Here is a 144,179-nt window from a genome sequence, read left to right on the forward strand (position 1 = left end):
GGCATCGCTACATGGGATCTCCTCTTCCACGACTTCAAGCGGAGCAGGCGAGGGGCACAAATCTGGAAATGGACCAGTGAACAGCTCTTCAGAGTGTCCAAGTGTGGGATCATTTGCTGTCTGACGACACTCGGCATGGTGGGAGGAAGGAGCATCAGGGTGAGGAGGAGTATGCGGTCAAGACTCACGGGTACTAAGAGTTGACCGGAGGTGGTGGTGCCCAGGTAACTGGAAGTATTATCTGCTATCCAATTAATAACCTGTTCACACTGATCAGTTCGCAATACTGGTGTTGTTCTGTGCTTCCCTAGTAATTCGGTCAAGAAGTGGGAGCGAGAAGATGTGGCTGTTGGTTGTGGCACATTTTCACCTTGGCCACGGCCCAGTCCTCTGCACGCACCATCACCAGAACGTCCACTTCCACGTCCCTTGCCATGCGCCTTGCCCATTGTGAAGGAAGTAAAATAGCTTACACTTCCACCATCAATGGAAAAAGGGTAATAGAAAGTAGATTAGAACCGTGGAAGAGGAAAACCACAGTTCTATTTCTCTGGCCTACACCCGACTCTTTTAAACAATCTGAACAATCAGGGAGAAACTATTACTGTTTTTCTTTACGGAAAAAATACCAAAAGCTGAATAATAGAGATTTTTTACCGTGGAATGGCAAAACCACAGTTATTGTTTACTGGGGTATTCCAGACAATTTTAAATAGATATATTTGCGGCTGAACAGTGAGCGACACACTCAAACTGTTTTTTTTTAGGTAAACATGGCCCAAAAGTGGATAATACAGTGGTTTGAACCATGGAACTGCAAAACCACACTTGTATTTCTCGGGCCTACACCAGACTATTTTCAACAGATATATTTGTATCTGAACAATCAGGAGACACTACTGTTTTTCTTTACGGCAAAAAATGCAAAAAAGCAGGATAATACAGAGATTTGACCCGTGGAACTGCAAAACCACATTTGTATTTCTTGGGCCTACACAAGACTATTTTCAACAGATATATTTGTGTCTGAACAATCAGGAGACATTACTGTTTTTCTTTACGGCAAAAAATGCCAAAAGAAGGAAAATACAGAGATTTGACCCGTGGAACTGCAAAACCACAGTTCTAGTAATCTGGCCTACACCAGATTATTTTCAACAGATATATTTGTGTCTGAACAATCAGGAGACACTACTGTTTTTCTTTACAGCAAAAAATGCAAAAAAGCAGGATAATACAGAGATTTGACCCGTGGAACTGCAAAACCACACTTGTATTTCTTGGACCTACACAAGACTATTTTCAACAGATATATTTGTGTCTGAACAATCAGAAAACACTACTGTTTTTCTTTACAGCAAAAAATGCCAAAAGAAGGATAATACAGGGATTTGACCGGTGGAACTGCAAAACCACAGTTCTAGTAATCTGGCCTACACCAGACTATTTTCAACAGATATATTTGTGTCTGAACAATCAGGAGACACTACTGTTTTTCTTTACAGCAAAAAATGCAAAAAAGCAGGATAATACAGAGATTTGACCCATGGAACTGCAAAACCACACTTGTATTTCTCGGGCCTACATCAGACTATTTTCAACAGATATATTTGTGTCTGAACAATCAGGGACTCTACTGTTTTTCTTTACGGCAAAAAATGCAAAAAAGCAGGATAATACAGAGATTTGACCCGTGGAACTGCAAAACCCCACTTGTATTTCTCGGGCCTACACCAGACTATTTTCAACAGATATATTTGTATCTGAACAATCAGGAGACACTACTGTTTTTCTTTACGGCAAAAAATGCAAAAAAGCAGGATAATACAGAGATTTGACCCGTGGAACTGCAAAACCACATTTGTATTTCTTGGGCCTACACAAGACTATTTTCAACAGATATATTTGTGTCTGAACAATCAGGAGACATTACTGTTTTTCTTTACGGCAAAAAATGCCAAAAGAAGGAAAATACAGAGATTTGACCCGTGGAACTGCAAAACCACAGTTCTAGTAATCTGGCCTACACCAGATTATTTTCAACAGATATATTTGTGTCTGAACAATCAGGAGACACTACTGTTTTTCTTTACAGCAAAAAATGCAAAAAAGCAGGATAATACAGAGATTTGACCCGTGGAACTGCAAAACCACACTTGTATTTCTTGGACCTACACAAGACTATTTTCAACAGATATATTTGTGTCTGAACAATCAGAAAACACTACTGTTTTTCTTTACAGCAAAAAATGCCAAAAGAAGGATAATACAGGGATTTGACCGGTGGAACTGCAAAACCACAGTTCTAGTAATCTGGCCTACACCAGACTATTTTCAACAGATATATTTGTGTCTGAACAATCAGGAGACACTACTGTTTTTCTTTACAGCAAAAAATGCAAAAAAGCAGGATAATACAGAGATTTGACCCATGGAACTGCAAAACCACACTTGTATTTCTCGGGCCTACATCAGACTATTTTCAACAGATATATTTGTGTCTGAACAATCAGGGACTCTACTGTTTTTCTTTACGGCAAAAAATGCAAAAAAGCAGGATAATACAGAGATTTGACCCGTGGAACTGCAAAACCCCACTTGTATTTCTCGGGCCTACACCAGACTATTTTCAACAGATATATTTGTGTCAGAACAATCAGGAGACACTACTGTTTTTCTTTACAGCAAAACATGCAAAAAAAGCAGGATAATACAGAGATTTGACCCGTGGAACTGCAAAACCACACTTGTATTTCTCGGGCCTACACCAGACTATTTTCAACAGATATATTTGTGTCTGAACAATCAGGAGACAATATTTTTTTTTTTTACGCCAAAAAATGCCAAAAGCAGGATAATAGAGATTTTTTACCGTGGAACAGCAAAACCACAGTTATAATTTACTGGTGTATACCAGATTTTTTTAAATATATATATTTGCAGCTGAACTGTGAGCGACACACTCAAACTGTTTTTTTTTTAGATACAAACGGCCCAAAAGCGGATAATACAGAGGTTTGAACCGTGGAACTGCAAAACCACACTTCTGTTTCTCTGGCCTACACCAGACTATTTTCAACAGATATATTTTTGTCTGAAAAATCAGGGAAACACTATTAGTTTTTTTTTTACAGCAAAAAAATGGCAAAAGCAGGATAATAGAGATTTTTTTACCGTGGAACAGCAAAACCACAGTTATAATTTACTGGGGTATACCAGACTTTTTAAAATATATATATTTGCGGCTGAACAGTGAGCGACACACTCAAACTGTTTTTTTTAGATACAAATGGCCCAAAAGTGGATAATACAGAGGTATGAACCGTGGAACTGCAAAACCACACTTCTGTTTCTCTAGCCTACATCAGACTATTTTCAACAGAAATATTTGTCTGAAAAATCAGAGACACACTTTTTTTTTTGGGGGGGGGGTGACACCAAAACGTTAATAAGACGGGTATTTGTACAGTGTGAAGGAGGAAAAAAAAAAGAGGATTTAGATGAAAAAAAAAAGGATTTTTCCTGGCCCCCGAGACCTGGAGCTAAGTTCAGCAATTTCAGCAACAGGAGCACACGGGACTGTAATGCAGCTTTTTCTGGTATAACCACTGCGTCTCCTATACAGCCTGCCTGCCTGCCTGATATCTGGGATGGATATTAGTCCTAAGAAGGACTGTTTGTTTGATCTGGCAGCCTTTACAGACCCTACACTAACTATTTCGCAGGATATATCTCTCCCTAAATCAGCAGCGCTGTCCCTACACTGTCTGATCCGGAGCGACTGTGTCCAAGATGGCGGCGCCCGGTTTTAAATACTCGAGGTGACGCTGTGCGGCCAGCCAATCACTGTAATGCCCACAAGCAACATGGGTGCGGCATTACAGTGACTGGCTGGCAATCCCTGCATGTTCATTGGCTCTGTAAAGAGCGCCAAACATGCAGGGCGGAGACCCGAGCTCCCGCCCGAGTAACCCGGAAATGCTCGGTGCTCGCCGAACATCCCGAGTAGTGTGATGCTCGGGCGAGTACCGAGCAGTGTCGAGCATGTTCGCTCAACACTAATGTCGATGTTACTTTAATGCTACAAACAATAACAGACACGACGTGTCGGGGACTTCTCCGTAGACATTTGCTTTTTCTTCTCTACGACAGATATTCTGTGGTATACACCCACTTAGTTGGAGGAAAAAGGTGTATCTTCATTACCAGTAAGCATAACTTTGGAATGGAGGGGCACAGAAAAAAAAGAAAAACTTTTCCAGAATCATTGGAGCAGCACCAATTCGAGGAGAAAATAGGTTTAAATAAAAAAGACAGAGAAAAGTTCTCTTTAACTACAGCAGGTTTTACTCAATTTACAGCACCACTCCAATGTTTTTCTATTTCAGTAATAGAGTGGTGTCACAAATGTAAGTTCACTGCCCTTAGTATTATTACTACCAACCACAATCTTCATCTTTTACCAGTGCCACTCCGGCCATCTTCTGCAGTTTGTGACCAGCCATATCCCTCCAGTGTTTGCTGGGCAGACCAAAAGTTACTTCTTAACCCCTTTTTGACGTGTGACCTAATAGTACGTCATGGTGACCTGGGCCGATTGGACCAATGACGTACTATTAGGTCATATGGCGATCGCGCCTACACACAAGCGGTGCGGGGCGATCGCTGCCGGGTGTCAGCTGATAGTCACAGCTGACACCCAGTGCTATGTGCTGGGAGCGGTCCCGCACCGCTCCCGGCACATTAACCCCCTCATTGCGGGGGCAAGGGGAGGTGATCGCAATACTCACCTCTTCTTCCGGCCTCCAGCGCTGTCTGCCGCGGCTTCCCGGATGTTGCCATGACGACACTATGTCATCATGACAACATCCAGGTCAGCAGACAGCAGGAAGATGTTTTGGTCATGCTCAGTACATGACCAAAATATCATCTGAATCTGCAGCATTGACAGCCTGCATAGCACAGGGATGGTGCTGCATTCCTGTGCTATACAGGCGATAAAAATAAAAAAAGTGAAAGTCCCATAGTGGGGAATAGAAAAAAAGTCCAAAAAGTGTTAAAAAAGAAAAAATAAAATTGTAAAAATATTTAAAAAAAATAAAAAAGTAATCCATAAAAAATAAAAATATAATGTACCCATCAATAAATATTATTATGAAAAAAAAACAAAAAACAATAAAAGTACACATATTTGGTATCGCCGCATCCGGAGCGACCTGACCTATAAAACTGTGACACTAGTTAACCCCTTTAGTGAACACGGTAAAAAAATAAAAATAACAAACGAAGAAAAAAACAATGCTTTATCATCATACCGCCAAACAAAAAATGGAATAACACGTGATCAAAAAGACAAATCTAAATAAAAATGGTACCGCTGAAAACGGCATCTTGTCCCGCAAAAAACAAGCCACCATACAGCTCCATCAGCCGAAAAATAAAAAAAGTTATAGCTCTCAGAATAAAGCGATGCAAAATAATATTTTCTTCTATAAAACAGCTTTTATTGTGTAAAAGCGCCAAAACATAGAAAAACTATATAAATGTGGTACCGCTGTAAACGTACTGACCCGAAGAATAACGCTGCCTTATCAATTTTACCACACGCAGAACAGCATAAAAATAAAACCATAAAACAATTCTGGAATTGCTGGTATTTGTTTATTCTGCCTCCAAAAAATCGGAATAGAAAGCGATCAAAAAATGTCAAGTGCCTGAAAATGGTACCAATAAAAATGTCAACTCATCCCGCAAAAAACAAGCCGCCACATGACTCTGTCGGCCAAAATATGGAAAAATTATAGCTCTCAAAATATGGAGATGCAAAAACTGGATTTTACAAAAAAATGCATCTTTTAGTGTGTGACAGCTGTCAATCATAAAAACCCGATATGATTCTGGTATCACTGTAATTGCACCAACCCGAAGAATAAAGTTGTCTAATCACTTATACCGCACAAGGAACAGCGTAAATAATAAACTCTAGGGTTAGGGTTAGGGTTGTGCTAGGGTTAGGGCTGTGTTAGGGTTATGGTTGGGCTAGAGTTAGGGTTGGGCTAGAGTTGGGCTAAGGTTAGGGTTGGGCTAGTGTTGGGGTTGGGGTTAGGGTTGGGCTAGGGTTAGGGTTGGGCTAGGGTTGGGCCAGGGTTAGTGTTGGGGTTGGGGTTAGGGTTGAGCTAGGGTTAGGGTTGGGCCAGGGTTAGGGTTGGGCTAGGGCTAGGGTTGAGGTTAGGGTTGGGGTTAGGGTTGGGCTAGGGTTATGGTTGTTCTAGGGTTAGAGTTAGGGTTGAGCTAAGGTTGGGGTTGGGGTTAGTGTTGGGGATAGGGTTGGGCTAGGGTTAGGGTTGGGCTAGGGTTAGGGTTGGGCTACGGTTAGGGTTTCAAAAGTAAAAAAAAAAGATGAAGATATGGCGACTAGTGTTGAGCACAAGTGCTCACTATTTGAGTTTGCATCGGGTGCTCGGGTATGCATTGAATATCGCAGGTGCTCAAGTGACATGCTCGAGTCTCCGCCCCAAATGCTTCATGGCCAAAAAAACCTCGCGGGGATTGCCTGCCATGCACGAGCGATCCCCGTATGTTTTTTTTTTGGGTGTCTAATAACCAGGAAACATGCAAGCGGGGACTCAAGCATGTCACTTGAGCATGCGCAATACATGGTGCAAACCCGTGTACCTGATGCAAACTCAAGTAGCGAGCACTTGCGCTCAAGACTAATGACAACTTATTCAATATGATGACCTAATGTTATCAAATTCTGTGTTGTACCTCTGGGTTCAAAATATTCACTATACCGCTTGATATAATCCTTGAGGGGTGTAGTTTCCAAAATGGGGTCACTTGTGGGGAGTTTCCACTATTTAGGCACATCAGGGGCTCTCCAAACGTGACATGACGTCCTCTCTCAATTCCAGCCAATTTTGCGTTCAAAAAGTCACACAATGCTCCTTCTGTTCTGAACTCCAAACACTGTATTTTCCCCCCATATGGGGTATTGGCATACTCAGGAGAAATTGGACAACAGTTGATGGGGTCCATTTGCTCCTCTTACCCTTGTGAAAATAAAAAAAATTGGGGCTAAAACATCATTTTTATGGAAAAAGTTTTTTATTTTCATGGCTCCATGTTATAAACTTCTGTAAAGCACTTGGGGGTTCAGGGTGCTCACCACACATCTAGATAAGTTTCCTGAGGGGTCTAGTTTCCGAAATGGTGTCACTTGTGGGGCTTTTCCACTGTTTAGGCACATCAGGGGCACATCCGCTAAGTATTCAAGCAAATTTTGCATTCAAAAAGTCAAATGGTGCTCCTACCCTTCCGAACCCTGCCGTGCGCCCAAACAGTGGTTTTCCCCCACATATGGCATGATGCAATTTCTTCTGTTACCCTTATGAAAATGCAAAATTGGGGTCTGAAAAACATTTTTGTGGGAAAAATGTGAAAATTTTATTTTTACTGCTCAATGTTATAAACTTCTGTGAAGCACCTGGGGGTTCAAGGTGCTCACCACACATCTAGATAAGTTCCCTGTGGGGTCTAGTTTCCAAAATGGTGTCACTTGTGGGGGGTTTCCACTGTTTAGGCACATCAGGGGCTCTCCAAACGCAACATGGCGTCCGCTAATTATTTAAGAAAAGTTTACAATCAAAAAGTCAAATGGCGCTCCTTCCCTTCTGAACCCTGCTGTGCGCCCAAACAGTGTTTTTTCCCCACATATGGGGTATCTGCGTGCTCAGGGGAAATTGCACAAGAAATTTTGGGGTCCATTTTTTCCTGTTACCTGTGCAAAAATAAATAAAATTGGGTCTAAAGTAACAATTTTGTGAAAAAAGTTAAATGTTAATTTTTTTCTTCCACATTCCAAAAATTCCTGTGAAGCACTTGAAGGGTTAATAAACTTCTTGAATGTGGTTTTGAGCACCTTGAGGGGTGTAGTTCTTACAATCGTGTCACTTTTGCTTATATTCTGTCATAAAGACCCCTCAAAGTGACTTCAAATGTGATGTGGTCCCTAAAAAAATGGTTTTGCAAATTTTGTTGGAAAAATGAGAAATCGCTTGTCATCTTTTAACCCTTATAGCTCCCTAATAAAAAAAAATTTTGGTTCCAAAATTGTGCAGATGTAAAGTAGACATGTGGAAAATGTTATTTATTAACTATTTTGTGTGACATACCTCTCTGATTTAAGGGCATGAAAATTCAAATTTTGAAAATTGCAAAATTTTTGCCAAATTTCCGTTTTTTTCACAAATAAATGCAAGTGATAAAGAAGAAATTTTACCACCATCATGAAGTAGACAGTCGACCTGCAGTTGGTTGCAGGGGATCTTTACGTTTGGCATTACAGACATCTTCTCAGATGAGAGCTGTCTCTAGTACCTAGCGGTTACCTCCCTCTGGTAATTAGCTCCCTGGCCTGGGTGTATATATACCTGGTGTGTCTGAGAGGGATGTGCCGGCTATATTTATTTCTACTTGTGAGGCTTAGCAAGAGCAGTACTTCATCCTCTCTGGAGCTTGAGGCCGAGTTCGCATTTGTCTGGAGTCGTCTAAAGCTAAGCATTCTCCCCCTGTTTGTCTACTCTTGTTGTCTATAGAGATTAGTGGAGATCGACTAGTGCTCTCCTCCCATCCCTAGCCTTAGCCATACACCAGAGAAAGACAGGGTGAGGCACATGTGTGGCGATTGCTGAAGAGGCAATATAGGGACAGTAGTTGAGACAGGGTGACACTAGACCAGACTAGGAGGTTTCCACTTCCCCCTTTCCCTAGTCTCTAGGCTCCCTTTCCCTCTTCCCTCTGTGTTGCACTAAGTCTTTCCCACACCTGGCATGACAGGGGCCCATTAGAAAGTATAAGAGCCGTGATCCCATCATACTGTATTTAGTTGAGCTGTGGGGACATCATGCTCTGTATAAAGGAGCTGTGGGCCCACCATACTGTGTATAGATGAGCAGTACATTGTGGGACTCAGTGGACATTATTAAATGTTAAGTGGGCACTTAAGGAACATTGTTGTTATAGAGACACTCAGAGTATTGAGGCTGTCAAAGGGGTAAAATGTGGACAATGTCTTCTAGGGAATTTACACAGAGTATTAATATTTTTAGGGTGCAATTTTAACATATAGAAGGCACAAAGGAGGCATTATTATGTGGGGCACTAAGAGGAGCGCTGTAATTGTGCCAAACAGCAGGTGCAGTAATAGGGACACATATGGCAGAAGTGTCTCCATATTGGGGTATTAGCAGGATGAGGCATTTGTGCAGGTTGTAATAGATGGGGACGGTCCTGGAAATGTGAGAAGACAAATGCGTCTATGTTGTAATCTCTGCAGACGAGTCCTGTCTGGAAGACGTTGTCATGCCTTTCTGGCCCAAATGGAAAAGACTAGAGAATAGTGATGAGCAAGCACTAAAATGCTTGCATACTCGTTGCTCTGGTCGAGCAAATTGGAATACTCGAGTGTTCGACCCGAGCAACGAGCCCAATGTAAGTCTATGGGAAACTCGAGCATTTTTCAGGTGACTGCCCCCGGCAGTCTGCAGAGGGCCTAAAAATTGCCCAAATCGATGGGAACAGTGCTCAAATGACATGGGAACAGCATGGGGAAGACCCCTGGAAGCATCTCTGACTCCCAGATCACTGCTGTCAACAATGTGGTCAGAGTATTACGCCACTTTTACGGACTCACAATAAAACATACAAAAACGAAACCAAAATGGATTTCCTGGGAAATATGTTAAGGAACATACTTCCCAGGGTAATGACTTGTATATCAGGCAAAATAAATAACCAAAAACAAAAATACTCCTCCAAACTTGGGGTATGTTCACACGTAGCGTTTTTGATGCATTTTTGCACTTTTGCATTGCTTTCAACCAAGACAAATGCATTCACCAGGAAAAGTTATTTTAACATTTTACAACCTTATCTGGCCATGTGGTGTGTGACACATCATCAGACACATGCATACAGTGCTGAAAAAACATGGAAACATCATGGGGAAGACCTCTGGAAGCATCTCTGACTCCCAGGTCACTGCCTAAAAGTGTGCCCATCATAAGTGATCCTTGGCGCATGCGAAGATGCCTCCCGCCATGCACCTGTCGTTGCAGACTTGAAACAATCACCGTCCACGTCCTTGTCCCACTGCAGCGTTCAGTTGTCCCTACCCCATTCCTTGGAATGCAAACGCAAGTATGCAGCCAGCCACCCAAGAAAGATCCTATTGTTTTGTTTTTTTTAAGACAAATGCATTCACCGGGAAATGTCATTTTAACATTTTACAACCTTATCTGGCAATGTGGTGTGTGACACATCATCAGACACATCCTGTTTATTTATGATGAAGGGACTCTGAAAGTCATAAAGCCTATTTTTATAGGGCCATCAGACGGCCCTTACTATTCTTAAAAGCCATCAGCTGGCTATGCTTTGTTGTTCTTATTATTAACAAATGGGTCTCCTATACTGTTATTGCGTATCCAGTGACTGCAAGGGCTGGCAAAAATTTGCACGCAACCCAATACCCTTTTGAAGAGACATAGAGGAGGGTCTCAGTAAAAAAAAATGTTCCCATTATAAAGGAGCGGGTCTCCTATAGTGGTAATGCCCATGCTGTGACTGCAAGGGCTGCCAAAATTTGGGAAAAACCCCACTAAGAATTTAAAGACACATAGAGCAGGGCCACAGTAATGACAAATTCCATTTAGAAAGGAGAGAGTGTGCTATACAGTTATAGGGTATGCAGTGAGTCCAACGGCTGACCAATTTTAGGAAAAACCCCACTAAGAATTTAAAGACACATAGAGCAGGGCCACAGTAACAAGGTACGACATGTTCCCATTAGAATGAAGAGGGTCTGCTATACAGTTTAAGGGTAAGCAGTGAGTCCAACGGCTGACCAATTTTAGGAAAAACCCCACTAAGAAATTAAAGACACATAAAACAGGGCCACAGTAACGACAAATTCCCATTAGAAAGGAGAGAGTCTGCTATACAGTTATAGGGTATGCAGTCAGTCCAACGGCTGACGAATTTTAGGAAAAACCCCACTAAGAATTTAAAAACACATAGAGCAGGGCCACAGTAACAAGGTACGACATGTTCCCATTAGAAAGGAGAGGGTCTGCTATACAGTTATAGGGTATGCAGTGAGTCCAACGGCTGACCAAATTTAGGAAAAACCCCACTAAGAATTTAAAGGCGCATAGAGCAGGGCCACAGTAACAAGGTACGACATGTTCCCATTAGAAAGGAGAGGGTCTGCTATACAGTTATAGGGTATGCAGTGAGTCCAATGGCTGACAAATTTTAGGAAAAACCCCATTAAGAATTTAAAGACACATAGAGCAGGGCCACAGTAACGACAAATTCCCATTAGAAAGGAGAGAGTCTCCCATAGTGTTGGCCTATGCAGTGAATGCAAGGGCTGCCAAAAATTTGGAGGCACTTCAATGACCGTTGGAAGAGACGTGGAGGAGGGCCTCATAAAAAAATGTTCCCATTAGAAAGGAGCGGGCCTCCTATACTTGTAATGCCCATGCACTAAGTGTATGGGCTGACAAACATTTACCCCCGGGGGGGTATACTTGAACATACTGTATAAAAAATTTTTTTAGGGGCATCATAAACACCCTTTAAAAAAATTATGTGGGTGTTGCATCACGGATCACGGTCACCCTGGTGATATGGTGATGGAGGATGAGAAGGAGGACAAGAGCAAATAGCCAAAATCAGGAAGAGTATACCCATGTGTGGGTGTGAAAAGGTGCATGAGAATACACCTCCCAAGAAAAGACACTGGATTTGAGTTTATGTTGCGCTGCTATCATTCGGTGGTGTTGAGAAGTCTGGCCCAATCCAGCCCTTGTTCATTTTTATAAGAATCAGCCTGTAAGCATTTTCAGTTGACAGGCGGATGCGCTTATCAGTTATAATTCCACCAGCGCAACAAAAACCCACTGTGATAAAACGCTGGCGGCTGGGCAGGCCAAGACCTCCAAGGCATAGAGAGCCAGTTCATTCCACGTATCCAGCTTGGATACCCAATAATAATAAGGCACAGAGGAATCACGGAGGACGTTGGTACGGTAGGCAAGGTACTCCCTCAGCATCTTCCCAAACTTTGCACTCCTTGTGAGAGTACCCCGCGCCTCAGGGCCTGTGCGATGGGAGGGTCTGAGAAAACTCTCCCAGAACTTTGACAGTGTTCCCCTGCCTCTACTGGATTGAAGTTGTGTCTCTCTCACCTGTACTCCTTGGTTGTCCAATTAAGTGTGCCTTCTGCCGCCAGAATTTTCTGATGGGAATTTTTTTAATACAATTCTGGTACAGCCCCATTTTTGTAGACCTGTCCAGCTCAGGAATAAGAGATATAAAGTTCTCCTTGTAGCGTGGGTCTAGAAGTGTCACCATCCAGTAATGACTGTCACCCAAAATTTTGAGAACGCGAGGGTCATGGGAAAGGCAGCGTAACATAAACTCAGCCATGCGTGCCAGACTACTAACAGGCAAGACTTCCGTGTCCTCACCAAGAGGATGACGGACCATGCTCTCCACCTCCTCCTCCTCTCTGTCCTCTGGCCATCCACGCTGAACAGACGGTATGACCGCTGTGCAGGGAGTACCGTCTATATTGCATGAAACTAGCTCCTGTCCTTCCTCCTCCTCCTCCTCTTCCTCATTGTCGCCCAATTCACGTTGGGATGAGATGAGGCTTGGCTGTGTGTAATCACCCTGTATAGCTCCTTGCTCCATCTCATCGTGCTCCGCCTGCAATGCATCCTCTTTGATTGTGAGCAGAGAGCGTTTCAGAAGACAGAGAAGTGGAATGGTGATGCTAATTTTGGCGTCATCGCCGTCATCATCTTGGTGAAGTCCTCAAAGTTTTGGAGGATGGTACATATGTCTGACATTCATGTCCATTCCTGAGGTCTTATGTGTGGAGTCTGACCTGAATACCGACGGCCTTGTTGATGCTGGTACTCAACAACTGCCCTCTTCTGCTCACAAATCCTTCCCAACATCTGCAGTGTAGAGTTCCAATGCGTCGGGACATCACACACCAGTCTGTGAGCCGAAAGCTGCAAACGCTGCTGAAACACTGCAAGGGCGGCGGATGCTGAAAGCCGACTTTCTAAAATGGGCACACAGGTGGCGTACTTTAACAAGCAGATCCGGCAGCTCCGGGTAGGATTTGAGAAACCACTGAACCACGAGGTTAAGCACATGGGCCAGGCATGGTATGTATGTGAGCCTGCCTCGCCTCATAGCCGCCACCAGGTTCCCGTCATTGTCACACACGACCATGCCTGGCTGTAGGTTCAGCGTTGTGAGCCACAGATCTGCCTGCTCTTTCAGAGCTGTCCACAACACTTCAGCATTGGGTGGTTTTTCACCTAAGCATACTAGCTTCAGCACTGCCTGTTGCCGCCTGGCTGAGGCAGTGCTGCAGTGCTTCCAGCTTGTGACTGATGTGGTCATTTCGGAGATGAAGGCTGAAGAGGAGGAGGAGGCTGAGGAGGATGAGGTGCAGGAGCTGTAGACCGTGGGGGCAACCCTGATTGACCTAGGGCCCGCAATCTTTGGCATTGGGAGGACGTGTTCCGTCCCAAGGTCCGACTTGGTTCCGACTGCCACTTCGTTAACCCAGTGTGCCGTCAGCGAGATGTACCGTCCCCGCCCACAAGCACTTGTCCACGTGTCCATAGTTAGGTGGACTTTACCGGTATCTGCGTTGTTGAGAGCACGACTAATGTTTTGGGACACGTGCTTGTGTAATGCGGGGACGGCACACCGGGAGAAATAGTGGCGGCTGGGGACCGAGTACCGAGGGATGACCGCCGCCATCAGGTTGCGGAATGCTTCCATCTTCATGAGCCTAAAAGGCAACATTTCGAGCGCAAGCAGTTGTGAAATGTGAGAATTTAGTAGTGTGGCCTGTGGGGCGTTGGCTGCATATTTGCGCTTTCGTTTCAAGGACTGGGGTATGGACAACTGAACGCTGCGCTTGGACAAGGACATGGACGTGCTTACTGATGCTGCTACTTGAGAGTGTGCAACGACAGGTGCAGGGCAGGAAGCGTCTTCGCATGCACCATGAACAGGGCATTGGCTTGCATGCACAACAGCGGAAGAAGCAATGGTGCCACCCGCAGTCACTGTTCCTGGACCCTGGGATTCGGCCCACAAAGTCGAGTGCTTTGGTGCCATGTGCCTGATCATGCTGGTGGTGGTCAGGCTGGTCGTTTTGCCACCCCTGCTGATGCTGGCCTGGCAGGTGTTGCAAATGGCCTTTTTTGGTGTTATCGGCAGAGTCTTTAAAAAACAACCAGATTCGGGAAGACCTAACAGTTGTACTGGCAACTTCCTTCGTGTTGGTCTTACGGGGAACGGTTGCCTGCCTTCTGTCTGCGGCCACCACACTGCTTCTTCCTGCCTGTTAGAGTGCTCTGCCTCCCTCCCCCTGTGTGCTGCTGTCCTCGCTCTGCATGTCCTCCTGCCAGGTTGGGTCAGTTACTATTCATCCACCACCTCGTCTTCCACTTCCGCACCCTGGTCCTCCTCCTGACTTTCTGGCAATTGTGTCTCATCATCGTCCACCTCTTGTGACACTTTCCCACCGTCGCCTTCGTGTGACCGTGGCTGCTCAAATATTTGGGCATCGCTACATGCGATCTGCTCTTGCCCCACTTCAAGTGGACCCGGCGAGAGGCCCGAATCTATAAATGGAAAAGTGAACAGCTCTTCAGAGTGTCCAAGTGTGGGATCAGTTGTCTCCGGGTACTCGGCATGGTGGGAGGAAGGAGGATCAGGGAGAGGAATATGTGATCCAGACTCACGGCTACTGAGACTTGACCGTGTGGAAGACAGGGTGGTGGTGGTGGTGGTGGCTAAGTGACTGGAAGCATTATGCGCTATCCAACTAACAACCTTTGGACACTGCTCTGGGTTCAATAGTGGTGCGGTCCGCTAGAAATTGGGACAGGAAGGTCAGGCGAGAAGATGCTTGCCCACGGCCTTGTCCTTGGCCTCTGCATGCACCATTATCATCACGTCCAGTTCCCCGTCCCTTGCCATGTGCCTTGCCCATTTCAAATGGAGGACAGTATCTTCCACGCTCACTACAAATGACTGAGTTTGGAGTGAACTTATATGTGATCCGTGTGACGGAGAAAGCAGAGTTTTAAATACCTGGCCTGTAGGTAAGTAGTTTGACCAGCAAACTGCTGTGAATTGCTTCACTGACACACTGAAAGAAATTTTTAATGGAGGCCAGAAATGGCAGTATTTTCTGACAACGTATATGTGATCCGTGTGACGGAGAAAACAGAGTTTTAAATACCTGGCTTGTAGGTAAGTAGTTTGAACAGCAAACTGCGGTGAATTGCTTCAATGACACGCTAAAGGAAATTTTTAATGGAGGCCGGAAATGGCATTATTTTCTGACAACGTACATGTGATCCGTGTGACGGAGAAAACAGAGTTTTAAATACCTGGCCTGTAGGTAAGTAGTTTGAACAGCAAACTGTGGTGAATTGCTTCACTGACACACTGAAAGAAATTTTTCATGGAGGCCAGAAATGGCAGTATTTTCTGACAACGTATATGTGATCCGTGTGACGGAGAAAACAGAGTTTTAAATAGCTGGATTTCTAGTGCTCTAATATGGAAAGGACCTGGCTGTATTCTGCAGTGCCAACAAGCAGATGGCGCAGAAAAAAATGGTGTTCTCTGGATTGCTTTTTAAGCAAATAATGAGGATTAGGATCCAAAGAAAAGTATTCCTGGCCCCTGAGACCTGGGCCTTTGTATAGAAATATCTAGCAGCAGCAGAAGGCAGAATTGGACTGGAGCCTCTTGTGCTATATGCACTGCAGTCTGCTATATACACTGCCTGCCTATACACCCTGCCTGCCTGATATCTCTGCAGATGGATTAGTCCTCAGAAGGACTGTTTGTTAAGATGGATATGTGTAATGTACGTTTTTTTCTCCCTACACTACCTAATACACAAGCAAATCTTTCCCTGACGCAGCAGCAGCTCTCCCTACACAAGCAAATGGCGCAGAAAAAATGGTGTTCTCTGGATTGCTTTTTAAGCAAATAATGAGGATTAAGATCCAAAGAAAAGTATTCCTGGCCCCTGAGACCTGAGCCTTTGTATAGAAATATCTAACAGTAGGAGAAGGCAGATTGGAATGGAGCCTCATGTGCTATATGCACTACAGTCTGCTATATACACTGCCTGCCTATACACCCTGCCTGCCTGATATCTCTGCAGATGGATTAGTCCTCAGAAGGATTGTTTGTTAAGATGGATATGTGTAATGTACAGTTTTTCTCCCTACACTACCTAATACACAATCAAATCTCTCCCTAACACAGCAGCAGCTCTCCCTACACTGTCTGATCTGGAGTGACTGTGACGAGCATGGCGGCGCCAGGTTTGATATAGACCTGATGACGCTGTGCGGCCAGCCAATCACTGTAATGCCCACAACCAACATGGCTACGGCATTACAGTGCATGGCAGGCAATCCCTGCATGTTCATTGGCTCTCTAAAGAGCGCCAAACATGCAGGGAGGGGACCCGAGTTCCCGCCCGAGCAACCAGGAAATACTCGGCGAGCGCTGAGCATCTCCAGCAGTGAGATGCTCGGGCGAGCACCGAGCAGTAGCGAGCATGCTCGCTCATCACTACTAGAGAAGTGAACGACTCCATCAGAAAAAATGTCAGCAGTAAGTCACTATCTATAACTGTACTGTAATCACTTGTATGTTCTGCATGACTGGTATCTACCACTATATGTCACCATATGGTGGTACTATCAGTGCGCTACCATAGTTGTTATCAGGGTTACTGGTTAGGCACCCACTCAGATGTTTCTTTCCCTCGGAGCTGAATCCTTAGCTACACCCCGGCTTAAAACACATCTCTTCAGAAAAGTCACAACCTGCAATAACTAGGCTGCCATCTCGTTATCCCTGAGCTGCTCCAACCCCATAACCTGCTTCCTCCTTCCTCATTACAATGTAGATTGTAAGCCCATTAGGGTAGAGTCCACCTTCCCTCTGTACCAGTCTGTCACTTTTAGTTTATATTTATTGTATTACCTTGTATATTTATATTTGTATTATACGTATGTAAATCCTCTTCACATGTACAATGTGACGTCCTCTCCGGTGGAAGCCCTTTTAGTTAACCCTGGGTGATGGGGGACTCGGAGTCGGGTCCTGTGATGGAGAGATGGAATGCAGCCGTGGTCCAACCCGTGCTCAGGGCCGTCACATTAAAAGAAGATGGTGTGGGCTTATCCGGGTTGAGTGGCTAATTAACGACTACGCCACCTGTGGTGCCTGGTGAGGGGCCACCAGTGCCGCTGTAGTCCGCTGAGGCATGGAGTTATGGCGGTCAAAGTTATTACTAATCCCCACAGGCGGAGCACGGCCTCAGGGCAGAGGGACAGGATGGAGAGAGAGGGCAGTAGTAGAGGGGCTCGGATGCCGCGTCGCGCGGTGTGGTGCAGGAATAACAGTCCAGAGGCCATAGGGGTGAACTTCCAAGGCTTTACTCACATAGCTGGCAAAGGAAGGCGACTCCCTGCTCCCCGCGGAGTCCTGCGCTCACCAGGGTCGGGGGTCCGACAACCTCCGAGTAAGTCCAGCATTCAGTCGGGACCCTACACCAGAGTGTTCCTGAACTACAGACCGATTCCTTTCCTGTCCGTGTGTGTGCGAATAGGCCGGGACTCCCTCTGAGCTCCTCTCACAACAAGGGCACGGGTGGCAGCTCCGCTCCGTCCGATACCCGGTGGGATCCTCTGGGCCTACCGGGCTTCCCCGACCAGGACATAGAGTAGCAAGGTCGGGTGTCGGGGGCCGGTACCTCTCTTGCAGCCGGAGTCCCTCTGAATACATCAGCATGGCGAGGACAGGTGGCGTACACCGCTCCGTCTGCATCCTGCCTGGGATCCATTTGCTGTGGAGCCACACTCTTGAGCTCCGGGCCTTCTTAATTATGGTCCTTGACCAGGTTGAGACATTCTTTATCTGCAACCTGCCCCTCGACCCCAAGGCTAAGGTACGAGGGTCGTGTCTCCCTCCGCTGCAGGTCCACACAGGATCCACATTCAGCGTGGGGTGTCATGATCTGATAACAGTCCAAGAACCCAGAACCAAGATGGCCATCTATTAAATATGAATTTTGAAGTGTAACTAACTTGTAGGTCCTCCACCCTCACCCACTAACTGGTTCCCCTAACTCTTGGTTCCCCAGTCTCCCTGTAACCATGGGAGCAGCAGCTAGTGCATACTAGCTCCCTCTGGTGGAGAAATGTGGTGTTGGATGCAAAGGTTGGGTCACGACTATCACACTGTCCTTACCTCAGAGGAGGAACACTACACTCCATTAAATAAGTGCAGCATCCCTGTGGCGGTCGAACCCTCAGGGGCGCCACATTCCCCCCTGGTAAAACACAGCATGTCCGCGGGCTGCAAAAGAAGTAACACCCAGGAAATTTTCTTTTTATAATAACAAGAACTATCTTCCCTTTATGGGAGGCACATTTTCTTAAATGTTGCATAACAGGTTACATATAAAAATTACAAAAGTATAAAATTATTAAAGTGCTAGCATTTTTCTAGAGACATTTTGGTGCAGACAGGCGGGTTAAAGTGCAAAGACACAGAGTCAGTTCAGAAGTGCAAGGGACCTGTCCCAATCCCTCAACGTGGGCCCTGGGATGACTGCAGGGCATGAAGATCCCGAGTTGGACCCCCCAGAGAGCCACCCCGACAGGTTTTCCTCCTGATGTGCTGAGGTAGAAGAAGAGGCACGGTTTTTCATAAAACCAATATGGAGCACCTAAAAAGATGCAAACTATATACAATAGAAAGAGTCTGTCTGCTGCCAGTCCGCAGGGACATATGTCTCTAGAAACCAAGAATTCGAAGAAAATCAGAAAACTAGAAAAGTCAACACATTAAAATTTGTAAACAAAAACAGCAACAGCAGCCGGGGGCTGCTCAGTCCATGTGCTCCCGCCGGGGAAAGGGCTCATTCCTCCCGACAGAGGCTAGCCGGTCCTCCACAGATGAGTGCGCGGGGGCATCGCTCCTGGACACTTCATGGATATCCAGGGCGTACCAGCCTCGCACTCCATTGTGGCGGGTGTACGTGACCATTTCGCCCAGGGCGAGGTTCCGGCCAGGGTGTCCCGTTTTGTGCTGGGGCTCGACGTCACGACGATTGAAGAAAACATCCTGCTCCAGCCCGGGACTCCTGATGAAGCCCCATCCCGCCTCACGGTGGAAGTGGACCACCAGCCCTTCTTCATGGGGGCTTGGGTGGGACACCTCCCTCTGGCGGGCTTTGGACTTAGCAGCTTTGGCCCGCACTTGAAGCTGCTTGCAACGAACCTCCCTCTGTCGCTGCTCCCAGTCCAGCTGGAGAATTTGTTGGAGGCAGTATTCGCTCCTCCTCTGAGCTTCAGCTCGCGTCTTCCGGGGGAAGCCCATTAGGTTGCCCCCCTGGTTGTCCCAGGCCCACTCTTCTGCCACCGGGCAGGTAACCGTAGGGGCCGGAAGCGGCGTTAGCGGGCGCTGCAGCAGGCCCGAGTGCACGGACCATTCTGGGTTTGGGCCCGTGGATTCCCATGCAGATCCGGGTTCCTCTGGAACGGGAGGTGAGAGACCACGAAGGTCTCCGGACATGGCGGCGGGTTGGAGCTCTGCAGAGAAGGCTTCCTCCCAGGATACCGCGCCTGGGAGCTGGCACTCGGACCACAGATCCAGGAGGGGCTCGGTTTGCTCCGCGGCCGGGGTAGGAGCTTTAGACTCACCCGGTCCTAGGTCGCAGGCTCCCTCCAAGGACTCTTCTTCTTGGGCCGCCACTCCTTGGGTAAGGGCCTCACTCCTCCGCCGCTGCTCCTCCTGCTGCCGCGCAGGCGCCTCCATGAACTCCCGGGCCAGGTTGCCCGGTCCGTAGCTGGGGACCGCAGGGGCTCCCAGGTGTGGGTGGAATCTGGCTCTGTCTCCACCGGCATCCATAGTCGCTGCTAGTGGTGACGATGCTGAAACTCTAAAAATGGCTGCACCTTCTCGTCTCCACCTCTTTTTGGGGCAGCTCCCGGGTTGCAGGCCGACTGGCACTCCCTCGGACGTCCCCTCCGGGGTGATGGACACTACCCCGCGGACAGTCTATTGAAAAAGGCGCGCAGTACCCGGTAGAAATGGGCAATCTTCTTCCGTTGCTGCGGGCACGCAATCCTGCCGACTACGCCAAGTTGTGACGTCCTCTCCGGTGGAAGCCCTTTTAGTTAACCCTGGGTGATGGGGGACTCGGAGTCGGGTCCTGTGATGGAGAGATGGAATGCAGCCATGGCCCGGACCCGACCCGTGTTCAGGGCCGTCACATTAAAAGAAGATGGTGTGGGCTTATCCGGGTTGAGTGGCTAATTAACGACTACGCCACCTGTGGTGCCTGGTGAGGGGCCACCAGCGCCGCTGCAGTCCGCTGAGGCATGGTGTTATGGCGGTCAAAGTTATTACTACTCCCCACAGGCGGAGCACGGCCTCAGGGCAGAGGGACAGGATGGAGGGGGTAGTAGTAGAGGGGCCCGTATGCCGCGTCGCACGGTGTGGCACTGGAATAACAGTCCGGAGGCCATAGGGGTGAACTTCCAAGGCTTTACTCACATAGCTGGCAAAGGAAGGCGACTCCCTGCTCCCCGCGGAGTCCTGCGCTCAACAGGGTCGGGGGTCCGACAACCTCCGAGTAAGTCCAGCATTCAGTCGGGACCCTACACCAGAGTGTTCCTGAACTACAGACCGATTCCTTTCCTGTCCGTGTGTGTGCGAATAGGCCGGGACTCCCTCTGAGCTCCTCTCACAACAAGGGCACGGGTGGCAGCTCCGCTCCGTCCGATACCCGGTGGGATCCTCTGGGCCTACCGGGCTTCCCCGACCAGGACATAGAGTAGCAAGGTTGGGTGCCGGGGGCCGGTACCCCTCTTGCAGCTGGAGTTCCTCTGAATATATCAGCATGGCGAGGACAGGTGGCATACACCGCTCCGTCTGCATCCTGCCTGGTATCCATTTGCTGTGGAGCCACACTCTTGAGCTCCGGGCCTTCTTGATTATGGTCCTTGACTGGGTTGAGACATTCTTTATCTGCAACCTGCCCCTCGACCCCAAGGCTAAGGTATGAGGGCCGTGTCTCCCTCTGCTGCAGGTCCACTCAGGATCCACGTTCAGCGTGGGGTGTCATGATCTGATAACCGTCCAAGAACCAAGATGGCAATCTATTAAATATGAATTTTGAAGTGTAACTAACTTGTAGATCCTCCACCCTCACCCACTAACTGGTTCCCCTAACTCTTGGTTCCCCAGTCTCCCTGTAACCAGGGGAGCAGCAGCTAGTGCATACTAGCTCCCTCTGGTGGAGAAATGTGGTGTTGGATGCAAAGGTTGGGTCATGACTATCACTCTGTCCTTACCTCAGAGGAGGAACACTACACTCCATTAAAGAAGTGCAGCATCCCTGTGGCGGTCGAACCCTCAGGGACGCCACATACAACACCCTATAAATATTGATACATCCAAATATATAACAATAAGAAGAAGAAGATGAAATAATAAGAATAACAAGTGATGGGACCAGAAAAACAACTGTTTACACCTCAGTATGAAGCACTGAAGGAGCAGATAAATTCTTACATGGACCTCTTACGCAGGCCAACCTTGATATTTAATATAAAAATGTACACAATTGAGGATGTTTTTCCTTATCATCAAATATAACGATAAACCTTTTCTCATGGAAAAACCTTAAAGGGGTTGTCCCACAGAACAAAGTACATGTTAATTAATAGATCTTAGAAAAAAAATAAACACATAATCATAAATGGGGCATACTGGAATAATATAATATGTGAGCTTATGTAAGAGCAGTAAAAAGCATATGGCCCAATGGCCTAATTTAAATAATTAATAACAAAGGATAAAAAACCTTGAATTAGGAAATAATACAGATAATAAAGTATGATTCCAACAAAAGTGCCCCCTAAACACAGTATTATACCCCCATACAGTATTGTGGGCCCCACATAGTCCTCCATAAAATATAATGGGCTCACTTAGTCTTCCATATAGTATAATGGGGCCCACATAGTCCTCCATAAAATATAATGGGCTCACTTAGTCCTCCATACAGTATAATGACCCTACATAGTCCTCCATACAGAATCATGGGCCCCACATAGTCCTCCATACAGTATAATGGCCCCACATAGTCCTCCATATAATATAATGGCACCACATAGACCTCCATACAGTATAATGGGCCCCACATAGTCCTCTACACAGGATAATGGGCCCCACATAGTCCTCCATACAGAATAATGGGCCCCACTAGTCCTCCATATAATAATATATAATATAATGGACCACATAGTCTTCCATACAGAATAATGGGCCACACATAGTCCTCCATACAGAATAATGGACCCCACATAGTCCTCCATACAGAATAATGGGTCCCACATAGTCCTATGCACAGAATAATGGGTCCCACATAGTCCTCCATACAGAATAATGGGCCCCACAAGGTCCTCCATACAGAATAATGGGCCCTACATAGTCCTCCATACAGAATAATGGGCCCCACATAATCCTCCATATAATATAATGACACCACATAGTCCTCCATACAGAATAATGGGCCCCACATAGTCCTCCATATAATAATATATAACATAATGGACCACATAGTCTTCCATAGAGAATAATGGGCCCCACATAGTCCTATACACAGAATAATGGTCCCCACATAGTCCTCCATACAGAATAATGGGTCCCACATAGTCCTATGCACAGAATAATGGGTCCCACATAGTCCTCCATACAGAATAATACGTCCCACATAGTCCTATGCACAGAATAATGGGTCCCACATAGTCCTCCATACAGAATAATGGTCCCCACATAGTCCTCCATACAGTATAATGGGCCCCACACAGTCCTCCATACAGTATAATGGGCCCCACACAGTCCTCCATACAGAATAATGGGCCCCACATAGTCCTCTATGCATAACAATGGGCCCCACATAGTCCTCCATACAGAATAATGGCCCCACATAGTCCTCCATACAGAATAATGGCCCCACATAGTCCTCCATACAGAATAATGGGCCCCACATAGTCTTCCATACAGAATAATGGGCCCCACATAGTCTTCCATACAGAATAATGGGCCCCACATAGTCCTCCATACAGAATAATGGGCCCCACATAGTCCTCCATACAGAATAATTGTCCCACATAGTCCTCCATACAGAATAATGGCCCCACATAGTCCTCCACACAGTATAATGGCCCCACATAGTCTTCCATACAGAAAAATGGGCTCCACATAGTCCTACTGTAGAAACAGAATAATGGGCCCCACATAGTCCTAGATACAGAATAATGGCCCCATATAGTCCCCCATACAGAATAATGGCTCCACATAGTCCTCCACACAGTATAATTGCCCCACATAGTCCTCTATACGGTATAATGGCCCCACATAGTCCTCCATATAATATAATGACACCACATAGTCCTTCATACAGAATAATGGGCCCCACATAGTCCTCTATACAAAATAAGAGGCCCCACACAGTCCTCCATACAGAATAACGGGCCCCACATAGTCCTCCATTCAGAATAATGGGCCCCACATAGTCCTCCATTCAGAATAATGGGCCCACATAGTCCTCCATACAGAATAATGGGCCCCACATAGTCCTCCATATAGAATAATGGGCCCCAAATAGTCCTCCATACAGAATAATTGGCACACATAGTCCTCTATACAGATTAAGAGACCCCACACAGTCCTCCATACAGAATAATCGGCCCCACATAGTCCTCCACACAGTATAATGGCCCCACATAGTCCTCTATACAGAATAATGGGCCCCAAATAGTCCTAGATACAGAATAATGGGCCCCACATAGTCTTAGATACAGAATAATGGCCCCACAATGTCCTTCATATAGTATAATGGCCCCACATAGTGTCACGATTCCACCTTTCTGTGTGTCTGGATGCAGTGAATTAACTGTCTGCCGTTCAATTTAAAGCAGGAGCATGCTGCGCTGTCAGTATTTTATGGACAGTTCAGCTGCCCAATCGGATGCTGCGCTGTCAGTATTTGATGGACAGTTCAGCTGCCCAATCGGATGCTGGTGCGTGCTGAGCTGTCGGTGTCCTGATTGACAGTTTAGCCATTCAATCGGAGAAGGATATTGCTTGAGCTTCATCCATGTGTCTCCTGTTCAGATAATTACCTAGCTATATAGCCAGCTCTCTGCTTCAGACTAGCGCCAATTATAGCTTTTGTTAACTGCCGTTTGTTTGCCTTGTTGCTCTGTACTCTGATCTACCAGTGCCTGACCTAGGTCCTCATTCCGACCATCCGTTTTCTTTAACCCTTTGTTTGATCCACTATCTTCCTGGTATTTTGACCCCTGGACCGTGACCTGAGTATTCTTTTGTCTCATCCTCTGTCTATGACGTACCCTCCTTTCTTTTGACCCCTGGATTGTGACCTGACTATTCTTTTGTATCACCCCCCTGTCTTTGACGTACTTCCAGGCTTTTGACCTCGGATCTTTTGATTACCTAGCCTCTCGGCTTGTCTGTGAGTAGTGATCAGCGTCACACATAGTCCTTGATACAGTATAATTGTATAATTGGCCCCACATTAAAAAAAATAAATATATACTCACCACCCCAGCAATGCTGCTCCGGTGACATCATTGCGGCCGCTGGGTTGAGATGTCAGACGCAGAGGGAGAATGATGGAGGAGGGAGCTTCAGCTGACACTCCCTTCTCCATCATTGTTTTCAACTGTATTGACATCCAGGATGCTGATACAGTTTAAAGTGCAATGGTGGGCGGGTGGGTTGGGGGTGCCAGCATCGCGGGCCAAACTTAATCACCCTGCAGGCCAGATATGGAACTTAATCGTCCTGCGGGCCAGAGTTTGACATATGTGATCTAAAGTCAGTGTGGAAAACACTTGATTCCTCAGCCTCACACAGAACATGGCTGACCATTGTCTACAAGAGGAACCACATCACTTGTTGACTGCTCTCTCATTTATAATGCGTTTCTAAGCCCTCGAAAATATGTAGCTACAGTATTCGATAGATAGATAGATAGATAGATAGATAGATAGATAGATAGATAGATATGATGACTACATCATGAGTAGTCATGTGTTATTTACCACTCCAAGACACATATATGCGTAATGATGATCTCTTAAGTATTACCTACTGTACTTATGAGATTGTAGAAGAAACCTGGCTTTAATACTCCAGTCGCAATTGCTGTTACTGGGGGTTATCGCCGATTCCAGCAGTTCAACCCTTTGAATGCCACACTCAGTAGTGACCTTGGCCCTTAAAGTGTTTGAAGGAGGAGGAGGAGGAGGATGGCGATCATAGAGTGCTAATGGGTTACCATGGCCGTAGAGAGCCTAATAATGGCTTCCAGATCTGCCATCCTATCTGATTATTAGGCCATTCCAGAATCTAATTTTGACAGGTTATAGCTCTGAGGCATACTGTGCACTTCTAAGCATTATGCAAGTGATTAGACAATTGCTGTTTCAAGTCAGATAAAGGGACAAAAAATAGAAGTAAATTAAAAATCAATATAGTGTGAAAAATATTTTCCATTCAAAATTATTATATATTTTTTAAATGCTTAAACATAAAAAATAAACTTATTTTAAACCGCTGCAATTGTCATAACCCATAGATTAAAGTTTACGGTAATTATCGATTTTACCAAACAGCTCATTGCATTCTAAAAACTAAATGAAGGCAGATTAGCTATTTTATCACTACACTTACCCTCTAAAAGAATTTTAAAAGTTAGTCATTGATTTACACTACCGTTCAAAAGTTTGGGGTCACCCAGACAATTTTGTGTTTTCCATGAACTCATACTTTTATTTATAAAATGAGTTGCAAAATGAATAGAAAATATAGTCCAGACAGTGACAAGGTTAGAAATAATGATTTTTATTAGAAAGAATAATTTTCTCCTTCAAACTTTGCTTTCGTCACAGAATTCTCCCTTTGCAGCAATTACAGCATTGCAGACCTTTGGCATTCTAGCTGTTAATTTGCTGAGGTAATCTTGAGATGTTTCCCCCCATGCTTCCTGAAGCCCCTCCCACAAGTAGGATTGGCTTGATGGGCACTTTTCAGTACCATACGGTGAAGCTGCTCCCACCACAGCTCAATGGGGTTGAGATCTGGTGACTGCGCTGGCCACTCCATTACAGATAGAATACCAGCTGCCTGCTTCTTCCTTAAATAGTTCATGCATAATTTGGAGGTGTGCTTTGGTTTGTCCTGTTGTAGGAAGAAATTGGCTCCAATCAAGCTCTGTCCACAGGGTATGGCATGGTGTTGCAAAATGGAGTGATAGCCTTCCTTATTCAAAATCCCATTCACCTTGTACAAATCTCCCACTTTACCAGCACCAAAGCAACCCCAGACCATCACATTACCTCCTCCATGCTTGACAGATGGCGTCAGGCACTCTTCCAGCATCATTTCAGTTGTTCTGCGTCTCACAAATGTTCTTCTGTGTGATCCAAACACCTCAAACTTTGATTTGTCTGTCCATAAAACTTTTTTCCAATCTTCCTCTGTCCAATGTCTGTGTTCTTTTGCCCATATTAATCTTTTCCTTTTATTAGCCAGGCTTAGATATGGCTTTTTCTTTGCCACTTTGCCCTGAAGGCCAGCATCCCGAAGTCGCCTCTTCATTGTAGACGTTGACACTGGCGTTTTGCGTGTACTATTTAATGAAGCTGCCAGTTGAGGAGCTGTGAGGCGTCGATTTCTCAAACTAGAGACTCTAATGTACTTGTCTTGTTGCTCAGTTGTGCAGCGGGGCCTCCCACTTCTCTTTCTACTCTGGTTAGAGCCTGTTTGTGCTCTCCTCTGAAGGGAGTAGTACACACATTTGTTGGAAATCTTCAGTTTCTTGGCAATTTCTCGCATGGAATAGCCTTCATTTCTAAGAACAAGAATAGACTGTCGAGTTTCACATGAAAGTTCTCTTTTTCTGGCCATTTTGAAAGTTTCATAGAACAAACAAATGTAATGCTCCAGATTCTCAACTAGCTCAAAGGAAGGTCAATTTTATGGCTTCTCAAATCAGCCAAACCATTTTCAGCTGGGCTAACATACTTGTGCAAGGGTTTTCTAAACATCCATTAGCCTTCTTACACAGTTAGCAAACACAACGTACCATTAAAACACTGGAGTGGTGGTTGTTGGAAATGGGCCTCCATACACCTATGTAGATATTGCAATAAAAAACAAGACATTTGGAGCTAGAATAGTCATTTACCACATTAACAATGTATAGAGTGTATTTCTGATTCATTTAATGTTAGCTTCATTGAAAAAAAAAAGTGCTTTTCTTTAAAAAATAATGACATTTCTAAATGACCCCAAACTTTTGAATGGTAGTGTATATGTACCCTAGAATGATAGCAATGAAAACTAGAACTCACACTGTAAAAAAAAAAGCCCTTGTGAAGCTACTTTGGATAAGTATGAAATGCATTCATGCTGACTAGTAGAATGATGTAGATTGATGCCAGTAATATTTTATTTCTTTCATGGTAAAAGGTGTAAGAAAAAAAATGTAAAGAACAATAATGGATTTTTGCATACCCCCTAAAAAAAGTGAATACATTAAGTAGACTTGTCCCAAAATTTTAAATAATAAATAAGTTATTGCCCTTTGAATGTGAGGATGAAAAATTAAAAAATATATAAAACTACCTGGTTATTTACTTGTCTTTTAGTCAAATTGGTCTGGTCAATCATAAATGGCAGCAAACAGAAAAGTTATCCTTTATTTTAGTCTTTGCAGCTGATATGTCCCCTTCATCTACCAATTCTGCCTGCCCATGTCATTAAATGCCTTTCTTTTTTCCTAAAAATGCCTGTAGCTTTATTGTGTCATTACTACTTAATGAGTGGTAGGCAGGGCTTCTTCTTCATCTGCTTTTTTGCTTACTGGATCCAGTAACGGATCTGTTTTTTGCTTAGTGGATAAGCATAAAACAAATCTGTTACAAGTGAAAGAAAAACAGATGGCTAATTAATGGATCTGTTTTCCATAGACTTCAATGTTAAAAAAACGGATCCAGCGGAGATCAATTATTTATGTCTGCACAAAATTTTGTCAATGTATTACTGCTGGATCAGCTCTAACTGATCACTACTGGACATGTGAACATAGCCTTATAATGGTGAGCTACATCCTTTGTTTTTGTTTTTGTATCACCCCTTCCTACTGTCCGAGATGAAATCCTTACATCTTTTGTGTAGGAAACTAGCTCCTTTCTGAAGTACACTTAAAATTTTCTTTCATTTCTCATACAGCAAGGTCCAATTCCCTCTGATAGCATCTTGGTTACTATGGATGCTTATAGCTCATATACACATATAGATCACACATAGTGTCTCCAGGCAGTGGAGCACATCGTAAACACTTCTACCTCTTTTTCCACACTGCAAAAATAATTCTGTCTTGATATATTTAAATATATGATGTATTAAATAGAAATTACTTCCTATTTTAGGATTAGCTGTATATCCCAAGAAAAGGTACCGCTATGGGGTCAAAAGCAGCTCCACCCTATATTAATACATTTACAGCTGCTTTTTGAGGATTCATATGTATGCACACTGATGAGCTCTATGTGCAATATATTATCTGTTGGAAGAAATTTTATAGCTATATTCTTCATTTGGCAAAACAATACTGAGACATATATTCAATTCCTTCAACAACTGAATTCACATGTCATAAACTACACTTTTAAAAAACATCACAACATGCAGAATGTCAGCTTCTTGGACACCACTGTCATTACTAACCAGGGCATATCCATAGGTTTCTGAATTATTAGCCCCTCCATTAATCTATAGCAAAAGACCCAATAATCTTAGTGACTACCTGGTAAAAATGGGCATAGGACCTAGCTCCTCAAAGAAGGTGCAACGTGCACTTACACAAAATGAAGAACATCTCTATGACTCCACTGTAATCAGTACTCCAACATACACCAAAGGGAACATTTCACACACCTCAGATCTGCTAAAAAGAAACATGTTCAATACCAGCAAATGTAAGTAATTTAGATTCAGCATTGTGATACTGAGTTATATGCAATATAAATCTCTGTGAGCCTTCCTTAGCAGTGATAGAGTGAAAGTGTTGTCTGATACGTATGAAGAGAGGGCGGATTGTCTTACCGATATAGTAATATCCACATGGACAAAAAATTACATAAACAATAAATTTCTTGTAGATCTGACACTAAATGACTTAAATTTGCTGGTATTGAACATATTTCTTTTCCTATTAAAGGAGGTAATTATAATAGGTTGCTTTTACAGAGAGAAGCTGTATGGATTTCTCGTACCAATGCTATTGGCCCTTTGAGGCACAATGATCGATCTGACTTTTCTATGTTTTTAGAATGTTATCGTTGTTGTTTTAATTTTCTGACGTGAACCTAATTACCCGCCTGTTAAAGGAAGTGAGGTTTCACTTTTGACTATTTGGACCCGCAGAAGCGCTATCCCAAGCGCGAAACGGCTGTTGTCAGTCCTCCCTCCCCGCACTCCCTGCTTTCCACTGAATTTTTATTCACTTTATGAAATAAAGAATTATCGATTTTAAAGAACGGTGAGTGCAGCTTTCATTATCTTACATTATTTAGATTTATTAAAATACAAAACAATCATTTGATTCTTGTAAATATTTCTTGGCCATGCAATGTTATGTTATGATATGCTTCATTTTAATGATATAAACCGCAGTTTACTTAGATTTATACTGCTAACAGGGATGGACAGGTTGTAAATTGGATTTTGTCACCAGTGGCAGATGATGGGGAGGTTACTTTATTACATCGTTTACAAAGGTGGCTGTAATCGGGGCACTGTACAAGGCAGGACGCCCATTTATTTGAAGACATTTAGTTGCATCCTAATGACTATAAACCTGATTAAGTTTCATGCCTTAACCCACCTAATATCATCCTCCAGAAGATGTGTCCAGTAAGAGGCAACTCCATTAAGACTTTGCAGTGACATAAGCCTCTTACCATGAAAGTTGGATCCCGAGAATTCAGTTGTGTATACGAAACAACTAGTATGCAACTTATATGTCAATGTCTAAACAAAATTATTTTACCCGAAAAAAAGTTTAATGGTCAGATAACAAAATGTTCAAGATAACAAAATTTTCATTCTTAATATCAGCAAATGATGAACTGAATCAATTTGCTGCACAGTCTTTATTTCTATTTACAAGATATAATAAAGAAAACTAGACACTATCAATCGTCTACTGTGGAGCAACTGCTTATGTTACACATCTAAGATACAGTAGATATAGGCAATTTGGAAAATTTAATTAGTGATAGTAGCAACTAATCAATCGCTCCAGTTTTCATCTGCAGAATGTTTATATATGAAGCCTAGTCTTGTGATGGTGAGTGGTAGGAGATACTACTTGACTACTCAGGCACTGGGAAAGTATTTTGGCCGCTATTGGGCTGCTGCGTTCTTTCTACTTTCTCTTTTCTGAAATTCATCCGAAGGTGTGAACCCTGGACAAGCACAAGCAACGAGAGCATAGCAGCCATTAGCAGCCGTTGATTGACTCCAAGGCTCATGGGGCAAAACAATGTTACTTGAGCCCTGGTGGACCCTGCGCTGACATAGCTGGAATGGTACGGGAGGTAAGTATATGGTCTTATTATTTTCCAAAGGTGACTATGTGGCACCCCAGGGGTCTGGTTTCCACAGTAACAGCAATGTTATGTCTGAGAGCAGGTGGGAGGTCTCTTGGTCAGGAATCCTGTGCATGCCACACCTCCTGCCCAGTCCTAGGAGGGGAAGAACTTCCCCTATATAAACCTAGGGCTGAGGCAGGGTTAGTGAGTAGAGAAGAAGTAGAGACAGAGAAGAGAAGCAGATCTAGGAAAAGAACATCAGGAGCTCTGTGGGAGCAGTGCTATAAGGAGTCAGGGGCTGGCAGCTGCAGAGCTCGCCCTGACTGAGAAGCTATCACCGGACCCGGAGTCCGAGGCTGTGGGGACTAATCTTTACCCAGCAGCAGAAACCGCCCGGCAGGGGATTTCAGGTCCTCTGGCCAAGAAACCCGAAGGCACGGTCACACGCGTGGGACCAGCACCGCCGTCGTGGAGCGGACGCCACTAGAAGGCCCCGAGTCACCGGCCATACGGGTGAGCACCACACGGTACACTCAGGGACGTGGGCTACTTATACCCGCCTCTAGCAAGGTAGCCAGAAGAGTACAGTCAGTTTGGGAGGCCTACAACTCCGCCTGGCCAGGGGAGATCCCATCTGCTCAAGGACTGACCAGGCCCCGATCGCTAGCCAGTACTCCGGGAGGGTCTATCTTTATCACCAATAAAGACCCTGAATTACACCGCATCGTCTCTGAGTGATTCCTGCTACCCCCATCATCCACGTCGACTGCCCTGAGGCCATACCCCTCCCGTTGGGGGTGATACTATCACGCTGCACAATCCTACCACCGGCCTCAGCGGTCTGCCCTGCAGCGGCAGCTCCATAGCTGCATTCAACGGGTGGCGTAGTCGTCCTACATCTACTGCTAAAATACCGCCACTTAGTCTGACTCCCTGGGCACGGACCGGGTCACCGCCACGAGACTACTACCCCTATCAGATCCGGCTCCGGGTAGTCCCTGCGTGTGCAACGCTACATCACATAGGCCCAGGGCGCGTCAACTTTTGGCGTAGTCGGCACTATTTCGTGCCCGCAACCACCGGGTACTGCGTGCCTGAAAAAAGACTGTTCAAACTTACCAGTGGTGAAGATTCCCGCCATCCGGCGCCATCTTCAGCCTTCTTCCCGCCATCCGTGAAGATTCCCGCCATCCGGCGCCATCTTCTACCTTCTTCCCGCCATCCGCGAAGTTTTCCCGCCGTTGGACGCCATCTTGAAGACGCCGCGCGGGAAGAAGAGGGGCGTGGACTCCGAAAGCGCGCGAGAACTGAAGCCCCGCCTCACGTCCGGACATTGCGTAAGGTCCTGGAAGGAGCCCAGCAGACGCCGACGTCACAGGAGCGCAACGGAAGGTCCTCAACCCTGACGATCCACTGCGGAGCCACGGCCTATGGAAGAGGATCATCGCAAGGTAGGCCACGGTCCACTAGGGGGGAGGAAGATGTCGGATACGGAGGAGAGCTTCACTGCCTCAACCCCCGCCAGCGCCACCGCTGCTGCAGTCATGCCTTTCACCATGCCCTATATCCCGGGAGCGGCCTGGCTACCCCAGTACTCAGGGGAGTCACATACCCTGCATGACTTTAGAGAAAAGCTGGATAGCCTCTTCCAGGTGTATCCCCTCACAGAGGAGCAAAAAGTGAGCATCCTGGTGGCCCAATTAACCGGGGCAGCCCAAAGGGAGGTAAAGTCCTGGCCACCTGGGAGGAGGACTGTCGCAGAGATACTAACCCGGCTGAGGGACACCTTTGATACCCGCACCTCAGCCGAGATCAAGCTTAGATTCTACGGGTGCAAACAGCGGGCACATGAGAGTATAAGGGACTATGCCCTGAACCTACAAGAGGCCCTGAGAGCCATTAAGCAGACCGACCCTGATGGCGTGGGAGACGAGGACAGGCTGTTGACTGAACAATTTATAGAGGGTTTATATTGCAATGCCCACCGAACCCAGTTGCGGGCAATGGCCTTACAGGACCCTCATCTGGGATTTGCACAGTTCAAGGACAGAGCCATCCGGGTGCTCCGAGAACCAGCACCAGGTGGCGTTGTGACCCACAGACGCCCAACTACCACTTACCACCAGGAGGCGGCGCCCTTGTCGGCAGGGCCTGTGGGAGCTGATGCGCAGGCTTTGAACAATGACCCGGCTCCCGACCTGCACCATCAGGTCCAAGAGCTAGCTAAAAGCGTTGCTGCGCTAACCCGAACTGTGCAGTCTTTACAGGTTTCTACTCCAGGGAAGATCCAGCTGGCATCCGGACCGGAGGACATCCCGTGGCGCCGACCAAGGAGGACCCCACCGGCCAGAGGAAGACCCAGCGACCGATACAACGAGGACGGACAACCTATCTGCCGCCGCTGCAATCAACCCGGACATATGGCAAGGTACTGTCCTTTAAACTGGCACAACCTGGGGTAGAGGGCCAACCCCCAGGAAAAAGATCATCAGGCCCATCGAACTGGCGCGACAGATATGTGGGAGGACGTCCAGTCTTGCCTGTGGTACTGGATGGCATCCCTATGAGTGCCCTATTGGACACCGGGTCACAGGTCACCACTATCCCGTACGTGCTCTTCAAGCAGTACTGGAATGACTCGGATATCACCCGCTACCCTGACGACGACTTGAGTATCATCGCCAGCAATGGTCAGCCCGTGCCACAGATTGGATTTAAAGAGGTGACCATTAAAATCGGTAGAGTCGAACTGGCAGCACAGGGACTGATCATTGTAGACATTGACAAACACGAGAGTCACCCAAAAATAACCCTAGGAACTAATGTAATTGAAAATTGTCTTGCAGAGGTGATTTTCCTTTTACAACAGGTTGCCAAGAACGCCAGCTCCGGCCAGCAGCGAGTGCTCCAGAAAGAGATCCGGGCACTGATGCGACGGCAACAGATAGAACTCTCCGGTGGTGAGATTGGTAGCGTAAGAATGTGTGACCCTTGCCCTATTGCCATGCCCCCAAAAAGTGAAATGATGATTTGGTGCCGGGCAGCTATTGGTCTGAGAGGTAGAGATTACCAGGCAATGGTAGAACCAGTTTACTCAGACAGTAGGCCCACCATTTTGACAGCACGGGGGGTGGTCAATGTACGCCATGGGAGGGTGCCCGTTCGCATAATAAATATCGGGAAGAGGGAAGTGTACCTGCCCCGGTATGCCACGCTAGCCAAATTGTATACCATCAATCAGAATTCTATACAGTCCGTAAAACCCTTGCCTCCATCTTCTTCGGAGGAAGGTAACGGCTCTAAACAACAAATGGAGGATTGGTGTCAGCAACTACATTTGGGTACTGACTCCACTCCCTCCCACCAGAAACAGGGAGTCTACCGGGTGGTTCAAGAGTACGAGAGAGTGTTTAGTAAACACCCGTTAGACTTCGGGAGAGTCAAGGGGGTAGAACATCACATCCCCACGGGAGACCATCCTCCCATAAAAGAGAGGTATCGACCCGTACCCCCTGCACACTACCAACACGCCAAGGGGATGCTTAGAGACATGAAGGAGGCTGGGGTAATCAGGGAAAGCTGTAGCCCCTGGGCAGCTCCACTAGTCTTGGTCAAAAAGAAAGACAACACCATGAGAATGTGTGTAGATTACCGGAAAATAAACCGTATCACACACAAAGATGCGTACCCCTTACCAAGAATAGAGGAGTCTTTGGCTGCTTTAAAATCTGCTAACTTCTTCTCCACCTTGGATCTCACTAGCGGGTACTGGCAGGTTCCTGTAGCAGAGGCGGATCGGGAAAAGACCGCATTCACCACCCCGATGGGACTTAGTGAGTTTACCTGCATGCCGTTTGGACTCTGCAACGCACCAGGAACCTTCCAGCGATTGATGGAGTGCTGTCTGGGACAACGGAACTTTGAGACGGTCCTGTTATACCTGGACGATGTCATCGTCTACTCCAAAACCTACGAGGACCACCTGAAGCACCTGGCGGAAGTGTTTGAAGCTCTGGCAAGTTACGGCCTAAAGGTGAAACCCTCCAAGTGTCACCTCCTGAAGCCAAAGGTGCAGTACCTGGGACACGTGGTGAGCGCTGACGGAGTGGCTCCCGACCCTGATAAGATCACCGCAATTAAGGAGTGGCCAAGCCCCTCCAGTGTAAAGGAAGTGAGGCAGTTCCTCGGGTTGGTAGGCTACTACCGAAGGTTCATACCCGGTTTCACCAAAAAGGCAGCTCCTATGCAGGACCTCCTGATAGGCCAGTCCAGGAAGGCCAAGAACCAGAAGCCGCCCTTCAGATGGGAGAAGTTGGAAGAAGAGTCCTTCCGCCAGCTGAAGATGGCCCTCACGGGGGATGAAATCCTGGCGTACCCTGATTATAGCCAGCCCTTTATCCTCTACACCGACGCCAGTAACATCGGGCTAGGAGCCGTACTGTCCCAGATCCAGCAGGGGAAAGAACGGGTAATTGCTTACGCCAGCCGAAAACTGCGACCCACCGAAAGAAACCCTGAGAATTACAGCTCATTTAAGCTAGAGTTCCTGGCAGTGGAGTGGGCAGTCACCGAACGCTTTAAGCACTACCTCGCTTCTTCCCGGTTCACCGTGTACACGGATAACAACCCGTTGACACACCTGGACACTGCAAGACTCGGTGCCCTAGAGCAGAGATGGATGGCCCGCTTGTCCAACTATGAGTTTACAATCAAATACCGGGCAGGACGCTCCAATACCAACGCGGACGCCCTGTCCAGGATGCCAAACTTACCGGACGAGGGTGAGGATTCAGAAGACTTGGAAGAGGTCGAACTCCCTGCGTTCCACCGTCATGGGACTATCCAGTATTCCCACCGTGTAAGGGGTAAGCAAGCCGCTACGTTCAACCCCTTACGTCACTACAACTGGGCGGAAACGCAAGACAGTGACCCTGCCGTCCGGCTGGTGAAGGAGATGCTGACTCAGCCAGAAGCTCGCCTTGACCCAGACGCTCCGGAGGAGGCCAAGCAACTGTGGGCAGAGAAGAGTCGACTGTTCCTTTACAAGGAGAAGTTGTGCCGCAGAATGGTTAACTCCCGGACGCATGAACTGATCTGGCAAGTAGTGGTGCCAAGAAGGGACGCAGCTATGGTGATGGAGGCATACCACGACGGGGCTGGGCACTTCGGATGGAAGAAGCTGGAGTTCCTGCTGCGCGGGCGGTTCCATTGGGTAGGCATGAGAGGAACCATCGAGAGGTGGTGCAGAGACTGTGGCCCATGCAACCTAAGAAGGAAGGACCGTGCCAGCCAGAAAACCCCCCTTCAGTCCATCGTCACCCGGCAGCCGTTGGAACTGGTCGCCTTGGATCATGTAAAACTGACCCCAAGCAGAAGTGGCTACGTCTACGCATTAACCATCATGGATCACTACTCCCGGTTCTTGGTTGTCGTCCCCGTCAAGGACTTAACGGCTCAAACAGCAGCTAGAGCCTTCCAGCAGCACTTCTGCCGTCCACACGGCTACCCAGAGCAGGTGCTGACGGACCAGGGACCTGCCTTTGAAGCGGAGGTCTTCCAAGAGTTCTGTACTCTGTATGGCTGCCGGAAGATCAGGACGACACCCTATCATCCGCAAACTAATGGACTTTGTGAGAAAATGAACCAGGTGGTGATAGATCTTCTAAAAACATTGCCCCTGGAAGAACGCAGTCTGTGGCCTGAGAAGCTGCCCGACCTGGTGGACCTATACAACTACATCCCTGTAGGTTCCACCAACTGTACCCCGGCTTACCTAATGAGGGCAAGACCCGGTAAGCTACCTGTTGACCTGGAGATGGGAGTCCTGACACCCGAGGACACTTCACCGGAAGCAGACTGGGACACAGAGAGGCAGCAGCAGTACCGGAAAGTACAGGAGAGCGTGGAGCGAAGTCTCTGTCAGGCTAGGGAAAGACAAGAGAAAACTTACAACCAGTATGCTCCCGCTGTTCCCCTGGTACCCGGAGAGCAGGTCTTGAAGAGGAAAAGACGGCTCCACAAGTTGGACGACCAGTGGGAGAAGGACCCGTACACCATACTGCCCTCAAGCCACGAGAACCCGAAAGTCTGTACCATCAGTAAAGACGGAGGGGAGACCATAGCCATTGTATCCCGGGATCACCTGAAGAAGTGTCCTGAACAGCTACGGAACCCTGAAGAGGAACAAGAAGACCATCGACCCGTAGAGGAAAGGGAAGATATGGTTAGTACTGTGCTCGGAGACTTCCCTCGGTCATGGACTCAAGTCAATGGTGCAGTTGTGGTACCCGTCCTCACGTTCCTCCAACCAGCATCCCAAGTGCCTACGGAGCAACAGGTAGAGCTGGAAGAGCAGCCGGTCCAGGAGGCAGAAGACTCCACACAAGCAGAACAGGAGGATCAACCCTCTGCTTATAGTGAGCCTGCCGTACCCCTAGTGAGCCAAAGAGCCGGTAGATAGCTGCCCAGTTTACCCTTGACAGCTCCTACACCCTGTAGTTCAGGGCTAGACAGTCAGCTCCGTAGGTCCACTAGGGCCACTAGAGGCCAGTTACCCGCACGTTGGAGGATCTAAGTGTTTAAGTTATTTTATTAATGTTTATCTGTTATTGTTGCTTGTGTATAATTTTGTGTTTCTAGTTATTTACAGGAGTCTTTGGTGGATTTACCGGGAATCCTTTGTGTATAGTTGGAGCGTAACCCAGGACGGACTAAAGACTGTTAAGGACTCGGGGCAGGACAGACCCCTACCTGGTTACGTCTCCCTGTTTTGGTGAAATGGACACCTTGCTTTGCTTCAAAAACTGCACCCGGTTGCGGACACGCCGTGACCATCTTTATATGTTTTTCTTATTGTACTATTATTGTTTATACCTTGTTATGTTTAAAAATATGTTTAGTCCCGGAGTACTAAATTTCACTAGGGGGGAATGTGGCACCCCAGGGGTCTGGTTTCCACAGTAACAGCAATGTTATGTCTGAGAACAGGTGGGAGGTCTCTTGGTCAGGAATCCTGTGCATGCCACACCTCCTGCCCAGTCCTGGGAGGGGAAGAACTTCCCCTATATAAACCTAGGGCTGAGGCAGGGTTAGTGAGTAGAGAAGAAGTAGAGACAGAGAAGAGAAGCAGATCTAGGAAAAGAACATCAGGAGCTCTGTGGGAGCAGTGCTATAAGGAGTCAGGGGCTGGCAGCTGCAGAGCTCGCCCTGACTGAGAAGCTATCACCGGACCCGGAGTCCGAGGCTGTGGGGACTAATCTTTACCCAGCAGCAGAAACCGCCTGGCAGGGGATTTCAGGTCCTCTGGCCAAGAAACCCGAAGGCACGGTCACACGTGTGGGACCAGCACCGCCGTCGTGGAGCGGACGCCACTAGAAGGCCCCGAGTCACCGGCCATACGGGTGAGCACCACACGGTACACTCAGGGACGTGGGCTACTTATACCCGCCTCTAGCAAGGTAGCCAGAAGAGTACAGTCAGTTTGGGAGGCCTACAACTCCGCCTGGCCAGGGGAGATCCCATCTGCTCAAGGACTGACCAGGCCCCGATCGCTAGCCAGTACTCCGGGAGGGTCTATCTTTATCACCAGTAAAGACCCTGAATTACACCGCATCGTCTCTGAGTGATTCCTGCTACCCCCATCATCCACGTCGGCTGCCCTGAGGCCATACCCCTCCCGTTGGGGGTGATACTATCACGCTGCACAATCCTACCACTGGCCTCAGCGGTCTGCCCTGCAGCGGCAGCTCCATAGCTGCATTCAACGGGTGGCGTAGTCGTCCTACATCTACTGCTAATATACCGCCACTTAGTCTGACTCCCTGGGCACGGACCGGGTCACCGCCACGAGACTACTACCCCTATCAGATCTGGCTCCGGGTAGTCCCTGCGTGCGCAACGCTACATCACATAGGCCCAGGGCGCGTCAACTACTTCATTTAAAAATATTTAGATTTGAGAGTCCTCAGTGGTTTATACCTTTTAATGGCTAACTGAAAAGATCGTAACAAGTTGCAAGCTTTCGAGACTATTCAGGTTTCTTCATCAGGCATAGTATAACACATAGTAATACCTCTGCTTTACGTCATCTGTCTCATCTATTACATTATTTCTGTGTCCTATTGTGTATAAATATGTGACTCTTCAGATTCTGTGCGTTATATTATGCCTGATGAAGAGACCTGAGTAGTCTTGAATGCTTGCAACTTGTTACCATCTTTTCAGTTAGCTATTAAAAGGTATCAACCACTGATAACTCTCAAATCTAAATATTTCTCTGTCTACTGACTAACATGGTACAAAAATATATATTTTCCCTGTATACTTCATTTTAAAAAGTTGTACAGGTAGTGGACAACCTCTTTAAGAGAGTCTGGCTAGACAAGACCTTTAGGCAGCCAATCAAAACCATGACAAATAGATAGCTAGGGACTAGTGATGAGCGAGTATGTTCTCTTAACCCTTTTGTTGAGCATGCTCGGGTGCTCGCCTAGTATCTTCAGAGTGCTCGGGTGTTATGTTTCAGTCACTCTGTGCTCATGATTTGCGACTGTTTGACAGCTGTAATACATGTGAGGAATGCCGGTTTCTTAAGCATTCCTCACATGTATTAAAGCTGTCAAACAGTCACAAATCATGAGCACAGAGTGATTGAAACATAACACCCGAGCACGCTGAAGATACTCGGCGAGCACTCGAGCATGCTCGTAAATCTCGAGTAACGAGCATGCTGGCTCATCACTACTAGTGACAAATCTTATATTACTGTGTTCTAGCTCATATAGTAGAATCCTCAGCAGGGATCCTGAATGATGTCCATATACTTTATTAAAGGATATATACAGTCTTCCCCTGAATATAGTGTATACTATGCATAATATACAAAATGCAGAAAGTACTAATTTTGCATATTAGCGATAGAAGTTATATGAGTAAAGCTATTTATACTAGATTTTTTGGGCTTCTGATGTCATCTAAGTCTTGCTCTAAGAACTGGCAACAAATGACTTTATACAGCTGAACAATCAAATAACAATGAAGTACTATACAAGACATAGAGGTTATATAAAGTTACTACTATAGAAGATAAATGTACTGAAGATAAAAGATAATGAGAATGTCGACTCCAAATTACTGATGGTCTAAAGAAACCAAACTTGGGTCATCAAAAAGAGGACAAAGCCAAGGAGGGCAGAAGATGCGTGAGCGCCTGCGAAGAAAGAACATTTTGCAATAAGAATTTCAATAATTAATTCAGATTTAAAGGTGTTTTCAGAAATATTACAATATTTGTCTATCCGGAACATTACAAAATAATATTGTACATTATAACATAATTTAATATCTAGTTATTATAATATTTATTAATGCCTCACTGCAGATGGTCTAAAGTCGAGGTAGGCAACTATTCTGACAATTACAAGGTTTTTACCACCTAATCTGAGAGCAGGAAAATGTAGAGACAGTGACCCTGATTCCAACGATGTGTCCCTTACTGGGCTGCTTTCTGTGGTTTTTATAAAATCACTGATTAATCAGCAGTAGATTATCACTGGAGGGCCAGTAAACTTGCTACCGTGTATTCCTCCATATTCATGAGCTCAGTATAACCCCACCTCCACCACCGATTGGCAGTCTTCTGTGTACACTAGGCAGAAAGCAGCCAATCAGTAGTGTGGGCAGGGTTATACCGAGTTCAGCATTCAGAGAACTGGTAGATCTGCAGCCGATAAAACAGTGATTTTATCAAAATGACAGCAAACAGCTCGGTAAGTGACACATCACTGGAGTCAGGGTCCATGCCCCTACATTATGCTGCTCTCAGATGGGGTAGCAAAAAAATTTAAGAATAGACCACAATTCCTCAAAGAGATTGTATCAAGCTAATGTAGGTGACCATTTGCGACTGTTTGACAGCTTTAATACATGTGAGGAATGCGAAAGAAACAAGCATTCCTCACATCTATTTAAGCCGTCAAACAGTCGCAAATCATGCACACGGGAGTGATTCAAACATTTCACCGGTACTCGCCCGAGCATACTCGCCGAAAGGGTTAACCGAACATACTCGCTCATTACTAGTGCTGATACAAAAGCGTTAATTAGCCTATTCTTCATCAAAGCTGTATGAAGAATTACTTGAATTTTATTGCAAACGTATTGTATTAATGTAATAAAGTAAAACTAAGTGCAAAATATACATTACAATTAATTGAATATCTATCATTAAATGACCTACTTACCAATGCAGCCGGAAGTAGTTGAAGTGTCTGTAAAAGAATACATATGTAGAATAACTATAGGGTATGGAAGTAATGACTATACAGAAAATAGAAATATATTACTAATTACTAAATTACCACTACTACTGAACTGAATTATTGTATGTAGAAAAAAAATGTGAAAAACTACACAGATTTACTTTATTCTTCACATTTTTACCATAAGCAAAAAAAAAAACATCAAATATAAAAATGCCCTGAAAACTTGACCTCACGTATGATGAAAAATGAGGCAAAAATTATTGAATGACCAAGCAAAAATATAAAGCAAGCCTTCCCCTGCTTGACTGACAGCCGCTCTGTGACTTCAGGCAAAGGAGCCGTCAGTCAAGAAGGAGGTAGGAGGTAGCTGTGCTGGGCAGGGAATAGAGCTGGAGTGACAGAGGATTCTGATCTACAGTCTCATTTGCATTTCAATTTCTCAATAACGGAGGAACGGACTGGCCATGTAAAGGTATTACTGGACTTGTCTTCGAAAGAGTTATATGCACATATGAATAGTTGGGGTGGGGGGTGAAATCCTGCTGATAGATGCACTTTAAAACCATGTGAATAAAAAACTATTTAAATGACCCTTGCCAGGAAAGGGGGAAAATGGCTGGATTCAACTGGATGAATAATTTCAACCTAGGGATGGGAACAGACTTGATCTAAGAGAATGTGTGGATATACCTTTGTATAGACCCTTCTATAGATGCAGAGAAAAGTAAAGAAAAGAACATAATGCATGAATCAATCAACTCAAAAGGGACAGATATGTCCTCCCAGTTCCAAATAGGGATCAGACTGGATAGACAGTACAAGAATTTTTTTTCTACTATGAAATTCATGTGAATTTCACAACCAAAGATAGTTCGAATGCAGGCTGACTGAAAATACAGAATTGTTCAGCAGATCCCTTTGACCTTATACATTCTCCACACACCCCCGCATACTTATGAGGAAAGTCTTCTTCAGCCAGCCATCACAAGGCCATATCCGCCCATAGAGTGTCAGCAGATCTTTTGTACATAGTGGTGATGTATCTAGTGTAGTGAGAGCCAAAAGAGCATCTAAAAGGTGGGAATGGGTCATAGTCTGAGACTTGGTGCATAAAGAGGCACGAAGGCCACATTGTCATAAAGAAAGTCACCAGTAATGTAAATGTCACATGGTAGGTGGATCCTGCTTCAAGTTATGCATCTGGAAAAAGTCTTCTGCATATGTACAACAGGGGTATGTAGGGTATGTACAGTGCAACCTTGGATTACGAAGGACCAAAAGAATTAGAGGAGCGGTTCTGTATTTTTAGTGTGTATGCTTTATCAACCCATGGTTAGTTATAGCTTTCATGTGGATATGAATATAAGGAAACCTCTACACATGTCTTACATTTCTTTCTCTTTTTTAATCATATTTCACTCCCGCCGCCTCTTTCCATACCTACCTAAAATATGACACCTTAAAGAGGCATTTGCAGAGTAACATTAGAAGACTTACGAACACAGGGAATACCTATTGTATAGCCTTTTTATTTCATATTAAAAACGGTTGGGGTCTAAGGTGGAGGCCGATGTGGTTCCATTATTATTTTTGGGTATGCCTGATTATAATGGATCTTTATTCTTTATCTCCTCACTATTGATTTTATTTTTGTGCACTACCTTGCACCTAATCTCTATATATCTAACTCATAGAATTGCATTGTTATTAACTTTGTGGATATACATATGTGCCTATACATACCTTTTATCATCACTCCTTGGTAGCATTCTGCTATCTGGTGGCTACCCATTGTAATGTTTTCTGATTTTCGCTACTTTGTGTCTCTTATCGACCTCCCCTTGCTTTCATTGTTTTTGTTTTTACTATTACATATTTTCATTTTTATTGTGTAGTTTATCTCAATAAAATATTCATGGTATATATATCTGTCTGATTTATTATTAAATTGGAGTAACAATTATATGATATATTAAAAAAGGTTACTCTGGACTAACATGTTGATGCCCTATTAGTAAAATCATTGGCATCCGAAAGCCAGGACCCCACCAATCGGCTAAATTAAATCATGTGTGGGATTGAACTTAGCAGCTACGTACATTTCTTAATGGCCATGGCAGAATACTGCACTTTATGACCCACTCACTGAAATGGGAGATAAAGCTCAGTACTCAGCTTCAGTCACTACACTGTGATCAGGACTGCTAAGTTCCACCTGATACATAGATTGTAACCAGCCAATTCCAGAGCAAATTTCAGCTAATTAGTGCAGGTGCTGGGTGTTGGACCCCCACCAATCTCACACTGATGAGCTATTCTACGGACAGGACATCAATACTGTACATCAGTCCAGGACAACCCTTTAGCAGTAGTGATGAGTGAGAGTGTTCTGTTAACCCTTTCGGCAAGCATGCTCGGGTACTCACCAAGTATTTGTGGCGTGCTCGTATGTTAGGTTTGAGGCACTCCATGTGCATGATTGGCAATTGTTTAACAGCTTTAATACATGTGAGGAATGCCTAACAAACAGGCATTCATCACATGTATTAAAGCTGTCAAACAGTCGCAAATCATGCACATGGAGTGACTCAAACATAACATTCAAGCAAGCCGAAGATACTTGGAAAACACCCGAGCATGCTCGTAAATCTCAAGTAACGAGCATGCTCGCTCACCACTGTTTAGCAGCCAATATATGATTATTATTCTTGCTTGGTATTATTGGATTATTTCTATTTCTGGGGAGCAGAATTAGACTGGATAACACTATAAAATTGTATTTGGTCTAAATGCATTAGGTCTGCTGAAAAAAGATATATAAACCGAATTCTTACCCTTAATACCTATTGGACCAACGTTTAGCATATAGCTTGGTTCAGCTGCTGCACTTCGGGACGCAATTCCAGAACATGACTGCAATAATGCAATGATATCATTGTAAGAAAATTGTACTTTATAAAATTTTACAAAATGGAAACTGAGATAAAGCAACATAATGTAAAAACACCAAAACACACAATCATACTTACAGGGGCGCAAGATCCAGCAGTGATGTCACACAGACTTACAGCGCAGTGAATGTAGACGTAGTTATAATTGCCAACAAATTTAAACACTTGAACAGACAGACGACCTTTTCTTGAGACGCCATTTTCTAGTACACTGATTGTGGAGTCTTGTTTGTTAGGACAGCTACAGAGGAAAGTAATACAAACACCAGTTACGGTAATGCAATCAGCATCTACAGCAGACGATTGCAGCTTCAAGTCTCCTAAGGAGACTATACAATAAGGTAAAAAGTGAAAAAAAAGTTTTTCAAAATATGAAAAAATTTTAAAAAACACACCCTTTTTCCCCAATGTAAAAAAAAAATACACCTACAGTAATTGGTATCTCTGCATTTAGAAATGTCCAATTTATCAAAATATAAAGTAAATTAATCCGATCTGTAAACGGCATAACAATAAAAAAAAAATCGAATTGCCAGAATTACGGGTTTTTTTCAGCCACAACATCGCAATAAAATGCAATAAGAGGCGATCAAAACATATCTACCCCAAAATGGTATCAATACAAAGTCAGGTCAGGGCACAAAAAAGCCCCAGATCCCGAAAAATGAAAACGCTACAGTTCTCGGAAAATGGCAAAAAAAAGTGTAAAAACTTTTTTTTTTCATACAAATTTCTTAATTTCTTTTCACCACTTAAATAAAAAAAATAAACTATACATGTTTGGTATCTGTGTGTTCATACTGACCTGGGGAATCGTATTGCCAGGTCAGTTTTACCATATAGCGAACATAGTAAATAGAAAAAAACAGAAAAAAATTGTGGAATTGCACTTTTTTTTTTAAATTTCACCACACCACAATTTTTTTTACGTTTTCTAGTACACTATGTTGTAAAATCAATGGTGTCACTCAAAAGTACAACTTGTCCAGTAAAAAAAAGTCCTCATACGGCTATACTGATGGAAAAATAAAAAAGTTATGGCTCTTGGAAGAAGGGAAGGAAAAAACGAAAAATGGCGATGGTGTGATGGGGTTAAAGGGTGGATATTGACTTTCAGGATTGCTACATCCAATAGGTAGCTTTACAGTTCCTGTTCTCTTCCTCTCTGAAGAGGCTATTTGCATTAACAATTCTAGCAACTATTACTAGAATAACTGTGACTATATAAAAAAGAAGGAGTCTGATAGTCTATATTAAAATGTGCCTTTTATTATGAGGTCAAGCACATATGGACATGGCGTTTGCCATCATTAACATTAAATTGTCAATAATGCCATTTCTCTGAATACAGTCCTATGTAGGTTCTTGCAATCCAATATTAAAGTAAATGGAACAACCATGCACCAAGGGTCTCATAGCAGCCATATAGTCGGCCTATATGACCTCCAGAAGAAGACAGTATGCCAAAACGCGCGTAGGGGCCAGGCACTACATCCCACAGGAGGTAATGCTTTTCAGTACAACTGTCTTTCTGTCTTGCTTTATCTGGTACTCAGCTATGCTCTTGATTTTTTCAGGTTATTTGGGCTATGAATGCTTTCTGATACAGTATAATGTAACTTACTTCTTTAATATATTACCATCATAGAGCATTGTTTCGTTAAAAATTGATATGTATATGAATTTTGATTTACCTCCTGCTACATATTGTTTGTGGGGTTGTGGTGCAATCTTGTGGCTTCCTACTTTTTATCAGTTTTTAATGTATTATATTCTATATTAATGTAATTAATAAACTTTCTATTTTTTGTTATAGGTGGTTCTCAAATACATTTTTTTTGTATAACCTTATATCTTTTTTGTACTGAACCTGTTATTTGCTCCATGTAGAGATCCCGGCAATAATTTATTCTTTCTTTATACAAGTACCGTGACTGTTGACTTTTTTTAAGGCCTCTATTGTATGTACTTGAAGATGTTTGTTTTCGTCCACTTAGGCCTCATTCAGACATCTGTTTTTCAAGAATGTGTTTTATCCGTGTTTTTCATGATTAGAACATGTACCCATTACAATCTATAATGCTGTTCACATGTCAATGTTTTTTGTGGAGACATGTCTGTTTTTCGTCCGAAACATGGACCACACAAGACTACAAGACCGTGAAAATCACCGACGGCACACAGATACCAAGTCCAAGTCCAGATACAGTCCAAGTGCAGTCTGTTTTTTATTTTGTTTGTTTTTTTTGCATATGAGAAAGTTGCTGATGTTAAAACTTACATACTGTTCAAACACTAATGAAAATCTTATCCAAAACACTGATAAAAATTGGTCATTTTTTTACATAAGTGGTAAACAAATGTCTGAATTTGACCCTAATGTAGCAGAACCTCTCTGTTAAAATGCAACTTTAATTCACCCCAGCATTTTGCATTGACTTAACACAAACTACAACTATTTTGTCTCATATATGAGCCTCCTAGATCAGATCATTGGGTAGAAGAACATTGTCAAAATGTCTGTAACTGAATTCATACATGTTCCTAGTGTTAAATTGCTTTTTCATGCAGCATGTATCTGTGGCACCCCAGGGGTCTGGTTTCCACAGTAATGTAATGTTATGTCTGAGAGCAGGTGGGAGGTCCTTTGGTCAGGGATCCTGTGCATGCCACACCTCCTGCCCAGTCTTGGGAGGGGAAGAACTTCCCCTATATAAACCCGGGGCTGAAGCAGGGTTAGTCAGTCAAGGAGAGTAGAGACAGAGAAGCAGCATAGGAGGAAACAGCAGAAGCTCAGTGGGAGCAATACTACTACGAGTCAGGGGCTGGCAGCTGCAGAGCTCGCCCTGACTGAGAAGATTTCTTACCGGACCCGGAGTCCGAGGCTGTGGGGACTAACTCCTACCCAGCAGCAGAATCCGTCAGGCAGGGGATTTCAGGTCCTCTGGCCAAGAAGCCCGAAGGCACGGTCACACGCGTGGGACCAGCACCGCCATCGTGGAGCGGAAGCCACTAGAAGGCCCCGAGTCACCGGCCATACGGGTGAGCACCACACGGTACACTCAGGGACGTGGGCTACTTATACCCGCTTCTAGCAAGGTAGCCAGAAGAGTACAGTCAGTTTGGGAGGCCTACAACTCCGCCTGGCCAGGGGAGATCCCATCTGCTCAAGGACTGACCAGGCCCCAATCGCTAGCCAGTACTCCGGGAGGGTCTATCTTTGTCACCAGTAAAGACCCTGAACTACACCGCATCGTCTCTGAGTGGTTCCTGCTACCCCCATCATCCACATCTGCTGCCCTGAGGCCATACCCCTCCCGTTGGGGGTTATACCATCTACGCTGCACCATCCATCCACCGGCCTCAGCGGACTGTCCTGCAGCGGCAGCCCCATAGCTGCATTCAACGGGTGGCGTAGTCGTACAACATCTACCGCTGATACGTCGCCGCTCAGTTTGACTCCCTGGGCACGGACCGGGTCACCGCCACGAGACTACAACCCTCAAGAGATCCGGCTCCGGGTAAGCTCCCGCGTGCGCAACGCAGCGCGACACAGGCCCAGGGGCGCGTCAACTTTGGCGTAGTCGGCAGGATTTCGTGCCCGCAACCACCGGGTACTGCGTGCCTGAAAAAGAGACTTTCCAAACTTACCTGTGGTGAAGATTCCCGCCATCCGGCGCCATCTTCAGCCTTCTTCCCGCCATCGGTGAAGTTTCCCGCCATCCGGCGCCATCTTCTGCCTTCTTCCCGCCATCCGTGGAGCTTTCCCGCCATTGGACGCCATCTTGAGGACGCCGCGCGGGAAGAAGAGGGGCGTGGACTCCAAAAGCGCGCGAGAACTGAAGCCCCGCCTCACGTCCGGACGTTGCGTAAGGTCCTGGAAGGAGCCCAGCAGACGCCGACGTCACAGGAGCGCGACGGAAGGTCCTCAACCCTGACGATCCACTGCGGAGCCGCGGCCTACGGAAGAGGATCATCGCAAGATGGCCACGGTCCACTAGGGGGGAGGAAGATGTCGGATACGGAGGAGAGCTTCACTGCCTCAACCCCCGCCAGCGCTACCGCTGCTGCAGTTATGCCCTTCACCATGCCCTATATCCCGGGAGCAGCTTGGCTACCCCAGTACTCAGGGGAGTCACATACCCTGCATGACTTTAGAGAAAAGCTGGATAGCCTCTTCCAGGTGTACCCCCTCACAGAAGAGCAAAAAGTGAGCATCCTGGTGGCCCAACTAACCGGGGCAGCCAAAAGGGAAGTAAAATCCTGGCCACCTGGGAGGAAGACTGTCGCAGGGATACTAACCCGGCTGAAGGACACCTTTGATACCCGCACCTCAGCCGAGATTAAGCTTAGATTCTACGGGTGCAAGCAGCGAGCGCATGAGAGTATAAGGGACTATGCACTAAACCTACAAGAGGCCCTGAGGGCCATTAAGCAGACCGACCCTGATGGAGTGGGAAACGAGGACAGGCTGTTGACCGAACAGTTTATAGAGGGACTGTATTGTAATACTCACCGAACCCAGTTGCGGGCAATGGCCTTACAGGATCCCCATCTGGGCTTTGCACAGTTCAAGGACAGAGCCATCCGGGTGCTCCGAGAACCGGCACCGGGTGGCGTTGTGACCCACAAGCGCCCTGCTATCACTTACCACCAGGAGGCGGCGCCCTTGTCGGCAGGGCCTGTGGGAGCTGATGCGCAGGCTTTGGACAATGACCCGGCTCCAGACCTACACCATCAGGTCCAAGAGCTAGCTAAGAGCGTTGCTGCGCTAACCCGAACTGTGCAGTCTTTACAGGCTTCCACCCCAGGGAAGATCCAGCTGGCATCCGGACCGGAGGACATCCCGTGGCGTCGACCAAGGAGGACCCCACCGGCCAGAGGAAGACCCAGTGACCGATACAGCGAGGACGGACGACCCATCTGCCGCCGCTGCAATCAACCCGGACATATGGCAAGGTACTGTTCTTTAAACGGGCACAACCTGGGGTAGAGGGCCAACCCCCAGGAAAAAGATCACCAGGCCCATCGAACTGGCGCGACAGATATGTGGGAGGACGTCCAGTCTTGCCTGTGGTACTGGATGGCATTCCCATGAGTGCCCTACTGTACACCGGGTCACAGGTCACCACCATCCCGTACGTGCTCTTTAAGCAGTACTGGAATGACTCGGATATTACCCGCTACCCTGACGACGATTTGAGTATCATCGCCAGCAATGGCCAGCCCGTGCCACAGATCGGATTTAAAGAGGTGACCATCAAAATCGGTAGAGTCGAACTGGCAGCACAGGGACTGATCATTGTAGATATTGACAAACATGAGAGTCACCCAAAAATAACTCTAGGAACTAATGTAATTGAAAATTGTCTTGCAGAGGTGATTTTCCTTTTACAGCAGGTTGCCAAGAACGCCAGCTCCGGCGAGCAGCGGGTGCTCCAGAAAGAGATCCGGGCACTGATGCGACGGCAACAGGTGGAACTCTCCGGTGGTGAGATTGGTAGCGTAAGAATGTGTGACCCTTTTCCTATTGCCATGCCCCCAAAAAGTGAAATGATGATTTGGTGCCGGGCAGCTATTGGTCTGAGAGGTAGAGATTACCAGGCAATGGTAGAACCAGTTTACTCAGACAGCAGGCCCACCATTTTGACAGCCCGGGGGGTAGTTGATGTACGCCATGGGAGGGTGCCCGTTCGCATAATAAATATCGGGGAGAGGGAAGTGTACCTGCCCCGGTATGCCACGCTAGCCAAATTATATACCATTAACCAAAATTCTATACAATCTGTGGAACCCTTGCCTCCATCTCACCCGGAGGAAGGTAACGGCTCTAAGAAAAACATGGAGGACTGGTGTCAGCAACTACATCTGGGTACTGACTCCACTCCCGCACACCAGAAACAAGGAGTCTATCGGGTGGTTCAAGAGTACGAGAGAGTGTTCAGTAAACACCCGTTAGACTTCGGGCGAGTCAAGGGGGTAGAACACCACATCCCCACGGGAGACCATCCTCCTATAAAAGAGAGGTATCGACCCGTACCCCCTGCCCACTACCAACACGCCAAGGGGATGCTTAGAGACATGAAGGAGGCTGGGGTGATCAGGGATAGCTGTAGCCCCTGGGCAGCTCCACTAGTCTTAGTCAGAAAAAAAGACAACACCATGAGGATGTGTGTAGATTACCGGAAAATCAACCGTATCACACACAAGGATGCGTACCCCTTGCCAAGGATAGAGGAGTCATTGGCTGCTTTAAGATCTGCTAACTTCTTCTCTACCTTGGATCTCACTAGCGGGTACTGGCAGGTTCCTGTAGCAGAGGCGGACCGGGAGAAGACCGCATTCACCACCCCGATGGGACTTAGCGAGTTCACCTGCATGCCGTTCGGACTCTGCAACGCACCAGGAACCTTCCAACGACTAATGGAGTGTTGTCTGGGCCACAGAAACTTCGAGACGGTCCTGTTGTACCTGGACGATGTCATCGTATATTCCAAGACGTATGAGGACCACCTGAAACACCTGGCGGAAGTGTTCGAGGCTCTGGCGAGTTACGGCCTAAAGGTGAAACCCTCCAAGTGTCACCTCCTGAAACCAAAGGTGCAGTACCTGGGACACGTGGTGAGCGCTGACGGAGTGGCTCCCGACCCTGATAAGATCACCGCAATTAAGGAATGGCCAAGCCCCTCCAGCGTAAAAGAAGTGCGGCAGTTCCTCGGGTTGGTAGGCTACTACCGAAGGTTTATTCCCGGTTTCACCAAAAAGGCAGCACCTATGCAGGACCTCCTGATAGGCCAGTCCCGGAAGGCCAAGAACCAGAAGCCGCCCTTCAAATGGGAGGAGCTGGAAGAAGAGTCCTTCCGCCAGCTGAAGATGGCCCTCACGGGGGACGAAATCCTGGCGTACCCGGATTATAGCCAGCCCTTTATCCTCTACACCGACGCCAGTAACATCGGGCTAGGAGCCGTACTGTCCCAGATCCAGCAGGGGAAGGAACGAGTAATCGCCTACGCCAGCCGAAAACTGCGACCCACCGAAAGGAACCCCGAGAATTACAGCTCATTTAAGCTAGAGTTCCTGGCCGTAGTATGGGCAGTCACCGAGCGCTTTAAGCATTACCTCGCTTCTTCCCGGTTCACCGTGTACACGGATAACAACCCGTTGACACACCTGGACACGGCAAGACTCGGTGCCCTGGAGCAGAGGTGGATGGCCCGTCTGTCCAACTACGAGTTCACAATCAAATACCGGGCCGGACGCTCCAATACCAACGCGGACGCCCTGTCCAGGATGCCCAACCTGCCGGACGAAGGAGAAGATCCGGAGGGACTGGAAGAAGTTGAACTCCCTGCGTTCCACCGTCATGGGACTATCCAGTATTCCCACCGGGTAAGGAGTAAGCAGGCTGCTACGTTGAACCCCTTACCTCACTACAACTGGGCGGAAACGCAAGACAGCGACCCTGCCGTCCGACTGGTGAAGGAGATGCTGACTCGCCCGGAGGCTTGCCTTGAACCAGACGCTCCGGAGGAAGCCAAACAACTATGGGCAGAGAAGAGTCGACTGTTCCTTTACAAGGGGAAGTTGTGCCGCAGAATGGTTAACTCCCGGACGCATGAACTACTCTGGCAAGTAGTGGTGCCACGAAGAGACGCAGCCATGGTGATGGAGGCATACCACGACGGAGCTGGACACTTCGGGTGGAAGAAGCTGGAGTTCCTGCTGCGCGAGCGATTCCACTGGGTAGGCATGAGGGGAACCATTGAGAAGTGGTGCAGAGACTGTGGCCCGTGCAACCTGAGAAGGAAGGACCGTGCCAGCCAGAAGACTCCCCTGCAGTCCATCGTCACCCGGCAACCGTTGGAACTGGTAGCCTTGGATCATGTAAAACTGACCCCAAGCAGAAGTGGCTACGTCTACGCGTTAACCATCGTGGATCATTACTCCCGGTTCTTGGTTGTCGTCCCCGTCAAGGACTTAACGGCTCAAACAGCAGCTAGAGCCTTCCAGCAGCACTTCTGCCGTCCACACGGGTACCCGGACCAAGTGCTGACGGACCAGGGACCTGCCTTTGAAGCGGAGGTCTTCCAGGAATTCTGCAATCTGTATGGCTGCCGGAAGATAAGGACGACACCCTACCATCCGCAAACTAATGGACTTTGTGAGAAAATGAACCAGGTGGTAATGGATCTTCTAAAAACGTTGCCCCTGGAAGAACGCAGTCTGTGGCCTGAGAAGTTGCCCGATCTGGTGGACCTATACAACCACATCCCGGTAGGTTCCACCAACTGTACCCCGGCTTACCTAATGAGGGCAAGACCTGGTAAGTTACCTGTTGACCTGGAAATGGGAGTCCTGACACCCGAGGACACTTCACCAGAAGCAGACTGGGACACAGAGAGGCAGCAGCAGTACCGGAGAGTACAGGAGAGCGTGGAGCGAAGTCTCTGTCAGGCTAGGGAAAGACAAGAGAAAACTTACAACCAGTATGCTCCCGCTGTTCCCCTGGTACCCGGAGAGCAGGTCTTGAAGAGGAAGAGACGGCTCCACAAGTTGGACGACCAGTGGGAGAAGGACCCGTACACCGTACTGCCCTCAAGCCACGAGAACCCGAAGGTTTGTACCATCAGTAAAGACGGAGGGGAAACCACAGCCATTGTATCCCGGGACCACCTGAAGAAGTGTCCCGAACAACTGAGGAACCCTGAAGAGGAACAAGAAGACCATCGACCCGTAGAGGAAAGGGAAGATATGGTTAGTACTGTGCTCGGGGACTTCCCTCGGTCTTGGACTCAAGTCAATGGTGCAGTTGTGGTACCCGTACTCACCTTCCTCCAACCAGCATCCCAAGCACCTACGGAGCAACAGGTAGAGCTGGAAGAACAGCCGGTCCAGGAGGCAGAAGACTCCACACAAGCAGAACAGGAGAATCAACCCTCTGCTTATAGTGAGCCTGCCGTACCCCTAGTGAGACAAAGAGCTGGTAGACAGCTGCCCAGTTTACCCTTGACAGCTCCTACACCCTGTAGTTCAGGGCCAGACAGTCAGCTCCGTAGGTCCACTAGGGCCACTAGAGGCCAGTTACCCGCACGCTGGAGGATTTGAAGTGTATAAATTGTTTTATTTATGTTTACCTGTGTATTGTTGCTTGTGTATAATTTTGTGTTTCCAGTTATTTTTAGGAATCCTTGGTGGATTACCGGGAATCCTTGTACATAGTTGGAGCGTAACCCAGGATGGACTAGAGACTGTTAAGGACTCGGGGTAGGACAGACCCCTACCTGGTTACGTCTCCCTGTTTTGGTGAAATGGACACCTTGCTTTCTTCAAAGACTGCACCCGGTTACGGACATGCCGTGACCACCTTTATGTGTTTCTTATTGTGTTATTATTGTTTATATCTTGTTATGTTTTTCTAAAATATGTTTAGTCCCGGAGTACTAAATTTTACTAGGGGGGAATGTGGCACCCCAGGGGTCTGGTTTCCACAGTAATGTAATGTTATGTCTGAGAGCAGGTGGGAGGTCCTTTGGTCAGGGATCCTGTGCATGCCACACCTCCTGCCCAGTCTTGGGAGGGGAAGAACTTCCCCTATATAAACCCGGGGCTGAAGCAGGGTTAGTCAGTCAAGGAGAGTAGAGACAGAGAAGCAGCATAGGAGGAAACAGCAGAAGCTCAGTGGGAGCAATACTACTACGAGTCAGGGGCTGGCAGCTGCAGAGCTCGCCCTGACTGAGAAGATTTCTTACCGGACCCGGAGTCCGAGGCTGTGGGGACTAACTCCTACCCAGCAGCAGAATCCGTCAGGCAGGGGATTTCAGGTCCTCTGGCCAAGAAGCCCGAAGGCACGGTCACACGCGTGGGACCAGCACCGCCATCGTGGAGCGGAAGCCACTAGAAGGCCCCGAGTCACCGGCCATACGGGTGAGCACCACACGGTACACTCAGGGACGTGGGCTACTTATACCCGCTTCTAGCAAGGTAGCCAGAAGAGTACAGTCAGTTTGGGAGGCCTACAACTCCGCCTGGCCAGGGGAGATCCCATCTGCTCAAGGACTGACCAGGCCCCAATCGCTAGCCAGTACTCCGGGAGGGTCTATCTTTGTCACCAGTAAAGACCCTGAACTACACCGCATCGTCTCTGAGTGGTTCCTGCTACCCCCATCATCCACATCTGCTGCCCTGAGGCCGTACCCCTCCCGTTGGGGGTTATACCATCTACGGTATGCACCATCCATCCACCGGCCTCAGCGGACTGTCCTGCAGCGGCAGCCCCATAGCTGCATTCAACGGGTGGCGTAGTCGTACAACATCTACCGCTGATACGTCGCCGCTCAGTTTGACTCCCTGGGCACGGACCGGGTCACCGCCACGAGACTACAACCCTCAAGAGATCCGGCTCCGGGTAAGCTCCCGCGTGCGCAACGCAGCGCGACACAGGCCCAGGGGCGCGTCATATCATATTACATATAATGTCTAGTGTACTTTTTCGAGGATTATTAGGGTCAATAGAGGGGGTACTGGTTTGGTAGAAGCTCTTAAGTGGCTAAATGACGTGTGATTAGTTGCAGAGATACATGACCCCTGCAGTCAACCAGTTATTAGATCATTTGATCATGTGACTCGATACATATGAGTGACTGCAGAGACTTTATTTGCCATTTAGGCACCCAACCAGTTACTGGATCATCATGTGGCTAGATATCAAATAATCATCTGCAGATATTTGCAAGGATAGCCAAGGAATGGGATATTTATACAACCTGAATTCACAAAAAGTTGGGACCCTATGTAAAATGTAAAAAAAAATTAGAATGCAATAATCTGCAAATATCTTATCACAATGTTTTATTCACAACAAAACGCAGATCAGGAGTTGAATTTGAAGTTCATTTGAAAAAAATAATGCCCTTATATAATGCTCAGCATTGATAGTGCCGCTCATGTGTAAACTGCCCATGTCACAGGCACTAATGCAGCCCCATAACATCAGAGAAGCAGGCTTTTGAATTGTGCGCGGATAACAAGCTGGATGGTCCCCCTCCAATTGAGTCTATAGTACACGGCATCTGTGGATTCCATAAAGAATTTCCAATTTAGATTAATTTGACCACAGAACAGTTTTCTATTTTGCCTCAGACCATTTTAAATGAGCTTTGGCCCAGGGAAGACAGCAGCGTTTCTTTATTGTGTTGATATTAGGCTTCTCCTTTGCATGATAGTGCTTTAAGTAGCATTTTTTATTACATAGCGAACTGTGTTCATAGACAATGATTTCTGGAAGTATTCTTGAGCCCATACAGTAATTTGCATAACCAAATCATGCCTATCTTTAATGCAGTGCCATCTGAGAGCCCGTTGAACACGAGCATCCAATACTGACAATCGGACTTGAACCTTGCGAACATGGATTTCTCCAGAATTTATGAATCTTTCAATGCTATTATGTGCTGTAAATGGTAAGCTATTCAAAGTCTTACCAATTTTACATTGAAGAACATTTTTCTGAAATGGTTCCGCAGTTTTTAGGTAAAGTTGTTCACAAATTGGGGAACCTCTGACCATCTTTGCTTCTGAGACTCTGCCTCTCTAACATGCTCTTTTTATGCACAGTCATGTGACTTAGTTGAAAATTGACCCTCTAGATGTTTTTCATTAGTATCATTTATTTTTCCAATTTTTCCAGAAGTTTTTGAGATGTGTTGCTGCCATTATTTCTAAACGGATTATTTTTTTTACATTAAATGAAAAGATGTCTAGCTTTCAACTTTATATTTGTGTTCTAAGTTCTGTTATGAATAAAATATGGCTATAAGAGATTTCCAAAACATTGCATTCTTGTTTTTTCTACATTATATACACCGCATCAAGCTGGTGTTGATGAATAAACGATCCTTACTTTTTAACTTTTTTGGAAGTGCTGCCTCCTCCTATATGTGTGTATTTTTGGGGGACTGGTCTAGTACTTTGTCAACTTTTACATGGCTTAATATATTGTTACCTCTGTTTTTATTAATACCCAATATAACATTATGATTAGTGTTGAGCCACCCCCGTAGTGTTCGGGTTCGGTTTGGTTCGTCGAACACCGGGATATTCGAGGAACTGTTCGTCGAACACCTTAGAACACCGTCGAACACCGTTAAAACCAATGGCAGGCAAACAAAAACACATAGAAACACATAGAAAACACCTGCAAAGGTGTCCAAAAGCTGACAAACTGCTCAGAAGACACTCTCTTTAAAAAAGCCTGCCGGCAAATTCAGCAGCGGCATACACCGGTACCCGACAATTTAGACAAGAAGGAATAGAGCATCACACATAGATTAGATAGATAGAAACATGTCAGTCACACAAATAAGACGCACAGTGACAGTGTTGGTTACTGCACTTGTCATTTAGTGTAAAGGATTTATTTAAAAAAATATTAGTGTTTTCATGCACCGTCTCTTTAAAAAAGCCTGCCGGCAAATTCAGCAGCGGCATACACCGGTACCCGACAATTTAGAAGAGAAAGAATAGAGCTTCACACATAGATTAGATAGATAGAAACATGTCAGTCACATATATAATAAGTACAGTGACAGTGTTGCTTACTGTACTTGTCATTTAGTGTAAAGGATTTATTTAAAAAAATAATAGTGTTTTCATGCACCGTCTCTTTAAAAAAGCCGGCCGGCAATTCAGCATCTGTACCCGACAATTTAGAATAGAAGGAATAGAGAATCATACATAGATTAGATAGATAGAAACATGTCAGTCACATATATAATAAGTACAGCGACAGTGTTGGTTACTGTACTTGTCATTTAGAGTTAAAATAAAGGATTTATTAAAATAAAAATTGGCGTGGGGTTCCCCGTAATTTTAGTCTCTAGCGGAGGTTAAGCAGACGGCTGGGGCAGATGTTTGAAGCCTGGGAAGGGGGTAATACCCATGGAGCTTCCCAGGCTACTAATATCAGCCCCCAGCTGAATACTTAGCCTTTACTAGCTATTAAAATGGGGGACCACCCCAAAAAAATGACGTGGGGTCCCCCCTATTTTAATAGCTAGCAAAGGCTAGGCAGACAGCTGGGAGCTGATATTAATAGCTCAGGAAGGGTGCCATGAATATTGGCCCCCTCCCAGGCTAGAAACACCAGCCGTCAGCCGCCCCAGAAATGGCACATCCATAGGATGCGCCAATTCTGGCACTTAGCCTCGCTCTTCCCACTGCCCTGTAGCGGTGGCAGTGGGGTAATAGGGTTGGGGTTGATGTCAGCTTATAATGCCAGCTGACATCAAGCCCAGGTTAGTAATGGAGAGGCGTCTATAAGACACCCCCATTACTAACCCCATAGTCAAAGTTAAAAACACACCAACACCCAGAATAAAGTCCTTTAATTGAAATAAACACACAATTCTTTATTGTTCTAAATTAAACCATACTTACCATCACGCCCATTCCAGTTGAAGCCAACGATCTACTGTAATAAAAATAAAATAATAAACCAACATCATCCTTACCTTTCCATGGTTCCCAGGACAGCTCCAGCTCTGCTACATCGAGATGACAGGCTGGACCGCAGCAGAAAGCTGCCATCCAGCCTGTCATCCCGCAGACACTGAGAAGCGCAGGCATGCTTGCGCTACTCAGTGTCTGGCTGTGACGGCATCCAGATGAGCCGAGGTCATGTCCAATGAACTCGGCGCACCTCATGCACGTCACTGACAGCGTGGGAAAATTCTCCTGCACTCAGCGCTTCAGCGTGGGAGAATTCTCACGCTGAAGCGCTGAGTGCAGGAGAATTTTCCCACGCTGTCAGCGACGTGCATGAGGTGAGCTGAGATCATTGGACATGAACTCACCTCATGCACGTCACTGACAGCGTGGGAAAATTCTCACGCTGAAGCGCTGTCAGTGACGTGCATGAGGTGAGTTCATGTCCAATGATCTCAGCTCACCTCATGCACGTCACTGACAGCGTGGGAAAATTCTCACGCTGAAGCGCTGAGTGCAGGAGAATTTTCCCACGCTGTCAGTGAGGTGCATGAGGTGAGCTGAGTTCATTGGACATGACCTCGGCTCATCTGGATGCCGTCACAGAGAGACACTGAGGAGCGCAAGCAAGCCTGCTCTTCTCAGTGTCTGCGGGATGACAGGCTGGATGGCAGCATTCTGCTGCGCTCCAGCCTGTCATCTCGATGTAGCAGAGCTGAAGCTGTCATGGGAACCATGGAAAGGTAAGGATGAGGTTGCTTTATTATTTTTCTTTTATTGCAGGAGATCGTTGGCTTCAGGTGGAATGGGCGTGACGGTAAGTATGGTTTAATTTAGAACAATAAAGAATTGTGTGTTTATTTCAATTAAAGGACTTTATTCTGGGTGTTGTGTTTTTTTTAAATACTTTACTAGAAATTCATGGTGGTCATGTCTAATATTGGCGTGACCCCATGAATTTCGGGCTTAGGGCCAGCTGATAATGCCAAGCTGGCCCTAACCCCTTTATTACCCAGTGAGCTACCGCATCAGGGCCCTGGATGAGTTGGGTACAGCGCCAGAAGATGGCGCTTCTATGAACGCGCCATTTTCCGGGGTGGCTGCGGACTGCAATTTGCAGCGGGGGGGGGGCCCAGAAAGCTTGGGCCTCCCTGCGCTGCAGATTCCAGCCCCCAGCTGCCTAGTTGTACCTGGCTTGACACAAAAATAGGGCGAAGCCCTAGGCATTCAGCTGGGGGCTGATATTAGTAGCCTGGGAAGCTCCGTGGGTATTACCCCTTCCCAGGCTTCAAACATCTGCCCCAGCTGTCTGCTTAACCTCCGCTAGAGCCTAAAACACTGTCACTGTACTTCATATATATGTGACTGACATGTTTCTATCTATCTAATCTATGTGTGATGCTCTATTCCTTCCATTCTAAATTGTCGGGTACAGATGCTGAAATGCCGGCCGGCTTTTTTAAAGAGACGGTGCATGAAAACACTATTATTTTTTTTAATAAATCCTTTACACTAAATGGCAAGTACAGTAATCAACACTGTCACTGTACTTCATATATATGTGACTGACATGTTTCTATCTATCTAATCTATGTGTGATTCTCTATTCCTTCTATTCTAAATTGTCGGGTACCGCTGCTGAATTGCCGGCCGGCTTTTTTAAAGACACGGTGCATGAAAACACTAATATTTTTTTTAATAAATCCTTTACACTAAATGACAAGTACAGTAAGCAACACTGTCACTGTACTTCATATATATGTGACTGACATGTTTCTATCTATCTAATCTATGTGTGATGCTCTATTCTTTCGGTTCTAAATTGTCGGGTACCGGTGTATGCCGCTGCTGAAATGCCGGCTTTTCATGTTTCACTGTGAGCACTGTTCCCATCGATTTGGGCAATCACTGTAATGTCACAACCACCATGGCTGTGGCATTACAGTGAGTGGCAGACAATCCCTGCATGATTGGTGCTCTAAATAGCGCCAGACATGCAGGACACGCTTTTGGTGCACGAACAGTTATCGAACATAACCTCGAACAGCCGAATTTTTTGCAAATCGTTCGGGTTCGTCGAACAACTCGAACACCGCCCAAAACAGCTCGAATTTGAGATTGGCGAACAGTTCTAGTCGAACACCGCTCATCTCTAATTATGATATTAAGTAATATGAAAGTAATACTATATTGTTAATCATTTTCAGAACTTACTAACTGAGAAACTATTGGTCTGTACCTGTCTTTAATGATGTAATACTTCAAGGGATCATCTGGGTTTGCTGAAGGTGTTGCATAACAGTTCTTCATTACAAGAGCATACTGAGAAGAGTCTCCTCCCTGAACGAAGACACCAACATACATCATTGACTTAATGGGAAGCACGATTTCTGACCCTCCGTATGGAGTAATATAACTGCTGTCCTGATACAGAGCCATGTATGCTGTGAATTGTCCAGTCCCTCCAACAGTGATATTCGTTGAGCTGTAGATATGAAAAGGTTAATATGTAAGTAGTGTTCTACCATATCTAGAAGCTAAAAATCAATATTCGAAAAATTGGGTGAAGTATCTGTCACCCAAACAAGCATTTAGCCAATAGATGTTGAATGTGTATGACCGGTTTAACATGGCTTATAGGGGAACTCCAGTTTGGTGACACTTTTTACACGCTACAAAAAGACCACACCTTGGGTACGTAGGAAAGATGTAAATAAATGATTTACCTAAATATTGGATTCACTGCTAAATTCAGACTGATCATCATGTCCAGTGGATACGCACAATATATTGTCACAGTCAGTTCTTCATCTCTTACAATTATACCAGAAGTTTCCATCGTAAGATACAATGTGTTCTCATAAATTGCATGAGTTCCATTTTTCTAAATAAGTATAAGATAAAAAGACTTTGTACATTGCATGAAGTGTACCAGAGACTTATACAGCAGTAAAGTGCTACATAAACATACATGTCAACTAGATATACACAGATCTGACAAAATTCAAATTCGCCAAATCTTGCAGATTTTCTTGAATTAGTTTGCAGCTAAGTTCTTCTTCGCAAATCGAATGTCCTTAATTATGTTCTTTTGTCTCTCCAGATAATAAAGGTGAGATGTTATTAACAAGCAGAAACATAATACCCACATCACCAGACCCAGGTGATGGGTTCGACCTGAGAAAAAAAACCCCACTAATGCACACTTAGCTTTGGGGGGAGGGTGAGAGCAGTTCTGTCCATTCAGGGGGCTGATCCCAGTGAATGAGAAAAGAAGCCACATGTTTAGAGAGGAGTTGGTGGAATGACGCCGAAGGGATAGGATCTAGCATGAAGCCCTGGACCATGAATAGATCGATGGCATATGGAGTAGAGATCGGCTGCCGAATGGGCTGGATAAATATGCAACACTTGTGGAATATGTTGTTTGGATTTAAACTTGCTTAAAGGACTGCTGCTACTGGATACCTTTGATCCCATCATTTTATCTGTCGTCTGGAGGATCATGGACTTTGGCTAAAGACTACTCACTCGAGATACAAAATCTGTGGACCAACAAAAAGTTGGGAAACAGTGAGTATCACCTGATACAAAGTCAGTGGAACTACTGATCCCAGGTTGGGAACTTGGGGACTGAGAGAACTGTATTGTGGCCATTTACCTGGAGATGTTGTAAAACCTTGACATAAGGAATAAAATATTGTTGCATCGTTAATCTGCCATGGTGATTATTAAAATCCACAATCTCAGATCTTCACAGTCTCCAAAGTGACCTCTTTGTATTGACCCTGCATGACCACTTTTCTTGCTGTCAGCCTGCTCCACAAGTCAGCAGCTGATTCCATGGTGCCAGTCCAGGGGTCCCATTCCCTATGTAAATTCATATTGCTATACAAAAGTTAAATGGTGAAGGCCAGGGAAACCCCTGGGATCTGGTAAATGGAGTGGCTTGCATTAAGCCTGTCCATGGAAGCTCTATTAACAGCTGTCAGGCTTCCACAAACAATGCAACCATGACAGGAATTTATATTGTGAACCCCAGTGGGCAGAACAATGGTGAAGTTTGTAAAGCGCTGTGGAATTAATGGCTCTGTTTAAGCATGTAAAATAAATAAGTAATTACTACAGTATGAGCCATTTGCTCAATATGTGGAAAGAATACAGTAATCAAGGATTGTCACATACAGTTATCTGAAGTCCGCATGCTCCTGCTTGAAGTTGAGATGATACGGTAAATGTGTTTGTGCTCGAATCATCGCGAATTCCAAAACAGCCGGCATTTCTCAGGTTAATATTACTGGCATTGAGGTTCTGGCTCGTCAGCTGACATTTATGAAAAGAAGCTCTCATGTCATAGACATCACAGGTCAGCTCAGGACGTATGTCTGCAACAGCTGCAATATGAAGTACAAAAAATGTTAATTACGCTCCATTCAGCTGTGAAAAGTCTGTTTCAAAGCCACAGTGACGTTCTTTAATCAAACATAACAGAACGATTAAATTTTATATTTAATCCAAAAGGGAGGCAGTGTTTATGAAAAAACATACAAAAGATTTTATAAAGGGGACAATACAATACAGAATATACAGTTACACAAAATAAAAAGGGATTAACGGAAGTAACTTACTAGACAGATCGCAGAGACGATTCAGTTTAGCTGGAGGGGAGGCGCTCCAATGGACCTTTATCGAACAGGACCCGTGCTTCCAAAATATATATCTCCCGGCATGAGTATAGACCCAGGTTAAGCTGGGCCTTTTATGCCAAAGGGGGGCCATGCCCACACACTCCCCTGTGATGACCTCACATGAGCAGGCCTCTGCCATTCTTGTTTTTTATTAAACCTCTAACTTCTGCGATAACTTCTCGCTGGTTGATCGCAGAAGTTAGCAAGTGATGCCATATTTTTTATTGTGAATTTACCTTTCTTTAGAGACCAGAAATGACCTGGCTGCTATCTGTTCTTTTGGTACTTTTGCATTATGGCTCACCGGCAGGGCGTACAGATGCAGAAACATATGCGTATTGTTCCTTAGCCAACCCTGCCACTAGAAATATGTGTCCCATCGCAATCAAAATGATAGAACTTCTAATATTCCATATTTTGTGTTGGTGCCTGCAAGACTGCAGATTGAACACATATGCAAATGGGAATGTCCTGGCTATTGCAGAGAGTTAGATGGATCTCCTTTGATTCTTAACGAGCCATTTCCTATTTAGCCAGATGTCTACTCATCACAGGTCTCTTCTGCTAGGGGCTACATTTGTATGGTAATTAGCCTGGATAATTGCGTTTGCCACCTCTTGTGTGTACTGCTATTTGCACAATAGGAACTTGTCTAGATTGCTAGCTCTTCTCCTGTGGCAAATAGTATAGGAGAGGGGGGAAGAGGGGTTTGGAGGGAGAGAGAGATCTTCAACATTTTCTATGACATATGACCAATCATAGATAAGTCCTCAATATAAAGTATCAGAAAAACCCTTTAATGATGTATTTTTCTGAAGACTTTATTTTTTCACTGATGTAGCTGAATAAGAGTTTGTTTTTTTACCGGATGAGTGGGAATTTTTAATTCTGCAATTTCGAGGTACAATTTACAGATTATATTCTGAGAGTTATAACTTTTTATATTACCATCGACAGAGCTATATAAGTGTTGATTGTTCCATTTGTCCCATTTTGAGGTATATACATATTTTTAATACATTTATATTACTCTTTGGTAAAAATAAAAACAAACAATTTTGGTATTATTTTTGTTTTTTCATCTGGCTATTTAACTTGCACAATAAAAAAATTGGATTTTTTTTTTCATAGAACAGGTCAGATGCACGAAAGCAGCTTTAATCATTTTGTATAGTTTTTCATTTTTTAATTTGACCTCCTATCTTTAAAACTGCATTTTTTATGATTTTGTTTATACCTCAAAATTTTTTTTTTTGTTTATTATTTTACAACAGGTCTTTAAAATGTGATCTTTAGATAATACACTGCACTACTTACATTGTGAAGTGTATCATGCCTGTCTATCAATATTTCACTGACAGTCAACCTATTCAGCCAGAAACCCATCAACATCCTGAAATCAAGTTGACTCTTATGGTCTGACAAAGCTTCCCTCAGTCATGCTTCTTAAATGACATGTTATCATAGCATCTAAGGCAGGGGTCTCAAACACGCGGCCCGCGGGCCGCATGCGGCCCCTGAGGCTGCTTTATGCGGCCCGCAGGCACAGACCCCTTGATGATCCTGACCAGGTCCAGGAGGAGCCGCCGACAGCAGCGCTGAATTGCCACACAGAGACCGTCTCCCAGCACAGCATTTCCAATGCCAGCCGCTGGCCAATCAGAGGCCAGCAGCTGATATCTGCGTGTCGGCGCAGCGAGTATGACGTCATTGCCATATGCAGATATCAGCTACTGGCCTCTGATTGGCCGGCGGCTGACATTGGAAATGCTGTGCTGGGAGACAGTCTCTGTGCGGCAATGCAGCGCTGCTGTCGGCGGCTCCTCCTGGACCAGGTCGGGATCGTCAAGGGGTCGGACTCTGTGGTGCCTGCGGCCACATCTGCAGGAAGGCCGCCGAGGGAACGGAGGACAGGTGAGAATCATCTTTTTTTTTCTATTTTATGTGTGTGAAGAACAGCACAGGGGGCACATAGCCACAAGAGGGGACCTGGATGGGGCACATAGCCACAGGATGGGGACCTGGATGGGGCACATAGCCACAAGAGGGGACCTGGATGGGGCACATAGCCACAGGATGGGGACCTGGATGGGGCACATAGCCACAAGATGGGGACCTGGATGGGGCACATAGCCACAAGATGGAGACCTGGATGGGGCACATAGCCACAGGATGGGGACCTGGATGGGGCTCATAGCCACAAGAGGGGACCTGGATGGGGCACATAGCCACAGGATGGGGACCTGGATGGGGCACATAGCCACAAGATGGGGACCTGGATGGGGCACATAGCCACAAGATGGGGACCTGGATGGGGCACATAGCCACAAGATGAGGATCTGGATGGGGCACATAGCCACAAGAGGGGACCTGGATGGGGCACATAGCCACAGGATGGGGACCTTGATGGGGCACATAGCCACAGGATGGGGACCTGGATGGAGCACATAGCCACAGGATGGGGACCTGGATGGGGCACATAGCCACAAGAGGGGACCTGGATGGGGCACATAGCCACAGGATGGGGACCTGGATGGGGCACATAGCCACAAGAAGGGGAACTGGATGGGACACATAGCCACAGGATGGGGACCTGGATGGGGCACATAGCCACAAGATGAGGATCTGGATGGGGCACATAGCCACAAGAGGGGACCTGGATGGGGCACATAGCCACAGGATGGGGACCTGGATGGGGCACATAGCCACAAGATGGGGACCTTGATGGGGCACATAGCCACAGGATGGGGACCTGGATGGAGCACATAGCCACAGGATGGGGACCTGGATGGGGCACATAGCCACAAGAGGGGACCTGGATGGGGCACATAGCCACAGGATGGGGACCTGGATGGGGCACATAGCCACAAGATGGGGATCTGGATGGGGCACATAGCCTCAAGATGTGGACCTGGATGGGGCACATAGCCACAAGAGGGGACCTGGATGGGGCACATAGCCACAGGATGGGGACCTGGATGGGGCACATAGCCACAAGATGGGGACCTTGATGGGGCACATAGCCACAGGATGGGGACCTGGATGGAGCACATAGCCACAGGATGGGGACCTGGATGGGGCACATAGCCACAAGAGGGGACCTGGATGGGGCACATAGCCACAGGATGGGGACCTGGATGGGGCACATAGCCACAAGATGGGGATCTGGATGGGGCACATAGCCTCAAGATGTGGACCTGGATGGGGCACATAGCCACAAGATGGGGACCTGGATGGGGCACATAGCCACAAGATGGGGACCTGGATGGGGCACAGAGCCACAAGATGGGGACCAGAGCCACAACATGGGGACCTGGATGGGGCACATAGCCACAACATGGGGACCTGGATGGGGCACATAGCCACAAGATGGGGACCTGGATGGGACACATAGCCACAAGAGGGGACCTGGATGGGGCACATAGCCACAGGATGGGGACCTGGATGGGGCACATAGCCTCAAGATGGGGACCTGGATGGGGCACATAGCCACAAGATGGGGACCTGGATGGGGCACATAGCCACAAGATGGGGACCTGGATGGGGCACATAGCCACAAGAGGGGACCTGGATGGGGCACATAGCCACAGGATGGGGACCTGGATGGGGCACATAGCCTCAAGATGTGGACCTGGATGGGGCACATAGCCACAAGATGGGGACCTGGATGGGGCACATAGCCAAAAGATGGGGACCTGGATGGGGCACAGAGCCACAAGATGGGGACCAGAGCCACAACATGGGGACCTGGATGGGGCACATAGCCACAAGATGGGGACCTGGATGGGACACATAGCCACAGGATGGGGACCTGCATGGGGTGCATAACCACAAGATGGAGACCTGGATGGGGCACATAGCCACAAGATGGGGACCTGGATGGGGCACATAGCCACAGGATGGGGACCTGGATGGGGCACATAGCCACAGGATGGGGACCTGGATGGGGCACATTAGTACAAGATGGGAACTTGGATGGGGAACATTACTACAAGATGTTTTCCATTATTACTATATGATGCTAATTGTAAGACAATATTACTGTATGTGGCCAATTGGGGGAAATAAAATTGTAAAAAAAATAAAAAATAAAATAAAGCATGAAAAAATATTGGGCACTAAAAATGCTGTTTTATATGTAAACTAAAGTAAACACAAAAAAGTGCACGTTTATTATCGCCACATCCATAACGACCCAAGCCATAAAAAAATAAACACGGCAAAAATGTTCAAAAGGTGTATACAAAAAAAATGGTATCACTAAAAATGTCACATTGAACAAAGAATGCGGCCCCCCAAATTCAAATTTTTTCCATGTGCGGCCCATATACCCAGCCGAGTTTGAGACCCCTGATCTAAGGTATTAAATAACTGAGGTCTGCTGCATGTCCTTAGGCCATAAATGTATGGCAAATCATCTCAAAGGGCAAGAAGACTTTAGAAGGATTGTCTTTTTCAAGTTAAATTCATTAATTAAAGGATGGCCCTTTGATTTTAGTGTGAATTGTGTAGTGCTTCATGTTCCTTGCAGTGACACCCTGTGATCCCTAAGAAAAAAAAAACTTTAACTTGCCAAATATACAGCGGGAGAAATAAGTATTAAACACATCACCAATTTTCTAAGTAAATATATTTTTAAAGGTGCTATTGACATGAAATTCTTGACAGATGTCGTTAACAACCCAACCAATCTACACAGGCAAAGAAATCAAACCATAAATGACTATAAATTAAGTTATGTGTAATAATGAGAAATGACACAGGGAAAAAGTATTGAAGAAAGAGAGGTGCAAAAAGCCATGGAAAGTCATGGCACCAACTAAAATCTGTCAGTAATTAGAAAGCAATCCTGCCACTTAGTGAAAAATAATGTCAGCTGGATCAACTAATGACCTATAGAAAGGTATCTCATTACCAAGGTGCCACACAAGAAACATTTCATGATGGGTAAAATCAGTGAGCTGTCTCAAGACCATCACAACCTTATTGCTGCAAAATATAGCATTGGTTAATACTTAGGCGATGTTCCCACGATGCAGAAATGCTGTATATTTTTTCCGCTTCTCCCTGGAAGGAAAAACGCATGCGAATTTTATATGCGTTTTTCCCACCAGGTAGAAGCGTTTGTCAAGCGTTTTTGCATGCATTTCTGCATGCGGGTTATCAAGCGCTTTCCCAAGCGATTTTAGCATCACTTGAAAAAAGTGCTTGACAACTTGGTCACACTATATAAATCCATGCAACTGGCATGGATTTATATAGTGTGACCAAGTAATAGTTAAAAAAAAGAATAAGAATGGTAAAAAATAAAAAATACCGATTATACTTACCTTCCGATGGCCCCCGGTATTTTCTCCGCTCCGTCCGGTCTTTCCAGTGTCTCGCGGTGGTGTGAAAGGACCTGCGATGATGTCATTGAGTCATGTGACAGGTCACGCAACCGCCAACGTCAGCGGTCGCGTGACCTGTCACATGACTAAATGACGTCATGGTAGGTCCTCACACCACCGTAAGCCGAACCAGAGACCGGACGCATCGCTGAGGAGGCCTGGGGACATCAGAAGGCAAGTATAATCTTTATTTTTTATTTTAAATTCTTTTTTTTACAGGTTCTATGGTACCTGGGTCTGGATGAGAGTCTCCTCTTCTCCAGCCCCTGGTACCATTCGCAAATTGAAATGCTTAATATCCATGTGTGCAAATGTGCTGACATGGATATTAAGCATTTCAAAGTAAGTCAATGGGGGCAATTACGCTGCGTGTCCGCAAAATTAATGGACATGCTGCGTATTTTTCCGCAACGATAATCTGCAGCGGAAATTTCCGCAGCATGTGCACAGCACATGCGGATTATCATTGGGGACCATGGGGCACGTATTACCAAGCGTTTAAGCGTTTTCGCTGCGGAAATTCCGCGACAAAAAACGCTTGAAAAACGCATAGTGGGCAGGCAGCCTTATACTTATTTTATCCACTTCATATATAAACATATGATATATATGTACAGTACAGACCAAAAGTTTGGACACACCTTCTCATTTAAAGATTTTTCTGTATTTTCATGACTTTGAAAATTATACATTCACACTGAAGGCATCAAAACTATGAATTAACACATGTGGAATTATATACTTAACAAAAAAGTGTGAGACAACTGAAAATATGACTACCACTTGAAGCTCATCAAGAGAATGCCAAGAATGTGCAAAGCAGTCATCAAAGCCAAAGGTGGCTACTTTGAAGAACCTAGAATATAAGACATATTTTCAGTTGTTTCACACTTTTTTGTTAAGTATATAATTCCACATGTGTTAATTCATGGTTTTAAAGCCTTCAGTGTGAATGTACAATTTTCATAATTATGAAAATACAGAAAAATCTTTAAATGAGAAGGTGTGTCCAAACTTTTGGTCTGTACTGTACATATGTATATTGTACATATGTATATATATATATATATATATATATATATATATATATAAACAGTACAGACCAAAAGTTTGGACACACCTTCTCATTTAAAGATTTTTCTGTATTTTCATGACTGCTGAGGCCGGTGGTAGGATTGTGCAGTGTGATAGTATCACCCTATCACCCCCAACGGGAGGGGTATGGCCTCAGGGCAGCCGACGTGGATGATGGGGGTAGCAGGAACCACTCGGAGACGGTACGGTGTAGTTCAGGGTCTTTACTGGTGACAAAGATAGACCCTCCCGGAGTACTGCTAGCGATTGGGGCCTGGTCAGTCCTTGAGCAGATGGGATCTCCCCTGGCCAGGCGGAGTTGTAGGCCTCCCAAACTAACTGTACTCTTCTGGCTACCTTGCTAGAGGCGGGTATAAGTAGCCCACGTCCCTGAGTGTACCGTGTGGTGCTCACCCGTATGGCCGGTGACTCGGGGCCTTCTAGTAGCTTCCGCTCCACGACGGCGGTGCTGGTCCCACGCGTGTGACCGTGCCTTCGGGTTTCTTGGCCAGAGGACCTGAAATCCCCTGCCGGTCGGTTTCTGCTGCTGGATAGGAGTTAGTCCCCACAGCCTCGGACTCCGGGTCCGGTGATAGCTTCTCAGTCAGGGCGAGCTCTGCAGCTGCCAGCCCCTGACTCCTTGTAGCACTGCGCCCACAGAGCTCCTGATGTTCTTTTCCTATATCTGCTTCTCTTCTCTGTCTCTACTTCTTCTCTACTCCTAACCCTGCCTCAGCCCTAGGTTTATATAGGGGAAGTCCTTCCCCTCCCAGGACTGGGCAGGAGGTGTGGCATGCATAGGATTCCTGACCAAGAGACCTCCCACCTGCTCTCAGACATAACATTGCTGTTACTGTGGAAACCAGACCCCTGGGGTGCCACATTCCCCCCTAGTGAAATTTAGTACTCCGGGACTAAACATATTTTTAAACATAACAAGGTATAAACAATAATAGTACAATAAGAAAAACATATAAAGATGGTCACGGCGTGTCCGCAACCGGGTGCAGTTTTTGAAGAAAAGCAAGGTGTCCATTTCACCAAAACAGGGAGACGTAACCAGGTAGGGGTCTGTCCTGCCCCGAGTCCTTAACAGTCTTTAGTCCATTCCTAGGTTACGCTCCAACCATGTACAAGGTGTAAATCCACCAAGGACTCCTATAAATAACTAGAAACACATAATTATACACAAGCAACAAGAAAAACAGGTAACCACAAATAAAACAATTTATACACTTCAAATCCTCCAACGTGCGGGTAACTGGCCTCTAGTGGCCCTAGTGGACCTACGGAGCTGACTGTCTAGCCCTGAACTACAGGGTGTAGGAGCTGTCAAGGGTAAACTGGGCAGCTGTCTACCGGCTCTTTGGCTCACTAGGGGTACGGCAGGCACACTATAAGCAGAGGGTTGATCCTCCTGTTCTGCTTGTGTGGAGTCTTCTGCCTCCTGGACCGGCTGCTCTTCCAGCTCTACCTGTTGCTCCGTAGGCACTTGGGATGCTGGTTGGAGGAACGTGAGGACGGGTACCACAACTGCACCATTGACTTGAGTCCAGGACCGAGGGAAGTCTCCGAGCACAGTACTAACCATATCTTTCCTTTCCTCTACGGGTCGATGGTCTTCTTGTTCCTCTTCAGGGTTCCGTAGCTGTTCAGGACACTTCTTCAGGTGATCCCGGGATACAATGGCTATGGTCTCCCCTCCGTCTTTACTGATGGTACAGACTTTCGGGTTCTCGTGGCTTGAGGGCAGTACGGTGTACGGGTCCTTCTCCCACTGGTCGTCCAACTTGTGGAGCCGTCTTTTCCTCTTCAAGACCTGCTCTCCGGGTACCAGGGGAACAGCGGGAGCATACTGGTTGTAAGTTTTCTCTTGTCTTTCCCTAGCCTGACAGAGACTTCGCTCCACGCTCTCCTGTACTTTCGGGTACTGCTGCTGCCTCTCTGTGTCCCAGTCTGCTTCCGGTGAAGTGTCCTCGGGTGTCAGGACTCCCATTTCCAGGTCAACAGGTAACTTACCAGGTCTCGCCCTCATTAGGTAAGCCGGGGTACAGTTGGTGGAACCTACCGGGATGTGGTTGTATAGGTCCACTAGATCGGGCAGCTTCTCAGGCCACAGACTGCGTTCTTCCAGGGGCAACGTTTTCAGGAGATCCATTACCACCTGGTTCATTTTCTCACAAAGTCCATTAGTTTGCGGATGATAGGGTGTCGTCCTTATCTTCCGGCAGCCATACAGATTGCAGAATTCCTGGAAGACCTCCGCTTCAAAGGCAGGTCCCTGGTCCGTCAGCACTTGGTCCGGGTACCCGTGTGGACGGCAGAAGTGCTGCTGGAAGGCTCTAGCTGCTGTTTGAGCCGTTAAGTCCTTAACGGGGACGACAACCAAGAACCGGGAGTAATTATCCACAATGGTTAACGCGTAGACGTAGCCACTTCTGCTTGGGGTCAGTTTTACATGATCCAAGGCTACCAGTTCCAACGGCTGCCTGGTGACGATGGACTGCAGGGGAGTCTTCTGGCTGGCACGGTCCTTCCTTCTTAGGTTGCACGGGCCACAGTCTCTGCACCACCTCTCGATAGTTCCCCTCATGCCTACCCAGTGGAACCGCCCACGCAGCAGGAACTCCAGCTTCTTCCATCCGAAGTGTCCAGCTCCGTCGTGGTATGCCTCCATCACCATGGCTGCGTCTCTCCGTGGCACCACTACTTGCCAGATTAGTTCATGCGTCCGGGAGTTAACCATTCTGCGGCACAACTTCCCCTTGTAAAGGAACAGTCGACTCTTCTCAGCCCACAGTTGCTTGGCTTCCTCCGGAGCGTCTGGGTCAAGGCGAGCCTCTGGCCGAGTCAGCATCTCCTTTACCAGCCGGACGGCAGGGTCACTGTCTTGCGTTTCCTCCCAGTTGTAGTGAGGCAAGGGGTTAAACGTAGCGGCTTGCTTACTCCTTACCCAATGAGAATACTGGATAGTCCCATGACGGTGGAACGCGGGGAGTTCGACTTCTTCCAGTCCCTCTGGATCTTCTCCTACGTCCGGTAGGTTTGGCATCCTGGACAGGGCGTCCGCGTTGGTATTGGAGCGTCCTGCCCGGTATTTGATTGTGAACTCGTAGTTGGACAGACGGGCCATCCATCTCTGCTCTAGGGCACCGAGTCTTGCCGTGTCCAGCTGTGTCAACGGGTTGTTATCCGTGTACACGGTGAACCGGGAAGAAGCGAGGTAGTGCTTAAAGCGTTCGGTGACTGCCCACACCACTGCCAGGAACTCTAGCTTAAATGAGCTGTAATTCTCAGGGTTTCTTTCGTTGGGTCGCAGTTTTCGGCTAGCGTAAGCGATTACTCGTTCTTTCCCCTGCTGGATCTGGGACAGTACGGCTCCTAGCCCGATGTTACTTGCGTCGGTGTAGAGGATAAAGGGCTGGCTGTAATCAGGGTACGCCAGGATTTCATCCCCCGTGAGGGCCATCTTCAGCTGGCGGAAGGACTCTTCTTCTAACTTCTCCCATTTGAAGGGCGGCTTCTGGTTCTTGGCCTTCCGGGACTGGCCTATCAGGAGGTCCTGCATAGGAGCTGCCTTTTTGGTGAAACCGGGGATGAATCTGCGGTAATAGCCTACCAACCCGAGGAACTGCCGCACTTCCTTTACACTGGAGGGACTTGGCCATTCCTTAATTGCGGTGATCTTATCAGGGTCGGGAGCCACTCCGTCAGCGCTCACCACGTGTCCCAGGTACTGCACCTTTGATTTCAAGAGGTGACACTTGGAGGGTTTTACCTTTAAGCCGTAGCTTGCCAGAGCTTCGAACACTTCCGCCAGGTGTTTCAGGTGGTCCTCATAAGTCTTGGAATATACGATGACATCATCCAGGTACAACAGGACCGTCTCGAAGTTTCTGTGGCCCAGACAGCACTCCATTAATCGTTGGAAGGTTCCCGGTGCGTTGCAGAGTCCGAACGGCATGCAGGTAAACTCGCTAAGTGCCATCGGGGTGGTGAATGCGGTCTTCTCCTGGTCCGCCTCTGCTACAGGAACCTGCCAGTACCCGCTAGTGAGATCCAAGGTAGAGAAGAAGTTAGCAGATCTTAAAGCAGCCAAAGACTCCTCTATCCTTGGTAAGGGGTACGCATCCTTGTGTGTGATACGGTTAATTTTCCGGTAATCTACACACATCCTCATGGTGTTGTCTTTCTTTTTGACTAAGACTAGTGGAGCTGCCCAGGGGCTACAGCTATCCCTGATCACCCCAGCCTCCTTCATGTCCCTAAACATCCCCTTGGCGTGTTGGTAGTGTGCAGGGGGTACGGGTCGATACCTCTCTTTTATGGGAAGATGGTCTCCCGTGGGGATGTGGTGTTCTACTCCCTTGACTCGCCCGAAGTCTAACGGGTGTTTACTAAACACTCTCTCGTACTCTTGAACCACCCGATAGACTTCCTGTCTCTGGTGTGAGGGAGTGGAGTCAGTACCCAAATGTAGTTGCTGACACCAGTCCTCCATTGTTTCCTTAGAGCCGTTACCTTCCTCCGGGGAAGATGGAGGCAAGGGTTCTACGGACTGTATGGAATTTTGATTGATGGTATACAATTTGGCTAGCGTGGCATACCGGGGCAGGTACACTTCCCTCTTCCCGATATTTATTATGCAAACGGGCACCCTCCCATGGCGTACATTGACCACCCCCCGTGCTGTCAAAATGGTGGGCCTACTGTCTGAGTAAACTGGTTCTACCATTGCCAGGTAATCTCTACCTCTCAGACCAATAGCTGCCGGGCACCAAATCATCATTTCACTTTTTGGGGGCATGGCAATAGGGAAAGGGTCACACATTCTTACGCTACCAATCTCACCACCGGAGAGTTCTATCTGTTGCCGTCGCATCAGTGCCCGGATCTCTTTCTGGAGCACTCGCTGCTGGCCGGAGCTGGCGTTCTTGGCAACCTGTTGTAAAAGGAAAATCACCTCCGCAAGACAATTTTCAATTACATTAGTTCCTAGAGTTATCTTTGGGTGACTCTCGTGTTTGTCAATGTCTACAATGATCAGTCCCTGTGCTGCCAGTTCGACTCTACCGATTTTAATGGTCACCTCTTTAAATCCAATCTGTGGCACGGGCTGACCATTGCTGGCGATGATACTCAAGTCGTCGTCAGGGTAGCGGGTGATATCCGAGTCATTCCAGTACTGCTTGAAGAGCACGTACGGGATAGTGGTGACCTGTGACCCGGTGTCCAATAGGGCACTCATAGGGATGCCATCCAGTACCACAGGCAAGACTGGACGTCCTCCCACATATCTGTCGCGCCAGTTCGATGGGCCTGATGATCTTTTTCCTGGGGGTTGGCCCTCTACCCCAGGTTGTGCCAGTTTAAAGGACAGTACCTTGCCATATGTCCGGGTTGATTGCAGCGGCGGCAGATGGGTTGTCCGTCCTCGTTGTATCGGTCGCTGGGTCTTCCTCTGGCCGGTGGGGTCCTCCTTGGTCGACGCCACGGGATGTCCTCCGGTCCGGATGCCAGCTGGATCTTCCCTGGAGTGGAAACCTGTAAAGACTGCACAGTTCGGGTTAGCGCAGCAACGCTTTTAGCTAGCTGTTGGACCTGATGGTGCAGGTCTGGAGCCGGGTCATTGTTCAAAGCCTGCGCATCAGCTCCCACAGGCCCTGCCGACAAGGGCGCCGCCTCCTGGTGGTAAGTGGTAGTGGGGCGTCTGTGGGTCACAACGCCACCTGGTGCTGGTTCTCGGAGCACCCGGATGGCTCTGTCCTTGAACTGTGCAAATCCCAGATGAGGGTCCTGTAAGGCCATTGCCCGCAACTGGGTTCGGTGGGCATTGCAATATAAACCCTCTATAAATTGTTCAGTCAACAGCCTGTCCTCGTCTCCCACGCCGTCAGGGTCGGTCTGCTTAATGGCTCTCAGGGCCTCTTGTAGGTTCAGGGCATAGTCCCTTATACTCTCATGTGCCCGCTGTTTTCACCCGTAGAATCTAAGCTTGATCTTGGCTGAGGTGCGGGTATCAAAGGTGTCCCTCAGCCGGGTTAGTATCTCTGCGACAGTCCTCCTCCCAGGTGGCCAGGACTTTACCTCCCTTTGGGCTGCCCCGGTTAATTGGGCCACCAGGATGCTCACTTTTTGCTCCTCTGTGAGGGGATACACCTGGAAGAGGCTATCCAGCTTTTCTCTAAAGTCATGCAGGGTATGTGACTCCCCTGAGTACTGGGGTAGCCAGGCTGCCCCCGGGATATAGGACATGGTGAAAGGCATGACCGCAACAGCGGTGGCGCTGGCGGGGGTTGAAGCGGTGAAGCTCTCCTCCATATCCGACATCCTTCTCCCCCCTAGTGGACCGTGGCCTACCTTGCGATGATCCTCTTCCGTAGGCCGCGGCTCCGCAGTGGATCGTCAGGGTTGAGGACCTTCCGTCGCGCTCCTGTGACGTCGGCGTCTGCTGGGCTCCTTCCAGGACCTTACGCAACGTCCGGACGTGAGGCGGGGCTTCAGTTCTCGCGCGCTTTCGGAGTCCACGCCCCTCTTCTTCCCGTGCGGCGTCCTCAAGATGGCGTCCAATGGCGGGAAAACTCCACGGCTGGCGGGAAGAAGGCCGAAGATGGCGCCGAATGGCGGGAAAACTCCACCGATGGCGGGAAGGAAGCGGAAGATGGCGCCGGATGGCGGGAATCTTCACCACAGGTAAGTTTGAACAGTCTTTTTCAGGCACGCAGTACCCGGTGGTTGCGGGCACGAGATCCTGCCGACTACGCCAAAAGTTGACGCACCCCTGGGCCTGTGTCGCGCAGCGTTGCGCACGCGGGAGCTTACCCGGAGCCGGATCTGTTGAGGGTTTTACTTAGAGAGACAGAGTTATTACACATGCAGCAATTTTTATGAAAAAGTATAAATCCATTTATTTTACATATATGCTGACAAACAATTAAAAACAATTATTTAGCAGACAGTGAGCCATAGTAAATAATGAACCGATCAATTGGGGTGGTTTGCAGGTTTACAAATATATATCCTGAGTGGTATTAACATCAGTTAAATCACATTGCAGTAAACAGTTTAACACCAGTCTTTTTAGTAATCAGAAGGGCTTTATCTTCCCCTCTCCACGGGAGGTAGCAAACAGAGCAGAGAAAACACAAGTCACAGTTTAACAGCACACCATTATGTGTATATATATCTCAGTCTATGCCTCAGGTGCAATCATAAATACAGGCTGCAGACTATCAATGCTCATGTGCCCAGTACACAGTTACCCTGTGCTGAAATCTCAGACCCCAGTTAGTGTCACCTCACTGAATCAAGCAAGAATATCTCATTTTGTGGTGTTAGCAGTGTTGAATCATGCTATTACCAGTCAGGAAGGCTGTTAGGACCCACTTACCACGTGACCCCTGGCCCCAATGCGCATTTCGCACTAGCTTCCTCAAGGGGGCGACATGCAGAAATTCCAAGAAGCTTTCTTTGACCTCCACAGTTTTGCTCATTTCATCCATGTCCACATATCGCATCACAAGGGACAACTGCTCTTGCTTAGAGATGTCTGGTGTGCAGTCTACAATTATGCTGAAAAATTTTACTCGCTTTACTTTTTCAATTATCATTTTAATTATGACGCACCCCTGGACCTGTGTCGCACAGCGTTGCGCATGCAGGAGCTTACCCGGAGCCGGATCTGTTGAGGGTTGTAGTCTCGTGGCGGTGACCCGGTCCGTGCCCAGGGAGTCAGACTAAGTGGCGCTGTATTAGCGGTAGATGTACGACTACGCCACCCGTTGAATGCAGCGAAGGAGCTGCCGCTGCAGGGCAGACCGCTGAGGCCGGTGGTAGGATTGTGCAGCGTGATAGTATCACCCCCAACGGGAGGGGTATGGCCTCAGGGCAGCCGACGTGGGTGATGGGGGTAGCAGGAACCACTCGGAGACGGTACGGTGTAGTTCAGGGTCTTTACTGGTGACAAAGATAGACCCTCCCGGAGTACTGCTAGCGATTGGGGCCTGGTCAGTCCTTGAGCAGATGGGATCTCCCCTGGCCAGGCGGAGTTGTAGGCCTCCCAAACTAACTGTACTCTTCTGGCTACCTTGCTAGAGGCGGGTATAAGTAGCCCACGTCCCTGAGTGTACCGTGTGGTGCTCACCCGTATGGCCGGTGACTCGGGGCCTTCTAGTAGCTTCCGCTCCACGACGGCGGTGCTGGTCCCACGCGTGTGACCGTGCCTTCGGGTTTCTTGGCCAGAGGACCTGAAATCCCCTGCCGGTCGGTTTCTGCTGCTGGATAGGAGTTAGTCCCCACAGCCTCGGACTCCGGGTCCGGTGATAGCTTCTCAGTCAGGGCGAGCTCTGCAGCTGCCAGCCCCTGACTCCTTGTAGCACTGCGCCCACAGAGCTCCTGATGTTCTTTTCCTATATCTGCTTCTCTTCTCTGTCTCTACTTCTTCTCTACTCCTAACCCTGCCTCAGCCCTAGGTTTATATAGGGGAAGTCCTTCCCCTCCCAGGACTGGGCAGGAGGTGTGGCATGCATAGGATTCCTGACCAAGAGACCTCCCACCTGCTCTCAGACATAACATTGCTGTTACTGTGGAAACCAGACCCCTGGGGTGCCACACATGCGCCGCCACCAGCACCCATTTTTCCACAGTTCACCGTATAGGAGAGGATGGAAGGTACGGGGCTCCGGCTTCCACAAAATGTCGGTGGAGCCCCTGTACCACCGAACACTTGGAGCAGAACGTGCCAGCAGCATGGGGCCCCCAGCCGACTCCTGCCTCTGAATACCCCGTCCTGCCTCCGCAGCATCTCCTGCCTCAGCCAACAGCAACCCTGGGACCCCACTCTACCAACGCTTCCCCCACTTAGGTAAGCTGATTACAACATGCACCAGTTTATTAACAAACATTTGTTTCCTATTTTCCTCCCCAAAATTTGGAGTGCTTCTTATAAACCAATGCGTCTTATAATCCGCAAAATACGGTAAATCTTTTAGCCCTTGGGTGTGGTCCTCAAGAAGACTTCTACCATGAGGACTATGCCCACTTGGATACCAAGAATAAATTTACATATAGAGAAGAGGAGGTCATAGTCCAGGAATGGAGAGGCAAAGGAACAAAAGAAAAACAATGCGAGAATCAGAAGAATGGCGATATTGAAGCCAGATACAAAATTACCTATTTACTGAAAGTTATAAGTCCTTTGTAAAGTACATAAATGAAAGCTTCCATAGAGAAGTTGGGATATAGCTGAAGAAAAGGGTTGGACCAGGACTAGACTAGAAGTAGAGTTAAAGAAACAAAGTGGGATTTCTCGTGCAATAGCATACAGTGTATGTAGGTATTGTTCGGACACCAACTTTTCTGAACTGTAACTTGTACCATCCACCTCTCACTCTAGTATGATCTTTCCTTTGGTCATACGGCTTGTGTATTCAGTGGCATGTATGTTCTCTGAGGGACCATAGTACAGGAAGGGTACATTGAATGTTATTTTCCTGCTATGGGGATATTGATTGGCTTGTCATGATATTAAATAATGGTCCTTGACAATGTCACAAACTGTCCCAAAACGCGCTCCAGCTAATTAAAGGTGAATGGGGAATTTTCCCAAGGAGTAAGTCATTAGATAGTATTCGACTCAGGTCTAATAAAATTATAATATTCTATAACCTTTTATATTTTTGGACTTTTTCAGGAGAATTTGTGTCAATGTGCAAATTCTTTGAAAGACTTCAAAGAATCATATTCTCTATAACAAACATACCAGCGACTTCATATTGGTCTTTGCAGTGACATCCATAAACTCCATCTTTTACTTTCCAATCTTCATCTGCTGCGCAGGTCTTTGTATCATTTGCTGTGGAAGGATCTGAAAATAAAAAAAGGAAAATTCTGCATCAACCAAGTCTTCAGGTTGGTGATGGGTGACTGCTGACGATGAGAAGACTTTATGACCTGTGCCTGAATTTTGGAAGTGCCATTGAACTCTGGCAGTGGTGTGTTATTTTCGGATAGGCCAACGATATATGAAAGACTGCATTGTGGAATGTCCCTTTTACAGAAAATCTTATATGTTTTGAAAATACAATGATTCCGATTAGCAAAATTGCTATAATTTTAGGTGCTTATTTGTTACCATTCACACAATAATGTGGTAATGATGCATGATCCCAGTAAAATCAATCAACATCAAACAAGTGAAAATATCCCAAGCAGCAAAGTAATTAATTATGAGAAAGTGTGGTATCATTGTACTACACTCAATTCCTATTGGGTTGTATGGGGGAAAAAGGTTTTCTAGTTTTCCAGAACCAGTGCCATTATTTTCCATTGAATTAGTCTATTACTATATCACTTTAAGTAGTCCCAGGCTTCAATGCCAGACATAGCTTATAGATAAAAGTAGAGTACCGTGTCTTGAAGAAAATTCAATTATTTTCATCTAATACAAAGTCTGCTTGACAACAGCTGTTCTTGTCTTATTAAATGGCCAAGTCAGTTTGGGCTAGTCCCTAAAAGGACTGGACTATTTTAGGGCTTCAATATGCAGCATTCTTTGTATTTTATAGCAGTATTCCAACAAACAGAACTAGGGCAATAAAATCACCTGAAACCAGAGTTGCCAACTGTCCCAGATTTCCAGAGACTCCTGGCCTTTGGAAGATTGGTTTGCTGGTGTTTCAGGGGGAATTGTAGGGCATTACTGTGAGTGTTGGGGGTTATTCCAGTGGTAGGTGGGGTGGGTTGGGTTGTAACCATTATCTTACCAATATGAACATCTTAGCACCTCATCCCCATATCTTTGCTTCCAAAATGAATAAAGCTGGTGAATAAAGTCAGCAGGTCATCTTACAATCCCATGTGTGTTCAATCTGAATTTTTAGGCTTTTTAATACAGTTAGTAATGTACTGAGAAATAAATACCTGTGCAATAGGATAAATGGCAATAGCCATTTGGGGTTCCTTCCAGTTTATAAACATGATATCCTCCAGGACAGGCTCTTATCTGGACAGTCGATGACCATAAACAACAGTACCCAGCCCAGCTGGCACAAACTGTGCGAGTCACCTCACCATCACTTAGCATTGGATGTGTGCCACTCAACCATATTCCAGCAGAGGTACCACAACCATTTTCGGGTGCACAACTTTCTGGCATGCGAACACCCCCTCTGCCAGTAAAGCGATACCATCCGCGTTTGTAACTGTCACAGTTATACCGGTAATCGTACATATTGGATGTACTTCTCCAGGGCTCATCGAGAACAGTGTGGTTTGAGCATGGATTGGAGCAGCTGTAAGATCCAAGTGATTTTATACACTCAGTCCCCAGGCCACAAACTCCATGTGTGCATTCATCAACTTCACAATGGAAACCATCACCAAAATACCCGTACGGGCAGACACAGGAATAGGAGCCATAGTAGTTCACACATGATGCAGATGAATAACAACTGTTTAGTTCAGGACTGGCACATTCATCTATATCACTACAATAGCCCATTGAGCTGTAATTGAAACCACTTGGACAAACACAAGTGTAGGAGCCAATAGTGTTTTGGCATATGCCATAAGAGCAATTATTTGACCAAGAGTAGGCACATTCATCTATGTCCGAACACGTGAATCCATCTCCAATGAATCCGTCCTTGCAGTTGCATTCCACAGAGCTAAAATATTCATCACAAGTGGCATTTGGATGACATTTGGAACAATCCACCGCAGCTGTAACAAAAAGAAATTAAGGATTGTTTTATTAACCTACAGGTATACACCAAAAAGTAATATCTAGAATACCCATCTCCTCCTATTACTCTCCCCTCCTCCACCATATTAAATTAATGGGATACTTACATGAAATATTCACAGCTGAAAAAGAACAAAAGAACAATGGTAAGTAAATCAGTCTATATAATATACTAAGTAAGGCTGTGTGCCCACAATGCATTTTTTAAGCGTTTCAGCAGTGGGAATTCCGCTGCAGAAACGCTTAAAAAACGATTAGTAGAAGATCTGTAATGTTCTCCAATGATAATCCGCATGTGCTGTGCACATGCTGCGGAAATTTCCGCTGCGGATTATCATTGTGGAAAAATCCGCAGCACTACCAATTATTTTGCATAATCACGGCGTTTTCCCCGCCAATGACTTGCATTGAATCGCTTAATATCCGCATCACTACATGTGCACATGCGGATATTAAGCGATTCAATGTGCGGATGGTACCCAGGTCTGAAGAAGAGGAGACTCTCCTCCAGAACCGGGTACCACAGTACCTGTAAAAAAAAAGAATTTCAAATAAAAAAATACATTATACTCACCTTCTGATGGCCCCCGGTCTCCTTAGTGATGCGTCCTGGCTCCCCGGCAGCTCGCGATGGTCTAAAAGGACCTGTCATGACGTCATTTAGTCATGTGACGGGTCACACGACCGCTGACGTCGGTGGTCGCGTGACCTGTCACATGACTAAATGACGTCATGAAGGTCCTTTTACACAACCGCGAGACACCGGGGAGACGGGACGCATCGGATAAGGAGACCGGGGGCCATCGGAAGGTGAGTATAATGTTTTTTTCTATTTTTTACCATTTTTATTCTTTTTTTTAACTAACTTGGTCACACTATATAAAATCCATGCCGATTGCATGGATTTATATAGTGTGACCAAGTTGTCAAGCACTTTTCTAAGTGATGCTAAAATCGCTTGGAAAGCACTTGACAACCCGCATGCCAAATCGCATGTGCAAAACGCATGACAAACGTTTGTCCCTGGCTGAAAGAATGCATGTAAAATCCGCATGGGAGATGCAGAAACGCTCAGGAAAAATCCGGAGCATTTCTGCATCGTGGGCACATAACCTAAACTGGTGATATTATAAAAAGTGAGAACATTCTTGGCAATTCTATGGACTTCCCCATTTATTTCTGTATAAATAGCAACTATAAAACATTTCAACTACATCTGAAACATCACAAAGAGTGTACGGACTGTGACAGGGTCATTGGCGATATATGTGAGATATCTGCTATCTTCCGTGATGTGAAACCCAGAGGCTTGTCTCCAGCATGTTAGGTGCTGAAGAGGTTAATCAGCCATGTTTAGGTTGGGTTTTTTGTGAGTTGTTGTAAGAGATGGGTGGGACAGCCACTCACCATATCTCTACCTCAAAGGTGTGGCTGGAGAAGTTAAATCTCCAGCTACTGAGTTTTTTTACTGTGGCATTTTGGAGACAGAGGAGTCTCCTGTGTGGAACTTCAGTGAGAGCTGAAGTGAATTATAACCTAAGCTGGCGAATCCCGCATGCATGTGGACTGTACTAGACTTTGTCTTTTGTTTTGTCATGATGGTAGCAACGCTGTGTTTATTTTGTGGAACCTGCAGTGCCTTATGCCATATTGAATATACCTGCAGATGACAACGTTCCTGTGTCTACCTCTGTGAGCAGCCGAATGAGTCAATCTACCATAGTATGAAGAGTGAAAGGTCAACAATGTCCAACCATGTCTAGCCTCTAGTATACAATTCCTTAAAAAAAAAAACCTTCAAGGTTTTGTCCCAATGAATTGTGCACGCAACATCTTTTTCAGGTAGATTTCCCTCTGAAAACCAACAACAAGAACAAATCTATTTCCTTATCCTCTCCCATTTCGTTGGTCACTCCTAAAGTTTCATGTCAGTCCCATACCTCCCTGGGTGGGGGAGGAATTAGTTTAGTGTGCATTTAGGAGTATAGTAAGGTTGAAGACCCAGTCCTCTCCACCTTTAAGAGTACTCCTGGGACAGGGATAGTGAGGGCCCCAGCTTCAGGGACAGTTGCAGGACCCTCTTCCTTACCTCAGACCAGCACATCGTGATACCACTCCTGCCGGTGATTCAGCTCCCTCTGCTTACATCACGTTGACAGAGCCGTGGATTCTTTTCCATTACGCTCTATTGAAAGGGCATGACTTCCAAAGTCATTCTGATTGACAGCTGAATTCCCGTTGCCTAATAGGGGGAGCTGACTGGCAATCAGAATGACACCGAAAGTCACGCCCCGTTGACAGAGCAGGGCAAAAAAGAAGCCACCAGCAAAAACAGTCTGTGCCGACAAAGAACAGTGCCGGGCACAACAGGCAGGTAAGTAGCAACTACCTGCCTGTTAGTGCTTAGGCAAATTTTTTGTTTTTCACAAAGTCCCGGATATCCCCTTTAACTTTAATAGGGCTGATTTGCAGTAGCAAATGAAGACAATGGACAATAGTGGTGCTTTTTTTGAAGATAGAAGAAAGGCCCTAATTCATAATTTGCCTTTTTTTGAGCAACTTTTCTTTTTTGTCTTGTGATATTTTTGTGCCAAATTCTTTAAGATGACTCACGTGCCTTAATGAATTTTGTGCAAAAACAAATATGTCCTTTTTTTCTTTTATCTTTTTTTTCTGCCTTTTTAGAGTTAAAGGTCATATGATTCTTTAAAATGACACAGAATCGTCTTCAGCTGAGCAAAAATAAAATGAGACAGATTTATAACATGCTATAAAACTGGAGTACAATTGTTAAAAAAATATGAGATATATCAAAAAGTTCAAATGATGAATTAAATTACAACATCTGGATGAGAAAAAACACATTTACAATGTCGGGACAAAAAAAGAAAACAGACGAAACCGAATAAAGTCAGTTTGAAAATAAAGTGCAAATTAATTAATGAACAAACATAAAAGTTAGTATTAGAATTATTTTTACTCCAGAAAAAAAGATGCAAATTCAATGATGAATCAGGGCCAAAGATTGTTTTCTTCTAATTTCAGACAAACAGTTCAAACTTCTCAATTTTGTACATAGTTACATAGGTTGAAAAAAGACTCCGGCCCATCAAGTTCAACCTTTCTCCATCAATTCTTTGCCAGTAAATTATCTATAACCCATAATGTTATTAGTATCGAGGAAATCATTCAGCCCTTTTTAAAAGCTTTTATAGTATCTGCCATTACTACCTCTTGTGGTAGGGCATACATTTTTGAGCCAAAAATGAAAACTGAAGAATACATCACTTATAATACCTGGTTTTCACAACTGGGATGACACAGGATGCCAACATGAATTTCTTCACCCAAGATTCAAGAGAAGTGATAACATCATTGTACCCAGTGAGTGGTTCTGGATGAACCAAATGGCTAGCTTATGTTTTAACATCTTAAAGACGCATCCAATGTTCATTTTTGCATTTTCCAAGTGTGGTGAAATTGTAAAAAAAAAACGCAATTCCGCCATTGTTTTTTGGGTTTCATTTTTTATGGCGTTAGTTGTGCAGTAATATACATATAAATAATACTGTGTAGATGCACTATATATATTTAATGTTTGCATAAACCTTAGCGTTTACAGAGACTGCTGTATTCGTTGGTATATTATGCAGTCATGGCAGCTTACACTTGTTGTGGTAAAGCGATTTGCTCGGCTCTCACAGAGGCAGACACAGGAAACACTTCTTTGGTTAACTTCCTGCTGGTTTATTAATATATGGCATAAACCATGTCAGGGTTCCACAAAATAAACACGGCCTCTCTGTGATAACGGGAAAACAAAAAGATAAAGTATAGTACAGTTTATAGGTGAGAGGGGTTTCGCCCGCTCCAGGTAGCACAATAAGGTTTTACCACAAAGTCCTTCTGTAGAGCTCTCTGGCCTCCACACACAAAGTCTGGAGACTTCCTTCTCCAAACCACACAACACTAAAAAAATAACAGTGACTGAGCATTTAACTCCCCAGCCACACCCTTGAGGTGGGGAAATGGTGAGCAGTCATCCCGCCCATCTCACACATGCTCACAAAAACCCTTCCCACAAAATGGCCGATTAACTTCTTCAGCACCGAATATGTTGGAGACAACTTCTAGGTTTCAGCTCACTGAAGCTAATAGCCACGGTGAAACATGTCTCCTATCACATACATCACTAGTGACTCTGTCACACTGTTCAAACTTGCTTTATTCCATTCAGAGGTGTTGGTCTTTTTTTTTTTTGTAGTGTATTATGGAGGTGATGATTACCTCTATATTTGGCTGACCTCCTCCAATCAGCCTAAGACTGTTTTAATTAGTGCTGGATCCTACCTGTCCTTTAAATTTGTAGGCTTTTAGCCCCAGAGAGGCATGTTTAATAAGTATTAGTGAAAAAAATATCCAGCTTCATAAAGGATGCAAAATTTTATTAGAAAATAGGCTTTCAGTGTTCCATGTCACGATAGACACAAGCAACGTGTTTCGAACGCATGTTGCATTATTTATCAAAGGCTTTGATAAAGAATGCAGCATACGTTCAAAACGCGTTTCTTGTGTCTAACGTGACATGGAACCCTATCAACCTATTTTCTAATAAAATTTTGCATCCTTTACGAAGCTGGATTTTTTTTTCACTTTTGCTTCTACATTTTTGTTCCCATGAAATCCTTTGCTTCAATACACCTAGAGCCTTGTTGAGTTGGTTTCTATTTACCTATTTACTTAATAAGTATTAGGTTTAGGGTCCCATCAAAGAAAAGTACGCCTTCTCGTGTATGGTGTGCTCTTATGAATTTGTCCAATTGTGCGCTAAATGCCTTCATTTTATAAGTATATTTTATACAGCTGTAATGCAGTCCACATGTTATATGTATATATATATTAGCAGCAGACATACCATTGGTGCAACCTGTGTACCTGCACAGGGGCCCAATGAGTAACTAGACTCCAAAGGTTCCACGTACCATATATATATATATATATATATATATATATATATATATATATATATATATATATATATATATATATATATATATATACAGGGTGGGCCATTTATATGGATACACCTAAATTAAATGGAAATGGTTGGTGATATCAACTTCCTGTTTGTTGCACATTAGTATATGGGAGGGAGGAAACTTTTCCAGATGGGTGGTGACCATGGCGGCCATTTTGAAGTTGGCCATTTTGGATCCAACTTTATTTTTTTCAATGGGAAGAGGGTAATGTGACACATCAAACTTATTGAGAATTTCATAAGAAAAACAATGGTGTGCTTGGTTTTAACGTACAGACCAAAAGTTTGGATACACCTTCACATTTAAAGATTTTTCTGTATTTTCATGACTTTGAAAATTGTACATTCACACTGAAGGCATCAAAACTATGAATTAACACATATGGAATTATATACTTAACAAAAAAGTATGAAACAACTGAAAATATGTCTTATATTCTAGGTTCTTCAAAGTAGCCACCTTTTACTTTGATGACTGCTTTGCACACTCTTGGCATTCTCTTGATGAGCTTCAAGAGGTAGTCACCGGAAATGGTTTTCACTTCACAGGTGTGCCCTGTCAGGTTTACTAAGTGGGATTTCTTGCCTTATAAATGGGATTGGGACCATCAGTTGTGTTGTGCAGAAGTCAGGTGAATACACAGCTGATAGTCCTACTGAGTAGACTGTTAGAATTTGTATTATGGCAAGAAAAAAGCAGCTAAGTAAAGAAAAACAAGTGGCTATCATTACTTTAAGAAATTAAGGTCAGTCAGTCCGAAAAATTGGGAAAACTTTGAAAGTGTCCCCAAGAGCAGTTGCAAAAACCATCAAGCGCTACAAAGAAACTGGCTCACATGAGGACCGCCACAGGAAAGGAAGACCAAGAGTCACCTCTGCTTCTGAGGATAAGTTTATCCAAGTCATCAGCCTCAGCAATCGCAGGTTAACAGCAGCTCAGATTAGAGACCAGGTCAATGCCACACAGAGTTCTAGCAGCAGACACATCTCTACAGCAACTGTTAAGAGGAGATTTTGTGCAGCAGGCCTTCATGGTAAAATAGCTGCTAGGAAAACACTGCTAAGGACAGGCAACAAGCAGAAGAGACTTGTTTGGGCTAAAGAACACAAGGAATGGACATTAGACCAGTGGAAATCTGTGCTTTGGTCTGATGAGTCCAAATTTGAGATCTTTGGTTCCAACCACCGTGTCTTTGTCTGACGCAGAAAAGGTGAACGGATGGACTCTACATGCCTGGTTCCCACCGTGAAGCATGGAGGGGGAGGTGTGATGGTGTGGGGGTGCTTTGCTGGTGACACTGTTGGGGATTTATTCAAAATTGAAGGCATACTGAACCAGCATGGCTACCACAGCATCTTGCAGCGGAATGCTATTCCATCCGGTTTGTGTTTAGTTGGACCATCATTTATTTTTCAACAGGACAATAACCTCAAACATACCTCCAGGCTGTGTAAGGGCTATTTGACCAAGGAGGAGAGTGATGGGGTGCTACGCCAGATGACCTGGCCTCCACAGTCACCAGACCTGAACCCAATCGAGATGGTTTGGGGTGAGCTGGACCGCAGAGTGAAGGCAAAAGGGCCAACAAGTGCTAAGCATCTCTGGGAACTCCTTCAAGATTGTTGGAAGACCATTTCCAGTGACTACCTCTTGAAGCTCATCAAGAGAATGCCAAGAGTGTGCAAAGCAGTCATCAAAGCAAAAGGTAACTACTTTGAAGAACCTAGAATATAAGACATATTTTCAGTTGTTTCACACTTTTTTGTTAAATATATAATTGCACATGTGTTAATTCATAGTTTTGATGCCTTCAGTGTGAATGTACAATTTTCAAAGTCATGAAAATACAGAAATATCTTTAAATGAGAAGGTGTGTCCAAACTTTTGGTCTGTACTGTACCTTTATTCTTTCATGAGTTTTTTACAAGTTTATGACCACTTATAAAATGTGTTCAAAGTGCTGCCCATTGTGTTGGATTGTCAATGCAACCCTCTTCTCCCACTCTTGCCACACTGATAGCAACACCGCAGAAGAAATGCTAGCACAGGCTACCAGTATCCGTTGTTTCAGATGCTGCAAATCTTGTATCTTCACAGGATAGACAATTGCCTTCAGATGACCCCAAAGATAAAAATCTAAGGGGGTCAGATCGGTAGACCTTGGTGGCCATTAAACTGGCCCACGACGACCAATCCACTTTCATGTAGGAATGCTCGGACCTGACACCCATAATGTGGTGGTGCACTATCTTGAAAAACTCAGGGAACGTGCCATCTTCAGTGCATAATGCCATCTTCAGTGCATAAAGAGGGCAACACATCATCATGTAGCAATTTCAGATATCCAGTGGCATTGAGGTTTCCATTGATGAAGAATGGTCCCACTATCTTTGTACCCCATATACCACACCATACCATCAAGATACGAGATGTGCAGCATCTGAAACAACGGATACTGGAAGCCTGTGCTAGCATTTCTTCTGGGGTGTTGCTATCAGTGTGTCAAGAGTGGGAGAAGAGGGTTGTATTGACAATCCAACACAATGGGCAGCACTTTGAACACATTTTATAAGTGGTCATAAACTTGTAAAAAACTCATGAAAGAATACAGTTACATTAAAACCAAGCACATCATAGTTTTTCTTATGACATTCTCAATAAGTTTGATGTGTCACATGACCCTCTTCCCATTGAAAAAAATAAAGTTGGATCCAAAATGACCGACTTCAAAATGGCCACCACTGTCACCACCAATCTGGAAAAGTTTTCCCCCTCCCATATACTAATGTGCCACAAACAGGAAGTTGATATCACCAACCATTCCCATTTTATTTAGGTGTATCCATATAAATGGCCCACCCTGTATATATATATACAGTGGTGGCCAAAAGTATTGTCACCCCTGCAATTCTGTCAGATAATACTCCGTTTCTTCCTGAAAATGATTGCAATCACAAATTCTTTGGTATTATTATCTTCATTTAATTTGTCTTCAATGAAAAAACACAAAAAGAATTGTCCTAAAGCCAAATTGGATACAATTCCACACCAAACCTAAAAAAGGGGGTGGACAAAAGTATTGGCACTGTTTGAAAAATCATGTGATGCTTCTCTAATTCGTGTAATTAACAGCACCTGTAAATTACCTGTGGCACCTAACAGGTGTTGGCAATAACTAAATCACACTTGCAGCCAGTTAACATGGATTAAAGTTGACTCAACCTCTGTCCTGTGTCCTTGTGTGTACCACATTGAGCATGGAGAAAAAAAGAAGACCAAAGAACTGTCTGAGGACTTGAGAAACCAAATTGTGAGGAAGCATGAGCAATCTCAAGGCTAAAAGTCCATCTCCAAAGACCTGAATGTTCCTGTGTCTTCCGTGCGCAGTGTCATCAAGAAGTTTAAAGCCCATGGCACTGTGGCTAACCTCCCTAGATGTGGACGGAAAAGAAAAATTGACGAGACATTTCAACGCAAGATTGTGCGGATGGTGGACAAAGAACCTTGACTAACATCGAAACAAGTTCAAGCAACCCTGCAGTCCGAGGGTACAACAATGTCAACCCGTACTATCCGTCGGCGTCTGAATGAAAAGGGACTGTATGGTAGGATACCCAGGAAGACCCCAGTTCTTACCCCGAGACATAAAAAAGCCAGGCTGGAGTTTGCCAAAACTTACCTGAGAAAGCCTAAAACGTTTTGGAAGAATGTTCTCTGGTCAGATGAGACAAAAGTAGAGCTTTTTGGGAAAAAGCATCAACATAGAGTGTACAGGAAAAAAAAAGAGGCATTCAAAGAAAAGAACACGGTCCCTACAGTCAAACATGGCGGAGGTTCCCTGATGTTTTGGGGTTGCTTTGCTGCCCCTGGCACTGGACTGCTTGACCGTGTGAATGGCATTATGAAGTCTGAAGACTACCAACAAATTTTGCAGCATAATGTAGGGCCCAGTGTGAGAAAGCTGGGTCTCCCTCAGAGGTCATGGGTCTTCCAGCAGGACAATGACCCAAAACACACTTCCAAAAGCACTATAAAATGGTTTGAGAGAAAGCACTGGAGACTTCTAAGGTGGCCAGCAATGTGTCCAGACCTGAATCCCATAGAACATCTGTGGAGAGATCTCAAAATGGCAGTTTGGAGAAGGCACCCTTCAAATATCAGGGACCTGGAGCAGTTTGCCAAAGAAGAATGGTCTACAATTCCAGCAGAGCATTGTAAGAAACTCATTGATGGTTACCGGAAGCGGTTGTTCGCAGTTATTTTGGCTAAAGGTTGTGCAACCAAGTATTAGGCTGAGGGTGCCAATACTTTTGTCTGGCCCATTTTTGAGTTTTGTGTGAAATGATCAATGATTTGATTTTTGCTTCATTCTCTTTTGTGTTTTTTCCTTGCAAGGAAACTAAATCAAGAGAATAATACCAAAGAATTTGTGATTGCAATTATTTTCAGGAAGAAACTGAGTATTATCTGATAGAGTTGCAGGGGTGCCAATACTTTTGCCCACCACTGTGTATATATATATATATATATATATATATATATATATATACATATATATATATAATGTTTTGTTTCTGGGGTAGTATATATTGAACCAGTATAGATTGCATTGTATAATGTAATTCATCCCTAGTAACATAATAATAATATTAATACCATCCCTATCAATGGATATGTCTAACTGATGGAGGAATGTAAAAAATGAGTGTGATTGGTTGGGTGGCAGGTACAGTATATATAGATATAATTATATTTATAGTGTGTCAAGACCTTCATTCTTCCTGTAACTGGTGAACTATATGTTACTTTGTGATGTCTTTATTGTATGTACATGTCCCCGCTTAATTGTAAAGTGGAATATGTTGGAGCTCTATAAATAAAATTATTATTATTATTATTATTATTATTACTACTATTAAACCCTCTGTTAAATTCTAGAATGGTGGGTTTAAAAATTAAAAAAATATATATATAGGTAAAGATCAATTTTCTCCCTAGTTTTCTTGGTATAATGTAATTGTGAAATACTAAGATAGGAGTCATCTCCATACATGGATCGACCACACGGCAGGCATCCGGCACACCAAATATTACACCTGTTGTTAAAGTTTGAATAGACAATAGTAAATTACCTGTAAACCCCTCCACTCGTAAAGAATATCGACTTCCTGCATAGATCACTATAGTCCATACTCCATGTCCTGGGTTTTTCAGTAGATACATTGATCCCCAAAGTTCTGATACTATCTGTTTTAGTGGAAGTTCAATAGCTGCAGTAAAGAGAAACAGATATGTAACTATACATCAAGTGAATGGGGTTCATATTATGTGCATAATTAGGGTACTTACAGTCAGGTCCCAAAACTTGTATGGAATAGATTACACCATCTGTAGTTATTACTAGGGCTGTATAATTGTCTTCTACAGCAAAGTTTTCAGAATTATGTCCTTCGGTATGCTCCCCAGAGAAGAGTCGCTCCGAACTGTTTGATGGCCTTGAAAGTGTGAAGTCCAAGTATTTAAAGACCTGAAAATGAGGCAAATTATAGTTCAAACTGTTTATAACAGGCAAATCAACCAAACCATGTTGAGCATAAGACCCAAAGGATTTTGCTCAAAACACTAGCGGTGTAGCCCCCTACTGGGATCAGCACCCTTATCCAACCATCTTTCCCAGACAAGGTTTTAATAGCTAGAGTTTCCTTTCACTTCCCCAATTCAGATGAGGCCTGGTTTGGGACATGGAGAGGTAGGACATTAGTAAACATATAAAACATGGCAACACTGCGTAATCCTGTCCAAACGACAGCAGCCAGGCAGCCAAAAATCCTAAATAGAGTGAATGTGATGTCAGGCTTAGACCAATAAGCCCCAAACTCATGTATAAAAAAAAGGTGTAACGCAGCAGTCCAGTTGGCAGGTAAATAAGTTCTGTATTTCAGCGCAAAAATCAGACAGCAACGTTTCGACTCTAAATGAGTATCTCAAGTTAATGATTGTGATGAAAACTGGAAAGATAATGAGCAGCTCAATAGGGTCTTATCTGGGTTAAAAATGAAAAGTAAAGCAAAGAATATGCTCACCTTCAAGGGTTGTGAAAGGCACAACTTGTGTGATCATTGGAGAATTTGGTTGCTGCAGATCCCCAGGAGATGACATGTGCAACTGGAGAATGTAGAGAAAAGCCTGCGCTGCCAGTAGTAAAAGATGCAGTGGAAAAACCATGAAAGTATCATTGCGGTTTATATTTGTCTGTCAACGCATTTGTCCGTCAAAGGCTTTAGTGATTTGGCCTGATGAAGAAGCAAGTGTGTTTCGAAACGCGTTGACAGAAAAATAAAAACCGCATTGATACTTTCACATTTTTTCCACTGCATCTTTTACTATTGGTAGCGCGTGGTTATCTCCACTTTCTCCAGTTGCACATGCTTTCTCAAGTTAAAGAGGTAGGACATTAGTGATAGAGACTATCCATATTTAGGTGCACCTTGACGTGGTTGGATGGCATTAGCTCTGTTTGATCACAAAACACAAAGTACCTTACGTTTTTAACTTTTACAGCAATAGCTGAGTTCATGTGTTCATTAATCGCAGTGTGCTGATGCTTCGAGCATGTATATAGTTTTCTCTGAGTACATGTACTTCTCCCTGTATGATGCTGACAAATCTAAAGCAAGCATCAACACTCACAGGAATGAAGAATACTTTTTGGTGTCAAAAAGTCACACATTTGGCAAAATGCAGCAAAAACTTTGCCAAAATACTGCCATACTCAAAAAATACACCAGGGAAGGATTGAAGAGAAGCTGCATCAAATTTTGAAACTTTTTAAAAAGTCGCAATTGATGAATTCAGCAAAAACATATGGAATCACTAAACTTTGAAAAAAACAAAACAGAAAAAAACAAAACAGGGGAGCACATATAAAGAAGACTTCAAAAAAGGGCAAACAAAACAAGGCACAAAACACACAAAACTAGACAAAAAAACAGACGCAAAGGAAATGATGAATCGGGGCCAATAACTTTTAAGTGAATGTAGAATGCAACACATGAACTATACAGGATATAAATTGTAAAAAATCATTTACTTTATTCAGGTCTGAAAGGGAAACTTGAAAGACATGTCCGAAGCTGGCAGCAGCGATATTTCGATAGACAATGAAATCTGGATCGTTTATGCTACCGCAGAGGCCAGTTATAAGGAAGAAAACCTGAAAAGGAAATATTATAATAATAATAGTTAAATTATATGTTATCACTGATTTTATTAATTTGCTCAAAGCCTAAAAAAAACAGGACCTTCAAACATATTTGCCACCTGACGAAGCCCAGAGGGTGAAACACGTGTTGAGGTGCCCTGTGTCCCCCATAGTGTCTTTCCTTGTCACAGATACATGCTACATCATGTCTACAGGTACTCACTGACACTTGTCCTTTATATCTCTATGCGGGATCTGTCATTCAATGCAAATCTGATTATTTTAGTATGAGATTATGACTTGTATGCAGTTGTATTGTATCCACGTGTATTCTACATTTCCATGATGATCTTGATGTGTACTTTGCTATATCCGATCTCATTTAGTTGTTAATGCTATGTAGACTTCTTACAACTAGTCACTCATTCATAATATAATCTGATTGTGTCTGGCCGGACTATATAGGTTTTATTACCATAAGCCCTATATGCACCTATTTATACACTACTTTATGTATGTGAATTCTTGTTACATACATTATAGGAAAGTTAAAACCTTGGAGGGATTTACAGTCTCTTTATATTTTCTTTTAACAGACCCTTCACTATATATATATATATATATATATATATATATATATATATATATATATATATTTATATATATTGTCTATATTAAAAATTTTAATAAATAAATTATTATAATATCGTAATCATATCCGCCTTTCTTTGTCTCTCTCTCTCTGTTAAAATCTATTGTAGATATGATTCTAACAATAAAGAAAGGACATCAGGAGCATGTGCACCCCAAAAATAGTCGAAAACTACTCAAGAGACCTGTTAATCAGAAAAATATTGAAATTTTATTGGAATAGTCTAATATAAAAACAGGTTTCAGTAACACAAAATGAGGGAGCACCAGTCAGTATACCATGATATGAAAAAAAAATGATGGTTCTTCTTACCCATAAAGTGCAGATGCGCCAGTGCATGTCAGGAAAAATGCCCTGACTATACATTTATGATGCGTTAAAGGGGTTTTCCCACGAACAAAAGTTCATTTTATTCACTAGATCTTGGAATAATAATAACTTACACAATTGGATGTGTTTAAATAAAATATTCCTGTGCTGAGATAATCTTATAAATGTGCCCCTGCTGTGTACTGTGTAATGGCTGTGTCTGACCGTACAGGAACATGGTCTGATCATACCACAGCTCCTGGACAGGGGAGGGAGCAAAAGAGTATACAGACAGGACAGCAGGGGATCACAGCTGATTCTTTATGTGAGGTAAAACATTTCCCTGCCGTTTTTAAACAATGTTTTACCTCACAGAAAGAATCAGCTATAATCCCCTGCTGTAATATGTGTATACTATTTTTCTTCCTTCCCTGCCCAGGAGCTGTGGTATGATCAGACCATGTTCCTGCACGGTCAGACACAGCCATTACACAGTACACAGCAGGGGCACATTTATAAGATTATCTCAGCACAGGAACATTTTATTTAAACACATCCAATTGTGGAACTTATTATTATTCCAAGATCTATTGATTAAAATCAAATTGTATTCGTGGGAAAACCCCTTTAAATTTCTTTTAGTTTGGTTATACCATATTTGCCACCTATGTATAGGCAGTAAAGGCAATCCATGCCTAGCCATGCATGGTTACACTTTCTTTTTCTCACCACCGCATGTACTAAATTAGAAAAACAAAGCAGATTTCTACTAGAAACAAAAAAGACTCCCGCCAATGGGTGGAATCTGGTATTGCAGATCCACTGAACCGAAGAAAATCGGGCTGTGCTGCAATACCAGACACAGCCACTGGAGGGCTGCGGCACTGTTTGTGAAGGAACGTAGCCATGTTCTTCTAATCTGTACAGCTCCTTTAACTGAAGACAACTAGGATAGGGAGGAAGGATGGATCCGTCTGTGTGTGAGACTCATGCTGTGAGAGGGGAGTAGGAATAAGTGGGGGAGTCCTCTAATTGATCAAAACACACAGCACAGGTAAAGCCTGCCTACTTAGGGTAAAATCAAGATTTAAGGAACCTGTCCTGTTATGCATGCTGTCCGATCTGTGGACAGCACAGTATAGAGAAGAAGCTGAGCAGAAATCTATATAGTTTTGTTGGAAGAAAATGTTGTATTACTTGTATATATTCATTGACATCGCTAGTGTTTGAATGCTTAGGAGTCCAGTGGGCGGTCCTACTCAGTGATTGACAGATATCTTAATGCACAGTCATACAGGGAAGACTGTCAATCATTGAATAGGACCGCCCACTGGACTCCTGCATAAAAACAACTGGGATTTTAATGAATAAAATACAAATTTTACTGAAGCTTTTCCCATAAAAATGTATATGAGCTCCTCTTGCTCTATAACATCTTGCCTGAAGATCAGATATTATGTTCATTATGTGATTCCTTTTAGTAGGGAAGGAGAAGGAGAAACACATGCAGGTAATGCTATGGGTAATTTTAAACTTTCCTTACTGCACGAATCCAAATCTATCGAAGCAGGGATGGTCGTTTTTTTATTTTATTTATAATGATCCGTTAATTCCATTATCATCAACATCTGATAACTATATTATTATTTCTATAGTTCAAAAACTCTATTTTTCATACCTGGGATTGCGTGGATGCTATTAGTGAGTAGATATTGTTTATCAGGGCCGTATCCCAGTAATCTAAAGCAGACGCATCAGTTAGTACCAGGATGAAAGAGTTGGGTGGGGAGTTTTGCAAAGCCAGTTGAAGTCCCTGCATGGCCAACTCTGGACAGTCTCCACCTCCGGTGGCCACCAGACTGTTGAAAAAATAACTAAACTCATTCTTGGACGAGGTTGTCCTAACCGGCCCAACAGCTGTAAAATAAATGAGGAAAAATAATATCATTAAAGAAGATTCCCCGCCTCTTACAAGTTGTTTTCTGTCATAATTAAAAGAAACTTGTGATGTGAAATTGCTTTCTGATCTGTAGGCTGGACGTTATAGAGCAGGAGGAACTGATCCGATTGATATATATTTTCTGCGAAAAGTTTCCGAAAAATATTTTATTTATTGAAATCCTTGGTGTGGGTTGTATGCATATGAGTCCAGTGGGCGTTCCTATTCACCGATCGACAGACTTCCTTGTATAACAGTGCATGCAAATAGCTGTCAATCACTGAGTAGGAACGCCCACTGGACTCCTATATATACAAACACCAGGGATTTATATTAATAAAATACAATTTAGGCTGAAATGTAAAAAAAATATATATATATCATTGTCCTCCACTTCTCCATCTCTATACCGTGCTGTCCACAGATCGGACTGTATGTACAATGTGACAGGATCAATTTAATGGTCATTTGTCACTTAAAGATATATTGTACTAAACCAGATAGGACTGGAAGCTCTACATATGCCAAGGGTTGTGGAAATAACTTATTTTCATAGTGTTTTCCCTTCTAATTGGTGCCTTCCTACCTTCAATTTCATTGTCTTCATTATTTATAGCCTTGATATAGTAAATTCCAGACATCACTCAATGTTCAATAACATACAATATAGAAACAGCTATAGATAACCCACCAATGAGATCAAAACTAAAGTATCTTCCAAGTATAATTAAGCAAATTCTCTATAAAGCTTCCAACACAGAATAGATGAAGGTGGGACAATCCCAACAAACTAAGAGGGTCTGATGGCTAGAAAATGTGTATGTTGGTGTGGCAGATGTCAAGACAAAAAAAGGATTGAGCACTTGGATGTTAACACTGATTCTTTATTCCCATAGAAGATAAGCTGCTGCCAGAAAATATCTGTCGGTTGTTTGTTCTGGTCTCCTCACTCGTTCCCGTCTCCTCTCTGAACATCCATGTATGCTCAGCAAGAGTATGAGGGAGCTAAAGAGGAATTTTCAAGTTTCAAAGTTATCCACTATCGATATTATGGAGGATAACTTCACAATCATTATGGGTTTAAATGCTGGAAACCCACCGATCCAGAGAACTAGGGCTCTGAAAAGCCCCGTGTGAATGGAGCATTGGTTGATCATGCACACTGCCACGCCATTCTTGGTTAATGGGACCTCCAGATATGGACGAGCGATGCACTTGACTGATCTTCGACACTAGCATAAAAATGAATGAAGCAGTAATGCACATGATTGACCTCCGCTCTATTGTAGAACGAGCTAAAAAGCTTGTAACAGAACTTCAACATGACGTTTCAAGGATGGAGCGAGACTGCCATCTACTGGACAGAGACAGTCAAGCGGAACCAAAATACACAAAGGAAGTTCCAGGCAGGGGAGATTCAGAGGCTGGACCCGATCAGGTGACTTCCAGGAAGGAGTTCAGAGAGATAAGAGGCCAGCGCCCCAAACCTGAGGGGTCTTTGGCGCCAAGCAGCAGAGAGGAGCAGACGTGCTCCCTGCGTCCTGAGAAACCCCGTGTGACAGGCCAAATCCAGAGGCCTGAGAGGTGCTCCAGCCGGGCACCGGTAAAAGAGCTCCGGATCCCTCACAGTTGTGACTCGAGTGCTGTGCCTGCTGAGGATACTAGGAACCTGAACGCTGTGCTGAGTGAGTTCGCGGAACCCGACGTCGGCCGCCGACAGACGAGGCCTGGACCCCCCTATCCAAGGCTCGAGAGACTGCCCCCAACAGCCAAGCAGAGAGGAGCTGCATACGTGAGCAGGGCCGTCACTTCCACTGCTCACCCACGGTACCGGGGACAATTGGGTTTAAGTACTCAGGTTGGGAGGGGGACGGTTGGGGCTAAAGTAGCACAACGTGATTTAATTGAATTCATCAGGAAAGAGACTCACGGCCTAGCGGGAATAACCGGTGACCCCCGCTAGGGCCAAATTCACGGTTAAAGAACTTGTGTGGTGCTTCTCATGCTTGAGGGCATCACCTTGCTTTAAGAGACTGCGCCTTATTTTAAGAGACTGCGCCTTATTTTGAGAAATTTCGTATTTTTCTGATATTTCAAACCACTGTTCATTACCCTTGTTGCTAATCCCTTGTTTCAGTATACCTGTTGTATAAAACTGTTTACAAACATTTCTGACTGTTCTCGCCTTGTGTCTCTGTGCGTTGCATTCCGGCACCTGCATTACATTTGGCGTAGTCGGCAGGATGCAACATTCAGACGCAGAGATGGCGGATCAGTCTATGGCTGGGTCCGGCCGGAGCCATATACCCCTGGGGGCTATGCTCAGCCATCTTCCCAAGTTTACAGGGGATGGCATGTCACTTTGGGACTGGGCAGAAAGACTGAGAAGTATGCTACGTATGTATCCCCTTGACCCTCTAGCCCAGGCGGAGTTGGCCCTCCTAACCCTTGATGGAGAGGCCCGACAGACTGTGATGTACCGCCCACCTGGGGACCGTGACACCGTGGATAAAGTGATAAAAATTCTAGAGGACATGCATGGTGACACTACAGATTTGGGACACTTGCGCTTACGGTTGTTTCAGCGGGTCCAAGGGGAAAATGAGACAGTAAATCAGTATGTTAATGCATTACAGGAAGTGACGGCCCATATCACTAAGAAAACTCGAGATGGGAACCGAGGACTGGGACCATTGGATGAGGTGTTGCGTGACCAACTGATTGCTGGCTTGAAAGACCCTTCCCTGAGGCAGATCCTGAAGGAGCGGCTGCGACTGAGCCCTGATATGGGCTTCCTGGAGGTAGGGGCTGAAGCTAGAGTCCTGGAGAGAGAAGTTCCTGTTCTCAAAGCCACAGTTAGAAGTCATGAGGCAATTGCTCCTGGATTCACCAACCAAGAACCTGATTGGGTGCGGGAAATACGTCAGGAAATTCGAGACATTCGGGGTGAGCTGAATTCTATTAGGAAGACTCCTACTGCCCCCTTGCCGACGGACCGTACTGCTCAACGCGGACGGAGACCAGAACGAGAAAGACGTTCCTATCCGGCCCCAGCACGACATGTACCCGACCTATCGGCAGAACGAGGACCGGAGTGCTGGACCTGCGGAGGTAGGGGGCATATCTCCAAAGACTGTCCCAACCTAGAAAGGAGGAGGAGGGGACAGCTGTTAAACTAAAATGCCCCACGGTTGTGGAGCATACCGTGGGGTCTCGAGCTTCAGAGAGTAGAAGAGGGAGCTCTGAAGACATTGTCTCCGAGAGGCCCATTATCTGGGCTGAATTCAATGGGCAGCGGATCCGTTGTTTGATGGACACCGGGTCTCAAGTGACCACTATGCCTGAGACGTACTTCCAAAGTCACTTTCCTGAAGTCGCTCGTTCCTGCCGGGAACCCACTGTCAAACTGGTGGCGGCTAATCAACTACCTATCCCAGTAGCGGGAGTAGTATGGATGTCTGTGCGGGCATGTGGAAAGGACCTCGGTCGAAAAGGGATTGTACTGACCACCGGGCCCGGAGGCGATGGGCCCATTGTAACCCTGGGCATGAATGTGCTGAAAGAAGTCGGACAGTTCCTGGCTGAGGGCTGTAGCAAAAACAACTGGACCCGCGCCACTCGAGACCCAGCTAACAAGAGAGTGTTCCAGCACCTCGTGCGGGTCAGTCAGATTCAAAAGTTGCCCACTACCTCCCAGTACCTTGGTAAGGTATCGATACCGCCCGAAGCCACAATAACACTGCCGGTGGGACAGACTGTACTCACTTTGCCGGTGCTGGCACATGTGTCCTTAGAGGGCGTGGACATTCAAGTTGAACCAATGGAGGGAGAAGAAGCGCCCTCTGGACTCCTGATTGCTCGAACTCTGGCCACCGTGCGGCACGGTCGAGTACCCGTGCGCTGCATCAATTTAAGTGGCACCAGTTTACAGTTGTTGCCCTGACAAGAGGTGGCGCGAGTGTGCGTAATGCCGGAGGCCCTTACTAAAGCTGACGCTATAGGGCTGGCACCTGTGGAAGGAAAACCATGGACCCTAGAGGTGTCCCTCAATAGCCAGGAACATGGAAGAGAACCGTTGGCTGGACGCCACCTCCTGGAAGAAATGGAAGCTAACCTGACTGAGTTTTCTGCTGGACAAGTGAGGCAGATCGAACAACTTCTACAGCGATATCAGGGAGTGTTTGCACAGCATGAAGATGATTTCGGGTGCACTCGGGACATTCAGCACGAAATACCCACCGGAAATACTGCTCCCATCCGAGAGAGATATCGGCAGATCCCGCCTCAAATGTACCAGGAGGTGAAAGAGCTATTGGCCCACATGTTGCGGAACGGTGTGATCCGTGAAAGCCAGAGCCCCTGGGCGGCTCCGATCGTGCTGGTCCGAAAGAAGGACGGTACCCTGAGATTCTGCGTAGACTATCGGAAGCTGAATGCCTGTACAGTACGGGACTCCTATCCACTCCCCCGAATCGAAGAGTCTCTATCTGCACTAGGGAGCGCCAAATTCTTCTCCTCCCTCGACCTGGCCAGTGGCTATTGGCAGGTCCCAGTAGCTGAGAAGGATCGTCCGAAGACAGCTTTTGTTCTCCCTATGGGCCTGTTTGAGTTCAATCGAATGCCGTTCGGACTAACAAATGAGCCAGGAACCTTCCAACGGCTGATGGAGAGATGCTTGGGGGACCTCAACTTTGAAGCCACTTTAATATATCTGGACGATATAATTATCTATTCCGCAACGTTTGAGGATCATCTCCGCCGATTGGAACAAGTGTTAGAACGGCTACAAAGGCACGGCCTGAAAATTAAGCCTCGTAAGTGTCGTCTCTTCAAACGAGAAATTGAATATCTGGGGCACACTGTGTCCAGTGCAGGGGTGCACCCCACTGCGGAGAAAGTAGCTGCCGTGCAGAAGTGGCCCACGCCCGCCAATCTAAGGGAACTAAGGGCATTCCTGGGGCTCGCTGGATACTACCGCAGATTCATTAAAGACTTCGCTAAGATTGCGAACCCGCTCAATGAATTGCTGAGAGGAACAGCCGGGGGAGCCAAGCGGCAGCCCATTCAGTGGGGCCCACGACAAGAAGAGGCATTCCGAGCATTGAAAATGGCGCTAACAGATGCCCCGATTCTGGCCTACGCTGACTTTTCGCAGCCGTTCATGTTGTACACTGATGGAAGCTTGCATGGGCTGGGAGCAGTGCTGGCTCAAGTACAAGGAGGGAAAGAGCGAGTGATCGCGTATGCCAGCAGGTCACTCCGAGATACGGAGAAGAATCCGGACAACTACAGTTCGTTTAAGCTGGAGCTACTAGCACTGGTGTGGGCCATGACCGAGAAGTTTGCTGAGTACCTGTCAGGGTCAGAAGTGCAAGTGTGGACAGATAACAACCCTTTGGCCCACTTGGAGAACGCCAAACTGGGCGCGTTAGAACAGCGGTGGGTCGCAAGGATGTCCAAATTCCAGTATAAAATCGCCTATCGGTCCAAGGCCCTGAACACACATGCAGATGCCCTGTCCCGGGTCACTCAGGCGGGGCCGAAGAAGGACAGAGATGAGGAGCTCGAAGGCGACGAGATCCCGGATTTCAGCCAGTTCGCCGCTGCTGTGGTCGACGCCCAAGAGACCAGAGGGGAGCCGAGGCCCACTCAGATTCTGGGACGTTCAATAGACGAATGGATACATCTGCAGCAATCCGACCCGGAGCTAGCAAAGTTGAGAGAATGGGTCGCCCTTAATCAGAGACCCGACCAGGAAACCAGAGCCGCTTCACTTCCAACTACCCTACAAATCCTAGGCCAGTGGGAGAGGCTCCTCCTGAAGGATGGCTTGCTATGCCGAAGAATCCAGCTGCCTCGAGAGTTTGATGTTACCTGGCAAGTGGTAGTTCCAGGAGCACTAGTAACACAGCTAGCCCAAGAAGCTCATAGAAGAGGTGCTCACTTCGGAGTAGAAAAGACCTTCCGGTGGTTGCAACGGCTGGTGTATTGGCCTCAACTGCGACAAGAAGTCGAGGGGGTCTGCCGAACATGTCGCCAGTGTGAGTTGAACAAGCCCCCGGAGCAAAGAGCTCCCATTCAGACCATCCGAACTTCTGCCCCCTTGGAAGTCTTGATGATTGACTACTTGATGGTAGGAACTTCATACAACGGTTATGGACACTGTTTAGTCATGACTGATCACTTCACCAAGTTTGCAGTAGTGACGCCCACTAAAGATCAGACGGCAGAAGCCGCAGCCAAGGCCATCTGTCAAGATTTCATCCGGATTTATGGGTGCCCGAAGCGAATACATTCTGACCAGGGGGCCTGCTTCCAAGGACGAGTGATGGATGAGCTATACCGCATCTATGGGATCGACTGTTCCCGGACAACGCCCTACCACCCGCAAGGGACGGGGCTTGCGAGCGCTTTAACCGAACCCTGTTGCAAATGTTGCGAACACTGGAAGCGGACAAAAAGATGAAGTGGCCCGAATTCGTGTCCGAGCTGGTGTGGGTGTATAATAATCGAGTTCATGCAACCACCGGCTACACCCCCTACATGTTGCTGTTTGGAAGAAGTGGCCGAGAAATCACCGAACTGGAGCTAGACTCAGAAGACCCCGGTCCGGGCAGTAGCCCAAGTACCTGGATTCGAGAACACCAGCGTCGACTCCATACCGTGAGAAGACTGGTTGCTCAGAAGTTTCAGGAAGTAGAGCATGCAGTTCGGCCCCCGACCACAGGTGGATCGCTTCAGCCAGGAGACCGAGTGCTGGTGAGGGCTAAACGATTTGGGAGTAAGCTGGACCATCGTTGGGAGGCAATACCATATCGGGTGGTGAAGAAGGTTCACCCAGACAACCCCGTCTACGAGGTTAGGCCCGAAGGGGATGACACCGCGACATCCAGGGTGTTGCACCGTAATATGTTGCGACCTTGCTCCTCTGAAGCAGAAGTCTGTAACAGGGCTGGGCCCTCAGACGTGTTGGCTGAAGTGCCACATACAGGAACCTTGGGGGATGAAGAAGGGTGGGCCACAATGCAGTTGGGCCCGTCAGAACCGTTGGTGCCACTCCCGAGTGGAAGTCAGAATGAGTCAGGAAATGATTTGCAATCCCCAGTAGTTGATTCCTCGGATCTCCCGGAGTCTCCTCCTCAAGAAGAGCCCTGCAGAACTGAGCGGGCTAATGCCGGAATTCCTCCTAACCGGTATGCTCAGGAAGAGTTTATCTGGTCTCGAATCCAACAGAAAACGCAGGAGTGTGCCCAACTCCTGTCTGAGCTTGCACTGCCTGGAAGGAGACATCAATTCTGCGAGGAGTCCACTCGCCCGAGGACTGGCGAGCAAAAAGGAGGGAGGAATGTAGAACGAGCTAAAAAGCTTGTAACAGAACTTCAACATGACGTTTCAAGGATGGAGCGAGACTGCCATCTACTGGCCAGAGACAGTCAAGCGGAACCAAAATACACAAAGGAAGTTCCAGGCAGGGGAGATTCAGAGGCTGGACCCGATCAGGTGACTTCCAGGAAGGAGTTCAGAGAGATAAGAGGCCAGCGCGCCAAACCTGAGGGGTCTTTGGCGCCAAGCAGCAGAGAGGAGCAGACGTGCTCCCTGCGTCCTGAGAAACCCCGTGTGACAGGCCAAATCCAGAGGCCTGAGAGGTGCTCCAGCCGGGCACCGGTAAAAGAGCTCCGGATCCCTCACAGTTGTGACTCGAGTGCTGTGCCTGCTGAGGATACTAGGAACCTGATCGCTGTGCTGAGTGAGTTCGCGGAACCCGACGTCGGCCGCCGACAGACGAGGCCTGGACCCCCCTATCCAAGGCTCGAGAGACTGCCCCCAACAGCCAAGCAGAGAGGAGCTGCATACGTGAGCAGGGCCGTCACTTCCACTGCTCACCCACGGTACCGGGGACAATTGGGTTTAAGTACTCAGGTTGGGAGGGGGACGGTTGGGGCTAAAGTAGCACAACGTGATTTAATTGAATTCATCCGGAAAGAGACTCACGGCCTAGCGGGAATAACCGGTGACCCCCGCTAGGGCCAAATTCACGGTTAAAGAACTTGTGTGGTGCTTCTCATGCTTGAGGGCATCACCTTGCTTTAAGAGACTGCGCCTTATTTTAAGAGACTGCGCCTTATTTTGAGAAATTTCGTATTTTTCTGATATTTCAAACCACTGTTCATTACCCTTGTTGCTAATCCCTTGTTTCAGTATACCTGTTGTATAAAACTGTTTACAAACATCTCTGACTGTTCTCGCCTTGTGTCTCTGTGCGTTGCATTCCGGCACCTGCATTACACTATTCACATGGGGCTCTTCATACATGGATAGAGGATAAGTTCCAAACTTGACAATATTCTTCTAAGAGAAAAGGATTCTATTTTATGGAAGTTTACATTTCATCTGTAAATGTACATTGGTATTTTGTTCCTTTATGGGATTTTCCCCTTTTTATTTGATTGTGATATTTTCAAGTATGTCCTATATGTTTTACAACTGATAATAACCAGCAAACATTTGATCTAAAACATGAATGTAAATGCAGCAATGCAATGTAAACCCTATGACGTTGAAGGAAACATACTTGGATCATTGAACTCCACCATGGTATATTGGCGAACACCACAAGGGAATCGGGCAGTCACACGGTCCAGGAGCCAACTGTTTACAGCCTTCAACTCTAGAAAATCATCATACATTGACCCTGTGGTGTCCACCAGGTAAGTCAGGGATGATGATTCTGGAGGAGACAAAAAATATTTAAGTAATTTCATACACCAAGTGACACACTATAGATCTAGGACATCAGAATTGGGAACTCAGCTGCCAAACAAAATGAACTGTTCTCAAAAACTCAGGAATTTAAACATAACAGTAAAAAACTCAAAATGACAAAAAAACACTGACCATAAAGAAAGCAGCTAGCCAGCAACAAAGAACACATAGTAAGGACCAAACACAAAATAACGCACTATTCTTACTTGCCATTCCATTACAATTAATAACTCGAGTCAAAGGGTTTACGGTTTTCCAAATCTAGTTTAAAATACTCTATTGAGGCATTTAAGTTAATTAGGGAGTTCCAATTTAGGACCCTTACCTGATTGATTTTCATACGCTTGATGCAGAATTTGAGGTTATACCAGTATTCAATATACAGTATCTTACTCTCCCTCTCCCTGTCCCTTTCCATGTCTCTCACGCTTTCCCTCTTCCTATCTCTGTCCCTCTTCCTCTCCCTCTCACCATTCCTCTCCCTCTCCTCTCCCTCTCACTCTATCTTTCTCTCCCTCTCACTCGCTCTTTCTCTCCCTCTTTCTCCCCTCTCCCTCTTTCTTCCCCTCGCCCTTTCTCTCCCTCTTTCTCTTCCTATCTCTCCCTCTTTCTCTTCCTATCTCTCTCTGTCTTCTTCCCTCTCCCTCTTCTTTCCCTCTCACCATTACTCTCCCTCTTCTCTCCCTCTCACTCTCCCTTTCTCTCCCTCTCTCCCTCTTTCTAACCCTCTCTCTCTTTCTCCCCATCTTTCTCCACTCTGTCTTTCTCCCCCTCTCCCTCTTTCTCTTCCTATCCCTCTCTGTCTACCTCTCCCTGTCTTTATCTCTCTCTTCCTCCCTCTCCCTCTTTCTCCTGCTCCCTCTCCCCCCTCCCTCGTCCCTGTCCTTCTCTCTCCTTGTCCCTTTACCTCCCCCTTTTCCCTCAATCAGATGTCTTATTTTGTGAAAACAAAAAATGTTATTGTAATTCTGTCCAATTCTTACCTGATTGGGAAGCACAATGTTTTTCACCACCTGTAATGTCAGTAACTGTAAATGTATTAAAAATTATTATTATTACCATATACAAGCAAATATATACATTCGATGCAACTAATTTACAAAAACAGATATCATATAATCTCAAGAATACAAGCACATTTATCCATTAGCATGTAGGGTATGGATCTATCTATGGAGGTATCTATTTAACATGAAGAAGCGGCCATAATCAGATCCGGTGAATGAGGGGTTCAAAGCTTCTGCTGCATAAGATGCAAGTATTTTTAAAGAGGTCGTTCCACTAACAAAAGTACATTTTAATCAATAGATCGTGGAATAATAATAAGTTCCACAATTTGATGTGCTAAAAAATGTTCCTGTGCTGAGATAATCTTAAAACATGTGTCCCTGCTATGTACTATGTAATGGCTGTTTCTGACCATGTGGTAACATGGTTTTATAACACCACAGCTCCTGGCCAGGAGAGGAAGCAAAAGACAATACAGACAGGATAGCATGGGATAACAGCTGATTATTTCCAAACATTTCCCTGTCTGTTTTATCACAGGAGTAAGTTTCTGCCATGACACCAGCTCTCTGAGATCATCATAAATTAAATTAGTGGCAGCCTGATGATGAGCTCAGAGTAGACAACTCTGGAGGTGAGGCAGAAACACTCACTCCTGTGATAAAACAGGCAGCAAAATGTTTTACCTTTCAGAAAGCAGAAGCTGCAAGCCAAAGCTATGTCTTTTTTTATAGTTACTTATTATTCCTCCCATTGCCAGGAGCTGAGACATGTGCTGAACATGTTCCTGTACAGTCAGACACAGACACACAGCCATTACAGTAGCAAATTTATAAGATTATCAGCACAGGAATATTTTTTTTTCTGCTGAATTTGAAAGGTGCCGATGCCGAGATGTGTGGTTCATTTCAAGATCTGTTCTACAGATTGTGCACTTACTGTACGAGTATGTTGTTGATTGGGCGTCTCCTGTAATGGGTAGAAAAAAAAAGGTTCAACACAGACGATGTATTATCCTAATTTTTGAGACACCAACAATCAATTAGATATTTTATACCCACCTCTTGATCCTCTTGTGAGTAGAAAAATAAAGGTAATATAAAGTGGATACATGTTAATATTATCCAGTGACTATCATGAAGTATTGATAGTTTCTTGATATGTCCTGCGTGGTCTACTCTATGTAAGATGTCTCTTGCCCTACCTTGGTCTAATAGCAGAGCTCGGCATGAGCTGCTTTTATAAAGTTTAGAAAGGGAGTGAATGGTCCGAAGACAGATGTCAATCATATTTTTTACATCCATTTCCTTGTCCCCTAATTTCCCTAAGATAATATTGTCTTTTGAATTGCTGTCCGCTCAAGAATTTGAATCAAAGAAATCAGTGCTTTAAGTGCCAGTAATAAATAGTTTTGTTGAATTAATATGCATTCTCCAAATTCTTTCCAAGTGATAAGCCAACGGCTGCTATTGTCCAATAGCTCTGACAACCTTCTGATTTGTAATGTTGACTACAGTGTCACTCACTCTTTTGTTCACTTACTGTACAGTATGTTCACTTTGGTTGTCACAGTGTGAAAGCTATAACTATGTTGGTTCGAGACAGAATTGAGTCTTTGCTGTGGATAGTTTACAATATAAAAACTAAATACCACAGGACCCCCCATTAATCATTTCTTGTATACATGCTACCACTCCATTTATTGTCTATGGGTCTCCTGAAAATAGCTTAATTTAGCTCAAAACTACCTGTCCCACTAGAAATGAATGAAGCAGTGGTACTCAGGCAGGACCATAGTTTAATTCAAACAGGCACTGAAGAGACACTTGCTTAGGATCATTAGATGATCCAGTAGTGAAGATCTACAGCAAGTTATCACCTATCTTGTTCCCTAACTACACTATCTAACTGTTTTTCAATTTTTTTTTCACTTCCTTTTTTATGATACTTCATTTGAGAACCCTCAGTGCATGGTGATACTCAAACAAAGAGACATCAGGGGCAGAGACTGCAGTCACTGTCGCAGCTCCAGCCCCCTCCCGAAAACAAAGTGATGCTTGTTTCAGAGGCTGTGCTAGTCACTGCGTACTGGGCGATGTGCACAATGACAGTGCTCTCTCTTGCCAGCTCAGTTTAGCAGTAACAAACCTGCAACAGAGTGCGTTGTCAGAATACCCAGCATGTAGAGACCAGTGATGTCCCTTGCAATGGCGGCTCTGGTCTCTGTATGCCGTGTATTCTGGCACCATTTTATTGCCGGCTTGTTACTGCTGATCTGAGCCAGCGGGCAAGTGCACTGTCATTGTGCACCACACAGAGTGTACATTGTGCAGGCACTAGCCCAGCCCCTGAAATGAGCTTCACTGATGATGCTTTGTTTCAGGGAGGAAGCATTGACCAAAGCCTCTGTCCCCTGATAACACTTCATTGAGTATCCCTGCCTGCACTAGGATTGTCAAAAGAAGCATCATCAAAAAGGAAGTGAACAGAAAGAGATAAAAGAAATTGAATAAAGTAGTTAAGGAAGAATAGGGAATTTTTAATTCAAGTATATTAGAAAATAGTTTAGATTATGGCACTGAATAGATATGGATTAAGAAGGAAAGCTACTTTGGACTTCGGGCCATCCCTTTAACTTATAAAACCATTCAAGCTACATACAATACATAGACGCTGGTAGGTTTGGCATGTACTCGACTTACAGGAGTGATGTGAAGGAATACCAGGGAGAATGCCAACCTGCCTCTTTATTTTAGCCAATGTACTTACATACAGATATATGATGGATATAATCATTTCCCCAGGAAAAAGAAGACTGAGCATGACTCAGATTGAGTTATTTCTACCATGAGCATGTAGAAATTCTGGCAGTTGATTTCTGAGACTATTCAGCTTCCTGGACAGTTCTCTTTGTGTCCAATCCATAGATACAGTCAATAAACAGTAATACGTCAACTGCTCAGGAGGCAAATGAGTGCATCATCTCTAGGCTAATAGTGTCGAGGAACAAGGCTCGATTTACACAGTAGACTTTATTCATTATGGCTGTATTTTGTTACATATCACATAAATGAACTCAATGAATACTAAACTGCCAGTTCCGCTTTAAAGAAAATAAAAAGGAAAAACAAAAAAGCTCAAGTATGCTGGGCTTTTTTCGAAACTCCGAATAGAAGTCAACGGAGAACTTGTGCGTGTTCAACCTTGTTCACTTACAGCAGTTATGTGGTCCAGTCAGGTGAACAAACATATATGGCATATCTAGAAATGTCTGTTATGAGAATACTCCTGTAGGATTATGTAACAAGGACCCTTTATCCCATCAGTAGATCCACATTGGGGAGGGTGAGTTGGGATTCTCCATTTTGAATGCCTATTATTAGAATTCTCCTAACGCTACAGGCAGTCATTTCACTAATGAAAAGGGATCCAGATATATACTTGGGAAAAGTTAGGTTCTGTTCACATGTCCAGTTTTCAGACATTTGTAATAGATCCAGTATTTTATAAAAAAGGGATTGGTTATAAATAATACAAAATTGGATTCACACTTTGGTTTCCGTTTTGCATTTGCTTTTGTTCCAGTTTTACTGTTCTGTTTACACTTTTACTGTTGCTGTCTCTTAACACATCTAGTTTTTGGCATGGGCAGCGCTTAAAAAATGAATCCTCTAATGGATAACAAAACAGAAGACCATCTCTAATCATCTGTTTCTAAAAGACTTCAATGTAAAAAAAGAAAAACTGATCCAGTTGCTTGTTTTTAGGCCCAAGAAAAATGTTGTGCAGACTATGTTTATTGATCCAGTTAAAAAAACATATTTCCGCTGGATTTCGGTCAAATGGAAGATACTTTAGTACTAGTGATGAGCGAGCACTAAAATGTTCGGGTACTCATTGCTCGGGTCAAGCAAATTGGAATACTCGAGTGCTCGATCCGAGTAACGAGCCCAATTTAAGTCTATGGGAAACTCGAGTATTTTTCCGGGAACAGTGATCAAATGACATGGCAACAGCATGGGGAAGACCCCAGGAAGCATTTCTGACTCCCAGGTCACTGTTGTCAACAATGTTATCAGAGGTATTAAGCCACTTTTACGGACTCACAATAAAACATACAAAAACGAAACCAAATTGGATTTTCCTGGGAAATATGTTAAGGAACATCCTTTCCAGGGTAATGACTTGTACATAAGGCAAAATAAATAACCAAAAACAAAAATACTCCTCAAAACATTGGGCTATGTTCACACGTAGCGTTTTTGCACTTTTGCATTGCTTTCAACCAAGACAAATGCATTGAAATGTAATTTTAACATTTTACAACCTTATCTGGCCATGTGGTGTGTGACATGGTAACAGCATGGGGAAGACCCCCGGAAGCATCTCTGACTCCCAGGGCACTGCCTAAAACTGTGGTCATCTCATCAGACGTGATCATATATTACGGTAATAATAGACATTTTTGGCGAACGTGACAAATCTTAAACTCCATTTAATATGGGCAAGGTGTGTGTCAAGGGACGGGGAAGTGGACGTTATGGTGATAGTGCACGTGACTCGCCCAGAGGTGTATGGGGGACTCGGTACCCGGGCCTTTACCTTCTGTGGGATGTCACGGCAGTCGGCTCCCGGACCCGTACCCTGGGGTCACTCTTTAAAAGGGGTTTGTTAACAGTTTTTGTCTCGTGACGCCACCTGTGGTTCCCGTTAACGAGTACCGGCGCTGCTGCAGACCTCCGGGGGTGATGGGATGGCAGCTGGGATGTTTCCGCTCCCCACAGATGGAGCGGGCCCCCGGGGCAGGGTTGATGGAAGGGATGCAGGTGAGAGATAGCCCGATCGGGTCAGGGGGAATGACGGACACGCACACAGGGGATTCGCTTCAGTACCTTTACTGGTGTAATGGCAGGTATGGTCCAGGGTACCTATTAGGAGGGTACACTTCAGGACTCTCCCCAGTGAGTGGGTATAAGGCCTCCTGATCCGTTTCTTCCTATCTCTAAGCTTCTGGCCAGCCTGGAACTTGACCTAGCTCCTCTGCTGTTTCACTCTCACACCTGACAGCTTGAAAGCAGGACTTTTCTCTGGCAACCACTGTCCCTGGACGCGGGGGCCTTCGTGGTTCCTAGTCCTGTAATTGACGGTAGCTTCAGGATGACCAGGGGTCTGGAAGCCTCCTGGTATGCCGGTTGTCCCTACTGGGTGTAGAGAACCCTGTAGGCGCGGACCCGGTGTCCGGCTTGTGTCCTGGGGTGAGCTTCAGATGCTCCTCTGCCCCCTTAACTCCTCTCTTCTCTCTCCTTGCCTCGGCCACACTCGGGGCCCTCAGTACAGCAGCAGACGTACTGCGTCTTTACTGCTCTCAGTGTCAGCACACTCTCTCTCAGGCTCTGACTGAACTGAGATGCCTGACTCCACCCTCCATATATATATCCCTAACAGGGCTTCCTCTGGTGGTATGAGGTGGAAGGGTGCAGGTGTTTGTTTGTAGTGAGGGCCTCTTGTGGAGAAGTCCGTCCATGCACCCTTTTGGGTCCTGTGGTACCTGTGGTAGCAGGGTGCCACACACGCAGAGGCCGTGGGCAAGGTAAAACTGTGCCTGCTGAGAGAGCACAACAAACACCCACATCATGTCGAACTACCTTCCTGTCCCAATTTCTAGAGGGCCGCGGAACACCACTATTGAAGCCAGAGCAGTGTGAAAAGGTTGTTGGTAGTGACTCGCCCCCTGGGCCGTGGGGCACTCGAGACCGGGCTTCAAGGCAGTGCTGGGGAGTAGTAGTGGCGATCCGGTCCCGTGGCTCAGGATGGTCAGACCAGTGGCAGCCTTTTATATGTGTTAGGTAATGTCCGACTACGCCACCCGTGGATTGCTGCTATTATGAACCGCCGCTGCAAGGCAGTCCCCTGAGGCTGATGGTGTGTGCAGCTGAGATCGTATAACTCCCCACGGGAAGAGTGTAGCCCCAGGGCAGTGAAGTAGATGGTGGGGGTGATGGTGCAGGGAGTCCCAGTACCGTTAGTGCTGGCAAATTAAGAAGCACAAAGACAACGTGTTGCAGTCCAGGGTTTTTTACTCACAGTTAGTATACTCCAAGTCACTTCGGTACCGGTAGTGACTGCCCAAGCCGTGCCGTGTCCACCAGGCGAGGGGCTCGGTCAACCCCCAGGCAATTCCAGAGTATGGCACAGGACTCCCTTCTATCCTTCCTCTGGCTCGTGCCCCACCAGTGACCAAGCTTTTGTCCAGCTGCCGCGGATCTATGCGGGTAAACGTGGGCCCCGTTTCCCGCTATCCTATATGGTGCCTTCCTAGCAAGGTTTAGCAGGGGGTCGCACCAAGTGATGATCACGACCTCCGGTTCTTGGCTGAGGATTATTTGCCTCCACCAACTTGGGATCCGGTACCCTTTTCTTGCCTAACCCGTCACCCGTAATTTCCTGGGTCCTTAGGGTCCCTTCTGCCTTCTTGTTTCTGAGCCCTTCTGTTTCTCTGTCACTCCTTCCTTTCTTGTTCCTTCTTCTCCTCCTTCCCTCGGCCTCTTCTCCAGGCCTACTTCTCCTTCTCCTCCCAGGCTCCGGCCTTTTCTCTAGGCCTGCCCTTGAGCAGAGCTCCTACAGAGCCTCGGCTCCCTGTCTTCTCCTCTCACTCTGAACTGACTGCAGTCCGAAGATGGTGCCCACCTTTTATACCTCCCCTCTGACTATGAGCTCAGGTGACCAGCACCCAATGAGCTCCTACCTATGCTCAGAAACCATCCCCTCCTGCTCCTACATCACTGGGTTTTCCTCCCCCCTCCCCACTCCAGCCAGGGACATGGTCTGTCGTGCCTGCATTACTGAATAAATGGGAGCACCGTTGAGCTGTCCCCCGGAAATGGGGTGTGTGTGATGCATGCAGCTAACTGAGCCCTGGTCCATACTCCATCCTTACCCGGGAGTGGAATACCACACCTCTGGTTGAGGTGCAATACCCCTGTAGCGGCCGAACCCTCGGGGCGCTACAGTTGGATAGCAGATAAAGTTTCAAGTCAGTTTGCCACCACCACCCTGTGTTCCACATGGTCCAGTTTCAGTAGATGTGAGTCTAGATCACATCATTATTATTATATTATTACTTTATCGCCATTTATTCCATGCTGCTTTACATGTGAAAAAGGGGTATGCATCGCAAAAACAATTACAATAACCTTGAACAAAAATGTGACAGCGACTAGTACAAGAGAGGAGCAGAGAGGACCCTGCCTGCGAGGGCTCAGTCTACAAGGCATAGGTGAGGATACAGTAGGTGAGGATAGAGCTGGTCTTGCAGCGGTATGGTGGAGCGATGGTTACTGCAGGTTGTACGCATGTCACAAGAGGTGGGTGTTCAGCTTCCTTTTAAAGGTTTCAACAGTAGGCGAAAGTCAGAAATGGTGGGGTAGAGAGTTCCAGAGAAGGAGGGATGCACGGGAGAAATCTTGTATGCGATTGTGGAAAGAGGAGAAAAGAGGGGAGCAGAGAAGGAGATCTTGTGAGGATCGGAGGTTGCGTGCAGGTTAGCGTTGAGCGAATTGCTCGACACTGCTCGGTACTCGCCCGAGCATCGCGCTACTCGGGATGTTCGGCGAGCACCAAGCATTTCCGGGTTACTCGGGAGGGAGCTCGGGTCTCTGCCCTGCATGTTTGGCGCTCCTTACAGAGCCAATGAACATGCATGGATTGCCATCCAGTCACTGTAATGCTGCAGCCATGTTGTGTGTGGGCATTACATTGATTGGCTGGCCGCACAGCATCACCTCGAGTATTTAAAACCGAGCGCCGCCATCTTGGACACAGATGGCTGGGATCAGACAGTGTAGGGACAGCGCTGCTGATTTAGGGAGAGATATATCCTGCGAAATAGTTAGTGTAGGGTCTGTAAAGGCTGCCAGATCAAACAAACAGTCCTTCTTAGGACTAATATCCATCCCAGATATCAGGCAGGCAGGCAGGCTGTATAGGAGACGCAGTGGTTATACCAGAAAAAGCTGCATTACAGTCCTGTGTGCTCCTGTTGCTGAAATTGCTGAACTTAGCTCCAGGTCTCGGGGGCCAGGAAAAATCCTTTTTTTTCATCTAAATCCTATTTTTTTTTCCTCCTTCACACTGTACAAATACCCGTCTTATTAACCTTTTGGTGTCCCCCCCCCCCAAAAAAAAAGAAAAAAAAGTGTGTCTGTGACAGTTCAGATAAAAAATATATCTGTTGAAAATAGTCTTGTGTAGGCCAGAGAAACAGAAGTGTGGTTTTGCAGTTCCACGGTTCAAACCTCTGTATTATCCACTTTTGGGCCATTTGTATCTAAAATAAACAGTTTGAGTGTGTCGCTCACTGTTCAGCCGCAAATATACATATTTAAAAAAGTCTGGTATACACCAGTAAATTATAACTGTGGTTTTGCCGTTCCACGGTAAAAAATCTCTTTTATCCAGCTTTTGTTATTTTTTCCGTAAAGAAAAACAGCAATAGTCCTCTCTGTTTGTTCAGATTGTTTGAAAGAGTCGGGTGTAGGCCAGAGAAATAGAAATGTGGTTTTCCTCTTCCACGGTTCTAATCTACTTTTTATTACCCTTTTTCCATTGATAGTGCGAGTATAAGCTATTTTACTTCCTTTACAATGGGCAAGGCGCGTGGCAAGGGACGTGGAACTGGACGTTCTGGTGATGGTGCGTGCAGAGGACGGGGCCGTGGCCAAGGTGAAAATGTGCCACAACCAACAGCCACATCTTCTCGCTCCCACTTCTTGACCGAATTACTAGGGAAGCACACTACAACACCACTATTGCGAACTGATCAGGGTGAACAGGTTATTAATTGGATAGCAGATAATACTTCCAGTCACCTGGGCACCACCACCTCCAGTCTGTCTTCCACACGGTCAAATCTTAGTAGCCGTGAGTCTCGACCGCATACTCCTCCTCACCCTGATGCTCCTTCCTCCCACCATGCCGAGTGTCGTCAGACAGCAACTGATCCCACACTTGGACACTCTGAAGAGCTGTTCACTGGTCTATTTCCTGATTTGTGCCCCTCGCCTGCTCCGCTTGAAGTGGTGGAAGAGGAGATCCCATGTAGCAATGCCCAAATATTTGAACAGCCACGGCCACAAGAAGTCGACGCTGGCAATTTGTCACAAGAGGTGAATGATGGCGAGACACAATTGCCAGGAAGTGAGGAGGAGGATCGTGGTGAGCAAGTGGTAGATGAGGAGGTGGTGGATGATCTAGTAACTGACCCAAAATGGCAGGAGGACATGCAGAGCGAGGCCAGCAGCACACAGGGTGAAGGAGGCAGACTACCCCAACAGGCAGGAAGAAGCAGTGTGGTGGCCGAACACAGAAGGCAGGCAACAGTTCCCCGTAACACCAACACGAGGGACGTTGCCAGTACAACCTGTAGGTCTTCCAGAGTCTGGAATTTTTTTAAAGACTCTGCTGATAACCCCAAAAAGGCCATTTGTACCACCTGTCATGTCAGCATCAGCAGGGGTGACAAAACTACCAGCCTGACCACCACCAGCATGATCAGGCACATGGCAGCAAAGCACCCGACTTTGTGGGGCGAACTCCAGGGTCCACAACCAGTGTCAGCGGGTGTCACCACTGCTTCTTCCGCTGTTGTGCATGCAATAGAACCCCCTGTTGTGTGTGCAAGGCAATCCCCTGTCCATACTGCATGCAAAGATGCCCCCTCCTCTCAGTCTTCACTTGTTAAGGCAGTTTCTCAAGAAACAGCATCAACGTCCACGTCCCACCGCAGCGTTCAATTGTCCATATCCCAGACCTTTGAATGAAAGCGGAAATTCGCAGCTAACGCCCCACAGACCACAGTCCTAAATTCGCACATTTCACGACTGCTTGCGTTGGAAATGCTGCATTTCAGGCTGGTGGAGACAGAATCCTTCCGCAACCTTATGGCGGTGGCCATCCCTCGGTACTCAGTCCCCAGCCGACACTATTTTGCCCGGTGTGCCATCCCCGCACTACACAAGCACATGTCCCAAAACATCTGCCGTGCCCTCAACAACGTAGTTACTGGGAGAGTCCACCTTAAAATGGACACGTGGACAAGTGCTTGTGGCCAGGGACGGTACATCTCCCTGACGGCACACTGGTTAAACATAGAGGAAGCCGGGACCCAGTCAGACATTGGGACGGAACACATCCTCCCGACACTGAGGATTGCGGGCCCTATGTCAGTCAGAGTTGCCCCCACAGTGTACAGCTCCTGCGCATCATCCTCCTCCTCCTCCTCATGTTCAGCCTCCATCTCAGATATCACCACATCAGTTACAAGCTGGAAGCACTGCAGTACTGCCTCCGCCAAGCGGCAACAGGCTGTGCTGAAACTCATAAGCTTAGGTGAGAAACCTCACACTGCTTGTGAGCTGTGGACAGCTGTGAAAGAGCAGGCAGATCTGTGGCTGAGACCGCTGAACCTACATCCAGGCATGGTCGTGTGTGACAATGGCCGTAACCTGGTGGCGGCTCTGAGGTGAGGCAAGATCACACACGTACCATGCCTGGCTCATGTGCTTAACCTCATGGTTCAGCGGTTTCTTAAATCGTACCCCGAGTTGCCAGATCTGCTCGTCAAAGTAAGCCACCTGTCAGCTCATTTTCGCAAGTCGGCTACAGCTTCCGCCGTCCTTGCTGTGTTGCAGCAGCGTTTGCAGCTTCCGTCACACCGACTGGTGTGTGATGTCCCCACATGTTGGAACTCTACCCTCCACATGTTGCAAAGGATTTGTGAGCAGAAGAGAGCAGTTGTGGAGTACCAGCTACAACAAGGCCGTCGATATTCAGGTCAGACTCCACACATAAGACCTCAGGAGTGGACCTGGATGTCTGACATATGTACCATCTTGACAAACTTTGAGGAGTCCACCAAGATGGTGAATGGCGATGAAGCCATCATTAGCATCAGCATTCCACTTGTCTGTCTTTTGCAACGCTCTCTGCAGAGAATTAAAGAGGAGGCATTGCAGCCAGAGTATGATGAGATGGTTCAAGAAGCCGTAGCGGTCAATTACACACAGCCCAGCCTCATCTCATCCCAACGTGCATTGGGGACAATGAGGGAGAGGAGGAGGAGGAGGAAGAACAGGAGCTTGCATCATGCGCTGTAGATGGTAGTACCTATACAACTGTCATACCGTCGGTTCAGAGTGGGTGGCCTGAGGACAGGGGGGAGGAGGAGGAGGAGGAGAGCATAGGCAGTCGTCATCTTGGTGAGGACACGGAAGTCTCGCCCGTTACTAGTCTGGCACGCATGGCTGACTTTATGTTACGCTGCCTTAACTGTGACCCTCGCGTTGACAAAATGTTGGGTGACAGTCATTACTGGTTGGTGACACTTTTAGACACCCCGCTACAAGGAGAACTTTCACTCTCTTATTCCTGAGGTGCAGAGGTCTACAAAAATGGGGCAGTACCAGAGGGCCCTTGCTGCAGAACTGTTAAAAAAAATTCCCATCTGAACACGCTAGTGGCAGAGGTCACAGTTCGTTGCCCAACCAAGGCATACATGCGAGAGAGACGCAACTACAATCCAGCAGAGGCAGGGGAACACTGTCAACGTTCTGGGACAGTTTTCTCAGAACCTCCCTTCGGATAGACCCTGAGGCGTGGGGTACTCTCACAAGGAGTGAAAAGTTTCAAAAGATGGTGAGGGAGTACCTTGCCGACCGTACCAGCATCCTCCGTGATTCCTCTGTGCCTTTTAATTAATGGGTATCCAAGCTGGACACTTGGAATGAACTCGCTCTGTACGCCTTGGAGGTCCTGGCTTGCCCTGCCGCTAGCGTGTTATCGGAGCGTGTTTTTAGTGCCGCTGGGGGAATTATAACTGATAAGCGCACTCACCTGTCAACTAACAATGCTGACAAGCTGACCCTTATCAAAATGAACAAGTGCTGGATTGGGCCAGACTTCTCATCACCACCAAATGACAGCAGAGTAACATAAAGTCAAATCCATTGTGTTATTTCGGGAGGTGTATTAACATGCACCGCTTCATACCCACACATGGGTATACGCTTCCTAATTTCGGCTGTTTTATGATCTTCTCCTTATCCCCAGCCTCCACCACCACTATACCACAAGGGTGACCGTGGTACGTGTTGCCATTAATGAAAGTTCCTCCGTCCTTATTTTTGTCAGCTTTTGCTTGGAAGGCATTAGCAAAGACTGTGGGAGTCCCAATCCCCAATAATGGGAATAATATTTTTAAGATGCTGTACTGTATGGCTCTTCAAAGGGCCATTAAAACCATCTTGTTAAGCTACTGCGACCTCCACCACTTTTCCAAGGGACATTAAAACCATCTTGTTAAGCTACTGGGACCTCCACGTCTCTTTCGAGGGGCATTAAAACCATCTTGTTAAGCTACTGGGACCTCCACGTCTCTTCCGAGGGGCATTAAAACCGTCTTATTAAGCTACTGTGACCTTCACGTCTCTTCCGAGGGGCATTAAAACCGTCCTGTTAAGCTACTGTGACCTCCACATCTCTTTCGAGGTGCATTATAACCGCCTTGTTAGGCTACTGTGACCTCCACCACTTTTCCAAGGGGCATTAAAACCGTCTTGTTAAGCTACTGTGACATCTACCACTTTTCCAAGGGGCATTAAAATCGTCTTGTTAAGCTACTGGGACCTCCACGTCTCTTCCGAGGGGCATTAAAACCGTCTTGTTAAGCTACTGTGGCCTCCACCACTTTTACAAGGGGCATTAAAACCGTCTTGTTAAGCTAATGTGACCTCCACCACTTTTCCAAGGGATATTATAACCGTCTTGTTAAGCTATTGTGACCTCCAACACTTTTCCAAGGGGCATTAAAACCGTCTTGTTAAGCTACTGGGACCTCCACATCTCTTCCGAGGGGCATTGAAACCGTCTTGTTAAGCTACTGTGACATCCACATCTCTTCCGAGGGGCATTAAAACCGTCTTGTTAAGCTACTGTGACCTCCACATCTCTTTCGAGGGGCATTATAACCGTCTTGTTAAGCTACTGTGACCTCCACCACTTTTCCAAGGGGCATTAAAACCGTCTTGTTAAGCTACTGTGGCCTCCACCACTTTTCCAAGGGGCATTAAAACCGTCTTGTTAAGCTAATGTGACCTCCACCCCTTTTCCAAGGGGCATTAAAACCGTCTTGTTAAGCTACTGTGACCTCCACCACTTTTCCAAGGGGCATTGAAACCGTCTTGTTAAGCTACTGGGACCTCCACATCTCTTCCGAGGGGCATTGAAACCGTCTTGTTAAGCTACTGTGACATCCACGTCTCTTCCGAGGGGCATAAAAACCGTCTTGTTAAGCTACTGTTACCTCCACATCTCTTTCGAGGGGCATTAAAACCGTCTTGTTAAGCTACTGTGACCGCCACCACTTTTCCAAGGGGCATTAAAACCGTCTTGTTAAGCTACTGTGACGTCTACCACTTTTCCAAGGGGCATTAAAACCATCTTGTTAAGCTACTGTGACCTCTACCACTTTTCAAAGGGGCATTAAAACCGTCTTGTTAAGCTACTGGGACCTCCACGTCTCTTCCGAGGGGCATTAAAACCGTCTTGTTAAGCTACTGTGATCTCCACGTCTCTTCCGAGGGGCATTAAAACCATCTTGTTAACCTACTGTGACCTCCACGTCTCTTCCGAGGGGCATTAAAACAGTTTTGTTAAGCTAATGTGACCTCCACGTCTCTTTCGAGGGACATTAAAACCATCTTGTTAAGCTACTGCGACCTCCACCACTTTTCCAAGGGACATTAAAACCATCTTGTTAAGCTACTGGGACCTCCACGTCTCTTCCGAGGGGCATTAAAACCATCTTGTTAAGCTACTGGGACCTCCACGTCTCTTCCGAGGGGCATTAAAACCGTCTTATTAAGCTACTGTGACCTTCACGTCTCTTCCGAGGGGCATTAAAACCGTCCTGTTAAGCTACTGTGACCTCCACATCTCTTTCGAGGTGCATTATAACCGTCTTGTTAGGCTACTGTGACCTCCACCACTTTTCCAAGGGGCATTAAAAAAGTCTTGTTAAGCTACTGTGACATCTACCACTTTTCCAAGGGGCATTAAAATTGTCTTGTTAATCTACTGGGACCTCCACGTCTCTTCCGAGGGGCATTAAAACCGTCTTGTTAAGCTACTGTGGCCTCCACCACTTTTCCAAGGGGCATTAAAACCGTCTTGTTAAGCTAATGTGACCTCCACCACTTTTCCAAGGGGCATTATAACCGTCTTGTTAAGCTACTGTGACCTCCAACACTTTTCCAAGGGGCATTAAAACCATCTTGTTAAGCTACTGGGACCTCCACATCTCTTCCGAGGGGCATTGAAACCGTCTTGTTAAGCTACTGTGACATCCACATCTCTTCCGAGGGGCATTAAAACCGTCTTGTTAAGCTACTGTGACCTCCACATCTCTTTCGAGGGGCATTATAACCGCCTTGTTAAGCTACTGTGACCTCCACCACTTTTCCAAGGGGCATTAAAACCGTCTTGTTAAGCTACTGTGGCCTCCACCACTTTTCCAAGGGGCATTAAAACCGTCTTGTTAAGCTAATGTGACCTCCACCCCTTTTCCAAGGGGCATTAAAACCGTCTTGTTAAGCTACTGTGACCTCCACCACTTTTCCAAGGGGCATTAAAACCGTCTTGTTAAGCTACTGGGACCTCCACATCTCTTCCGAGGGGCATTGAAACCGTCTTGTTAAGCTACTGTGACATCCACGTCTCTTCCGAGGGGCATTAAAACCGTCTTGTTAAGCTACTGTGACCTCCACATCTCTTTCGAGGGGCATTATAACCGTCTTGTTAAGCTACTGTGACCTCCACCACTTTTCCAAGGGGCATTAAAACCGTCTTGTTAAGCTACTGTGACGTCTACCACTTTTCCAAGGGGCATTAAAACCATCTTGTTAAGCTACTGTGACCTCTACCACTTTTCAAAGGGGCATTAAAACCGTCTTGTTAAGCTACTGGGACCTCCACGTCTCTTCCGAGGGGCATTAAAACCGTCTTGTTAAGCTACTGTGATCTCCACGTCTCTTCCGAGGGGCATTAAAACCATCTTGTTAACCTACTGTGACCTCCACGTCTCTTCCGAGGGGCATTAAAACAGTTTTGTTAAGCTACTGTGACCTCCACGTCTCTTTCGAGGGACATTAAAACCATCTTGTTAAGCAACTGTGACCTCCACCACTTTTCCAAGGGGCATTAAAACCGTCTTGTTAATAGAGATGAGCGTTGTTCTACTCGAACTGTTCGCCAATCTCAAATTCGAGCTGTTTTGGGCGGTGTTCGAGCCGTTCGGCGAACACGAACGATTTGAGAAAAATTCGGCTGTTCGAGGTTATGTTCGATAACTGTTCGTGCACCAAAATCATAACTGGATTTTTTCTCAGTAATGATGAAAATGAATGTTAATTCGCAGTTTGAGTGTACAGCGGGGTGGGGGGAGGGGCAGGGGATGGATCTCTGCAGGAATAATGAAGATCTCCATTTTTTTTTCTCTTTCCCGCATTTGCAGTGGGGAGGTGCAGTCTGTCAGCCTATCAGCAGCGCACACACGGAGCGAACTGCTGTTTTTCACACAAGCAAGGGCATGTGTCATTGGCAGTGTATGTCACATGTCCTTGCCCTATAAGACCAAGCCATTTTCCCCGTCGCCACCATTTTCTCACTGCTGCAGCTGCGTGTTAGACGGCACCGCTGTTGCTCTGTGCGCTATACCTTGTTAATTTCAAGCCAATTTTCGCACAAATCTACAGATAGCTTGGGAGTAGGGAATAGTTGTGATTGCAGTCCTTTTAAGGACTAGGTTACAGCATTTCCTACGACTTTTATCAGGCAGGTCTGTGCTCTTAAATAGATAGATTGTGGGAGTAAAGACTAATTGTAATTGCAGTCCTTTTCAGGACTAGGTTACATCAGTTCCTATCAGTTTTTGCCAGGCAGGTCTGTGCCAGTGCTGTGTAAGTTTTTTTCACAGCATTTGGCTGAATCTAGCAAAGCTAATCCTTTTTGGCCTATTGCAGAGTGTGTTAGTCAGTGGAGTAGCCTATCTGTGTTGCAAGATATACCACATGTGTATAGAATACCAATTTTTTTACTGCACCTAGTGAAGCAAAATCTTTTGGGCATAGCATCATTCTATTAGTCCATCTATACTGACCTCCATCAGGTTGCAAATTAAAAATAATTTTTATCTGCATCTACCTCTGAAAAAATATTTGGGCTTCTAGCTGTGTGTGGGACTTGTTCTATTAGTCCATCTATACTGACCTCCATCAGGTTGCAAACTGAATATAATTTTTTTCTGCATCTAGCTCTGAAAAAATATTTGGCCTTCTAGCAGTGTGTGGGACTTTCTCTATTAGTCCATCTATACTGACCTCCATCAGGTTGCAAATTAAAAATAATTTTTTTTCTGCATCTACCTCTGAAAAAATATTGGGCTTCTAGCTGTGTGTGGGACTTGTTCTATTAGTCCATCTATACTGACCTCCATCAGGTTGCAAACTGAATATAATTTTTTTCTGCATCTAGCTCTGAAAAAATATTTGGCCCTCTAGCAGTGTGTGGGACTTTCTCTATTAGTCCATCTATACTGACCTTCATCAGGTTGCAAATTAAAAATAATTTTTATCTGCATCTAGCTCTGAAAAAATATTTGGCCTTCTAACAGTGTGTGGGACTTTCTCTATTAGTCCATCTATACTGACCTCCATCAGGTTGCAAATTAAAAATAATTTTTATCTGCATCTACCTCTGAAAAAATATTTGGGCTTCTAGCTGTGTGTGGGACTTGTTCTATTAGTCCATCTATACTGACCTCCATCAGGTTGCAAACAGAATATAACTTTTTTCTGCATCTAGCTCTGAAAAAATATTTGGCCTTCTAGCAGTGTGTGGGACTTTTTCTATTAGTCCATCTATACTGACCTCCATCAGGTTGCAAACTGAATATATTTTTTTTCTGCATCTACCTCTGAAAAAATATTGGGCTTCTAGCTGTGTGTGGGACTTGTTCTATTAATCCATCTATACAGACCTCCATCAGGTTGCAAACTGAATATATTTTTTTTCTGCATCTACCTCTGAAAAAATATTGCGCTTCTAGCTGTGTGTGGGACTTGTTCTATTAATCCATCTATACAGACCTCCATCAGGTTGCAAACTGAATATAATTTTTTTATGCATCTAGCTCTGAAAAAATATTTGGCCTTCTAGCAGTGTGTGGGACTTTCTCTATTAGTCCATCTATACTGACCTCCATCAGGTTGCAAATTAAAAATAATTTTTATCTGCATCTAGCTCTGAAAAAATATTTGGCCTTCTAGCAGTGTGTGGGACTTTCTCTATTAGTCCATCTATACTGACCTCCATCAGGTTGCAAATTAAAAATAATTTTTATCTGCATCTACCTCTGAAAAAATATTTGGGCTTCTAGCTGTGTATGGGACTTGTTCTATTAGTCCATCTATACTGACCTCCATCAGGTTGCAAACTGAATATAATTTTTTTCTGCATCTAGCTCTGAAAAAATATTTGGCCTTCTAGCAGTGTGTGGGACTTTTTCTATTAGTCCATCTATACTGACCTCCATCAGGTTGCAAATTAAAAATAATTTTTATCTGCATCTAGCTCTGAAAAAATATTTGGCCTTCTAGCAGTGTGTGGGACTTTTTCTATTAGTCCATCTATACTGACCTCCATCAGGTTGCAAATTAAAAATAATTTTTATCTGCATCTAGCTCTGAAAAAATATTTGGCCTTCTAGCAGTGTGTGGGACTTTCTCTATTAGTCCATCTATACTGACCTCCATCAGGTTGCAAATTTAAAATAATTTTTATCTGCATCTACCTCTGAAAAAATATTTGGGCTTCTAGCTGTGTGTGGGACTTGTTCTATTAGTCCATCTATACTGACCTCCATCAGGTTGCAAACTGAATATAATTTTTTTCTGCATCTAGCTCTGAAAAAATATTTGGCCTTCTAGCAGTGTGTGGGACTTTTTCTATTAGTCCATCTATACTGACCTCCATCAGGTTGCAAATTAAAAATAATTTTTATCTGCATCTAGCTCTGAAAAAATATTTGGCCTTCTAGCAGTGTGTGGGACTTTCTCTATTAGTCCATCTATACTGACCTCCATCAGGTTGCAAATTAAAAATAATTTTTATCTGCATCTACCTCTGAAAAAATATTTGGGCTTCTAGCTGTGTGTGGGACTTGTTCTATTAGTCCATCTATACTGACCTCCATCAGGTTGCAAACTGAATATAATTTTTTTCTGCATCTAGCTCTGAAAAAATATTTGGCCTTCTAGCAGTGTGTGGGACTTTCTCTATTAGTCCACCTATACTGACCTCCATCAGGTTGCAAATTAAAAATAATTTTTATCTGCATCTAGCTCTGAAAAAATATTTGGCCTTCTAGCAGTGTGTGGGACTTTCTCTATTAGTCCATTTATACTGACCTCCATCAGGTTGCAAATTAAAAATAATTTTTATCTTCATCTACCTCTGAAAAAATATTTTTTTTCTGCATCTAGCTCTGAAAAAATATTTGGCCTTCTAGCAGTGTGTGGGACTTTCTCTATTAGTCCATCTATACTGACCTCCATCAGGTTGCAAATTAAAAATAATTTTTATCTGCATCTAGCTCTGAAAAAATATTTGGCCTTCTAGCAGTGTGTGGGACTTTCTCTATTAGTCCATCTATACTGACCTCCATCAGGTTGCAAACTAAATATATTTTTTTTCTGCATCTATCTCTGAAAAAATATTTGGGCTTCTAGCTGTGTGTGGGACTTGTTCTATTAGTCCATCTATACTGACCTCCATCAGGTTGCAAATCGAATATAATTTTTTTCTGCATCTAACCCAGCCAATAGTTTTGGCCTAATACCACAGTTTGGCCACTCAGCTCTGCTCGGTTCCCATCCATTGTTTTTTTGTGCAAACAACTCCAGAGTTGTGAATTAGTTAACCACCAAAATGAGTGGAAAAAGGCCTGCTGCTGGTGGAAAGGGGAATAGGCGTGTTGGGAAGGGGAAAAAAGGTTGTGTCCGTGGGGTAGGTGTTAAAGCAACAGTAACATCTGCAGAAGAAAGACCATCTTCCAGCCAAACTAAAATGTCTACTTCTTTTAGCGGACAATGTGATAAGATCCCTTTCTTACGGCCACGCCAATCGCTACAAATTCCAGATGAGGCACAAAAACAGCAGGTGCTTCAACGGATATCAAGTGCTCCTTTAAGTGGGCTCTCCTCCACATCAACTTCAACATCACAAATACTCCAGTCCTCAAAGGTGTCACCCCAATCGCACTTGCTTCCTCACAGCTCCCAAATCTCCAGCTGCCCGTCTGAGTATGAGGTAGAACAGATGGTTGAGTCTGCAGAGCTGTTTACTCATACTATAGCCTGGGAATCAGAGGTCGACTCCAGCGCTTCTGTGAATCCAGATGAGGAAATGATCTGCACTGATGCCCAGAATCTTTATGAGTCGGATCCAGGACCAGACGCAGAAGGTTCTGACCATAATGTAGACCCTCATTCCCAAACTGTAACTCCTGTTGGTGGAGACAATGAGGAATACGATGATGAGACTCAAATACCTGATTGGAGCGACAACTTTAGTTTTTTGTCAGGGCAGGAACAGGTTGGCTCTGAGGACGACGGGTGTGATAACGCACAGGGTGATGATGATGAGGTTGGAGATCCCACTTACTGTCAACCCACAGTCAGCCAAGAGATGAGGTCAGCAGAGGAGGTGGAGGAAGATGCTAGTGACGACGAGGTCAGGTTGCGCCTTCCTGGACAGAGACGTAGTACTGGAAGCACGTCAACAACTGCATCCTCAAACACAACTCTGCCTCTCACCACAAGTCGTGGTGGCTCTTCAGGTCGCATGGGTGCTAAGCCTTGCATAGCCTGGGCATTTTTTCAGATCGATAAAGATGACCCAACTCGTGTTATCTGTAACATTTGTCAGCAAAAGCTAAGTAGAGGCCAAAAAATACATAGTTTGAGTACTTCATGCATGAACCGGCACATGGACATGAAGCATAAGTTGCAGTGGGAAGCTCAGTGTGCTACAATGCGGCCTAGCCGGCCGGGCCAACCGCCGTCTGCCATATCTTGTGCATCCGTGGCCTCTTCATCCTCTGTGACTGGGGGGACAGCAGTCACACCTGTTTTGGGGCGCAGACCTGCCACCTCTTTACCCGCAACAGCCAGCGTGATTGGCAGGTCATCATTTTCTTTGGAGGTGGTAACACCAGCTGGTGTTGAGCGCTGTAAGACATCGATAGCACCACCTTTGGATCAAGGCAACCTAACATGTCCGCCTGCATCTTCCTCACAGACCGGCCGTGTGCGACAATGCTGCAAACCTGGGTGCGGCCCTTCGCCGGGGCAATGTCCCACACGTGCCTTGTATGGCTCACGTGTTGAACCTGGTTGTCCAGCAATTTTTAGCCCACTATCCCAGACTAGATGGACTTCTGCAGAGGGCACGGTCGCTGTGTGCTCACTTCCGCCGTTCGCATCCCGCAGCTCAGCGACTTACATCTCTACAGAAGTCGTTGGGCCTGCCACTTCACCGGCTAAAATGCGATGTGCCTACCCGGTGGAATTCAACTCTGCACATGTTGCAGCGACTGTGGCAGCACTGACAAGCCCTGGTGCAATGATCCAGAGGTGGGGCAAATCACGCTGGAGGAGTGGTCTCAGATCAGGGACCTATGCACCCTTCTGCACAGTTTTGAAATGGCGACGAAGATGTTTAGTGCTGACGATGCCATTATCAGCATGACTATTCCGGTGATTTACATGCTGGAGCACATGTTAAACAGAATTTGGAGTCAGGTGGTGGCACAAGAGGGGGTGGAGGAAGTAGAGGAGGAGGAGTTGTATGCGGAAGGGCTAACATCTGCAAAGTCCAGACGGTCGGCAGCACCAAGGCGGCAGGCATGTGAGGGTGGGGGAGATGGTTTTACCAGGGCGCATGGTAGCAGCCAAACTAGTGAGGAAGGTGCAGGAGCCCAGGAAGAAGTGGAGGACGAACTGATGGAAGACTCATCAGATGAGGGAGACCTTGATCACATTTCTGTTGTGCGAGGTTGGGGGGAGAGGACAGAGGAAGGAAGCATGATTGTTACCTCGCCACCAACACAACAGGGACTTGGTGCTTCTGGATGCGCAACACACATGAGTGCCTTCTTGCTGCACTACCTGCAACATGACCCTCGAATTGTGAGAATTAGAAATAATCCTGACTACTGGGTTGCCACACTGTTAGATCCCCGGTACAAAAGTAAATTTGCCGAAATTATTCCTGCCATAGAAAGGGATGCACGCATGCAGGAGTATCAGCAGAGACTGTTGCAGAATCTTACATGTGCTTTTCCACAAAACACCAGTGGTGCACGTAGTGAATCTCACAGTTCCAACTTGCCAACCGTGGGACCGTCAAGTGTTCAGCACTCAAACCGCAACAGAACCACAGTATCTGCTGGTAACATCAATTTTGCGGAATCATTTCACCACTTTTTTAGCCCATCCTTTGCAAGGCCACAGGAGACAAGAAGTCTGACACATAGTCAACGCCTAGAGACGATGGTACAGGAGTATCTCCAAGTAGACATTGAAGCCATGACTGTGTCACTGGACCCTTGCTCTTTTTGGGCTTCCAATCTGGATAAATGGCCGGAGCTAGCCACTTACGCCTTGGAGATCTTGTCATGCCCCGCAGCCAGCGTTCTGTCTGAACGTGTGTTCAGCGCTGCTGGTGGTGTGCTGACAGATAAGCGCACGCGGCTCTCCACTAATAATGTAGACAGACTCACGTTCATAAAGATGAACAAATCATGGATCCGAAACGACTTTTCTACCCCTGTGTCATCCTGGGGAGAGTATAAGCTTGATGATTGGTTAAAATCACCCTACCAACCGTTTTAAGCTTTCAAATTACTAATCATGTTTATCTGTATCTTGGCTGGAAAATAATTTGGGCTTTGTAGCAGTGTGCAGCACTGATTCTATTAGGCCATCTATAATAAGCTCCACCAGATTTAAAATTACAAATCATGTTTATCTGTATCTTGGCTGGAAAATAATTTGGGCTTTGTAGCAGTGTGCAGCACTGATCCTATTAGGCCATCTATACTAAGCTCCACCAGATTTAAAATGAATAATAATTTTTAGCTGCATCTAGCCCGGAAAATAATTTTGGGGCTCCGAGATGCGCAAGACACATAAGTGCCTTCTTGCTGCACTACCTGCAACATGACCCTCATATTGTCAGAATTCGAAGTAATCATGACTACTGGGTTGCCACACTCTTAGATCCCCCAAACTTTTCGATCAACCTTTTCATTTTAATAAAGACCAAAAAAATGGTCATTTTTGAAATTATAAGCATTAGCAGGTTATTAGAAACTGAAATCAAACAGTTTTCAACTCAAAACTTTATTCTAGGTGATGTTACATTTTCACATAGGACCCCTTGTTCGAAAGGAGCTTCTGAACTCTCTCGTCCATTGAATTTGTCAGGTTTTGGATGGTTTCTGCTTCAATTGTTTTGCATGAGGACAGAATACCCTCCCAGAGCAGTGGCTTAGATGTGAACTGCCTCCCGCCATCATAGACACTCCTTTTGATGATGCTCCAGAGGTTCTCAATGGGGTAGAGGTCAGGGGAGCATGGGGGTCACACCATAAGTTTGTCCCCTTTTATGCCCATATCAGCCAGAGATGAAGATGTTTTATGTGCAGCATGAGATGGTGCATTATCATACAAAAAAATTATCTTGCTGTGAAATACAAGGTTCTTCTTCTTGAACCATGGCAGGAAGTGCTGTTTGAGAAAATCCACATACATTATGGAGTTCATCTTTAGCGCCTTCAGGGATCCTAAAGGGGCTGACAATCTCTCTCCCCATGATTCCAGCCCAAAACATTACTCCACCTCCTCCTTGTTGGCGCTGTAGCCGTGTTTGCGTGGGGTATCCATCAACCAGCCATCCTCCACTCCATTCATCTGGACCATCGAGCGCTGCACGGCACTCATCCGTGAACAAAACAGTTTTGAAATTAGTCTTCATGTAATGCTTAGCCCACTGGAGCCGTTTCTGCTTGTGTGAAGTGGATAGAGGAGGTCGACAGGATGGCGTATGCACAGCTGCAAACCTCTGAAGGACCCTGCATCTTGTTGTTCGGGGGACGTTGGAGGCACCAGCAGCTTCAAAAACTTGTCTGCTGCTATGACAAGGCTTTTTTGCCGCTGCTCTTTTAACCTGACGTAATTGCCTGTAGGAAAGAGTCCTCAATTTGCCCTTATCAGCACGCACACGTGTGTACTGTGAATCAGCTACATACTTCTTGATTGCCAAGACACTTCATCCTGATCATCGCACAATGTTGATTGCAGTCATGCCTTGACCTAAACACTCCACAATTTGTTGCTTCTCAGCAGCCGACACATCCTTTTTCTTTCCCATTTTGGCAGAAAATGTAGGCTGCTTAATAATGTGAGACAGCCTTCTTAAGTAGTCTTGCCTTTCATTGGACACACCTGCCAAACTAATTAGCACAGGTGTCTGCAATTGCTTACAGTGATATAAAGAGCCCTGACACACATCACCATCAATGAGTTTAACTGACAAACAAACAAATTCTTCCCTTATCACTCCTAAACACTTTTTGCATAATAATTTGGAACACAGTGTACATGTGCTTTTCCACAAAACACCAGTGGTTCACGTAGTGAATCTTACAGTTCTAACTTGCCAACCGTAGTCTGTATGGAGTTGTTCAATAAAGGGCCCAAAATTAAGATAACATAGATGGGAGAGGTCTCTATGAATAGGAATTCCTAAGTATTTGATACCCTGTGAGGGCCAGGCAAAGGGAAAGTTGGACTGGATGGAATCCTATATGGATTTGGGGAGGGAGACATCGAGGGCCTCAGACTTCGCTGCATTGATTTTAAAATTTGACCATGTAACAAAGTGATCTATTTCAGCCATAACAGCATGGATGGATATATGTGATTGAGTGATATATACTAGGACATCATCAGCAAATAGAGAGCACTTGTACTCGGTGCCTCCCACCTCAATCCACCTAATATTGGGGTTATGGCGAATTGATGAGAGCTGGTGCTCCGTCACTAGGATGTATGTAACGGGTCTGGGAGGCAGAACCTCTGAGCTACTATACAAGGGGGCGGTCCTTGTAAGGGAGCGGGTGGCGACCAGAGAAGACGGGCAGGCAGTCACAGCAGGTGACCGGGACAGTCTCTGAGTGAACGGGCTGGAGGTCACGGCAAGTGACCGGGGCAGTCTCTGGATGAACGGGCAGGAGGTCACGGCAAGTGACCGGGGCAGTCTCTGGATGAACGGGCAGGAGGTCACGGCAAGTGACCGGGGCAGTCTCTCGATGAACAGGCAGGAGGTCACGGCAAATGACCGGGGCAGTCTCTGGGTAAAGGGTAGGTACGACCTGTGATGGCAGAGCCTCCAGGTAGGCTAGCAGGCAGATGGTAGATGTGTGCTCCCAGGTGAGCAAGCGAGAGTCTCTGGAATGGCAGGTGGTCACAGCACGTGACGGCGGAGCCTCCAGGTAGGCAAGCAGGCAGGTAACAGGTGTGCGCTCCCAGGTGAGCGGGCAGGAGTCTCTGGAATGGCAGGTGGTCACAGCACGTGACGGCGGAGCCTCCAGGTAGGCTAGCAGGCAGGTAGCAGGTGTGCGCTCCCAGGTGAGCGGGCAGGAGTCTCTGGAATGGCAGGTGGTCACAGCATGTGACGGCGGAGCCTCCAGGTAGGCTAGCAGGCAGGTAGCAGATGTGCGCTCCCAGGTGAGCAGGCAAGCTGGTCCATAGACAGACTGACAGGAGTTGGAGGGCAGACCGTCGGACCTCAGGCTAGCAGGCAGGTAGCAGAAGAGAGCTCCCAGGTGAGCGGGCAAGCTGGTCCTTAGACAGACTGACAGGAGTCGGTAGGCAGACCGTCGGACCTCAGGCTAGCAGGCAGGTAAGCGGAATATCAGGCAGGAATCAGACAGCAACTGGCAGGAATCTGGCAGGTAACTGGCAACGGGACCTGAGGGCTGAAGCAGAGTAGTGAACAGTGCAACAACATTGCTCGGGCACCTCCATTTTGGAGGAGGTGCCTTATATATGGTGAAGTCCTCCGGCCATTGGCCGGGGACTCCTTAGGACGGTGCGCGCGGCCCCTTTAAGAGGGAGAGAGCGCGCGCGCCCTAAGCACAATGGCCGGGAAGGAGCGAGCACTGCCAGCAGAGCGGGAGGAGGACGCCGGGCTCGGAGCAGAGGGGTGAAGGGAACAGCGTCCCTGCCTAGCAGAGGGCAGGGACGCCGGCGCTACAGTACCCCCCCCTTTAGGCCCCCCCTTTTTTAGGCCAGAGAGAAATTTAGCTAGGATGAGAGGGGCATGGATGTTCTCCCGGGGCTCCCACGTTCTCTCCTCAGGACCAAACCCCTTCCAATCTACTAGAAAAAAGGTCTTCCCTCTTACCCTTTTGGTGGCCAGAATGTTCTCTACCTCAAATTCGTTTTCAGCGGAAACCGGAGCAGGAGGCGTACCTGTAGACTTGGAAAAAGAGTTAAGTACCACAGGTTTGAGGAGAGATACATGGAAGGAGTTAGGGATCCGCAAGTTGGCCGGGAGTTTCAATTTATAGGCCACCGGGTTGATCTGACTGATGACCTCCAGAGGACCGATGAACCGAGGCCCTAACTTATAGGAAGGAATCTTGAGCCGGACATACTTGGACGAGAGCCAGACTTTATCCCCTGGACGGAATTGAGGAGGATCCAGACGTTTTTTGTCAGCATGTCTTTTCATACGCTCGGATGACAGAAGGAGTGCGGATCGGGTACTCTCCCATATGGAGGAAAATTTGTTAACAAGAGATTCCGCAGCCGGATTGTCCACCGAGGTGGAGACGGGAAATGGGATCCGAGGATGCGGACCGAAGACTACAAAAAACGGGGATTTGGAGGAAGATTCGCTCTCGTGATTGTTGTAAGAAAATTCGGCCCATGGCAGGAGATCCACCCAGTCTGAATGGTGGGCATTAACGAAGTGCCGGAGGTAACTGGTCAGGTTCTGATTGATCCGCTCCACTTGACCATTAGACTGTGGGTGGTAAGCGGAGGAGAAGTCCAGGGTGACGTCTAACAGTTTACAAGTGGCTCTCCAGAAGCGTGAGGTGAACTGTACCCCACGATCCGACACGATGTGGAGGGGCAGGCCATGAAGACGAAAGATGTGGCGGATAACGTCTTTAGCCAGCTCGGGTGCAGACGGGAGGCCTGGCAGGGGAACGAAATGAGCCATCTTGAAAAAGCGGTCAGCGACCACCCAAAATGACCGTACAACCGGCAGAGACGGGGAGATCAGTTATAAAGTCCATTGCTATATGCTGCCAGGGGGCAGCAGGTACTGGGAGCGGAAGGAGGTGACCGGCTGGCAGATGTCTCGGAACCTTGATGCGGGCGCAGGACACACAGGCAGAAACAAAGTCTATTACGTCCTTGTGCAGGGTAGGCCACCAGTAGTGCCGGGTAATAAGCTGGAGGGTCTTTTTCTGACCGGCGTGGCCAGCTAGTTTAGACGAGTGACCCCAGTGTAGGATCTTCTCCCGATCAGGTACTGATACGAACGTCTTACCGGGAGGGAGACGATTTAGACTCACGGGAACCACCTGCATTACTCTGGCGGGATCGATGATGTGTTTTGGTTCTTCCTCGAGATCAGACACCAGAAAGGATCGGGATAAGGTGTCCGCCTTGATGTTTTTGTCAGCCGGGCGAAAATGAAGAATAAAATCAAAGCGAGCAAAAAACAAGGACCACTGAGCTTGGCGCGGGTTAAGTCTCTGGGCATGCTGGAGGTAAGCCAAGTTCTTGTGGTCAGTGTAAATTATTACCGGGTGAAGAGCCCCTTCGAGCAGTTAACGCCACTCCTCCAATGCCAGCTTGATGGCCAATAACTCTCGATCTCCAATGGAATAGTTGCGTTCAGAAGAGGAGAAGAGTTTGGAGAAGAAGCCACAAGTTACCATTCTCCCGGAAGATGATTTTTGGGTAAGTACCGCTCCGGCTCCAGAGGAGGAGGCGTCAACCTCCAGGAAGAACTGCTTGTTGCCATCTGGGCGATGCAGCACCGGGGCGGAAGAGAAGGCCTGTTTTAAGGAAAGAAAGGCCTCCTCTGCTTCGGGCGGCCACTCTCTGGGATTAGTACCCTTACGGGTGAGCGCGGAAATTGGGGCAGTCCGGGAAGAGAAGTGCGGTATGAAGAGGCGGTAGTAGTTGGCGAAGCCCAGGAACCGCTGAATGGCCTTCAACCCCTCCGGTCGGGGCCATTTCTCGATGGCAGACAGTTTCTCTGGATCCATTCGTAGGCCGGTCTGAGAAATAATGTAGCCCAAAAACGGAAGCGAGGTCTGCTCAAAGAGGCACTTCTCATATTTAGCGAAGAGGTGATTCTGCCTGAGCCTGAGCAGGACCTGACGAACGTCTCTCCGGTGAGTCTGGAGATCCGGAGAGAAGACCAAGATGTCGTCCAGGTACACCACTACGCAGGAGTAGAGAAGGTCCCGGAAGATGTCATTGACCAACTCTTGAAAGACGGCAGGAGCGTTACAGAGACCAAAGGGCATTACCAGATATTCATAGTGGCCGTCCCGGGTGTTGAATGCAGTCTTCCATTCATCCCCTTGACGGATACTGACCAGGTTGTACGCCCCACGGAGGTCCAGTTTGGTGAAGATTCTAGCCCCCCTCAGACGATAAAATAATTCTGGAATGAGCGGAAGGTGGTACTTATTCTTCACCGTGATCTGGTTAAGGCCTATATAGTCTATACAGGGACGGAGAGAGCCGTCCTTCTTTTTTACGAAAAAGAAGCCTGCTCCCGCCGGGGAGGTAGATTTCCGGATGAATCCCCTGGCCAAATTCTCCTCAACATATTCGGACATCGACCGGGTCTCAGCAGCGGACAATGGGTAAATACGCCCACGGGGAGGCGTAGCACCGGGTAACAGGTCGATAGGACAGTCGTATGGTCTATGAGGGGGTAATGTCTCTGCCTCCTTTTTATTAAAGACATCAGCAAATGACCAATAGGGAATCGGAAGTCCAGGTAGATTAGTTGGGGTAGGAGAAGGATGGGCGGGATGAACAGGAACCAAACAAGTCTTATGACAGTCCTGTCCCCAGCGAAGGACTTCTCCGGTCTGCCAGTCAAGCACGGGTGCATGTCTCTGGAGCCAAGGTAGACCTAGTAAGAGGGCGTGAGAGAGTCCAGGCAGAACATGAAAAGAGATGCTCTCAGAATGCAGCATTCCCACCTGCAGAGTTACGGATTCGGTGATGAGTTGGATGGGACGTGGTAAGAGGCCCCCATCCACAGCAGCGACAGATAATGGTATAGCCAGAGGTTTGGTGGGAATGCGGTATTTTTCTACCAGGGCCTGTGAAATAAGATTCCCGGCCGCTCCAGAGTCAAGTTGGGCTAGTTCGAAAAAACGATTCTCCCCGCAGATAATTGAGACTGACAGCAGCAGAGATGGAGAGGATTTATTCTTGTCTAGGTCGACCTCTCTGAGCAAACCTAGACACAGGCGTTTCCCGACCTCTCCGGGCAGGTACGGATCCGGTGCTCCTTACTGCCACAGTAGAAGCAGCTCCCCTCGGCACGGCGTAAGTCCTGACGGGTTTTGACCATCTTGGTCTGGTCGACCTGCATAGGCTCAGGAGAGTGTACCTGGGGAGAAACGGAGGGAGTGACGGATTTCTGAAAAGTAGGAGCTAGACGTGGAAACCTCCTCTCACGGGTGACTTCTTTGGCACTCTCCTGGAACCGTAGGTCAATCCGGGTGGCAAGAGTTATTAGGTCATCGAGAGTGGTAGGAATGTCTCGACCGGCAAGTTCATCTTTAATACGGCCGGACAGACCCTCCCAGAAGACAGATACCAGAGCGTCGTTATCCCAGGCCAGCTCCGAGGCAAGGGTACGGAACCGTATGGCATATTGGCCCACGGTGAGACTTCCCTGACGGAGGCGTAGCAGAGATGATGCGGATGAGGTCTTCCGTCCAGGTTCGTCGAAGACTTTCCGGAAAGCCGTGAGAAAGGCAGGCAAGTCGGACACCAGAGGGTCTCCTCTCTCCCATAGAGGAGTTAGCCAGGCCAGGGCCTCACCGGTGAGATGGGACATGATGAAGGCAATTTTGGCCCGGTCAGAGTTAAACTGGTGGGACAGGAGTTCAAAGTGCAGGGTGCACTGATTTATAAAGCCCCGAGCCTGAGCGGAGTCGCCTCCGAAGCGAGGAGGTGCAGAAAGCCGGGGTCCGGGGTAGGATACCATAGTATTGGTGGGCAGCGGAGCTGCCGGATTGCGAGTCATGGCACTGGCGGTGGTTGCTGGTGGAGCAGTCAGAGTGTCCAGGCGAGAACTGACATTCCGCAGGTGACCCAGGATGGACTCCTGTTGGGACCTCTGACGGGACAGTTCATGACACAGGTCCGAGAGTGAGGGAGCTTGGGTGCCACCGGGTTCCATGGCCCGAGCAAACTGTAACGGGTCTGGGAGGCGGAACCTCTGAGCTACTATACAAGGGGGCGGTCCTTGTAAAGGAGCGGGTGGCGACCAGGGAAGATGGGCAGGCAGTCACAGCAGGTGACCGGGACAGTCTCTGAGTGAACGGGCTGGAGGTCACGGCAAGTGACCGGGGCAGTCTCTGGATGAACGGGCAGGAGGTCACGGCAAGTGACCGGGGCAGTCTCTGGATGAACGGGCAGGAGGTCACGGCAAGTGACCGGGGCAGTCTCTGGATGAACGGGCAGGAGGTCACGGCAAGTGACCGGGGCAGTCTCTGGGTAAAGGGTAGGTACGACCTGTGATGGCAGAGCCTCCAGGTAGGCTAGCAGGCAGATGGTAGATGTGTGCTCCCAGGTGAGCAAGCGAGAGTCTCTGGAATGGCAGGTGGTCACAGCACGTGGCGGCGGAGCCTCCAGGTAGGCAAGCAGGCAGGTAACAGGTGTGCGCTGCCAGGTGAGCGGGCAGGAGTCTCTGGAATGGCAGGTGGTCACAGCACGTGACGGCGGAGCCTCCAGGTAGGCTAGCAGGCAGGTAGCAGGTGTGCGCTCCCAGGTGAGCGGGCAGGAGTCTCTGGAATGGCAGGTGGGCACAGCACGTGACGGTGGAGCCTCCAGGTAGGCTAGCAGGCAGGTAGCAGATGTGCGCTCCCAGGTGAGCAGGCAAGCTGGTCCATAGACAGACTGACAGGAGTTGGAGGGCAGACCGTCGGACCTCAGGCTAGCAGGCAGGTAGCAGAAGAGCGCTCCCAGGTGAGCGGGCAAGCTGGTCCTTAGACAGACTGACAGGAGTCGGTAGGCAGACCGTCGGACCTCAGGCTAGCAGGCAGGTAAGCGGAATATCAGGCAGGAATCAGACAGCAACTGGCAGGAATCTGGCAGGTAACTGGCAACGGAACCTGAGGGCTGAAGCAGAGTAGTGAACAGTGCAACAACATTGCTCGGGCACCTCCATTTTGGAGGAGGTGCCTTATATATGGTGAAGTCCTCCGGCCATTGGCCGGGGACTTCTTAGGACGGCGCGCGCGGCCCCTATAAGAGGGAGGGAGCGCGCGCGCGCGCGCCCTAAGCACAGTGGCCGGGAAGGAGCGCACGCTGCCAGCAGAGCGGGAGGAGGACGCCGGGCTCGGAGCAGAGGGGTGAGGGGAACAGCGTCCCTGCCTAACAGAGGGCAGGGACGCCGGCGCTACAATGTATAAGACAGGGGACAGAGGACATCCCTGCCTTGTCCCATTGGTGATTGTGAAAGGTGATGAAAATGTTCTGATGCACCCCCTGGGCCTTGGGACACCCGGAGCCGGACCCTTTTTGGTGGATGCTGGTGGTTGTAGTCTTCGTGGCGGCGACCCGGTTCCGTGGCTCAGGGTGGTCAAACCAGTGGCGGAACTATTTATGTGGTTTTGATGTTTAAATGTCCGACTACGCCACCCGTGGATTGCGGTCAGAGTGAACCGCCGCTGCAGGGCAGACCGCTGAGGCTGGTGTTGTGGGTGCAGCAGAGCGTAGCATAACTCCCCACGGGAGGAGTATAGCCTCAGGGCAGTGTATGCGGAGGATGGGGGTGATGGTGCAGGGCAGCAGCAGTAACGACACAGAGTCAGTGATGCAGTCCAGGGCCTTTACTCACAGTTCTTATTATCCAGACCACGTCTGCAGGTAACGGCTGCCCACGTCGTACTGTGCTCACCAGGTGAGGGGCTCAGACAACTCCCAGATAACTTTGGAGCGCTTCACAGGACCCCCTTTGTGTGTCCTTTGTCTGGCCTTTCTTACCAACCCTTCTGTCCGGCTGCCTCGGGCCTCCTCTTGGTAAACTTGGCGCCAGTTTCCCTGACCCTATGTGGTGCCTTCCTAGCGGGTGTAGCGAGGGGCTGCGCCACATAAAATGTCACAGCCTCCGGTTTCTAGCTGAGGGTCGTTTCCTGCCTCCACTAGTTTCGGGGACCGGTCTCCCCCTTTGGCCTGACCCCTCCACGCAGGTGGATTCGGGCGTGCGGTGGCGACTCGCCCATCCGCACCCCTGGGATCCCTTCATTCCTCATTCCTGGAGCCTTCTCCGCTCCTCTTCCTTCCTTCTCCCTCTTCCAGGCCTGGGCCTCTGTTACTAGGCCCAACTCCGGAGCAGAGCTCATGCAGAGCCCCTGCTCACTGCCACTTCTGCTCAGACTTCTCTGCACTGAACTAAGATGGTGCCCACCTTTTATACTCCCTTCTCAATGCACCCAGGAACTGCTTCCTCCCTGCTCCTGCACTACAGGGTTCCCCTTCCTCAGTGTTCCCTCCCCCCACTCCAGCCAGGGACAGGGACTGTCGTGCCCATCTCAGGGGCATATTGGTCGCCCTGCCCCACGGCAATGTGGTGTAATGCATGCAGGTGTCGGGTCCTGATCCACACTCCATCCTTACCTGAGAGTGAGATATCACACCTCTGGGTGAGGTGCAATACCTCTGTAGCAATCGAGCCCTCAGGGTAATACAGTTCCATTTATCTTCAGCCTAGGTGACGTATTGCGATACAGGGCCGTGATTTTGGCTATAAAAGGGTCCCCTAGACCCCTACCCCAAGCTTTTTAAGAGAATCATGTATGGCGTGCCAGGAGACTCTATGGAATGCTTTCTCAGCATCCAATGAGAGTATCTAATTACAAATTTTTAACTGCATCTAGCCCAGGAAATACTTTGTGCCTAGTAGCAGTGTCAAGGCATAGGGGCTGGGACTGGCAGTAGGATGCCTTGCGGTGGACAGCCGAGCTCGATCCTTATAAAAGCTTTTTAACTGCAGCAGCTTTAGTGGACGCTACTGGAGCTGGAATTACGCTGCTGCTGGCATGAGACTTGCTCTCCAATAGATCCTTGTAAATGGATTTAAAGTGTATTCATTCAAATTAGAGAGACAATTTAAATTAAAAAGCTTAGAGCTGCCTCCACCACAGGGGGGCTCGCTCGACCCACCAGCGGACAGGCACCAGTATTGGGAGAGGGGGGTTGGCCGTCAGGGTTCACCGCGGCTCTGGCACAAACCCGGCGACACGGAGGTGGCACGGGCAGGAGCGGACTGAACGTGTCGGCTTCTCACTTTTTGGATTTTAGAAGGGCATGACATGCCTATATCTGTGTCTCCCCCTCCTTTCACTCCTCCACCTCTTTTCTTTTCGCATGACTATATGTACTTGTCACTTTTCCATGTGTTAGTTGTGTCTTCTGAGCAGTTTGTCAGCTTTTGGACACCTTTGAAGGTGTTTTCTATGTGTTTCTATGTGTTTTTGTTTGCCTGCCATTGGTTTTAACGGTGTTCGAAGGTGTTCGACGAACAGTTCGACGAACAGTTCGGCGAACACACGGGTGTTCGACGAACCGAACCGAACTCGAACACTACGGGGGTGGCTCAACACTACTTGTTAAGCTACTGTGACCTCCACCACTTTTCCAAGGGGCATTAAAACCATCTTGTTAAGCTACTGCGACCTCCACCACTTTTCCAAGGGGCATTAAAACCGTCTTGTTAAGCTACTGTGACCTCCACGTCTCTTCAAAGGGGCATTAAAATCGTCTTCTTAAACCATTCTGAACTCCACAGCTCTTCCAAGGGGCATTGAAATGTTGTTTTTAATTACCTCTAACCTCCACGACTCTGCCAACGGGCATTGCATTTCCTCCTAATTTTAGTCAGCTCTTGCTTTTCAATGCAAAGGCGAAAACTAAGGGAGTCCCACTCCCCAATAATGAGTAGAAGGTTTTTAGTACGCTGTAATCCACGTCTGTTTCAAGGGGCATTGCAGTTCCTCTTAATTTTTGGAAAGCCTTCCATTCACTGCTTAGGCCAACAGTGTACAGGAGACCCAGTTGCTATAAATGGAAAAAACGGTTTAGTTAAGGCCCTCTGACCTCCATGTCATTTCCAAGGGGCATTGGAGTGCCTCGAAATTTTTGGTAGGCATTGCACTCACTGTATCCCCTATAACTGTGTAGCCGAACAGCTCCTTTTGTTACAGAAACATATCCTACAAGACATATGTGGTTGACTGGCCTGATATTGATGTGAATGGTCCCTGTTCCTCCTGCTCTTTCTCCTTTGCCACCACCTCATCCATCATTTATCACCTGAAGCTTTATTTTAACGGGAGTCATAGAACTGGGATAGTAGCAGGAAAACATCCAGCAATCCTCAGAGGAGGTAGGATATGCGCCAAAACGATGACCACCTCAGGCCTAGCCGCTACTACATACATGCGCTTGCATTCCAAGAAAACAAAGCAGATGCTAACTTCTATCATCATCATCATGCTCCTCACCTTGGCACTCTCAACTCCCCTGATGGAGAAGCCAGGGCCCACCAGAGGAGTCTGGTTCTCTGGTGGGCTCGTCAAATGCTGCCCTAAAGCAGGCCAGGCTAAGAAAAGTGTGTGGGAAGGTGACAGGAGAAATAGGGGCGGCTGGAGACATGTTTATGGACACCCGGCCGCCCCCAGGCGGCTGGGGACCGTGTGTGGACACCTGGCCGCGGGGTGGCTGGGGACCGAGTATGGACACCCGGCCGCCCCCTGGCTGCTGGGGACCGAGCGTGGACACCCGGCCGCTGGGCGGCTGGGGACTGAGTATGGATACCAGGCCGCCAACGCAGCCATGACGTGGTGGCCAGATTCTGCCTCCACATGCCTAAAAGGCCCAATTTAAAGTGCAAGCAAGCAAGCAGTATGGTATTGCAGCCTGGGGGTGGGTGGGTGGCAGGCTGCATACTTGCGCTTGCATTGCAAGGAATGGGATAGGTACAATTGAACACTGCCCTGGGACAAGGACTTGAACGGGGATAGGTGCAAGTCTGCAAAGACAGGTGCAGGGTGGGAGGCATCTTCGCATGTTCCACGAACAGGTGTTTGGCATGCACACACTACAGCGGAATAGGCTGTCCTTCCCACTAAATGCACTGGGGAGGGCACAGGTAACGTTTTGGTATGCGTGCTTAATCTTATGTATAAGGCGCACTGGGACAAATAGGGGCGGCTGGGGACTGAGTATGGATACCTCGCTGCCGAAGCGGCCATGAGGTAGTGGCCGGCTTCGGCCTCCTCCAAACTAAAAGGCCCCATTTCAAGTGCAAGCTAGCAGTATGGCATTGTAGCCTGGGGGTGGGTGGGTGACAGGCAGCACACTTACACTTGCATTCCAAGAAAACAAAGCAGATGCTAACTTCTATCATCATCATCATGCTCCTCACCTTGGCACTCTCAACTCCCCTGATGGAGAAGCCAGGGCCCACCGGAGGAGTCGGGTTCTCTGGTGGGCTCATCCAATGCTTCCCTAAAGCAGGCCAGGCTTAGAAAAGTGTGGGGAAGGTTCCCAGGACAAATAGTGGCGGCTGGGGACTGAGTATGGAGACCTCGCCGCCGACGCAGCCATGAGGTAGTGGCCAGCTTCAGCCTCCTCCAAACTAAAAGGCCCCATTTCAAGTGCAAGCTAGCAGTATAGTATTGCAGCCTGCAGGTGGGTGGGTGGGTGGTTGGCTGCATATTTGTGCTTGCATTGCAAGGAATGGGGGAGGTACAATTGAACACTGCCCTGGGACAAGGAGTTGCATGGGGATAGTTGCAAGTTTGCATCTCCTGATGCGGCAAGGATCACTTCTGATGGGCACACTTTTAGGCAGTGACCTGGGTGTCAGAGATGCTTCCAGGGGTCTTCCCCATGCTGTTCCCATGTCTTTTCAGCACTGTATGCATGTGTCACACAGCACATGGCCAGATAACGTTGTAAAATGTTAAAATGACATTTCCTGGTGAATGCATTTGTCACGGTTGAAAGCAATACAAAAGTGCAAAAATGCATAAAAAATGCTACTTGTGAACATAGCCCAAGGTGTGGAGGAGTATTTTTTTGGGGGGGTTATTTATTTTACCTTATACACAAGTCTTTACCCTGGAAAGGAACTTCCTTAACATATTTCACAGGAAAGCAGTTTCAGTTTCGTTTTTGAACGTTTTATTGTGAGCCCTTAAAAGTGGCTTAATACCTCTGACCACGTTGTTGACAGCAGTGACCTGGGGGTCAGAAATGCTTCCTGAGGCGATCCCCATGCTGTCCCCATGTCATTTGAGCACTGTCACTATCGTTTTGGGCACTTGTTAGGCTTTTAAAATACTGCCGGGGGTGCCGCCGCAAAAATGCTCGGGTCTCCCATAGACTAACATTGGGCTCGATGCTCGGGTCGAGCACCCGAGTATCACAGCGAGCTCGGCCCGAGCTTCGAGCACCCGAGCATTTTAGTGCTCGCTCAACACTAGTGCAGGTATGTAACGGGAGATTAGGTCACAGATAGAAGGAGCAGACAGGTTGTGGATGGCTTTCTATGTCATGGTTACGGTTTTGAACTGAAGTCTCTGGCCAATGGGGAGCCAGTGAAGGGATCATAGATTGCAATCTTATAGATTGCTGGAGCCAGTTCACAGTAAAAAAGAAGCCATAGAATGTCCAGGAATCTTCCCACAGACTTTTCTTAGTTAGGGCTGCTTCTTGGCAGGGTTGGACGGGCCCAGCAGAGAACCAGAGAGTCCTCCGGTGGGCCCTGGCTTCTCCTTCAGGAGAGTTCATAGTGCCGAGGTGAGGTTGGATGATGATTGAGGCCACCATCTCCTTAGCTTGCTGCTGGTACTTTTCTATGGAAATCAGCTTGGCTCCAACGAACTTGGAATATTTCCAGTGAACTATGGCACGATGCCATGGTATTAGCAGTGCCCAGAGTACCAGTAGCGAAGCCATCCACAATTTCCTTTTCTTCTACCCAAGTACATTAGTTTCTCAAAAAGGAGCTGAAGATACTGAGTGGCAGTAGGTGCAAGGTTCTCCAGCCTGTTAGATATCAGAGGGAGAAAAGAGAGGGCAGCACAGTGGCTCAGTGGTTACCACTGAAGCCCTGCAGCGCTAGGGTCCTGGTTTCAAATCCCACCAAGGACAACATTTGCAAGGATTTTGTATGCTCTCCCCGTGTTTGCATTGGTTTGCCCCTCAGTAAAAAAGCAGCCAGGAATCTTCCCACACACTTTTCTTAGCCAGGGCTGCTTCTCGGCAGGGTTTCATGAACCCACCTGAGAATACTCAGGTGGGCCCTGGCTTCTCCATCAGGAGAGTTCATGATAGCGCAAACTTTACAGCTGCTATGGGGCTCTTGAGTGGGGGAGAAAGGTGAGCCCTCAGAATCAAATCCTCTGGTGGGCCCAATGTTTTTCAATCTGAAACAGCTTCTCAGTGGGAGTTGTATTTCACCACAGCCATATTCTTTAGCTCGGTGAAAGGACTGGCATAGAGGGAAACCGTATCTACTCCGGCTGTCATTTCTCCATCACCAGGTTCCACCCATTGTCACACACGACCATGCCTGGCTGTATGTTCAGCGGTGAGAGCCACAGATCAGGCTCCTGTGTTACAGCTTTCAACAACTCTGCAGCGCTGGGCGGTTTGTTACCTAAGTATTAAGCATGTTATCTTCAGCACAGCCTGTTGCAACTTGGCCAAGGCAGTGCTGCAGTGCTTTCAGCTTGTGACTGATGTGGTCATTTCGGAGATGGAGGCCGAACTGGAGAAGGAGGTGCAGGAGCTGAACAATTTGATTATATTGAGGTTATATATAGTGTTGAGCCACCCCCGTAGTGTTCGGGTTCGGTTCGGTTCGTCGAACACCGGGATGTTCGAGGAACTGTTCGTCGAACACCTTAGAACACCATCGAACACCGTTAAAACCAATGGCAGGCAAACAAAAACACATAGAAACACATAGAAAACACCTGCAAAGGTGTCCAAAAGCTGACAAACTGCTCAGAAGACACTCTCTTTAAAAAAGCCGGCCGGCAAATTCAGCAGCGGCATACACCGGTACCCGACAATTTAGACAAGAAGGAATAGAGCATCACACATAGATTAGATAGATAGAAACATGTCAGTCACACATATAAGAAGCACAGTGACAGTGTTGGTTACTGCACTTGTCATTTAGTGTAAAGGATTTATTAAAAAAAATATTAGTGTTTTCATGCACCGTCTCTTTAAAAAAGCCGGCCGGCAATTCAGCATCTGTACCCGACAATTTAGAACAGAAAGAATAGAGCTTCACACATAGATTAGATAGATAGAAACATGTCAGTCACATATATAATAAGTACAGTGATAGTGTTGCTTACTGTACTTGTCATTCAGTGTAAAGGATTTATTTAAAAAAATAATAGTGTTTTCATGCACCGTCTCTTTAAAAAAGCCGGCCGGCAATTCAGCAGCGGTACCCGACAATTTAGAACAGAAAGATAGAGCATCACACATAGATTAGATAGATAGAAACATGTCAGTCACATATATATGAAGTACAGTAATAGTGTTGGTTACTGTACTTGTCATTTAGTATTAAAATAAAGGATTTATTATTAAAAAAATTGGCGTGGGGTTCCCCTTAATTTTAGGCTCTAGCGGAGGTTAAGCAGACGGCTGGGGCAGATGTTTGAAGCCTGGGAAGGGGGTAATACCCACGGAGCTTCCCAGGCTACTAATATCAGCCCCCAGCTGAATACATAGCCTTTACTAGCTATTAAAATGGGGGACCCCCCAAAAAAAATGATGTGGGGTCCCCCCTAATTTAATAGCTAGCAAAGGCTAGGCAGACAGCTGGGGGCTGATATTAATAGCCCAGGAAGGGAGCCATGAATATTGGCCCCCTCCCAGGCTAGAAACACCAGCCGTCAGCCGCCCCAGAAATGGCGCATTCATAGGATGCGCCAATTCTGGCACTTAGCCTCGCTCTTCCACGCTGCCCTGGTGCGGTGGCAGGGGGTAATAGGGTTGGGGTTGATGTCAGCTTATAATGCCAGCTGACATCAAGCCCAGGTTAGTAATGGAGAGGCGTCTATAAGACACCCCCATTACTAACCCCATAGTCAAAGTTAAAAAAAACACAAACACCCAGAATAAAGTCCTTTAATTGAAATAAAGACACAATCCTTTATTGTTCTAAATTAAACCATACTTACCATCACGCCCATTCCAGCTGAAGCCAACGATCTCCTGCAATAAAAGAAAAATAATAAAGCAACCTCATCCTTACCTTTCCATGGTTCCCACGACAGCTTCAGCTCTGCTACATCGAGATGACAGGCTGGACCGCAGCAGAACGCTGCCATCCAGCCTGT

At 46.5% G+C, this 144,179-nt stretch overlaps 1 protein-coding gene across 1 annotated transcript; it reads right to left on the bottom strand.

Annotated features, from left to right (window-relative positions):
• Positions 1-39,511: 39,511 nt before the first annotated feature.
• On the bottom strand, positions 39,512-106,554 carry LOC141160926 (uromodulin-like). The gene is made up of 18 exons (XM_073645726.1): positions 106,408-106,554; positions 106,286-106,315; positions 105,322-105,366; positions 104,148-104,303; positions 95,315-95,553; positions 92,565-92,687; positions 90,824-91,001; positions 90,607-90,744; positions 80,543-80,557; positions 79,613-80,413; positions 78,453-78,557; positions 61,726-61,934; positions 60,267-60,424; positions 59,780-60,025; positions 44,137-44,299; positions 43,942-44,020; positions 41,087-41,113; positions 39,512-40,053 (listed from the first exon to the last, which is right to left on the bottom strand). Exons 1-18 carry the CDS (start codon positions 106,457-106,459, stop codon positions 39,986-39,988), a joined length of 2,832 nt encoding a protein of 943 aa, XP_073501827.1. The 5' UTR covers positions 106,460-106,554; the 3' UTR covers positions 39,512-39,985.
• Positions 106,555-144,179: the final 37,625 nt, after the last annotated feature.

This window comes from Phyllobates terribilis, unplaced genomic scaffold (assembly GCF_046119375.1).
Source record: "Phyllobates terribilis strain yellow unplaced genomic scaffold, ASM4611937v1 Scaffold_9__5_contigs__length_417890890, whole genome shotgun sequence".
NCBI classification, from domain to species: domain Eukaryota; kingdom Metazoa; phylum Chordata; class Amphibia; order Anura; family Dendrobatidae; genus Phyllobates; species Phyllobates terribilis.

What these genes read in the sequence shown, in the direction of transcription:
- LOC141160926 (XM_073645726.1), bottom strand. Translation starts at nt 106,459, where the DNA reads ATGTATCCACTTTATATTACCTTTATTTTTCTACTCACAAGAGGATCA. An exon ending in CCCTTTCAGACCTGAATAAA is followed by an intron (nt 91,002 to 92,564) that starts GTAAATGATTTT and finishes CCTCATTTTCAG; the next exon opens with GTCTTTAAATACTTGGACTT. An exon ending in CTGCTGGATCTTGCGCCCCT is followed by an intron (nt 44,021 to 44,136) that starts GTAAGTATGATT and finishes GCATTATTGCAG; the next exon opens with TCATGTTCTGGAATTGCGTC.